Raw genomic sequence first — 144,179 nt, forward strand, 5'->3', positions numbered from 1 at the left:
GAGTTGCCCAAATTGGTATACGACCATCCTTCGCATGTGTTGCATGCTTGCCTTATGTGTTGTTGCATATTTGGCCTTGTTCCATGCTTATTACATTACACATTTGCATGCTTAGGTTGTAGTGCATTTGGCATGTATTGTACTTAACATGTTGTCCATGTTGCATCTTGCATGCTTGCATGGTTAAGATTGTACTTTGCATGTTTGCTAGCTTGTATACTTTCCCACATGCTTATGTTGCATACTAGCTCACATGCCTAGGTTGCATCGCATTGAGCATGCATGCTTCGCCTCTTGAATTGAGCATGATAGAGGTTGGGCTTTATGTGTTTATTTGGTTTGCATTGCATTTGAAATCAAAATGCACAACTCGGCCTCTTTGGCCATTACGCATTGAAATGCGCGATTGGTGGTCCGAGGGTCGAGTACCAAACTCCTTTGAGTCATGAATATGATAAGGAGTGTGGTTGGTGCAAACATTGTTTGAAATGCATTGCCATGCCATGTTTTGCCCTCTGTTGCTGCCAAAACAGGTTTCTGCGGACAAATATGGCTGGCCGACTTCATAGAGTGCCGATCGACCAAATATTGATGGCCGAGAGCTCAACCAATGGTCAGTGACTACCCTGCCATGGCCGGTGATGATTCCCCTTGGTCGGTGGTGTTCCACAATGTCCATAGAGTGCTCCCTGGGACTTTTGCAATTTTCAGAGGAGTAGAGCAAGGAAAACAGAGGCAGCTTGTGCATTGCATTGGATTTCCAGGCGAAGCCAATCCGAGCACGTGTGCATCCCTCTTCCCAAGGCCTTTTAATGCTTTCCTTAATTTAATTTATTTGTTAATTAATTAGGTGGTCTGTAAATTATTTAATTAGCATGTAGGTTAATTAAATTGTATTATTCTTTTGGTCCCTCCGAGTGAGGGCGAATTTGTAATAAGTGTGGGTGCGTGTGTGCATGTCTTCCAACCCCCACTTCTTTCTCCCTTTTACTTACCTGCTTTGATGGTTAGTATTAGGGCATGTTTAATTTAGCATACCTTATGTTATGCATGCGTGCATCATTCATCAGTCTTGCATGCACCAGGCTCGGCGAATCATGCTAACCGCATAGTATTTCAATTCTAAACTTGAACACGTGTATCGAGTTGTCACATTTCACATGTCATCCTTAGATTAGCCGAGCCTATTCTAATGACATTCTACATGCGATGCATTATCCATTTGTTAAACTTGGACTAGGATCATGCATGATTACTAACTAGTTCATTGCTTTGGGATAGAGTACGATGTAAGTATTTATGCTTTAGCATCTCATATGAGTGTGAATGTTAACATGACAGCATGCTTACCATGTGGCTATGTGCTTATGTGATATTACTGCTTGAATGCCTGTGGGTAAAGGTTGGATTGTTTAAGGTGGAACAACTCATTGAAATTTGTGTTTTAGGCTACTCGTGAGTAGCAGATTTCAAATCATTTCCAAACAAACGGATATGCGATGCTTTGTTCCAAATTAGGCAATCTAGTCTATACTTTTGTGTTGTGCGCATCACATAGTAAGATTAGGCTAATAATCGGAATAAGAACACATAACGTTTTCAAAACTAGATATCATGGTTAGTAGAGGCCGATCTTCGGATCGGGCGAGCGAGGGTGCTCATAGCTGACCTTCCCCAATCGTACCCAAGTTCCCGAGCCAAGGCAACTTTGGTGATGACGGACACGTGGCCTTAGGCAACGAGTCAGGGTTTCCTAAATTCTCCCATAAAAAATATTTAGGTGGCAACTCTGTATCTGGCAAAGCAGTCCATGTTTGGCATTTCTTTCTAAAAATCTGTTTTCTCAAAACAATTTGCCGGATTTGGACTCTTTGGTTCAGATTTAGAACCGTGACAATTTGAGAGTCCAAACTGTAGTGAGCCTAAATGAACAGAACGGGACTCATCTTCCAGGGATGTTCAGGGACGTCTACAGCTGCCTCTAAAGAATCATCATCCAGTGCTTCCTCATCAGAGTCTTCCCTCTGGTCTGTAGAGCCCTGTCTAATAGCTGGTGAGCTTCTAGTAGTCTGACTGGCAACATGCATTTGCACATTGACCACTTCCAATTCCTTCAACGATAAGTTCTGGAAGCCTGGTGCAACAACATTGGCTGCACTTTCTCCAACTTCTGGGAATGGATTAGTGTTGATCCCCATGGCCTTTTCTGCTTTTGCTGGGAATTTTAAACTTCCTTTTCGAATTTGTTCTTGGATCTTGTCTCGAAAAACAATATAGTTTTTAGTCGAGTGAGACCAAGAATTATGTCATTTAAAATAGACTTTTTCTTTAAGTTCCTCTGGAGATGGAATTTTGACTCTTTTTGGCCGCAAGCAAGCGATCAAAAATGACATCTGCCTTTGTTAAATCGAAAGAGTATTTCCTACGAAGGTCTTTCTTTTTAAACTGCTGGTCAATTGTTATGTCTTTATGAATTAATGCCTCATAGATCACAGGTTCTTTCCCTACAATCTCTGCTGCATCAATCTCATAATTAGGATCTCTATAATACGTCTTGTATGATGCATTACTTCGATCTTGTTCTTCCTCTAGTAATGCTTCATACCTAGACACCTTATAGGTTAGTTCCACTAAATCTCTAAACTCAGTTGAGTCAAACTTCTTTCGAAGCCTAAACTCTAAACCATTTTGAGCTAATCTCACGAATTCTGGCTCTGGTAGGATGATCCTACATTTGTTTCGTGCTCTTTTGAATCTGGCAATGAATTGAGCAGCCTTTTCATCAGGCCTCTGACTCAACCTTGCCAAGTCTACCATGGAAACTTCTGGCTCTGTTTAGAAGAATTAGGCATGAAATGCCTCCTCCATTTGTTGCCAGGTCTAAGTAGAGCCAGGTGTAAGGTTAATATACCATACAAAGGCTGCCCCAGTAAGAGAATTTGGGAATAGTCTTAACTTCATGTAGTCATTATTGGTAAATTCACCACATTGAGCAGCGAACCTAGCAATATGTTCGACCGTTGACTGGTTTCCATTCCCATAAAAAAGAGCAAAGTCTGGTATCCTAAATCCTCTTGGGTATTCATGCACTCTATCTACCCATTCTGGATATGGCTTCCTGTACACAGGAGTTTGAACCCTCCGAGCCATTGGTCCACACATCTCTCTAACAATATCAGCAATTTGGTCTCTAGGAACCATATTTTGTGCTTGTTGAACCACTACTGGAGGAACAAACACAGGATTTGGTGGACAACCTTGTGCCTGGGGTTCTCTTGGTCCATAGGGCGGTATGTTTGGGACTGATTGTCCCTGTGGTGCTGGCTGCTGTTGAGGGTATGGGTGACCCCTCTGAGCCTGTCCTGTGAAAAGTGCTGGAACAGGTGTTGTGTCTCTTCTAGTTGTAGGAAACCCTTCCAACCTGCCGGGTATAAATTCGAACAAGGGATTAATGAACCCCTTTGTGCTAGGTATGGCTTCGAACATGGGATTTGGAAACACCCTTATGCCATTTTCTTGTGTTGGGGCAGATCCACCAATTTGCATGGCTTCACTGTTAAGTAATGAGGCATTTTGATTTATCACAGGCCTCGAAAGAGGCTCATACCAAGACTGAGGTGATGGTCTTTCATAGTTTTAGTTACTAGTTTGACCATTAGTCTGTCCATTACTCTGCATAGGCTGTGTAATGCCCCCAAAGTACGTATAGAAAGTTATCCTTATTTAATTAGGGGTTAATGTGCTTGCCATTGGAATTGAAGAACTATCCGTTGGACTATGCCTTTGAAACTAGATTGGTGACCTTTACCAAACAACCTGAAAATTTTCCCTCTGCTCGAGCGAAATAGTTGGCGCTCGAGCGTAAATTTGGGGTTCCCAGCAAATTTTGCAGGCGGCCTGAGATTCTGCGAGTTGTGATTTCCCGCTCGAGCGGGGGATTAGACGCTCGAGCGGACTACCTTGTTGGTCTGCGCGCTCGAGCGCATGGTTGGGCGCTCGAGCGGGTCTCCTGGTTAAGTTTAAATTTCTGAGGCACGTAGGTTCGTTTTTGGACATTTTTATTAGTGTATTTAGAACCTCCTTATCTTATTTTGGAGTATTGATTGAGATGATAATATGATGGTAAAGTAAGATTGGATCAAAAACTTTAATTTGAATAATTCGTTTACGACCAACCGTCACTCTTTTGCCTTTTTCTTGTTCCACACTTGGAATTTGGATGTGAGGTTAGAACCATTGGAAAGCTTATTTTCGGGGCTTCAATTTGGGCACAAGAATGACTTAAAACGGAGTACGGATGGGGGAGTTATACCTATTTGAAGTTTTGAAATCTGTGCTGGGAGCAGGTCCGCTCAAGCGGGAATAACGGGTTTTTCGGGACAGCAGCTTTAAAAAACGGGATTTTGGATCATTTCTCATATTTTTCTTCTTCCCTCTTCCTTCCTCTTTGCCTATGTCCGAAACCCTAGCCCCAAATCCTTGAATTCCTTTACTTTGCTCACGATCCACCATGGTTTTTGGCATCAAGGATAGAGAACAAGGGAGGATCGATGATTTTACCCGATTAGAACTTGGATTTGTGAAGGCTTCTTCTCAAGCTCACTTCTTTGCTTGATTATTGAGGTAAGGGTTTGAATACTCTTCATTTGAAGATGTTGGGAGTTAATTAATGGGTTAAAATGGTGAATTATGAGTCCTAGGTGTATAATCAATGGAAAAGTTGGAATAAAAAGTGTTGGGTTAATAAGTTTGATTATTTCTTGAAATCTCCATATTTTCTTGAAACCCTAGGTTGATTAAAGATGATAACTAAAGATTTAACCCAAATTGAAAGTAGAATAATGAAATTGAGGTATTGAATCATGTATATACGAATTTAATTGGAATTTGGTGATACTTGGAAATTATGTTTAAAATTGCGAATGAACTTTGTTATGAGCACGGTGAATCATGTCTTAATGAGAAAGGAGATTGGGGGGAAGGGTTTGTTGATGATGTGGATGATGTAAACTTGGCTACGGAATATTGAATTGAGTCTTAGCAATTGAATTTGAATTATGTGGAATTATATTTGGTAGTATTGAGTTGAATAATGTTAAATAGTGTGGATTATCTTGGATAGTAATAATTATGTGGGGTTATGTCGATTATGTCGAATTGTGTTAAATGTTGTTGAATTGAATTGTGTAGGGTTATCTGCAGGGACGGACCTAGCATCTAAACACTGTGAGTAGTAGTACGCTTTACCACCGCTAATGCTTGCCATTAGTATTCTGTTAATTTTGTTACTTATGTATGTAAATGATTCATAAATGTTATATGTATGTAAATGATTCAAGGAAGATAAATGTTATATGTATATAAATGGTTCAAGGAAGATAAATGTTATATGTTTATGTAAATGATTCAAGGAAGGTACATAAGTAAGAGAAAGAATGAAACAACCCTCCCATGATTCTGGAATTCTGTAAGACCCTGAAATAAGTTTGCTATGATAATGTTTGGGCTAAATGCCAACAAGTCTAATGCCAATACATGTAAGAGCTAAAGGCCAACAAGTCTAAATAATCAAGAAATGCTCTAGTTATGATATGTTACGTTTGAATTAATGAATTCATGATATCCTTAGTACATGGCCCTTACCCGGGGGTAATAATACCGTGGTTTAAATAAATAAGTTACAAGTGTATGTATGTTACAAGTTCAAGTGTATTACAAGTATAAGCTTGTTACAAGTTCACGTATGTTATAAATTTAAGTATGTGTTTCAGGTATGTTTCAAGTATATGTTACAAGGGCTTTAATGCCAATATGTTTACAAGGGCTTCATGCCATTTTCAAGAGCTTTAATACCAATATGTTTACAAGGGCTTTAATGCTAATATGTTTACAAGGGCTTCATGCCACTTTCAAGGGCTTTAATGCCAATATGTTTACAAGGGCTTTATGCCATTTTCAAGGGCTTTAATGCCATTATGCTTAAAAGGGTTTCATGCCACTTTCAAGGGCTTTATGCCATTTTCAAGGGCTTTAATGCCAATATGTTTACAAGGGCTTTATGCCATTTTCAAGGGCTTTAATGCCGTTATGCTTACAAGGGCTTCATGCCACTTTCAAGGGCTTTATGCCATTTTCAAGGGCTTTAATGCCAATATGTTTACAAGGGCTTCATGACATTTTCATGGGCTTTAATGCCAATATGTGTACAAGGGCTTTATGCCATTTTCAAGGGCTTTAATGCCAATATGTGTACAATGGCTTTATGCCATTTTCAAGGGCTTTAATGCCATTATGCTTACAAGGGCTTCATGCCACTTTCAAGGGCTTTATGCCATTTTCAAGGGCTTTAATGCCAATATGTTTATAAGGGCTTCATGCCATTTTCAAGGGCTTTATGCCACTTTCAAGGGCTTCAATGCCAACAAGTTCCAAAGGCCTTAGTGCCATATGTTACAAGGGCTTTATGCCACAAGTTACAAGGGCCTCGTGCCACACGTTTCAAGGGCCTCGTGCCACCATGTTTCAAAGGCTTTATAGCCATTATGTTTATGTTGCAGGATTGGGCCTAAGGCCATATGAAATGAAAACAGGAACAGATTAACTACATGATCTTCGCATTTATTTATGCATTGTTATGTACTATGTTTAAATTGTGCATTTATGTATCATACTATTCACTGAGCCCGGCTCACCCTCTGTTATGTCTGTTTCTGTAGGTCACCAATCAGGCGGTCAGTTCTAGCCAAGACGTCACTTTCTTTTTGTCAACCTCCATATGTCCAGACACTGTTTAAGTCATTTAATTTCTTAAGTTGTCAAGATGTTGGTTTGCTTATGAGTGTCCATCTAAGGTGGTTGTATATGCCTTTCATGTTTGTTTTTGTATACGCCCGACTTTAGGGCTGGAACTGTAAATGCGTATGTACATACTCTGGGATATAGTTGAGACTTTATTTATCCGGTATAATGCATGTGATGAATGAGATCCTGGCATGTAGGAGTAGCTCAATGGAGTTTAATTGTTCATTATTATTTATCTATTTATTTTTGTGCTTCCGATAAGGCCCCGTATGTTAAATTACCAGGTTACGTGTCCGTCTCTAAAGAGGTCATGCCCAAACTTTTAGGGGCGGGTTTGGGGCGTGACAGGCTATTTATCTCTAGCCAATCTTTGCTGAGGGACATTTGAAACTTCCTCTATGTGCCTTGCGTTAGTTGGTTGATGAGTTTTCATTTGATCCAAAAAGGATGTTGCCCATCTTTCCATTGTGTTCATTAACTGTTGTCCCATGGCATCTACTAGGCCTCCCCATGGATTCATTGGCTGAGTAGAAGGAACAGTGGATGGTCTAATTCCTTAGCCTCGTCCAATATTTGGAACATGTGGTACTTGCTCCCAAGTGCTGGTCTGTTCGACAATAGGTTCTGATAAAACAGGTACTTCCACAGGATGTGTCATCACATTATCCTCTGGATTAGGTGTTTCTACCTCTCCTTCCACGCCTTCTTCCAAGCGTTCATTTTCTCCTTGTCTCATACGTCTAGCCAGTTTAATTAGTCCCACTGGGCGTGCCAAAAATATATGTTGGCTTTTTGGCTTTCGAAGGTTATTATTGTAATTTTGAGCGTGTAACGCCCTCAAAATAATACATAACTCCCACATCCAATCTTTCATAAACATGATAGATAGTTTACATTTCCATACAAACATCAGAGTTAATATTACAAAACTGTATTCCATATCAATTACAAATGTTTACAAAAATAATAGAATGCCCTGCTGTAGACACCCCATTTTTGACTGACCTTAAGACTCAGACGTCATCGATTGAGCGCTCGGTGATGATGCATGTTATGCTCGTTCTGAGGTTTCAGAATTTTGGATGAGAGCCTTACCCCCGGACCTCGGGACCCTTTTGTGCTTTGCCTCGGTTTGCGAATCAGGTTCTGTTTTCTCTTTTCGAAGGGAGGGGGAGGTCATGTAGACCATCTCTCAGTGGCCGTAGGCTACGTTTCGTGGTCGTAGACCACTTTTCCCGTTTGGAGACCAGTTTCCGATTTTCGGAGCTGTCGGCCCCGCGTCTCGGTTCGGGACCGCTTAGCTACCTCTGTTTGCTCCGATTTTTTGGCACACACCTTGTTTCCTCTCCCTAGAGGGACACTGTGGCCCAGGAGACCACCTTCGAGGTCGCACGCCACTTCTGACGCTTAATAGTCAGTTTTCGGGGCCCCCGGCTGCGCGTTTTGGCCCTCGAACCCTCGTTTTGCATCGGTTAGGGTTCATTTTTGGCATGGACCCTAGTTTCATTGTTAGAAAGGTGGTAGTATGGTGGGAGACCACCTTTTCTTCTTGGAGACCACTTTTCTTTTCGCCGCCCGATTTTCTTGTTAGAGATGTGGTCTCCCTCACTTTTGGGCCATAATTTCTGGTCTCCCATACCACCATTGTGTTGCATTCATCTGGGAGGCCACCTATTTGGTATGGCTGACCACCTTTGATGCTTGACCCTTTTGACCCCTTGGTCTCCCTCACTTTTGAGCCACATTTTTTAGTCTCCCATACCGCCATTGTGTTGCATTCACCTGGGAGGCCACCTTTTTGCAATGGCCGACCACCTTTTCTTGTTGACCCTTTTGACCCCTGGTCGGCTGACCAAGGGAAGTGGTCGGCCGACCACTTGAACTGGTCAGCCATCCATCTCCTTTTTGGCCTTCCTGAGTTACATACACTTGTGCCAGCTGGGAGGCATTTGCCCCATCCTCCGAGATTTAACCCTTTTGTTTGTCTTCTTAAGAAAGCTTTGGCCCTTTTGCTTAGCTTCTAAGAGAAGCTTGACCTTTTGTCAAGCTTCTTGAGGAAGCTTGACCCCTTTGGTCTAGCTTCCTCAAGAAGCTTGACCCTTTTGGTTTAGCTTCTTTTAGAAGCTTGGTCCCTTTGCTTAAGGTTTCTCCAAGAAGCCTTGGACCTCTTCTTCTATAAGAGAGGCTCTCCTCTCCATTTCCAAGGGTTGAACATTTTTGGCTGAGGCATACATATACTCTCCCTCTATATCTCTACACCCAAGCTCCATAGCTCCATGGTTCTTGGCCATTTGCACTACACCTCCAAGCACAACACCTTCACTACCATCCTAAGTATCTTGGAGCTGTTTTTCAGAGGTTAAGGGCTCACTTTCTCGGTCCAGAGCTTGCTGCATTGCTGTGCTACAAGGGTAAGTCACCATTTCTCTCTTTGTAGCTTTATTTTGCTTCATTTTTTAGCCTTATTTGCAAGCATTTTTGGGTTTTGTTATAAACTGAAAAAAGTTTTGTTTTGAGCTTATAAACATGTTTGTTTCAGACATTTTTTCTTTTTGGGGTCATCTTCCCCTTTGCATGCTTCATTTTCTCATGTTTAGGGCTATGCATTAGAGCATTTGTGTTGGCCTTGGTGTGGCCTTTTAGCCACTGAAATCCAGCAGATTTTTAGTGGCTAACATGTGTTTTTGAGCCCTAAAATCAGAAAGGGGTGACCCTCTCACCCCTTGATTTGTTTACTAGCTTTGTTGGCCTTCCAAAGGGGCTCCTACTTGTATGTTTCAAAGCCCTATTTCAGGCCCTATTTGGTGAGTTTCAAGGTCTGCATAGGCTCCGTCCGGAGCCCATTTTTTCATATAAAGTATCTATTATGCATGTGTAGAACAATCCTATTCAAGGCCTTTCAAAGGGGCTTTCACTTGCATGCTTCCTAGACTAATTTCAGGACCTTTTTGGTGGGTTTTAGGACCCTCGTAACCTCTTTCCATAGGTGGTTTTGCCATTTTGTGTGTCCATCATACATGTGTAGAATAACTCCTTGCATGGCCTTCCAAAGGAGCCTATCATTCTTGCATGCATTGACTGAGTTTCAGTGGGTTTTTGGTCATATTTTGGCATGGCATACTTCTTTTTTTGGCTGGTTTGGTGAACTCTCATATGCGTCATATAGTTGTAATACAACTCATGGTTCACTAGCTTTCTTTGCATGCTTTGCTGACCCTTGATTTTAGCACTTTTTGGCCATGCCTTAAACTGATTTTGTGCATATTTTGGACTGCCTTAGCTCTGTTTTTGAGTATCATGGTCGAATGATGCTTGTTTTGCATGCTTGTAGTTCAATGTCCATGCTTAGCTTTGAGTTTTGAGGCCCACTACATGCATATACTGAGATGTTTTCTTGTTTTGGGGCCATTATACATCATATTTCAGAGCTTATGTGAATGCCATATTCCCATGTTTTGTACTCTTTAAATGCGTTTGAGAGTCGGGCATGTATGCCTCATTTACTGACTATTGAATGACCTCCATTTCTTTGCATTCCGAGCTATCATTTTAGGCTATTTCTCCACTGTTTCAGACCCACCTAGGGTCTGTTTGGGGTTGGTTTTGCCATTGGTGCATTGCTTTGTGTACCTCTAGTGTAACCCGCTTCACTAGTTTCGGCACCCGGGTCATCTAGCTTGCATTGTGTGACATATTCGCATGTTTCGGGATCATCTTTTATGCCATTACAGAGTTGTGTCATGTGTGTTTGTATGCCATACTTCATCCCTTGCCATGCTTTGGTAGAGTGGCATTTGATGCCTTAGGATCGGTCCTTTGCATTCGTGCACGTCTGCATGTATTTTGGTTGTCTCATTTTCATCGTATGGCCACTGATTTGAGTGTGGCTGAGGTCCACTCATATTGGTTTAAGTCCACCTTGCATTGTGTATGCCATTTGGTTCATGTTGTTGCATGTTTGACCATCGCATTATGTATGCTTTGATTATGCCTTTGTGTATGTCCATCTTCGTATGTGTGCATTGTGTATGCCATATAGCCCATGTGCATTGTGTATGCCATTTTAGTCCATAGCATTGCGTATGCTAGGTTGCATGTGTGCATATCATCCCTCGCATGCCAGCATGATTAGGTTGCATTGCATTTAGGGTTGCATGTTAGTCGCATTGTGTATGCCATCTCATTGCATTGTGTTTGGAGTAGGGTTAGTCCAAACACGGGAAACGAGGGGCGTTTCGTACTCAAAGTGACGAAACGTGTCTCAATTTTCGGTCGCCGACACTCCGGATTACCCATGATGGAGTTTAGGCCTTGTTGTGTTTATATATGCATTCATTTCACATTGAGTCGTGCAATTCGACTTCTCGGCCATCATGCATCGAGATGCGTGATTGGTGGCACGAGGATCGAGGACTACACTCCCTTGAGCTTGTGCAAGGACGGGGAGGGTGGTCATGAACACATTTGTTGAAAATACATTGCCTTTTCTCTCTCTTGCCTTTGTTGCAGAAAAACCAAAAACCAGAAACCAGAGGTGGAAACTGGTCGGCCAACCAGATTTTCTGGCAAGCCGACCACCCTCTTTGGTCTCCACCACAAAAGGTGGTCGGCAGGTGGTCTTCCATGCTAATAACTGGTCGGTGGCCTTCCGAAGGTGGAGTTTCAGCCTTCTGAAGCTTTGTGCAAGTTTCTGAGATCAATCGCAAACAAAGGCGAGGCGAGGCGAGGCGAAGCGTCGCGATGGAATTTACGGACAAGGCGACTCGAGCATGGATACACCCTTTGCCATCCAAAACAGAGTTGAGTTAGTCCATTGTATTTAGTTTGCATGCTAGTTTATTGCTTACTTAGTTAATTTGTCGATTAATTAATGTTGTGTAATAATTAGCTGTAATATGTTATTTAGCTTAGATTAGCTAGATGGTTTGTACTATTCATTCGGACCCTCCGAGCGAGGGCACAATTGTAATAAGTGTGTGTGTGTGTGATGTATGTCTTCCAACCCCACGTCTTTCTCCCTTTTATTTACCAGCTTATGATGGTTAATTTAGGGCATGTTTCAATTAGCATACTTATGATAGCATGTTTGCATTCATTCATCTGTTTTGCATGCACCGGGCTCGGCACATCATACTAACTGCATTGTATTTCAATTCTGAGTTGAATACTTGTTAGTTGTAGCATTTCACATGCCATCTTTAGAATAGTCGAGCCTATTGTAGTTGCATTCCTGCATGTGTTGCATTGGCCATCTTAACATGAACTAGGATCATGCATTGATTACTAACTAGTTTATGTTTTGGCTTGGAGTACTCGGTAAGTGTTTATGCTTTAGCATCCTTGTATGCATGTGAATGACTGCTATGATAGCATGTTTACCATGAGGCTAATTACTTATGTGATATACCTGCCTGAATGCCTGTGGGTGAAGGTTGGATTATCTGAATTGGAATAATGCATTGACTATGAGTTTTAAGCCCACTTGAGAGTGGCAAATCATCTTGTTTTCTAAGGCCACCTGAGGGTGGCAAATTCGTATTTTAGCCTACTTGCGAGTAGCACCTTCAAACCATTTTTCAAAACGAACATGAGATGTTTTGTTCCAATTCAGGCGATCCAATCTATACTTGTATGCTGTGTGCATCACGTAGTAAATCTAGGCTAATAACCGGAATAAGAGCACATAATGTTTTCAAAACTCGATATCATGGTTAGTAGTGGCCGATCTTTGATCGGGCGAGTGGGGGTGCTCACAAAGTGACCTTCCCTAATCGTACCCAAGTTCCCGAGCTGAGGCAACTTTGGTGATGACGGACACGTGGCCTTAGGCAAACAAGTCAGGGTTTCCTAAATTTCCCAAAATAAAATATTTAGATGGCGACTCTGTATCTGGCAAAGCAGTCCATGTTTGGCACTTCTTTCAAAAAAAATTTGTTTTCAAAAACGATTTGCCGGATTTGGACTCTTTGATGATTCATCGGTCTTGCATTACACTCTGCGAGATTAGATACAGGACCGTGACATTTGAGTCCTGAACTGTAGTGAGCCCAACGACCAGTACAGGGTTTCCTTCCCGGGACGTTCGGGGACGTCTGAACCTGCAGGCTTACATCTTTTCAAGTTGTTACTTGGTTACACAAAAGAAAAGTTCTAACTCTTTTAGAGGTAAAGCCCTCGGCTTGCATTTACATAGAATCAACAAAATAAATAACAAAGCAGAGTCTTCAACTCCGAAGACCTCCCAAGCAAAGATCTTGAGCTTGGCATGTCTCTTGAACCTGAAAATGGTGTCCCAAGTAGGGTGAGCCAAAGCCCAGTAGGAGTATGCTAAACCCAATATGAGAAATAACTAAAACGTTATCACACAACAAATGATCGACACGTATACACCAAATCACACCCTTCTCATAGCCCGACATCAATTACATCCATGCTACCATCCACTCCCCTTATTTGTCCAGATCAGTTCCTAATTATGGTTCAATGTCTAACCAAACGATTTAAGTGAGACTACCACTCGACTTGTTAACTCTTCCGTTACCCATGATTCAAAAAGAGACTACATCTCACATACTAATACTTCACTTTATAAAGTCTCGGGACTTTCACCCCGGACGCCTTGGCCAACTTAATTATCTATGGAGCCCATCCCCAACCTATTCCCAAACAAGGATACGAAAATAATGTGTTAAAGTAAATGAACACATACAAAGTACATCCCGTATCTCCTCCCGAACAAAGATACATAAATAATGTGTTAAAGTATATAAACACATATGGAGTACATCCCCTATCTCCTTCCAAACAAAGATATATAAATAATGTGTTAAAGTATATGAACACATATGTGTGTGGAGTACATCCCCTATCTCCTCGCACACACTGGAGTACATCCCCTATCCCCTCCCAAATAAAGATACATATATCATGTATTTAAGAACTTCATCACATACCATGATCAATCAATACATTTGTTTGTTGTCTTATTCCAACCATCACATTCAATGACATAACACGTTCGATTAGTTTCAGTTTTTTCCTAATCAACATACAGTGTCTACAACAATCAAGACTATCCTCCACCGATAGCCCAAAGCAGTTATCTCTGAACAGATAATAAATTCATCAACAGATAAAATATTGATAATCTCATAGGTGAGTGATTAAATTATCCAACTACACCATTTACTCCCACAATTTCCCAATTTCATTATTCTCAACTCAATTTCACATTTTCCCAAATTGATTATTCAAATTAATTATTCAACATAAATAGGGTATTTTCCCTTTTTCTCAATACCAACCCTAAGGTTCAATGTCATCAACTTGGCAACAATAATTCCATTTCCCAAGTTCTCTCATGCACATAGAGTTTAACATTTGAAAACCCCCTTTTTTATAACCACCAAACAAACCCTAACCTTCCCAAAATTACCCAACATTACTAACTAATCAAAATGACTAATATTTATGTCAAAACTAATAAGAAGGAGTAGATCATCCCTACCTCAAATTCGGAGCTCAAAGGAAGAAGATGAAGAAATTCAAAATGCTCCAAACCCCAATATTTTCGGATCAAAATGTAGCCCTCGACAAGCTCCACACTTTTTACAAAGGCCCAAGGGTAGAAGATCACTCCTACTAGGTCAAACCCTAGAGAGAAGTTGGAGTTTTAGAGTGAGGTGCTCTCCAATGGAAAGTGAAAAGTGTGAAAAGTGATTTAAAATCACCCAGATGCCATCTGATATACGACTAGGCCACTCGAGCGGAGAATAGGACGCTCGAGCGTCAAGCACAGAAACTAGACCCGCTCGAGCGCAATAATACCCGCTCGAGTGCCAAGACACAACTGCAAAACACATCTGCTCCAGCGCAAAGGAAAACCTGCTCGAGCATGGATTACCCTCTTCCAAAACCTTTACAGACATTGAACACCCGCTTGAGCGCAAAAAGGTCCGCTCGAGCACAACCCGCTCGAGCTTAAGGAAATCCGCTCGAGCGTGAAAAACACACCTGTAGTATTTTTATAGATGCACAGAATGCTAAAAGGATGCAAACTCCGCTCGAGCACGAGAAGACCCGCTCGAGCGGATCACCAAAAACCTGGGCAACAAAAAGAGGGGACCAAAGCTCAACCAACCTGTTACAAATTTGCCCAACACAACCTAAAGCTCAAATACCAAGAGTAAAGGATGTGAATAAGAATACGACAACAACACAATCACGGAACCGAGTCCGGAATACAATAAACAAAGATAGGGAAAACTGGGATCGCTATAAAGCGTGCCAGCAAGGATCAATCAGTCCTTACAGAATATTAATTGCTGACCAATTATCAGACGATTGTGTTTTAGTTTTTTCAGCCTCAATAAAGAGGACTTTTATTGGCGGCTTTATTTAGGAGAATTAAGCAAACAATGATTTATACGAAGAACAGTTGTAACATTTCATTAAGTAAAATGGAAGACTTACAAAGATCCAAATCAGCCTCGTAGAGGTTTACAGCGACAAACTACTTGAAACTACTCCTATGAACGAAGTGCAGTGTAGAAATTTGAAGTACAAAAATGTAAAGAACAAGAAATGTAAAAACTGGAAGGAAAATAAAGTAGATAAAACTAGTTTTTTGGATCTGCGGCTGGGGCACTTTCTGGAGCCTTCTCTGCTATTTATACTTCTCAATGACAACCGTCGAACTGCATTTCTAACCATCGAACCATCCCTCCATGGTCGTTGATCATGTTGCCTTATAGTTAGCTTCACTATGCCATATCTGCAGTTAGGCTTCCCTCATAATTTTGAATTTAAATATGAGTAACCGTTGAGGCCACGTCATCTTGCATCTCTTTACTGATCCAGTGCTCTGCAGATCTACAAAAACCAATACTAACTTCCACGTGTGTGATTATGATTGAAGACTTGAATTGTCTTCTTGTATTGCCCTCATCTTGCCACGTATCGAACTGTAATTGGCTTATACAAAATATGTAGCCAACAGGCTGAAACACACCAACTTACATGAAGTAATACATAAAATATTTACCTATTTATGAGAGTTCCTTCTCCTCCTTTGACTTTTTCACCAATGATTCTCCTCCTTCCTTTCTCTGCTTCCCTCTCCCTATCTCACTTTCATGGCTGCTGTTAGGAGAGCTAGGGTTGATCAAAATTATAAGCACAAAACCTTTAGGGTTTACCTTTCCTAAATATATATCACCAACCGCCCAACTTAAATATTATTATTATTATTATTATTATTATTATTATTATTATTATTATTATTATTATTATTATTATTATTATTAACTTTTAGTATTATGTGTTTACAATTAATTAAAATACCATCTAACAATATTTAATTTGTACTTTATGATTCACCATCAGAATATATGAGATTGTAAAATTATTATTATTATTGTTACTATTATTAAGATTATTATCAATAGTTTTTAAAATGGTGGACTTCCATAAAAATTTATTTAGAGTTTAAAATTAATTAAAAGATTGTTCAGTAATATTTAATTTGCACCTTAAGATTTACAAGTAAAATATTCGAGGTTTAAAAATAATTATTATTTAGTTTTTATATTCGGGTTCTCGCATTCTCTCCCCCTAACAGAAAAGTTTTGTCCTCGAAACTAACCTGAGTACAACCTGAGTACATCATGAGAATAGATGTGGGTACTTCTCGCGCATCTCGTCCTCGCGTTCCCAAGTCGCCTCTTCAAGTAGATGATTATGCCACAGTACCTTAACCAATTTTAATGGCCTTTGTTCGCAACATTTTATCCTTCAAATCCAAGATCTGAATAGGCATCTCCTGATATAAAAAATCCTCTCTAATCTGAAGCGGCTGATAATCTATCACATGCGACGGACTGTGCACATATTTCCTCGGCATAGACACGTAAAACACATTATGCACTCCAGCTAACCTAGGGGGTAGAGCAGCACGATATGCAACCTCACCAACCTTCCCTAATACCTCAAATGGACCAATGTATCTAAGACTCAACTTTCCTTTCTTTCCAAACCTGATGACTCCTTTCTATGGTGATACTTTCAAGAATACCATATCCCCTATATGAAACTCTAAATCTCTCCTACGATGATCAACATAACTTTTTTGTCTACTCTGAGCAGTCAATAATCTCTCTCTAATGGTGATAATTTTCTATGTAGCATCCTCTACCAAATCAGGTCCCAACATCTGCCTTTCACCAACCTCGTACTAACACAAAGGAGACCTACACTTCCTCCCATACAATGCCTCATAAGGAGCTATTCCCAAACTAGAATGATAACTATTATTATACACAAACTCCATGAGCGGCAAATAATCATCCCAATTACCTCTCCACTCCAAAGCACAAGCCCTCGACATATCCTCAAGGGTTTGAATAGTCCTCTCCGATTTCCCATCTTTCTGAGGGTGATAAGCTGAACTAAAATTTAACTGAGTACCCATAGCTGACTGTAACGCACCCCAAAACTTAGACACAAAATGAGGGTCCTGATTTGACACTATTGACACAGGTGCACCATGCAATCTAACAATCTCCTTCACATACAACTGTGCAAATCGAGCTAGAGAATAGTTCATCCGAACTGCAATAAAATGTGCTGACTTGGTTAATCTATCAACAACCACCCAAATTGCATCGTGATTACTACTAGTACGAGGTAAACCACACACAAAGTCCATGGTAATATGATCCCACTTCTACTCTGGTATAGGTAAGGGTTGTAGTTTCCCCGTAGGTTTCTGATGTTCTACTTTAACCAATTGACACACCAAACACTGAGTCATACCATTCCACCAAAAATGTTCATGAAGATCCTGATACATCTTAGTGCTTCCAGGATGAATGTTGTAACTAGAACTATATGCCTCTGTCATAATCTCCTTCTTCAAATCACCACCAGCAAGAACACAAATTCGGCTACGGAATCTAAGCAACCCATCATCACTAACCACAAAGTCTACATGCTTACCCTCTGTCATCTCTCCTTTAATACGCTCACACTGGGGGTCAATCTCCTGAGCTAAACAATTTCGTTCTCTTAAGGCCGGTTGAACTGTCAATTGACTACAATAAGCCCTATCACTAGGTGTAACAACCTCAAACCTCAAACGTCTCATGTCTTCCACCAAACAACTCTCAATAGACAAAGCAACTACATCTCCAACTGTGACCTTCCTACTCAAGGCATCTGCAACCACATTTGCCTTCCCCGGATGCTATAAAATATTCACACTGTAATCTTTTAGTAACTCAAGCCATCTTCTTTGCCTCAAATTTAGTTCATTCTGTGTGAAAATATACTTCAAACTCTTATGATCAGTGTAAATCTCACACGACTCTCCATACAAATAATGTCACCAGATCTTAAGAGCGAAAATCATTGCCGCTAACTCCAAGTCGTGCGTAGGATAATTTCTCTCATGTAGTTTCAACTGTCGTGACGCGTAAGCAATCACCTTCACATGCTGCATGAGCATGCATCCTAAATCATGTCGTGAAGCATCACTATAAATCACAAAACCACCCCCATCTTTCGGTAAGGCAAGGATTGGAGTTGATGTCAATCTCTATTTAGACTCATGGAAGCTACGCTCACAATCATCATTCCACTCAAACTTTACCCCTTTCCTGGTGATATTACTAAGTGGCAAAGCAATACGAGAGAATCCTTCCACAAACCGTCTGTAATAACTAGCAAGCCTTAGAAAGCTACGTACCTCTGTCACAGAAGTAGGTCGTGGCCAATCAACAATTGCTGTCACCTTCTTGCTATCCACAGATACCCCATCTTTATTCACCACATGACCCAAAAAGGATACCCTGCTTAACAGAAATTCACAGTTCTTAAATTTTGCATAGAGTCTCTTCTCCCCAAGGATCTAAAGTACATTTTTGTGTAACCGGGTTTAAGCCTTGGAAATTTGTAAGCCCTTGAGGGCTTTTATTTATTTTTGGATTTAAATGTTCTATATGCTATAGATTCATGTATTTGGCATCGTTGAATGTATAATTGCATGTGGAACTATTTTGTACAAGCCTTAATGATAAATGATGTAGAGGTTGATGAATTACAGCTTTTCTTATGATAAATGTTGGTCGATGTACTTTTGTAATGTTATAAATTTTTGGGGCGTTACACAAATTCGATTGATCAATCATTTTTCTAAATAAAAAATATAATATTTAGATTGATCTCTTGAAATCATTTTTAAAATTATGAAAATAATGGGGCACTACTAGAAAAAATGTTTTTTGTGACTGCCACAAACAGTCGCAAAAGGCCTTTTGCGATGGTCCATGCGACCGCAAATTGGGACGCTAATGTGGGGGTGGCAAATACTTTTTGTGACCGCAAAATAACAGTCGCAAACTATTTGCGACTGCCTAACCTACTTTTTGCGACAGCTATTTTGCTGTCGCAAAAAAAAAAATTCAAAAACACTTTTAGCGACTATTTTTTTACCGTCGCAAATCATTATTATAATAATAAAATCATATATACGTTTGCTACAACAAAAAAATCAATTGCAAGCACCTGCCAATTTTTTTAATAAAAAATAACAAAATTGACAAATTCATAATAGAAATATTAACTTATTCACATGTAAGTGTGCAAACAAAATATACACTTTCATACATGCAAAACAAATATCCTTCAACCATCCTTAAAATATATTGTACTAAAAGATTCAAGGGAAAAAAAAAATGAGCAACATAATCTCAGTTTGGCTCCCAAACATCACCCGCTCGATTATATCAACAACTTCCTCAACAAAACCTGAAAGAACATATACACCTGACTTGAAAATTTAATGTAGTTTAACTTGAAATAATAAAAACGAAACTATTTCAAAAGATGAGACCACAACAAGCTACATTATTATGTGTGAAAATTCTGTGAAGAAAATTTAATGCAATAGTAATACCTGTAACGCCCTCAAAATAACAACAATAAACCCATCAGATAAGACATGCATTTACATATAAACTAACCACATTCTTTTATTCATTGGAGTTCCATTACATAAGTATTACATGTTAACATCATAAACAAAATGCCCTTCGGGCTTACAGCTTTCCAAGTTAACACTTGGTTACAACAAAAGAGTACTAACTCGTTTACACATTAAGCCCTTGGCTTGAAGTTACATGTAATACATCAAAAGTTAAGCGACAAAAGTATGTCCGCCTCTAGCCTCCAGCTATGTCCTTGGAGGTGGCATGCTTCCTGCACCTGAAAATGATATTCCCATATAGGGTGAGCCACAGCCCAGTAGAAATACACTAAACCAACCATGAACAATGACTAAAAGATTGGCAATTGATAGATGGCTAACACAGATACATTCACATAAATTACACATTTATGTCATACAACTTATGAGTCTAAGTTACCTTTCTTTTTCCCTTTTTCAACAGATAAGCATGCTAGCTCTTTCATCATTTCCACAGATATGTATAAAAACTATATCCCACATTCAGATAAGCATATAAGCTATATCCACATTCTCAACAGATATGTGTAATAACAATATCCCACATTCACAGATAAGCATATAAGCTCTATCTTTACTTCTCTAGACAAGCATATGAGCTGTGTCTACGGAGTTCATCCCCTATCTTCTCCCAACACTATCCGGTTTAGAGGTACATCCCCTATCTTCCCCTAAACCGCGGAGTACATCCCCTATCTCCTCCTCTACACATAACGTATATAAACACATTGGTTCTATATACAATCATCCAATACATACAGTTAATGTATTCTATCAACCGTCAAGTTCCATGACACATTTCATTGATTAGTTTCAGTTTGCCTAATCATCATGCATTGTCTACAACAATCACGACTATCCTCCACCGATAGCCCAAAGCAGTTATTTCTAAAAAGAAAATAAATGCACAAATGGATATTCAATCAACATTTCATTTCCTCATTTCTCACCATTAATTATCCCAATTAATTAAACAATGTAATTAGGTTGTTATCCATAATTACCATTTCAACCCTTAGGTCCCATTTTCATCAATGATTCAACATTTATTCCATTTCTCCATGTCAAACATGCATCTAGGTTTATTATGAATAAAACCCCAACTTTTGTAAAATTACACAAAAGCCCCAAACTTTTACCAAATTATCAAACCAAGCTCAACATCTCAAAATACCAAAATTTAAAGACAAAATCCATAGAGAGGAGTAGGATATCCCTACCTCGAAGTTTAAGCCACAAAGGAGATGAAGACTCGAAGATCAACGTGCTCCAAATCCAAACTTTTTCAGATTAAATCGAAGCTCTCAACGCCCTCTATCTTTTTAACAAAGGCTCTAGGCTAGATTCACACTCTAGAGAGATCAAATCTTAGAGAGAATGTAAGTTTAGAGAGAGAGAGTCTCGGATTTAGGTTTTGCTCAAAGAAAGGAAGTGAAAAAGTGATGTTTAAAACGCTACTGTCCGCTGATATAAAACACGCTCGCTCGAGCGAAGACTTGGTCGCTCGAGCGACCAGACACAGAAAACTCTCGCTCGAGCCAAGAAGTTCTCGATCGAGCGAAGAAAAACCCAGACCGCTCGAGCGAAGGAAGCTCGCTCGAGCCAAGAAAGGTAACTCTCAGGTCCAGAACCAGACGCAACACTACTCTCGCTCGAGCGAAGGACCAAAAATCTGGGCAGCAACACTAGGCTCCCAAACACAACCAACCTGTAACAAACCTGCCCAACACATCTTATAACTCAATATACAAAGTAAAGAGGATGCAAACTAGATAATAAACAACAACCAACATCCATGGACACATGTCCGGATCACTGTACAACAAGGGTAAACCCGGGATCGCTATAATACCACATCATTACTTACATGTAAACATAGTTAACCTTACTATTCATATGTGGAATTATTGAATTGTTAATTGCATTTGGCAAGTAGGATTCACCCTCTATATGTTGTCTTACTATTGGTTAGTGATACCATATATCGATAATGATGTGATATCACTATTATATTGATTTTTCTCAAATTTTATACAAAATCTGTATTTAAATATTAATTTTGATTTGTTTTTTATCTAAATCATTTGTCTATTTTCATTAAGTAAAACCAACAAAAAATTGATATTTTAGTCATTAAATTCAATGCAAGTGTGCATAAAATATCTAAAATAACTTTTTTTTTTCATTTATTCTTAACGTGAAACTCTACAAGTTTTTATAAAATGCTTTAAAATCTCGTGTAAATCTCTCCTTTCTACCAAATTGAAAAATCTCATAAATCTAAATCATAACTTACTATTTGTGTTGACTCCTCAACCATCAAATCCAAAAAATGGGATTTGGTGCTAAACTTTCTCTCAATTTGAATTAATGGTTCGAAGGATTCCATATCTTGGGTCTTTGAGTAAGAAAAAGATACCAATCAAACAAACTTAAGGAAATTAAAAGATGAAAAAGAAAGGACCGATGGTACTACTAGACGTTTTTATTTTTTATTTTTACTGTTTTTTTTTTATATTTTATTGCTGAAAAGAATTAACGACAATTATAGAACTATTAAATTTAAAATGTATTAGTTGAAAAAGGAAATTACTAGAATTAAAGACATGCCTCACTTATTTTATTTATTTATTTTTATTGGCATATCTCACCTGAGGGAGATTAGAATTAAAGACATGTCTCACTTATTTTATTTATTTATTTTTATTGGCATATCTCACTTGAGGGAGATTACTAGGAAAGGAATCCAAAGAAATTTCTAGAAGGTTATAAGAGAAATATGCCTGCCTACTTTTGGTGTCTAGTACAGGGAAAAGGAAGGGTTTGGTGGATTGATATAAGTATTCATCAGTTATTTATTATTATTATTATTATTATTATTATTATTATGTATATCATACTAGACGTGAAGCACACACTCTATATAAATAAATTAAGGTTAAGTTTGGCATTTTTAAAAAAAATTAAAAAGTTAAAAAATCAAAAAGTAACTATCCTATTTAAGTCACATTATCTTATTTAAGTTATATCACCTCTCTACTACATCACTTCAAACCCAACTCATATTTTATAAAAAGTCAAAAAGTGCACTTATTTAGAACATCCAAAACAACCCCTAATTATGGCAAATATTTAAAGAAGTTAAGATTGAGAAACATGACAATTATGCATAGGATTATTTTAAATGTATAAAAATCATGACAAAAACTTCTTTTGAATTGTGTTTTGATATAATAGTATAGATGTGGCATATTAAATAAATAATGGGTAAATTACATTTTACTTCCTTTATGTTTAGTCAATTTCTCACATTGATCTTTGAAGTTATTTTTATTTTTATTTTTTTTATTTTTATTTTTTTTCACTTTGGCCCTTTATATTTCAAATGTTTTCCAGTTCACTCCTAAAGCTAATTTTTGTTCAAAATTAGACAAAAAAATGTCATAATAACTGTCACATAACATAAAAAAAAATGGTTATATTGGAGTTTAAGTTTATATTAGAGATGTGAGTTATATACAATAAAATATTTTTATACCATATGACTGTTAATGTGTCATTTTCTGTTTAATTTTTAATAGAAATTAGTTTTAGGAATAATTGGGAAAAACTTGAAATATGAAGGGCCAAAGTGGGGGGAAAAAAATTAAGAGCCAAGGTGAAAAAGTGATCAAACATAAAGGGGGCAAAGTGTAATTTACCCATTAATAATTGCACACTAGAAGAATAAAATGGCAATTTCAAAAGAAGTGATTCTACTTACACCACTAGTTTACCTCTTTACACCCTCCATTTCATTATACCACTAAAAGAAATGTGATTCTCATTACACCCACTATACTATTAAAACTAACCCTAAACTAAAAATTCTTCAAAACCCTTTCAGTTTTGTCTCTTTACACCGATAGTTTTCGATAATACAATGCTAGAGAATTTGAATTACTCCAGTGTCGTATTACTAGAAAAACTAGTTATTTTTCAGCCATTTGTTGTCGTTCAATTGGATGATTTTACTTTACTTAACAAGAAATTAGTTGGAGCTCATTTGTGGAATGCCTATTCAATGATAAATTTGCTGAATTAAAATAAATTTGTCCAGCCACCTGTCACTGTACGTTTATAGATTACTCCAGTGTCATGTTGCTGAACTAAAATAAATTTGTCCAACTACCTATCGCTTTATATGCGTTGTAGATTGTCTTCATTGTTGTTGCATTAAGGGCATTTCTTCTTTTCAATGTAATCAATATCTATTTTAGTTGCATCATCCTCTTTGATATTTCAACTAACAAGGATGTTTCCTCCTCAGATAATCTACCAACAAATGAGTGCCTTTCAAGATGTTCAACAGTCAGATGATTGTGCACTTCGCATAAGACATGCAACATTTACTCATTATTTGTAGGTAATTTTTTCCCCTTAATAAAAATAGGCATCCACACTTTTTAGAACTTATCAACCTCAATCGTTCCCCCTTGATTTTCTTGTTGTCTCTATAGTAACTATTTCACTCACAAGCAAGTGGAAGTCTTGGTTTTTTGCTATTACCTTCCACATCTGATGTCTTTATGACAATGAAAAATCCAGTTTTCTTCCCAACATCAGAAACCTATTTAATTAATACTTGTTGCCTACTAAAAATCTAATGATAATAAATACATTTATATGTTAAAGTTATTAATGAAACTCAATACAAATTAAAAATAACAATAAATCATATTCGTAAAAAAACTTAACAAATCTCATCTATAATGAATGTATGACTATAGTTCACTAATAATGCAGTACTTGCATTGCAATGAGCATAAGTAAAATCTTTCCAAGCATATATATATATATATATATAATAAAATAAATCTAGAAATGCATGGTAATGAGTAACTGAACAAATTAAAAACATTCAAACTTGGGTTACTGGAAATGTATCTTTTTATTTGGCAGTGGGTTACTGGACATATATTTTTTGTTTGGCAATGTGATTCCGAACTATTTTATTTTGTTTGATTTTGACACACCGAACAAAAGTTGAAGAATTTTCTCAAAAAAAACTAAACGAATACCTACCAAAAAAATAAAAAAACTCGCAACTTCGCTTTTTTTATGGTTTTTCACCACTGTTTCTTCATCCATTGATTTCTTCTATGATCAAAACACTAAGATTTTCACTTTTTGAAAAGAGATATGTAGTAGAGAAGAAAAACTGAGAAGGGAAGAAGAGCAGTAGAGATTGAAGAGTAATGGGTGTAAGGAGATAATAAAACAGATTTAATTTTAGTCTTTTGTCCTTAAAGATAATTTCACACATGAGTAAAATTGAAAAAAAAAAAAAATCTCATATAAAATGTGTAAAGAAATAAACTAGTGATATATGTGGAATCACTCTTTCAAATGTTGGCATTAAGAGGGATGGGTGTAATGACCCAATTTTTTTTTTTTTAAATATCCAACTCACAATTCAATTGAGCAAATTTTCGAATTTGATTGTCGTGTAAATTCTGTGCGAAAACAGTTCGGTTTTGTATTTGTTAAAAATAGTTTTTGATCTTAAAAAATTATGACAGTTTTATATGTTGTTCCCATATGAGTTTAGTACGTTGGATAAAAATTTCAGAGTTTAATGACGAGTATTTATTTTATGAAAATTCACGGACTGATTAGTGTTCAGTTTAATTTATAACAGAATTTAAAATTGAGTTTTGGGTGTTCGGACCATGATTTGAGATAAATTTGTTGGGTCTATTTTGGTATATAATTGGACCGTATTTGATTTATGGGTGAGACCCATGACTTAGATTTAATTTAAATTGAATTTGTTTAATGACTCACGCACTACTACAAATACAAATAAAGATCACACTTTTTTGGTGTGATATATGTGTTTTAATCACACCTTTTAAGTTTTATTAAAGTGTGGTCTTTGGGAGTGTGATTAAAAAGGATCATTTTTAATCACACTTTTTAAGTGTCATTAAAAATGATTTTATCACATCTTTTAAGTGTGATTAATAATATTTAGATCACATCTTTTAAGTGTGATTAAAAACATTTAGATCACATCTTTTAAGTGTGGTCTTTGAGAGTGTGATTAAAATGGGTCATTTTTAATCACACTTTTAAAGTGTCATTAAAAATGATTTCATCACATCTTTTAAGTGTGATTAATAATATTTAGATCACATCTTTTAAGTGTGATGAATAATATTTAGATCACATCTTTTAAGTGTGATTAATAACTAATAAAACCTGTGATAAAAAAAAGAATTTGACATATTTGAAGAATAATCAATATTATTTTTATACGGGCATTTCAAGAATGTAATACACACTATATACTATACTTTGAATCACAATCACATATTGAATGGAATAACGTCATATATTTCATAAATGAAAGTTAAATATGTTCAAAAGTATATACAGAGGAATCAAATAAAAAGTTTTTACATTGTGCTTACATATATTAAAAAATGAAAAAACTTGCAAAATTAAGTTCTTGAATTCTTTGACCATATTTTGCATCTCTCCAAGAAATTTCTAACCTGAAAAATGAAAACACAAATTAATTCAGAAACCGCTAGAAGCATATGAATAAACTAACTATTTTTAGAGATTGTTCTAGTCTCACAAAAGATAAAATCCGACTGATCACACCCCTTCAAATGTCTTAACATTAAATACCTCTAGCATGACATGAAGCGTGTAAAAATAAAATGTCAATTTTTACCCACATAAATTGCAAGTTTAACAGAAATTTTACTATAACCAACAACTTAGTTTAAGAGGCTCTACCAATCTCAAATATTTAATGTTCTACAAAAGAAATGCAATTGAATATTAATTGTGCAAATACCTTGAGTGCATTTCAGATATCAGTGACCATTCTTCATCATCTTCTCCATCATCTTCTCCATTTGAGCTCCTAGAAACTTCTGAACGCTTGGGAGGTTGGCCAGAGTTTCCTTAGAAAGAAGAAAAACAACTCAACTCCTTGGGTATACACATACTGGTAATTGCACATTTGTAAAAAATATTCTAGATACCATCATATACAAAGTCACATAGAGATATAATCCTAAAGTATAACTTGGGGGGTTCAAAATTCCCATATTAGAATTGACTGCCATTTGCAAATTAGCACAATTACCTTCCATGAAGAACATTGACATTATCTTTTGTGGAATTCGGCCAGATATCCAGTTCAAATTAACAACTCTCTGCAATGCTTGTATGATCGGGACATCACTGCAGTCACTCCTTAGTTGATTTCCCGTTGGATACAAATTATGGCCCGTTTATACAAAATAGTGAGATAAATGAGCTGTCATATCATGATAAATCTGATATATTTACAAATAAAAGGCAAACAATAACTATTTAGTCTCAAAATGAAAATTAAATATAGAATACACAGTTATATAATGGCATGTCCAACCCTTGACTGAAACCTATATCAAATTTAAATTTGGGTAAAAATCACTCAAAAATCTCTCCACTCAAACTCAAACTTCTTTTGAGTAAGAGAGATCGTAAAATGTTCTAGGACAAGGAGATGGTCTTGTTCACCTGCAGGACCAAAAAGCAAAATTCTTGGGCTTACAGCGGAATCCTTGGACTCACTATGCTTTATGTGTAGAACAAAGGATGCCAACAGATAATATTTTGTCCTATCACTGAAAGAAATGAAAAATTGAAATTTCCATTACTAGCTTGCAATGAAGTATTAAAACCCATGGAAAACCATAGCAGCCCCTATAAATGAGACTAACATAGTCAAGTAAATGAGCTTAAATTAGAACTACAAAGTACAATTGTCGATCAACCTGTTGCATAGGCAGAAAAGGGAGCATGTAACCGTAACTGGAGAGCATGTAACCATAACTGGAGAACACTTAAGTTAAACAAGTTCTTAAAGATGAACAAGCACATTCAGTACACTATAAGGGTATAATGGCATCTCAACACTCCAAGAAAGTTTGCAATAGTCCCACGTAGTGAAACCACTACATAGATCAAATGACTGAAGTAAAATAAGTAAAATGCCTTTTTGACACTATATGTTTCCATTTTGTCTCACATAATATATTAAAAATAATATAAAAAAAAAAATTGACCTTTTTTTGCAGAGTTTGCATACCTTAAATTTGAGATTTGTTGGGTCCGGCATTTTGATATGCATTGCACCCAAGTTCATGTAATAGAGGTCTAAACTAGAAGTACACATACCTTATGCAGTTTTGTCTCAGATGAAGCAGAGTCAACATTTCCCCCAGTTGATGTGGTGGAGCTCCGAGAAGAACCATGAACCATTCTTTTCTTCAGCATCTTTTTCATAAGGTGTATGGCTGATTTATCTGTCTCATTTTCTGTCCGTTTTTCTCCCTCTCGCTTTTGGCTACATAATTTTCCTCTGCTATTTTTGTCCTCTGAAACAGCTCCCCAAGCGATGTTCTATGTTCCTTCTTTACCACTGTGGTTGTTTCTGGCAACTCAATTGCTGATCCAAACAGATAGCTCTGGAGTGGACAGATTGTTGTTCCATTCCCACTGGTCTCTGTGCCTTCCAATGGCTTTTCTCTAAGTGTAATGGTGCTACCATGGCAGCTTCTTCCAGTGTTAACATAAATGTTTCTTCCAGTACTAACATGACTGTTTCTCCCAGATGAGTCATTGCAACCGTCTCCTTCAGCCCCTATCACCTTCTCCTACTCATCATTAATAAGCTTCAGTTCATTCTCTGTTACTTCTGTTTCTTTTTCAGTTATGTTCTCAACTGATATGGCAAATGTTGGCATTGATGGGTCTGTGCTGACTGGGTCTGAACCAAGAGTACCTATGGTAAGGAAGCCATGCAAGAGCTCGGAAATCACAACTGAAGATTCTTCTTCAAAGTCATCTGCTTCTACTCTTGCTGCTTCTAGGCTGGCAAATGATTTTCGCAGATGGTTGTCTCTTTGTGCTTTGCCTAAGGATTTAGTGCCAAAATTTGACTTTGGGTAGTACTGTTGGTCATCCAGTGATGGCTGCCCTGAAAGACAAGTACAAGAATTCCCTGACAGAAGAAATGTTAAATAATTGGGATAATGGTGACGTTAGTTGGGAGGGATGTCATGTAGGTTTGTGTTTTCAAATGCATCTCAAAAGAATTAATGGCATATTATGCTTTGCTGTTGTTTTAAATATTATGGATCATGACTCATGGGCTTGTTGATGCTTACCATTATCTCAATTTTTAGTACAGGAATCGGGGACGTGTAGAAATAGCAATGAAGGAATATTGATTGGGAAAACAATTAGCTTTATACTCAAAGGGAATGTCAAGTGTAACAATCTTACAGTATGTAGTTCATTCAGTTGAACTTGAAGCTGTACTCCAACTATAAATAAGCATGCGGCATGGAGAGTTGCTAAGTACACAGGTCTTATGCGGTTAATTATTTCCAGGTATGTAACAGCTACTTTGCTTTGAAGCTGTCTTTCCTAAACAACACCTGACTTATCGAATTTCCAGTGATCTACTGATTATGCTACTAGATTATATTGGTCTTACCACAAATATTATAATGACTACTCATGATTATGTTTAATATTGCACTTACAGTCTGACTCTAATATGTGCACCAATCTTTTCATTATTGCTTTAGCAAAGCGTTAGCAGAAAAATATGTAAGGGTATACATGACTTACCTACACTAAAATCCTTCAGTGGTTCATTGGCCCGAAACTTGCGATGCATCCAACCAAGTAACTGCAATCAAGATATATGAAAATATGAACTCAGAAAATATTAAGAACAGTTTTCATCATCCAAATTTCAACATAAATTGGAGTTACATTCATTTTTTTGATCTTTCTTCAGAGTGCTTGATTTAGATCACTTCGGCAGTAGGAGGAAGTGAGAGACGGTGTGCTTTTCGTATTAAGGACTATGACTATTTAATGAATGTGACGCGAAAAATGTGTCTTGAAAGGCTCCAAGGACCTCAGATTAAGGCAGGTAGAGAGAAACATTGAGAAAGTTACAAGATTTGGTTGGCTATTTTGTGTCAAAATCGAATAATGTCGCCTAATGGGAAGTGGGGTCAAAGGACCCCATGAGCTCATGATTTTATCTGGCTGTGCACTTGTGAGGTTGGTCTCCTGGTTTAGTACATGGTTAGCGGTTTGGTCTGCACCTATCAGAACACATGCCTTCTTATAGTTATGTCATTGGACTTCCCAATTTGAGTGGAGTCCAGAGCTATGTTACATTGATTATTATCATGCTTTATTATAACATTCTTAGTAGTTATGATATGGTAAATTGTAACATTACTAGATTGCTATAAAAACAATTTCATAGCATTAACAAAATGTTATCCTTTGGTATTTTTAGTAACTTTTAACTATTTCATAGCATTCAAAAATTGTTATAATATATTCACGATAGCGTTCAACGATAACATTCGATAAATGTTATTAAAAATGATACACTTTTAATAACATGGGCAAACATAGCATTCCAACGAATGCTATTGCTTACTTTTGATAGCATTCATCGAATGCTATAAAATGTGTTTTTTGTTGTAGTGTGATGAAAAGAAAAATGTTTCGCATCCAATCCAATGTCTACAAGCAAACTGATCAGTTGAACTTTTATCAATTTCAGTGTAAATGTGTGCTTCCATTTAGATCATTATATTACCTATCTTGCAGTAGAAGGGAACTAGTCAACATCTTATATAAGAACTAGTTATCAAGTTCAAAAGTACTATGGAATATGCTAACATACTCAAAAGCTGAATTATGATAAGAGATCTGCAGTGGATGTTAGAACATAGAATAAGTACATAAAATGACTATACAGGAAAGATTACAATTGTGCGGAAGGCTTCTACCATAAATAATATGGAAAATTGTCAAATGAGATCTGTAGTTCTCTACCATCAATAATGGGATCAAATAGGAAAATGCAAATAAATAAACAATGCTCAAATTCAAAGTGGACCCACCAAATCAAATCAATTGGTTCATGCAATTAGAAGAATATAGAAGTACCTCTTAATTTGTGCAGGAGCAATTAATAAAACTTGTCTGGTTGAATAGAGTACAAAAGGAACTGCAAACAAGCAAAATGATCTAATTTTTTTTGCTTAAATAGACAAAAAGTAATTAAAAAAGACAACCAAACAATTCCTAAGTTAGGAAAGGCAAAAAGATAACATGGATAATTGTATACCTCAAGAACCATGATCACAAATTCCTGAATGCTCCCACTAATGCTAGAAGATACCAAATTACAAAATGTCTATCATAGGTGGGTTTGGGAAGATTCATTACTCATAAATACTTGAGTCAATAAGCCAACTATAATGAAACATTACTTATTAGAGAACACACAAAAAGCTTTCTGACATGGACAACACAATAAAATGAATAATATATTAGCATGACATAATATTTATTCTACTTTGCAGGAAAATTATACACAACTGAGATTAGAAGAAAAATATAACCAGAAAGGCCTTTCTTCCATATAAAATAAACAACAAAATTAAAACTCTCCCCAACTTCAACAACCATGTACTTTCTTTAATTTAAAGGGAAAAAGAAAAAAAGAAAAGACAAAAACAGAGTAGCACTTTGTATCACATCCTTAAACCACATGCATTGTTCAGCAAACATTTATGTTATACAAAATCTTTAACAGCAGAAATTAATTACTAAGACTCTCTGTTGTTTATTAAAATTTTGATCAATGAAAACCACTTAAAATTCCACTCTAGTAAACCATATAGTAATAAAAATAACAAAATGACTCTTAACAACATGTATAGCCACAACTGAAGCTAATGGATCATACGCAACTACAATTTTTGAAAACAAGAAAATCAAAATCAAGCAAAAACATATATACAAATCAAAACTGAAGCTTTTGAAAAAGGACCAAGGTGTGTTTACCTCCAAATAAAATGAACACAAGAAATAACAGAACTGAGATGACAAATCTCATCTTTGCAATGCCATTGTGACATTTTGTCGAGCACCTTGCAGACACAAAAAGTATATAGCATGACTCATCTTTGCTATACACAGAGAAACTATACAGACGAGAGAAAAAACAATCCAAAATCAGCAAATAAAGATCATTTCGAAACCCCTTTCAGAAAATAAAATCAGCAAATATAGATGACAAACCATTTTTGAAACGGTGCAATGATAGAAACCATTCCGAAACCCCTTTCAGAAAATAAAGATCATTTCAGAAACCCATTTCAATCATGGAAGAAATTTAAAAATCAAACCATTTCAGAACTGAATTCAAACCTATTTCACTCATCAGATCAGAGAAGAACCAGATTTCAGAAAAATAGAGAGAGAAATGGAAGTTTTCTTACCTGTGATAATGGTGGCCCAGAGCAAGAGCTACGAAACCTAAGTCCAAGACCTGGACTGTGGCTGTTCTTCTCCTTCCCCCTCATTCTCACGGCTGCGGAGGCTGTGTTAATAAGAACTTAGGTTTTTATTTATTTATGTATTTATATTATTAACCCTAAAATAATTACTCTCCTTGTTTTTATTATTATTATTATTAGCCTGGTGGACTTTCATAATAAATTTATTTAAAGTTTAAGATTAATTAAATTATCTTTTAACAATATTTAATTTAGAGATGAAAGATTATTTTCTTCATTAAAAGGTACATCTTTTGTGATAAAATTTATTTTCATCATTAGTTAAAGACTCTTTTTGTTGTATGTTCAAGAGATTGATGGCGAGCTTGAGGCCTTCAGTGACTAAAGAGGAGAATAGGAAGAAGCTGAAGGAGACAATTTCGAAGACTAGAAGCTTCTTGCCGGCGACGATGCCGACGTCGCAAACGGAGGGCTTTTCGAGGCGATGATGGTTTGGGGTGATAAGAGAGATGCCTCCGAAAACGGCGATCGTAAGAAACACTCTGCCCCCAACAGTATTGAATGCACTCCATCTAGGAATGGCAACGGGGTGGGGCCGAGGAACACACTCCCCGTTCCCGATCTCCGATGGTCGAATTTCCCCCGACCCGGCCCCGATCCCCGACGGGGAACCTATCACTGCCCCCACCCCCGCCCCCAACGGGGATCGGGTTTCCCTGACCCCGAGCATTCCCCGGCTAAAAAAAAAAATTCAAAAAATACAACAACAACATCATCATCCGACAGATCTGAAACAGATCTAAAAAGAAAAAAAAAATTGTGAAACAGATCTATCTGATCTGAAACAAATCTGAAAACAAGAAAAAAAATTCAGAAAATACAACAACATCATCATCATCCGAGGCAGATCTAAAACAGACCTAAAAACAAAAACAAAAAATTATGAAACAGATCTGAGACAGATCTGAAACATATCTGAAAACAAAAACAAAAAAAAGATCTGATCTGATGAGAGATGCGGTGGTGGTGGTGGTAGTGCGAGCTGGATGGCGGTGGTGGTCGGCGACGTCAAGAAGAGAGGGAATGGATGAGAGACGCGGTGGTGGTGGTGGTGGTACAAGCTAGACGACAATGGTGGTCGGCGACGTCGAGAAGAGAGGGAGTGGATGAGATGAGAGACGCGGTGTGGTGGCGGTAGATATGAGAGAGAGAGAGAGAGAGAGAAGTCAGTGAGCTAGAGAGAGATGAGAGACGGAGACGGGGTGTAGAGAGAGATGAGATCTGAGGTGAAATAAGGGTAAAGTATATATATATATATAAGGGTAAAATTGTAATTTAACATCGGGGATAAACCGGGCCGGGGATCGGGGATGGGGTCGGTCGGGTACAAGGCTAGGACACTGATCCCCGTCCCCTGCCCAAATCTGTTCGGGGATTGATTTTTAAATACCATCCTCATCTCGTCGGAGGTATTTTTCGAAGAAAACCCGCTCAATTCGGGGTCGGGGGGTCGGGTCCCCATCGGGCCAGTTTCAAATTGCCATCCCTAACTCCATCTCTCTCTCTCTCTCTCTTGCGCCTTGTGATGAACCCTAACCTTCTACTTTCCTTTTGATTAGAAGTAGCCAACGAGTTAAATGTATTTTGAATTTTTTTTTTTAATTTGTGTTTTGGTATTGGGACTTTTTTTTTTTAAAAAAAAAAATGGGAATTGTATATTTTATATACAAATCAAATTGGAATATTTTATACAAACACACCTATTTGGGGGGTGTGATTAAATATATATATATATATAATCACACTTATTTAAAAAGTGTGATTAAAAAGTAATAATGTATATAATCACACTTTAATTAGAAGGTGTGATTAAAAAATATATAAATAATCACACTTTAATTAGAATGTGTGATTAAAAAATATATATATAATCATACTAATTTAAAAAGTGTGATTAAAAAGTAGTAATGTATATATAATCACACTTTAATTAGAATGTGTGATTAAAAAATATATAAATAATCACATTTGAATTAGAATGTGTGATTAAAAAATATATATATAATCACACTAATTTAAAAAGTGTGATTAAAAAGTAGTAATGTATATATAATCACACTTCAATTAGAAGGTGTGATTAAAAAATATATAAATAATCACACTTTAATTAGAATGTGTGATTAAAAAATATATATATAATCACACTTATTTAAAAAGTGTGATTAAAAAGTAATAGTGTATATATAATCACACTTTAATTAGAAGGTGTGATTAAAAAATATATAAATAATCACACTTTAATTAGAATGTGTGATTAAAAAATATATATATATAATCACACTTATTTAAAAAGTGTGATTAAAAAGTAGTAGTGTATATATAATCACACTTTAACTAGAAGGTGTGATAAAAAATATATATATATATAATCACACTTAATTGAAAAGTGACATAAAAAATAAATATTATCACACTCAATCAAATTAAGTGTGATTAAAATATCAATCTAATTTTTTTGATCACACTTCCAATAAAAGTGAGATATATTTTTTTGTCAAAGTGTGATCTTTAACTATTTTTGTAGTAGTGACGTTTAATTGTTTGATCCTTTTAAAATGTGATCGGTAATAACCACCTTGGGAGTTGTTATTATTTATTATATAGGATTATAATAAATATTTGATGGTTGATTTTATGGTGTGTACCATTAAACGCAATATATTTTGTGGTGAGAAAATATTATATTTACTTTTGTCATTAAAGATGTTGAAATGTATTTTTAATTGATATATATATATATATATATATATATATATAGTTAGATATTTGTTTCGTTAAAACAAAAAAAAAAAAGGAAATATCTATAAATAGTAACCAAATAGATATTTTGTTTAACTTTTAGGAATTCTTAGAGTTCTTGCCCTGAGGAAACAAGAGAAAAGAGGTTCCAAGTTAGTTTTTCTTGGGTTTGATATAGTATAAGTCATTTTGGACCCCTAGTGCTTTGGATCAAAACGTAAGGGGCGGAAAAGGCGTCGTTTGGGTTCGAGCAGATTTAATTTCTATTGCCAAAAAATTTGAAAGCTTCTTGGCTTGAGGTAGAGATTTTTCCTACACTTTTTTATGTACTTTTACTTAATTATATGGAGCTTAGAGTTGTATATAATTTAATTAGAGTTTTTGAAAAATTTGTGATTTATTTGCTTAAAAGGGAAATTTTGAGAAAAATAAAGAGTTGATGCCCAAATTGCAAAAGTGTAAACTTGGAATATGTTTGTAAGGTTATGAAAGAGCTATGTTTTAAATTTGAACAAAAACGGACTTTGATTCGATCGGTTTTGAAATTTTTTTTGGTTTGCGACCAAAAGAGCATTTTTAAAGAAAACAAAGGAATTATGTTTAATTTTTGGGGCTTTTGATCAAAATATGATGTCATAGTTGAATAATGCTTGGAGAATGAGTTTGGAAAGAGAATGATGTTTTCTTGGGCATTAACGGTATTATTTTGCTCAGTGTATCTGTTGGAATAAAATTGACACGGTTAGAAATGGACCTTGAGAGGTTATCGGACGTGATTGTGATATGAAAACTAGTGTAGTTGTTCATATTTGATGAGATGTGGAATAGATTGTCTTTATCGAAATTTTTGAAATTTAATTGTTTAAATATCTGTTTAGAAATATTTGTTTTGGGCTATCGGTGGAGGATAGCCATGATTGTTATAGAAATGCATGAGGGAAATTGAACCACATTCCCCATTTGTTGCATTGGACATTGCATTACATTCATTTCATTGGAAATGTATCTGTTTTTGAGAAATGTTTGGAAATGTATCTATTTGCGAAAAGATGAATACTTGGTGAATCTGGGTAGAGGGTGTGGAACCGCATGGTTTGGTATCGAGCCTTCTAGTTTACTGGTAAAAATGACAGTGGTAATGCATTAGGGCCTACTTGCAGACACTCACCTAGAGATTCACAGAGCATGTATTCATGTAACAGATATGGTTTAAAATATGAATGGTTTTATATCTGTTGTTGCATCTCAGCATTGCATGCTTTATAAAAAGAGAGATAAACTATTTTATCATGAGCATGGCATGGGTATTCTCCTCTTTAGTCTTGTCATGGTCCATATGTTGTGTAGTATATCTCTACTGGGCTATGACTCACCATATAAGGGAAACCATTTCAGGTGCAGGTGATACGCCTCCGCCAAGGCATTGACTTGGGAGGACTCGGAGCTGAGGTTTCATTTTTGTTTTATGGTTATTTGTTGAATGTAAGACCAAGGTTGTATTTGCGTCGAGTTGAAACTCTATTTTGTGTAACTATGAATGTTCTTGGATAAATTTGTAAACCTGTAGGGCACTTATTATCTGTTTGGTTTCCATTTCATACTTGTTATAAAATGCATCCTTGGGATTAGAACTTGGGCATTGAGATGTGAATAGCATGTATTTGGCATTTGGGATTTAATGGAAATGGTATCGAGCCTTCTAGTTTACTGGTAAAAATGACAGTGGTAATGCATTAGGGCCTACTTGCAGACACTCACCTAGAGATTCACAGAGCATGTATTCATGTAACAGATATGGTTTAAAATATGAATGGTTTTATATCTGTTGTTGCATCTCAGCATTGCATGCTTTATAAAAAGAGAGATAAACTGTTTTATCATGAGCATGGCATGGGTATTCTCCTCTTTAGTCTTGTCATGGTCCATATGTTGTGTAGTATATCTCTACTGGGCTATGACTCACCATATAAGGGAAATCATTTCAGGTGCAGGTGATACGCCTCCGCCAAGGCATTGACTTGGGAGGACTCGGAGCTGAGGTTTCATTTTTGTTTTATGGTTATTTGTTGAATGTAAGACCAAGGTTGTATTTGCGTCGAGTTGAAACTCTATTTTGTGTAACTATGAATGTTCTTGGATAAATTTGTAAACCTGTAGGGCACTTATTATCTGTTTGGTTTCCATTTCATACTTGTTATAAAATGCATCCTTGGGATTAGAACTTGGGCATTGAGATGTGAATAGCATGTATTTGGCATTTGGGATTTAATGGAAATGAATGTATGAAATAGTTAGCTATATATATGTGTTTGTCTATCAAATGGGTTTTGTTGCATAAATAGATATACCCTGCCTAATTTTCGAGGCGTTACAATGGGTGACTTGACATGCGTTTGCAGCTTGTCAGGGGCATTATTGAGAACAACTTCACATAAGGCACTTTTCAAGGGTTGTCTATATCAAGTAATATTTCCCACAATGTACGGCAATGAGAAAGTTCAACGTATATCTTCTCATTAGGCCTCGTTTGGCAACCAAACGTTTTAGTCAAAAAATTATTAAATTAGCTAAAAAGCCAACAATCCATACCAAAAAGTCAAAAGATTCTCTTTTCTCTCTACGTTTTGCACATCTTTTCGTAAAAAGTCAAAAAGTCATCACAAACACACTAGTTTTTTTTAACTCATATTTTAGCCAAATAGCCAAAAAGTTACTAAATTAGCATGTTCCCAAACAAGGCCTTATAATTGGATTCATCACATCCAAAATCTGAAAGAGAAGTAGACAAGCTTTAAGAAAATAACATTTGGAAAAAAAAAAAAAATACTTTACCAAAAACTCTTGTTTAATTTGCATTAATTTTTTTAAAATTGAGTTTTTATTTTTATTTTTATTTTTATTTTTTATTTCTAATAATTTTTTTAATATTATTAATTTTTTTTTTTTACTTTCTAAATGCACCTATTATAGATATACTTAAAAAGTAAAATATTTGTAAATTTTTTTTTAAAAAAAAATTCACTAAATATAAAAAAATGTAAAAATTTAGTATATTTTCATATTGTTGTGTATTTAGTGATTTTTTTAAATATTTTTCAAAAATATTTTTTTTAGTTGCATCTACAGAAGTAAAAATTTCTTAAAATATTAAAAACATTACTAAAAAAGGTTTAAAAAAAAAAAAACTTAATTTTAAAAAATCAATCAAAACCAAACAAGTTTGGGTCCTATTGCTTCACAGTTAATGTATTATTTTATTTTATTTTTTGAACATTTAGGGTGATCATAATTGTACAATATTGCTTTTCTTAAAACAATATTTACCCCCAGTTGGTGTCCATTAATACTAACAAATTGCTTCTGAAGCTCATATTAAGTTTGCAAATCTACCAAGAGACTAGAAACCTATTTCAGCAGAAAATTAGAATGCAAAATAAGCTTTGACAACAGGCTTTGCCAAAAATAAATTAAGGTTCGTTTGAAAATTAGCTTTTTTAGTGTTTTTTTTTTTTTTTTTTTTTAGAAAAAAAGATGTAAAAAAAATAGAAAAAATAAATTGACTTTTTGTAATGATTTTTTTACTAAAATATTATCATCCAAAACCGAAGAAACATGATTGTAAACATAAAGGAATAATGGTGTAAATAATTGATTTAGCCTTATTGCCTGGTTTTCTTAAAAACAAGTGAAACAAATTTTAAAAACTCCCAAACTAGAAATATTTTTATCCTATATTTCAAAAATGTTCCAATGCGGCCACCCCCACTACCTGCCACTACCACCGCCCACTTTCAACTACCCCAACACCGGTCTCTGCCAACATCCCCATCTCTTATCATTAATTTCGTCAGCTCATTAAACATGTTATTATTATTATTATTATTATTATTATTATTATTATATGTTTTGAATATATTTGTGCATATCAAACAGGTTTTTTGCTATTATCTTCGTTTTAAAAAAATACTGCTTGTTTCACATTTACAAAAAATAAAAAAACTAACAACGTTATCAAATACTAAACAAAAGCTATATTAAATAAGAATGATCTTTTAGGTAGGGTGGATCCTCGTAAACACTAAACACTAGCAACTAAGGATTTCACAATTCTAATCATATTACTCTAATACTATATATTTATAGTTGAACTGCAGCATTTTTCAATCTTGAACTGTAATTCTTTCAAATCATAGTGAAATCGCAACGATGATGGACATAACTTTATTTTGAGATAAACAACATAAATCTTTGTATTCTTTCTGTTTGATTTATATAATCATTTTATTTATGTTTGTATTTCGTGTCTTTCTAATCCTAGTTAAAGTGTATCCATTCTTTCTTCTTCTTTTTTGGTTGGGAAAAAATGTCAATTCTTAATACGGCGGAAAATGTTTGGGACTTCCTTTGGGGATGACCCCCACACCCTCAAAGTGATCATGGCCCTCCATGTATGTGTGGGGTCCACATCATGAGTGGTCCAAATTTGTGCGAGTATTATGGGGGTGGGGATCTCAAATATTACTCATTTGCATCATGACTTATTCTAACATGTCACTGTCAAATAACCTCTTGTACACGGTTTAATTGTCAAAAAAATATTTAAAAAAATCTTTTTAAAAAGATATTTTTTATCTAAACAAATAGAACTTTATTGCCGTGCATATAATAAACTATTCAACATTCATACCCCCATAGTTCAAGGTTCCAAGTCTTTAATGTCGTGCTTATAATAGACTATTCAACATTCATACCCCATAGTTCAAGGTTCCAAGTCTTGGGTCATCGATTAAGAAAAATCTACATAAGGAACAAATTTAGGGAATTTTATTGATGAAAAGGAAATGATCAACATTTAGAGGACCTCAATTTTTCTATTATTTCTACCTATATTTTACTTTTGAAATGAATCTAACGGCAAATATAGAACTAGAGCCATTAAACAAGTTGAATAACAAATTATTATAATTTAATTTAAAATTTGAATAAATTTTAAAACGTGTTGATTGAAAAAAGATATGCCTCGTATATTAATTGACTGAAATCAGATTTTGTTGTAAATTTAAATTTTAAAACAAGCGAAAAAGTCATGTACATACTTTTGTTTGGTGGGTTTCAAAATTTTATTATTCGGATTAGATTCCAATGATCATTTTATCCATCAAAATTGACGATTTCTTTAATCCTATAACTAATAACACAAAACATACATATAATTGGGATTATATATTTCCATATTTATTACAAAACAAACGTGGACAAGAGGGAATTATATATCTCACCAATCCAACTAGATAACCAATCCTATACTAATCCATGGATTGTTAATCCCTCACTATTAATTCAGCTAATCAAACATACCCTTAGAGTGTAGTTATTAATTTTGCTAATCAAACATACCCTTGGAGTGTAGTAATTATGGTGTGTGAAAATCCAGATTATCAATAAGTTTCCATGATTAAGATGCAAATATGATTCAGATAAGAATTATATGGCTATGGAATTCCAAGACTTCTTGACTTCCAAGTCCAACTGAAGGGTAGAAAGTCAATATCCATACAAAAGTCCAGCTGAAGACATAACTGTCCTGTAAGAGTTCTTCGGCATTCATTTATAAAAACAGATGGATTTCATGAATTAGACATTACACCATCAATGGAAGGCCTCAAAATACCTTTCTTTTTTTCCTCTTTATTTTCCATCTTAATAATCTCCAACGCAGCAGACACCATAACCAAAACTCAATCCATAACAGGCAAAAATACCATTATTTCATCTGGTGGAAGCTTTGAGATGGGTTTTTTTTAGCCCTGGCAATTCCCAGAATACATATATGGGAATATGGTACAAGAAAATTTCTATTAGGACCGTTGTATGGGTTGCCAACAGAGAAATTCCACTTGTCAATTCATTAGGGCATCTTAACAGTAATCGACCCTGGAATTCTTGTCCTTTTCAATGGTACCGGTAGTGTCATTTGGTCTACCAATGTGACAGGATCCACACAGGACCCTGTTGCACAACTTATGGAGTCAGGAAATCTTGTTGTGAAAGATGTGAATGATAATATTTTGTGGCAAAGCTTTGATTATCCGTGTGATACTCTTTTACCAGGCCTGAAGCTTGGAAAGAATTTTGTAACGGGCCAAGAGTGGCACCTCTCTTCATGGAAGAGCAGTGATGATCCAGCTCAAGGTGATTTTTCCTTTTGGTGTGATCCCCAAGGATATCCACAATTTATTTTGAGAAATGGTTCCATTGAGCTGCATCGATCTGGACCATGGAATGGTATCGGATTAGGGAATGCAAACCTCAAACCAAACCGCATCTACAAATATGGATTGGTTTATACCAAGGAGGAGGTGTATTATGGTTATGAACTCATCAGCTCAGTTGTTTCGAGGCTTACTCTGAGTCAAGACGATGTTATACAACGCTGGATATGGATTAATCGAACGCAGGAATGGGTCATTTACCTGACTGCAGCAACAGATAACTGCGATAATTATAAACTATGTGGTCCAAATAGTAAATGTATTGCTGAAAACTCGCCAGTATGTGGCTGTTTGAATAAATTTGTGCCCCAGAACCAAACAGAATGGGGAAATGGAGATTGGTCTAATGGGTGTGTTCGGAGGACACAATTGGATTGCCACAACGGAGATGGATTTCTCAAGTATTCGCGATATAAGATGCCAGACACACGGAACTCCTGGTTTGACAAGAGCATGACCCTGAGGGAATGTGAGATGATATGCTTGAAAAACTGCTCTTGTACGGCTTACGCAAATTTAGATATAACTGGTGGCGGAAGTGGTTGCTTGCTTTGGTTTGAGGAGTTAATTGATATGAAAGAGCTCCATGAAAATGGGCCAGAAATTTACATAAGGATGGCTTCCTCTGAGTTGGGTAAGAATTCATACCAAACATAGATTAATTAGATTATATTTTACATATGTGAGAATCATAGTTACATATGTTGAATATATACATTTCTTCCTTAAACATACCTCTATAATACATTTTTACATCTAACTACAGTTTAGAAAAAAGAAGTGTTCATCTTGGTTTTTATCTTAGACATTGATTTCTGCTCTAGGTGTGTCTTGAATTCGATCCAAATGATGCTTATTACCCATCCTTGGCCTGCATGGACTGATCCTATAGGTTCGACTTGCTATTTGTATTATCTGATTGGGTTATTTCAAGGTTCTAGAATTATGATGATCTTGTGAACTTCTGGAAATAGGTTGTTGAGAGAGAGAGAGAGATATATCCGTCATTTTTCGCCCATAGATATAGGCTTATAGGTGAACTATGTAAATGATGTAGGATGAGTAGAGTGGACTTTTAAAGTTGACAGTATATAACAACCCTCATTTTGTCTCAGTCATATTCATGTTCATGAGAATTTACATGATTTTGGTTTGTTAAGCTTGCATCTATAGATTTTGATAGTTTGTCTAAGTAAAGGTTCATGTCTTGTTTTGATGCTGTTGTATTGTGCCTAAGTGTTATATCCATGCTTTGTTCCTTGCTTTTTATGCTGAACCTATGCCAGTTACCTTTGTTACCTTACGCCGAGATGACACCTTTGAACCTCTTACACCTAGACCGTTGAGTGTCAACACCTAGGATCATCTTGGAATCATTTTGGCTGACCTCCCCTACGCCCTCGCACCTTGGCCGAGGTGTGCATCACCTTAGCATCCGAGATCTCTGATCCTTGAACCTTGCAGTTGTGTTGGGCACCTTCTTGTTGACTTGTACAACCCAAATTGAGGTGTGTCATACCTAGGCCAAGGGTTACCTCTCCTAGCCGAGATCAAGAAGAACTCACTTATCTTTCTCTTGTATGAAGCCTATGTTTTTTATCCAAGATCCTTGCCTTGTCAGAGTGCCCATGCCACCTTATTTGTTGTATACACTTTGACTTACTCTTGCCTTTTCATTCTGGCACCTTTTTTAGGAGACTTGACCAGATGATGCCACATGTCCTAGTAGTGGTTTAAGTCAATTAGCAGTTGAGAAACCCATATCTTTTGCCTTATCCTTGTCTTGAGAAAAGAGAGAAACTCTAGGAAGAATAAGAAGTTCTTAAAGTGAGAGGACTAGATTTCCAAGCTTGATTCTCATACTTTGGACCATTCAATTTGTGTTTTGAGGTTAGATTCTTGATCCATTCTCGTTGTTCTTTATGTTGATCTGATCGCATTGCATGATCTAGCATGATTCATGAGCCATGCATTGATTTAAAGATTTGTTTTGAAAAGAAAAGAGATGTTGCATTCTTGAAGAATAGCCATGTTTTGATCCAAAAGTCTATACCAAGTTCTGTGTTTTTGTGTTTGTTTCCATGGAATCTTCAAGTATGGGTACCTAGGTCCATGTTTTTGAACTCATATAATGAAATCTCAGATTTTGAATAAGAAGTTATGATTTTAGCATTTATGTTCTTCATGTTCATGTTCTTCACGTTCTTCAAGAGGAGACCTAAATTTTCAAACTTCACTATTTCCCTAAGAGTCACTCTTGTCTAGACCTTACAACTAGGCCAAGCAGTTCATCTCACCTTGGCCTACCTTACATGATCATTTGCACCTTCGCCTACCTTACATTCATACCTAGGCGAACCACAACACACACTTGGCGACACTTTGTGTCACCTCGGTCAGGCAAACCACACCTCGGCCAAGACCTCTTGAGTTCACCCAGCTAGGCTCACCTATGTGCATTCCTTCCCACACTTGGTTTGTACCTAGCATGCTTTTCCATGAAGAAAAACATTGATTTAACTCCCAAAACATGTTTTGCTCTGTTTTGACTTAGTTCTGGAAAGAAATGCCAAGATCTATTTTACTCCTTTTAAGCTTGCTTTGAGAGTGCATTGCATAACCATTTTTTAGCATCTTTTTTTGTCTTCTTGCAATGCATTCAGTGGACTTTGCCATTTATTTATAGGTCTTGGATCCTTACCTTAACCCCTACATCCGAAGAGCTATTGTGAGTGGTGTTTTTAATAAAGTTATGTTATAATGTTTTGATAAAAGCTTTGCTTTGTTTGGGAAAAGTATTTGATCAAGCATGGATGATTATCCCTTCGTTTTTGTATCAAGTATTATATTTGTTTAGATGACATTCTTGGAAGGTCCTTAGTGCTAGGAGATTTTAATGCAACTAGTACTTTTGTTTGAGATATCTCCTTTGCCACTGACGGGTTGACTTGTCTAATCGATTCCGGGTCAGTTATTCCTTTGTTTTGTTTTAATGAATATCATCCTTTGTATTATGCGGATGTTAGTAAACATCCAAAGAAGCTTTGAAAAACTTTGATTGATGAACTCGGTTTATCATTTGATTTTGTTACAAGCTATGATATATATTGTTTTGATAAAATCTCGGATATCATTTATAAAAACATTTTTTACTTATATCATTCACTGAGTTTTCAGCTCACCCCTCTTTCTTATATATATATATATATATATATGTAGGTGATTGTGGGGGAGTATTTTATGAATAATGGCACGTGGCTAAGGTGACATCGAAGTGTTGGCCAAGGTACCACGTGGCCCGAACACGTTACTGATATGATCTCGGCAAGGTTGAGGTAATCTGCGGAGATGTCAGAATTCGAGATAAGCGGATAAGGAGGCGGGAATCCTGGACAAAAGAGGGCTCTAGTCTGGATAAGGATAAAGCTCTTAGAGAGTTTATCCCTATCTAGCAAGAAGTCCAGGATAAGCATTATGTGCTAGAGACCTATGAAGTGAGGCTTCTAGGGGAGTTGGACACTAATGGCTATAAAAGGGAAGAACCCCCATGGGTCTCAAGTATGTGTGATATACTGTGAGCACTAAGTTCTTTCTTGTGAGTTAAGCATAATTTGCTATCTTTGAGAGATATTTGGTTACTGACTTGATCATCGGAGTGCCCCCGGATGGATGAACCACTGCCGGGTTCTTATCTTTCCGTGATAGGTTGTTTGGGCTTAATCTATTCTGTCAGTGCTCTCCAGTTGAGTTTCCCATTTGGTTGTGTGGTCATAAATTAACACCCACAATTTGGCGCCATCTGTAGGAATTTAAGGAGAATAGACGGCCAACAATGGGCAGGAAGAAAAGGTTGGGAACGACATCAGTAGTGAGAGTTGTGAACATGAGGATCCTAACGTCGGGAACGAACCATGTAATGAGAGAGCACATGATCCGAATCAGGGGGAGAAAGACGTCGGCAAAGATGGGAATACCCCTAACAAGTCTGGCCGAGATGAGTATTACAATGAAAGTGACCTCCAGGTATGGAAAGATAGATGCCTAAGGAGGGACAACAAGATGAAAGAGATGGGCAAAAAATTGGCCGACCTTCAATTTGTGGTCCACTTTATGATGTAGAACAACGTGATACAACCACCATTCCTGCTGCAGGACACTCCGTTCCCAGCGGCCAAGACCGATGCCCAGAAAGGGTGGCAGAAACCAGTTCCAGTAGTCCCACAACATGGTAGAGAAACTGAATGCTCACATCGGCCATCACAGGATGTCGGCCGCACTGAATCAATACGTGGTCAGTCGTAGAAGACAGCACGAACAAACAGGACTTACATCAAGGAACCTCGGCGTATCCAAGGGAAAGAACTTTGTTTTGATGTAGTAGATGAGAGGAAGTCCAAGAGGACAAATAATGACATTGGGAGCAGTGCCCCAAAAAAGTTAAAATCCGTTAATAGCCGAGCTCCTGGACGAGAGAAGGAAGATTTGAGAAACTACGTCCAGAAGAAGCAACATAACACCGAGGTCACATCCCCTGTCAAACCAAGGACTCCATTTTCAGCCGAGCTGGATACATTTGAAGTCCCAAAGAGATTTCACATGCCGAGGTTTCAGATTTATGATGGTAAGACTGACCCGAACTTCCACGTTGGTTTATATTTAAATTCAATGGCATTATGGACAGGGCATGAGCAGTTATCGTGTAAAGTGTTTCCCTCGACCTTTAGAGAGATTGCATCGGATTGGTTTCACAAGTTGCCGATAGGAACTGTGAAAAGTTGGGAAGGCCTGGCCAAAATGTTTGTGGCCAGATTTGTTATGAACAAGCTACAACCACTAATGGTGGACTCCCTACTAGCTTTGAAAATTAGCGAGGGTGAAAGCCTCAGGGCTTATGCCAAATGGTATTATGAGGTGTTCAATCAAATACTGGCATGTAACCAGGAGGTAGCAGTCATTTCATTTAAAAATAGCTTGGAGGATGACTACCCCCTCCGAAAATCTTTGGCAAAAACACTACCAAAAAGCATGGAAGAGCTCATGACAAGAATAGAGAAGTATTCCAGGGCAGAGGAAGACACACCGGAAGTAAAAGTACCAAAACAGGAGAAGAGAAACGGCTCGCCGAAGCGAGGCCGAGGTAATACCACAGTTAATAGGCAGGAGATTGAATTAAGGGTTGCGCAAGCAATTAATACTGTATTCAGGATCCCAATCTATAAGGTTCTAGAGAGGATCGGGAACCAACCATATTACAAAGCGCCAGAGAAATTTCACGGCGAGTTTATAGGGAGGAGCTTTGGAAAGCACTGCGCTTACCACAATGAGGATGGGCATTTTACACGGGGATGCAGGGCCCTAAAAACACATTTTGAGGACTTAGTTGAACAAGGTCATTTAAGAGACCTGGTGGACGAGGCCAGAACAAGGAAAGAGCATGCAAGGTTTCCTCCAGCATTAGTAGCATCGCCTGCACCTCCGCCACCGCAACAAGCAGATAGACCCCGGGTGATCAATGTGATTCACTCAAGAGTTAATGAGAATGAAGTTAGGGGGGAAACACAGAGTGTAAAACACTTACAACACGTATACCAGGTTCAATTGAAGAAGCCTAGAATGTATGAAAATAAGGGACCGACGGTCTCTTTTATTGAAGTCGATTTAGACATGGTACAACATCCACACAATGATGCTCTGGTGGTGACTCTAAAGATTGGTTACTGCCAGGTAAGGTGTATATTGATTGAACAAGACAGTTCTTGCGACATCATGTATGTTAGATATTACAAGGAACTAGGCCTTCATCCAGATCATTTAGAACAGTCCAACAATCCAATGGTTGGATTCAATGGGACGCCGACATGGCCTCTCGGAGCAACGAATTTGGAGGTGCAGGCATGCAACAAGAAGGTAAACATAGAATTCACGGTGATTGACACCCCCTCCCCTTATAATGTTATTTTGGAAAGACCGTGGCGGCATGCAATGAGGGTTGTACCCTCAACACTACGCCAACTGTTGTGGTTTTTAGCAGAGCAGGGGATCGAGGAAGTCAAAAGAGATCAGGTGCAAGGAAAAAATTGCTGCATGGCAGCAATGAAGTCCACCTGCACTGTGCGAGAAGCAGATACAGTGGAAATAGAAGATGAGGATAGGAAGGTCCTAGAAGATGTCGACAAAGAACCAGTCGACAAAAGTGAAGAGGCTGTGAAGAAGATCTTGATCTAGGAAGGAGATGTGGAACGCTTCTTTCTTCTCTGCTCTGGCTTAACCGAGGAGGAGGAAAAGGAGTTGGAGGAATTCCTGCGAGCAAACATAAAAGTGTTTGCCTGGACGCCCTATGAGATGCCAGGCATCGACCCCGAGGTCACATGTCATAGACTCAATGTGGACAGGTCGGCTAAACCTGTCATTCAATGAGCAAGAAGGCCGACATTATTGCATGTGGAGGCAGTTGAGGAGGAAGTGAATAAACTGTTAGAAGCCCAGGCCATCAGGGAAGTGAACTGCCTTACCTGGCTGTCCAATACAGTAGTTGTGAAAAAGAAAAATGGGAAGTGGAGGGTCTGCATGGACTTCACCAGCCTGAATAAGGCTTGTCCCAATAATAGTTTCCCCCTGCCTAAAATTGACCAACTGGTGGATGCCACTTTAGGACATGGAAGGATGAGCTTCCTGGATGCTTATAGGGGGTACCACCTGATTGTAATGTATCCCCTAGATGAAGAGAAGATCGCATTCAATATCTCAAAAGGGCTTTACTGCTATAGAGTGATGCCTTTCGGGTTGAAGAATGCAGGGGAAACCTACCAGAGGCTAGTAACCAAGATGTTTAAACATCTGATTGGCAGGACGGTAGACGTCTACATTGATGATATGGTCGTGAAGACCAAAGAACCTGAGAACCACTTGGCCGACTTGAAGAAAATCTTTGACACCCTAAGAACATATCGGCTTCGACTCAATGCTTCAGAATGTGTATTTGGAGTTGGGTTTGGTAAGTTTCTAGGATACTTGGTCACCAGAAAGGGCATTGAAGCAAGCCTAGATCAGATCAAGGCCGTCTTTGACTTGAAGACCCCGACATCAGCCAAGCAAGTACAAATATTAACTGGAAAAGCTGCAGCCCTGAATAGGTTCATCAGCCGCAGCTCGGACAAGTGCAAGCCATTTTTTAGTCTGCTAAAGAAGGTTACTGATTTCTTATGGACAGAAGAATGTGAGGTTTCCCTAGCAGACTTGAAGAAATACTTGATAACAACACTAGTTTTGTCAACTCAGGTAGCAGGAGAGGAATTGTTCCTATACTTGGCAGTTTCAGAGCACGCAGCAAGCGTAGTTATAATCTGAGGAGATGAGGGAGAACAGAGGGCGGTTTACTATGTGAGTAAAACCCTAGCAAGTGGAGAGACCAGGTACCTTCCCTTGGAGAAATTAATGTTAGCCTTGATGATGGCCTCCAAAAAACTAAATCACTACTTCTAAGCCGACAAAATGATGGTGATGACTGAGCATCCTTTGAGTCCTTATTGCAGCATGGGAATCTAACAGGAGGAGTAGCCAGATGGGCAGTAGCACTGGGCCAATACAACTTGGAGTTCAAGCCGAGAACAACAATTAAGGGCCAAGTCCTTGTTGACTTTATGGCTAAGTTCACCTTTAGTGCCATCCCACGTCGGGCTCCGTTGAGCCGCGACTTAGGGTCCAGGGAAACAGGAAGAGACCCAGTTGGGACCGAGAAACCCCACTCCAACAAGATAGAAGAAGGAAGAGCAACCAAAACCCTACAATATCTACATCAGTGACTCCTTCTGCCCATTTGTCGATGGATGTTCAAACCGACAAAGAGCAAGGACAGGGGTGGTTTTGATATCGCCAAATGGGCAAATGTTAGACCAGTCTATTCGTTTGGGATTCAATGCCTTGAACAATGAAGTAGAGTATGAGACACTGATTGGAGGGTTGAAGTTGGCAGCAGCAATGGAGGCCAATGAGGTGGTAGTCTTCTGTGACTCCTAACTTATTGTGAATCAGGCAACAGGCAATTATGCAGCTCGAGATGAACGAATGGTTGCCTATGTTAAAAAGGTCGTCAGATTGCTTTCCTTGTTCCATGATTGTTGGCTACAACAAGTTAGCCGAGATGACAACAGTCATGCTGACGCCTTAGCAAACCTGGCTAGTGTAATGAAATCAGATGAGGCAAGGACCATAATGGTTGATTATTTGTCAGGCCTAAGTGTGGAGCCCCAGGTCACAGAGTACGAAGCAATGTGTGTGGAGATGGGACCAAGCTGGATGGATGCAATAGTGATGTTCCTCAGGGATGGCAAGCTGCCAGATGACCGAAAAGAGGCACACAAAACTAGATTAAAGTCGGCTAGGTTCAGCCTAACAGCAGATGACCATCTTTGCAGGAGATCCTTCACTGGACCCCTTTTGAGATATGTACATCCCTTTCAAGTTGAGGACTTTCTGTATGAGATCCATGAAAGAGTCTGTGGAAGCCATGCTGGGGGCAGATCACTTGCTCATAGGGCTATCACTCAGGGGTACTGGTGGCCCTACATGCAAAAGGATACTGAAGCCTACGTCAGAAAGTGCGAGAAGTGTCAAAGGTTTGCACCTTTGATACATCAACCAGCAGCTGATTTGAACCCAGTATCCAGCCATTGGCCGTTTGCCTAGTGGGGCATGAATCTTGTTAGACAACTACCCCAAGCGACTAGGTAAAGGAAATTTCTACTGGTAGCAACTGACTACTTTACCAAGTGGGTAGAGATTGAGCCCCTTGCGAAGATTTGAGATATTGATGTGAAGAACTTCATGTGGAAGAATATTATCACCAGGTTTGGGATCCTAATGGCAATAATAGCAGATAATGGTACATAGTTTGACAGCAAGCTAATCAAAAGCTTCTGTGCAAAGTACAAAATCAAGAACTACTACGCCACTCCAAGTTTCCCTCAAAGCAATGGTTAGGTAGAAGCATCCAATAAGACTATCTTGGATGGGATCAAGAAGAGGCTAGAAGTAGCCAAGGGAAAGTGGGTAGAAGAGTTGCCCAATGTGCTATGGGCATATCGGACTACGCCGAGAAGATCAACGAGGGAATCTCCTTTTGCCATGGCATATGGCACTGTAGCGGTTATCCCACTGGAGGTCGGCATCACTGAAATCAGAACCCATGGAGTGGAGAACAGGAACAATCAGGCATACTTGGCCCGAGATCTGGACCTAGTAGAGGAGAGAAGGGAGAGAGCAATAATTCAGCTAGAGGCATACTAGTAGCAGCTTGCTAGGGCTTACAATAAGAAGGTCAACCGAAGAGAGTTCAAGGTTGGAGACATGGTCCTAAGAAAAGTTGTCGGCAACAGAAGGATCCTAGGGAGAGCAAACTTGGCCCGAACTGGGAAGGACCTTACAGAATCATCTCGAGTACCGGCCATGGAGTATATCGGCTTGAAGACATTGATGGCAAAGAGTTGCCATGACCATGGAACACTTGCAATTTGAAGTTTTTTTTTATCATTAGCTCTTTGAGAATTATATAATGATTTATTAGCAAAAGCTTTAATAAAACATCAGCTCGATTTTTGTTTTCATATATTATTGTTAACACTTGTTTGATAGGACTGAAATAGTCTTATGACGATGTTTCCGATTGAAACATGATGAGTAACTTAGACTTATCATATGGCAGAGTTGAATTATACTTGCATATGATAGAGTTGAACTAAGTTGACGATGTTTCCGATTGAAACATAATGAGTAACTTAGACTTATCATATGATAGAGTTAAATTATACTTGCATATGATAGAGTTGAACTAAGTTGACGATGTTTCCGATTGAAACATGATGAGTAACTTAGACTTATTATATAGCAGAGTTGAATTATACTTGCATATGATAGAGTTGAACTAAGTTGAATTAACTTAGACCTGCCATGTCGGCAGAGTTGAACTAAGTTGAATTAACTTAGACCTGCTATGTCGGCAGAGTTGAACTAAGTTGAATTAACTTAGACTTGCCATGTCGGCAGAGTTGAACTAAGTTGAGTAAAGACAGACTTGCCAGGCCAGCAAAATTGAACTAAAGTTAACTTTAGTTAGATTAAACAGAGAAACCAAGGTAGAACACCTCGGCTAGTCTTTGTTTGAGTCTGACTTCGGCAACAGACCATAGACACATGCTTAATGCAAACTTAAGTGGAACTTAGGTTCACAATAGGGGGTAGGGAGCAGGAATGATAACTAAGCTTATGAGCCTGACACTTGTTGAAATTTCAGAACAATTTACAAGTTCAAGTCAGCCGAGGTAATAAGAAAAGAAGTATCTGAGGTACTTATTACCCGAAATGACTAAGCAGGTTGTCAAGCTTGGAAAGGTTGGAAGGGTGAAGTCTTGATAAGAAGACATCAAGTACAATCAAAGTTTAAAGCCGAGGAGATATTGGTCCGAGGTGACTAGCTAAGGATAACTCTGAGGTAATTTTTGTCTGATATATTCTACCCCAAAGCAATTTCATAGAATATACTTGGAAGAACTAGAAAAATATTCTAAGTATGGAGAAACATACAAACGGTAAGCATGAAAGAGAAGCATTCAAGACTTAGAAAAAATGAAGCATGCATTCATAAAAGACTACTTGTTCAGTTACAAAGGTGGTACTTTGGCCTAATTGAAGTAGAAACTATTATAACTTGTTCAAAGAAAACAAAAAGTACAATGAAAAAAGAGATTCCTAAGTACTAGGATCTTAGGCGTTGATCTCAGACTGTTCTGCTTTGGCGGTTGGCGGTGTTTCGGCCTCAGCAGACAGCTGGGAAAGATTCTCGGCATTTTTATCAGCCTCGATCTTAGTATCAACCTCGAGAAGAGTCTGGTCAAGGCTCGTCTCGGTGACATGGACCTTGGCTTCGCTGGTTGTCTTTTTGGGAGAGGCACTCTTCGCTGAGTCAAGTCTAGGACTTGCTCATTCAGAGTAGGGGACTTGGTCCCAACAACAGTCTTCTCTTCATCGGCATCATCAGCCTCGGTATCATCATCCTTAGCTTCGTCTTCTGAGCCCTTAGGAGTTGGAGGAAAAGGTGCTTGAAGTTGATTGATGTCTCTCAAGGGGGAGTCCATTGGGACAAAGAGCTTATTCAAAGCTGCCATCCAGCCAAGGTACAAGCTTCGGTTGTTGGCTTAGTTGACCTGGGCTTTGTACGCATCATGGACGGCGGCCTGTCCCTCTGAGAATGCTTTCTCGTCAGTGGCTTTGATTTCGGCTTTCTTAGTGGCCAAGGCCTCTCGGAGCTCTGCCTAGGCTTCGGTTATTTTGGCTTCAACCTCCTTGGCCTCAGCTTTGAGAACCTCAGCCACAACCTCTGTTGCTCTAGCCCTTTCCTCGGCTAGATCTTGCGCAGTTTTGGCAGCCTTGGCTTGATCTAATAGAACTTTCGATCTAATAGAACTTTCATCTTAGCCTCGGGATTGTTCAGGGAGGCAATGTAGCCAGCAGCCTCCTTGGTCTTTTGCACCAACTCCTGCTTGAATGCCTCGACTTTCGTTGCGAAGGAGTTGACATGCTGGATAGCCTGGACGAAAAGAAATTATCGAAGCTAGTAAAATTTCCAAGTGTGAAGAAAACTTGAAGTAAAAAGCCAAAGTGTTTCTGCATCATCAACGCAAAGTTTTCGTACTCACTGATCTTGGCCATACGATTTAGGTCTGTTGGTAGGAGAATAGCAGTAGAGAGAGCGGCACCGACCTCAAGACTATCAATGGCGCTGTCCCCAGCCTTCATTGGCAGATCCCCAATCATGATGGCTAGGACCCAGGGTTCATTGGCTTTAAATACACCTAAGATTGTCGTAGCTTCAAGCCTCAGCTTCTTTGACCGAGCAGTATCGGTTGGATCTGCCTCAGCAGGCCTCTTTTCGGCCGCGAATGCGGTTTTCTCGATTTTGGCGAGTTTAGAGATTGGTACTGTATCGTTAGACTCAATTTGGGTGGCAGAGGCTTTTACCTTAGCTCTCTTCACCCTTTTTGGTTTTTGTGTGGGTTGGGATTGAGATTGTGAAGAAGAGGTGACAGTAGCTACTCCTAGCAGGTCGGCCAAAAGGTCAGCAAGGGTAACTTTGGTGCCGAAATGGATTGCTGGCAAGGTGACTGGTGGGTTTCCTGTATCGTAAGCCGACTCTTCAGAATATCAGCGTTTGCGGCTACGAGTTCTGCCGGCAGGTGCGTTTTGTGGGGATCGACGTCAGCATCGGCGTTGAGAGGGTGGCATCGATTGGGGAAAAGATGTGGATGCAACCTCAACTGGATTTGAGGAAGAGGCCTAATCTGGCCTTGGTGATGAAGCAGTTGGTGGAGTTATGGCTGAAGGTGGAATTTTGTTTCGACGGGAAACGTCAGGCAAAACAGACTTGTAGGTCGGAATGTAGTTGAGCAGCAAAGGAGCTTTGCGCTAGTCAATCGGCAAGCCTAGCCTTTTATGGTCTTTGCTAGGAAAGAAGAACTGGCAAAAGCCCTTTGCTGGCTGAGGGAGAGCTATAAGAGCAAAAAGCAGAGATTATAACAGATAAGAGAAATAAAGTGACAGTCTTAAACAGAAGCACAAAGGTTGCACTTAGTTCTTACCCTCATCCTTTCTAAAGACTCCTCGGCTCAAAGGGAAGAGATGAAGATCATCATCAGGTGCAAATTCTCAGTTGCCCGAGACCATCAAATAGTCATCTCCAACACCCTTGTTGGAGTCTGGGAGGTCGGCTATGAGCTTGTATACGGTGGATCTGGGGTTAAGGTAATAGATGTAGCCTTTTTCAGACTTTAGGCCACACATTGTATAACAAAATTGGATGTCGGCTAACGTAATTCTAGCCTTTTCTCGGTGTGCTAGTTCGATTATACCGTTGATAACCCTATATGAATTGAAGGTTAATTGCATAGGGTTGAGTTTGTAATAGTGGAGGACTTCCCTAAAAAGAATGTCTAAAGGAAACCTAAGGCCACATTCGATGAAAGCAACCATGGGGAAGGGCATAGAATTGCCAACAGGCATTATGGAGTCCTTCTCCTCAGCCAACCTGATCTAAACATCGACTAGGATAGAGAATTCTTGCCTAAAATATTCTAGCTTAGCTGGGGTGTCCACCCTCCACCTAAACATACCCATTATGTCGGCTTGGTATGAGTGTTACTAGATGTCAGAGAAAAATCGTTAAAATGGGTCTGAAGACCTCAGTTAAAACCCAAAAAGAACCACAGTGAGGGTTTATGAAGGCCTAAGGGGAAATTTGTTTTAGTTTTCTTAATGAATAGGGTTCTAAATCAAATCCCAAACCTAAGTCTATGCGGAAACAAGAATCAAGAGTAAGAATTTGAAAAACAGACAAAGCAAACAGAAATGGAACAAAGTTCAGAGCCAAGAAGGAATCAAAGACAAGAAAATTCAGAAACTAAGATTGAAGCAGAAAACAAATATGCATACCCAAAACTTCAAATCACTGAGTGAGTGTGTAAAAAACAGTGTGCAAACATCTCAAGCAAAACATGATTGGCATTCTTTGAAGCATTACACAGATTCAAGATTCAAGAAACAAAAATGATGACCAGAACATGAAGATGGAAACAGAATACAACAACAAGTCTAGATACAAGGCAACAATAGGCAATGTGGACAAACGACAAATTCAAAATAAATTAAAAAAATGGAAAGGACTGAAATTAAGAGGAAAGAAATTATGAACTCACCGACTGGGGCCGAAGACGACGACACCGGTTTGAACTACGCCAGAGTCAAATGGTGACGACAAGCGGAGTATGACAGTAGCTGCTTCACCGGGAATGATAAATGGAGTTATTGCAGAAAAGCACAGCAAGAGAAGGAAATCGCAATTACAAAAGTGAAAGGACGGAGAGAGAATGTGAGGAGTTTTGTTAAAAACTTGAAAAGGCGGCAAACCATAATGAAGTTCCTTGGATGACATGCTTGTTAGGCGACGTGCGCAGAAGCAACACGACCTAATAGCGCGTGTCAGGTACGAACCAATGAGGAAAAGACGCATGGAGAAAACAGTTGAAGGGACTGTGCGTGATAACTCATGCGCAAATTAGAACTCTTCAAATTCTTGAAGTAATGAAGCAAGGACCTCAACTAGAGGAGCAATCTTGGCTGAGATATTTAAAAATTGAGTTCTTGATTCTTGATCATTTGGACAGTGGATTGTAGAAGTCTTGGTTATATGAAGCTGACAAGGAATAATCTCGGTCGTGAAGAAGAAAGGAGATCGTAGCCGACTTGCTATATGAACAAATGATATAGGTTTCATCACCTCAGGTTGATGAGGTAATAGAACCTAGGGGCAGTTGTGTGGGAGTATTTTATGAATAACGACATGTGGCTAAGGTGACACTGAAGTGTTAGCCGAGGTGCCACGTGGCCCGGACATGTTGCTGAGATGATCTCAATAAGGTCGAGGTAATCTGCGGAGATGCCGAAATCTGAGATAAGCGGATAAGGAGGCAGGAATCCTGGACAAATGAGGGCTCTAGTCTAGATAAGGATAAAGCTCTTAGGAAGTTTATCCCAATCTAGCAAGAAGTCGAGGATAAGCATTATGTGCTGGAGACCTATGAAGTGAGGCTTCTAGGGGAGTTGGACACTAATGGCTATAAAAGGGAGGAACCCCTGTGGGTCTCAGGTATATGTGATACACTGTGAGCAGTAAGTTCTTTCTTGTGAGTTAAGCACAATTTGCTATCTTTGAGAGATATTTGGTTACTGACTTGATCGTCGGAATGCCCCTGAGTGGATGAACCATCGCCAGATTCTTATCTTTCTGTGACAGGTTATTTGGGCTTAATCTATTCTGCTGGTGCTCTTCAACTGAGTTCCCCGTTTGGTTGTGTGGTCAGAAATCAACACCCACAGTGATGATAAAGAAGGCGATGTCGCCTAAGCTTTGTTGGAAGATGTGTTTTGTTTATGCTTTTGTATTTATCTTAAAGATTATGCTTCTTAGCTTCTTAGCTTCATAGCTCATTTCTTTTGTATGTTTTGGCTTGAGAAGCTTTTTGATCAAGATGTAATGTTAAGTTTATTTTATCTGGTATTCAAGTTGTAAAACCATGTTATGATGTATGCCATTTCATTTAATCTATGCACAACTCTTATAGACTAATCAGATTTAAATTCATTACCTCTGCCTCATATGTATACTTTGTTTGTGTGAATCTTTGTAAGTTGGCCTTCCGTAATCTTGGATTACTAGCCATTACTGGCCATCACGGCATCATTTTATTAGGGGTGGAATGGGGTCGTGACACAATAGGTGTTTTGTGATTTCAAGTTGAAAAGTAATGGAAATGTTAGGGATTTTACTAGAATATGGAAGAATTAGGGTTAGGGCTTAATGTAAGAATTAGGGTTAGGGCTTAATGTAATAGGTAGGAAGATTGAATTTTGAGACGATTTTGGATGCTGTGAACAATACCCATGAATAGTATTTTAGGTTGTTAAAAGTGCATCAAATAAAAGAGGGAAAGAAGGAGAATGAGAAGAATAAGAAAGATCTAGGAATCACTCCTAGAATCTCTTAGGCTTCACACTTAGGGTTTGATTGCATTACACAATCCATAAAGAAACTTTAAAAGCTCTAAAATTCTCTAACATATCAACTTTATTCAATTATAAGATTACATGACTTTATATAGAATTAGGAGACTTCATAAACCAACCAAAAAGGAACCTAATACAATATCTCTGACTTCCAAAATCAATTTAAGACCAAATAAAAACCATAAACAAAATCTAATTAAATAACTTGACCCACAAGACAACTCATGGGCGACCCCTATAGCCCATGCCAGCAAATATTAAAATTACAAAAATACCCTTGACATAAAAATCTTAGAAAATATAAACTAACCATAAAATAAGACTCTAATAATACTAGAAACACGATTATGAATAGTTCATATCGATTTTTCTTTGAAATCATGCCAATTTTCAAATATTGCCACTTCTTTGAATTTACTCTTCCTTGAATTTCTTATATTCTGCATCAATAAATTCTTGTGTCGTTATGTTTTTATCCTGTTTTAAATTTTCTCATCGCCTTTCCCATAACAACTACAATATATAGGAAATGTTCAAAGGTTCCTTGAGCTTCTTATATTTTGCATCAGTAAATTCTTGTGTGGTTATGTTTTTATTTTGTTTTAAGTTTTCTCACGGCCTTTCCCATAACAACCTCAATATATAGGAAATGTTCAAAGGTTTGAAATCTAAAGACTACCTTCATGGGGAGAGAGGGGGGGGGGGGATGGGGAATCCCTTTAAGTTTGTTCTTTCATGGTTGTATTATCTAACTGACTTGACCATTTCTGTTAATGGATAGAGGTTTCAACAGTCCAACAAGCTGGCATCAAAGGCAAGAAAGGCAAGAAAAGAGAGATAGTGGCAGTGACATTGGCATTGTTAATTGGACTTCTTTTGTTAGGCATGAGTGTAACCTTGTACCTCCAAAAAAAGAAAAGGAAGAATTCACAGCTGAACAAAGATGGTATATATCCAATGTGTCATTCTGTGGTCAAGTCTGTAATGGTATGTTACTAGTTGGAACTAGTTGTCTCATTGTGTTTGTTTACATCCATTTCATCCCCACTTTGTAGGAAATCTAATGAACCTTGAACAAGGTTACACTGACAAAGGCCAAAAGGAAGATCTAAAGTTACCATTGTTTGACTTAGCTATAATAGCTCATTCCACAAGCAACTTTTCAATCAACAATAAGCTTGGAGAGGGTGGATTCGGACCTGTTTACAAGGTAACAATGTAAAGACACTCTTATGTAATCATGGAGCCTATGTAGAAGCCATAAAACCAATCAACTTTTTTTATCACTGCTTTTCTGTAAGGCTATAATCACTTTTCTTTTTTTGCAGAAAAGTGCATAGAATGTTGTGCTGCAGCAAGCTCCATCGCTGCATTCATTTCTGTGTGTGGGCCCACAAATTTTGTGTTCCTATACTTACTGTTCGATAAAACCTTTTAATACAGAACTCACCATTCTGAATGTAAAATTTTGATAAATACAACTACCTTTTTGAGTTTGCTAAAATGAAAAACAATTAAGACTAACCCTTTTCTTAGGACTGATGGGAATGAAAAGTAATTTGATTTAAAATCTTGTAGAGAAGTTCTAACTCTATAAATCCTCTCCATCTTTCCACACTACACACTCACCCAAACATAGTAAAACATTCACTGTCCTTTCCTTATTACACAACTAAGGTGCTATCTCGGGTTGCAATATATTTTTCTTTCAATTTTTAGAAAAGACAATTAGTCTGATACATCTTTTCTCACATGTGAAACTTCATAAATATGTGTAATTATGTCTCTTAAGTATGTGTTAGGTAATGTTGTAACATAAATCAATGGTCACAATTGCACATGTTGGAACAATGTTAACCAGAGCAACATATTAAAAAAAAAAAAGGTTGGTTAAAGTTATAATAGTTAGTAAAGAAAAAAAGGTGCTTTCTTTTTTAAATTTAAAAAAAAAGAACTTTCTATCAATTATAATGGTAATTCTCAGGGTATGCTGGAAGGAGGAGAAGAAATAGCTGTGAAGCGGCTATCAAAGAGTTCTAGGCAAGGACTTGACGAGTTCAAGAATGAAGTTATTTGTATTGCCAAACTTCAGCACCGAAATCTCGTGAAGCTTCTAGGATGCTGCATTCAAGGAGAGGAAAATATGTTGATCTATGAATACATGCCCAACAAAAGCCTAGACTACTTTATTTTCGGTTTGGCTCTCTTGAAACTATAATACCATACCAAAACTATTTTCGGTTTGGCTCTCTTTTGATTTATTTGACTGTAGGAAAAAAAATTATATGTAGTTTGTATTACATGTGCATTTGCATGAACTTGGGTCTTCCAAAATTTAGGATTTTCCATCAAGCAATCCTATTAAATTCATGCATCAGATTAGCAGGAGCATGGGCTAAATCAAACAAAATTTTGACAGATCAAACCCAAAGCACGTTACTGGATTGGCCAAAGCGCTTCCACATTATTAATGGGATTTCCCGGGGCCTTCTCTATCTTCATCAAGATCCCAGGCTGAGAATTATTCACAGAGATCTCAAAGCAAGCAATATTTTGCTAGATTTTGACATGAACCCAAAAATATCAGACTTTGGAATGGCTAGAAGCTTTCGGGGAAATGAGACAGAAGCAAATACAAACAAAGTGGTTGGAACATAGTAAGAATCTATACAACATGTTTTGTCCATTGCTTCAAAATCTAGTTCTTCATTAAACTCTTTTCTACAGCGGCTACATGTCTCCAGAGTATGCAGTGGATGGGTTGTTTTCAATAAAATCAGATGTATTTAGCTTTGGCGTTTTGGTGCTAGAGATCGTGAGTGGGAAGAAAAACAGAGGTTTCTATCATCCAGATCACCACCTTAACCTCCTTGGCCATGTAAGTATATTGAGTTTAGAAGTATTCTTATATTTTGTCTTAAATCCCACTTTCTCCCCCTGTTCCAAAACATTCACAACTGTGCGATTGTGTGAGCATATGTTCTGGCATGGAGACTCTACAAAGAAGGTAGGTCATTGGAATTGATTGATGAGGCTCTGTGGGACTCATACTACCCAACTGAAGTGGTGCGATCAATCCACGTGGGTCTTTTATGTGTGCAACAATCTCCAGAGGATAGGCCAAGCATGTCATCTGTGGTTCTGATGTTGGGTGGTGAAGGTATATTGCCTCAGGCCAAACAACCTGGCTTCTTCACCGAAAGGAATGTTCTTGAGGCTGTTGGTTCTTCAAGAAAGAAAGCAGCAGGTTCAATCAACGAAATGACCATTACTCTGTTCAGTGCCCGATAGAAACACACCCTGTATTGATGCAAATCATATGCCTCAAAATCTGTTTTTAAAAAAATAAAAATCTTTACTGTTGTAAAAGAATACAAAATTTCTTCTCATCTACTGGGTTAAGTTTTATAAATCAGTTCCTCTTTCTGGAGTTCAGGTTCTTATAGTTAGATTTGATACCATGTACAATTTGAAAGCTTAATAAATGTTTCTTGTTACAACATGTTCATATGCACATAATTAAATTAGAGAAGTATGAAGAATGTGCATATATATTGACACGATGAGACCTAACAATGGTCTCTCTATTCTCTAGTATTCTCACTGTATTCACTGTTTGTTTTTGCAGAAAGTATTTTTTTAATATTTAATTGTGACTTGAAACTAATATATTAGTGGTAGTGTGGTAAGACTTTAATCCAAAAAATATTTTTCATTTTTTAAAAGTAGAAAACATCTTCTATCAAAGTAAGCTTGTTTTTTTTTTTTTTTTTGTTAATTATGACTTCCATTAAAATATTTTCCGTCGAAACAAATAGAGGTGCACTCCACTGCTATTACGTACTCTTTGTTGTGTAGAACACTCACAAAGGTTGGTTCTCGCCATGAGATCTTAGAATACAACTAAGTCATTGTTCATCCAGTGATCATAAAAAACTTCAAAAAAAAAAATAAAGGACAAATTTCACTTTTATCCCCTTGTAGTTTGTTCCATGTGTGAATCATCTCCTTATCATTTAGAAATGATCACATAACCTCATGTGATTTGTGGATTAAAACGCACACTAACCTCTATCCCCAGAATAAGTGATTTGACCTTTATAATACCCACTTCTTCTTTCCCTCTTCAAAATTAAACCTACATATAATAATCCCTCTATTCCACAATGTTGGTCCCTTTTTAGAATTTCAAACTTTCTAAGGGAATATGTAATTATTGCTTTAAAATCAAATTACAAGATATTAATTTATCGTATTGCCTCTTTATTTCCATTGTTAAATATATTTATAATCATTTTTAAAGGGTAATTTTGAAATGATATAAAATGTTAGGTTTTGACTTTTTAAAATGGACAAAATGAACCAATAATATGGGACGGAGGGAGTACCTAAATATACACCCACACATATATGATTACAATCTGTTCAACACTCATTTTAATTCCATGATTATATATATATATATATAATTATTATTATAATTAAAGTAGAATTACTTTTTATAATAGTAGAGAGAGAAAGGGATTGGCTGAACTAAAGGCAACATATTTTCATGGAAGCAGACCAAAGGCAACAGGTTAAAGGCAAGGATGTTACTTAATGTTATGAGCTCGTTTTATATAGGTTGAAAAATATGAGCACAGCCTTATAACCAAAGGCTCCTCCTTTATTCAACGTGAGCTCATTTTACAACCCAATAGAGGTATTTATAAGGGCTGAATGGTTATTGTTATGTTTTCCTGCAAATATAGGAGGTGTTGATGGCTATGGAGGAGAGGAAGTAGAGAGAAATAATAGAGAGAAAGAAAAAAAAAAAATGGCATTTTTTTTTTATAAATTTGAAGTTGTAAAAAGGTATTTTTGTCTTAATGAATTTACTCTCCACATAGGCAAGTAGGCCTCACATTCCGTTATGTTAGACAAAATTGTTAATGGTGCATTTTAGTCCACAAACCATATGGTGGTTATGTGGTTATTTTCAAATATTAGGGAGGTGATCCGTATATGGACCAAACTATAAAGGGGTAAAGCGAAATTTGCCCAAAAATAAAGACTTATCTGGATTAGTTGTACAAGTTTATATTAAAAGACATCAAGAAGAAAATTTTCAAAGTTATAATTAATAGGTGACCTCTTTGAATTAATGAACATTTCAAACTTTTTATACTTTTTGTTTTAGGTTTACAAAAAATAAAAACTAACAATGTTATCCAATGCAAATCTAAAAGTGTTGCCATAAATACCATATCATATAAGAGTGATATGTTGGGTAGTATGGATCTATGCAAAGAAGAAATAGTAAAAACTATGGATATTTTAAGTATTTTACAGTTCTGCCACATTACTTCAATACTAATATATTTATAATTGAAGTGTTACATTTTTTCTGTCTTATATTATAACTCATAACCTTATTTTGGGAGAAACAACATAATATTTATATTCTATTTATATTTGTATTTTGTGTTTTACTTATCCTAATTACATGTATCAATTCTTAATATGTGGCCTATGTATTTGCATCATGGCTTGTTTTGACCTGTCATTATCAATTAACCTCTTATACAAATTTTAATTATCAAATTTTAAGAAAAATGCTTTTTTTTTTAAAGAATATCGCTCGTCTACATAAATGGAGTGTTAATGGTGTGCTTATGATGCCATTTAACCAGTGTGCAATAGTAGACTATTCAACATTCGTACTACATAGTTCATAAGATTTCAAGTCATGGGTCATTGATTAAGAAAAATCAACCTAAGGAATAAATTTAAGGAAATTTAAAGATGAAAAGAAAGGATCAATAGTACCATTTAGAGGACTTCAATTTTTGTATTATTTCTATATATATTTTATTTTTGAAATGAATACTAACGAGGAATAAGACTATTAAAGAAGGCGAATAGTAAATTGTTTAAATTTAATTTAAAATTTTCATAAATTTTAAAACATGTTGATTTGGAAAAAGATATGCCTCACATATTAATTGGTTGAAATAAGATTTTATTGTGAATACAAACTTTAAAACAAGCAAACAAATCATATATGTACTTTAAAATAAGAGTCATTTTTTAATAAATTCTCTTTCTAAGTATTTTACTCCATCTAACCCATATTCTTTTTAAGTATTTTATTAAGTCTTGTTTAATGTAATATGACCAAATTATCCTTTCTAATTGTTTGCATATATTTCTATTTTGAAACTAATATATAACAATAGTCTCTCATTTTATGGAGAATCTCTTTCTCATTCTAAAGAGAAAATCTTTCCATTATTCCATGGAGAAAATATCTCCCTTATTCTAAGAAGAAAATCTCAAATTATGAACTTTGAGCCTTTTTATAATTTGAAAATTTTAAAAATAACGCAATAAAAAATCTGAATGAAAATCAAAATGCAATGTGAATGTTCACAGTAAATAACAAACATACAACTAATTTTTGAAAAAATAAAACACATAATAAAGTACAATGTGAGTGATCACAATAAATAACAATATAACTAACCTTTGAAAAAGTAAAATTTATACGAAAATACACTGTGAATGTTCACAATTTATAATTAACATACAACTAGCCTTAAAAAAATAACTTATACCAATGTAAACGTTTACATTGCAACGTGAAAACATAAAATAAAATTGAAAAAAGTGAAAATCGACTATGTTAATTGTTCAATGGTAACAAAAATGATTGTTCAACTAACAAGCATAATAACAAAAATGACAAACATATAATTAACTTTCGAAAAAACAAAACTTATACTAAAATACAATGTGAATATTCACAATTTATAATTAATATACAACTAGTTTAAAAAAAAAACCTATACCAATGTGAACATTTACACTGCAACGTGAAAATATAAAATAAAATTGAAAAAGGTGAAAATCAATTATTTTTGTAACGCCCTCAGAAAAATACATAAAACCCATCACTTTAGACATGCATTGATATAAAAGAAACCAACCATTTCTATTCATCAGAGTAATTCTTACAACTGTATTACATGTTAACAACAAAAACAAATGCCTTATGGGCTTACAGCTTTCCAAGCCAACACCTGGTTACACAAAAGAAGAGTACTAACTCTATACAAAATAAGCCATTGACTTGATATACATGTAATACAAACAAAATAAACAAAAAGAGTATTCAACTCTCATCATCATCCAAGCTATGTCCTTGGAGGTGGCATACTACCTGTACCTGAAAATAATGTCCCATATAGGGTGAGCCAACGCCCAGTAGAAATATGCTAAACACAGTATGAACGATAACTAAGACATTTGTAATTGATAAATATTCAATTTCCATAAATCAATTCATAACCCATTTCCATTTCATGACCACTATGTTCATGTTTCATTACAGTTTCCATTTCTTATCAACTTCACAATTTACATCAACGGCTCTAAACCTGGCCAACCACTTATATGAGACAGTGACTCATATTAGACATTTCCCATTTTACAATAGATAAACATACTAGTTGTATCAACATTTCAACAGATAAGCATACAAGCTGTAACCACATTTCAATAGATATGCAAATTAGCTATATCAACACTTCCAAAGATAAGCATATGAGCTGTATCAACACATTAACTGACAAGCATATGAGCTGTATCAGTGGAGTCCATCCCCTATCTCCTCCCAAACAACATCCGGTTTAGAGGTCCATCCCCTATCTTCCCTTAAACCGTGGAGTACATCTCCTATCTCCTCCCACACACACAACGTATATACACATAGTTCATATACACAATCAATCAATACATAACGTTAATGTATTTTATCAACCGTCATACTCTATGACATGCCCAATTGATTAGTTTTAATTTGCCTAATCATCATGCATTGTCTACAACAATCAAAACTACCCTCCACCGGTAGTCCAAGCAATTATTTCTAAACAGATAATAAAAGCTCCAACAGATAAAATATCAATGTTTTCAAAAGTGAGCGATTAACAAATCCAACTCCACAATTCTACTATATAATGAGCAAATTTCATTATGTCCAACTCAATTCCATATAACCACAATTTTTCCAAATTAATCATACCAATTAATTTATACAACCAATTAGGGTTTTCTACTCCATTTCTCAATATTGACCCAATGGTCTATATATCAACAACCAACAACAATATCATTATTTTGAAACTCATAATACACATTTTTAGAATCAAAATAACAAAACCCTTTTTTAGCATTTTGAAACCCTAAGTCCCAAAATTACCCAACTTCAACACTTTATCAAAACAACCAAAAATCTATGTCAAAGACCATAAGAGTGAGTAGGAATCCCTACCTCAAATTCGGAGCTCAAGGAAAGAAGATGAAGAAACTCAACGTCCTCCAAAACTCAATATTCTCGTATCAAAACGTAGCCCTCGACGATCAACCCAACTCTCACAAAGGCCGAAGAGAAGGGAAGCACTCTAACTAGATCAAACCCTAGAGAGAAGGGAGTTTCTAGAGAGAGGAGCTCTCAAAATATCTTTTTAGAAAGTAAGAGAGGGAGAGAGAGAGAATGTAAAAAGTGTTTTTAAAATGCCCAGCTGCCAACTGATATACGACATTCCTGCTCGAGCGGAAAACACAACGCTCAAGCGTCAAGAACAAAAAACTAGGTACGCTCGAGCGCAAGAAGGCCCGCTCGAGCGCCAAGACACAAGAATAAAGTACATTTGCTCGAGTGCGAAAACCAGTCCGCTCGAGCGTAGATTTCCCCCTCCCAGAATTTACACCAAAAAGTACTACCCGCTCGAGTGCCAGAGTACCCGCTCGAGTGCCACCGCTTGAGCGTAAAGAAACCCGCTCGAGCGTGAAAAACATGCTTGCAGAAGTTCTGCAGAGCACCAAAATACTGGGAGCGTGCAATCTCTGCTCGAGCGCAACAAGGCCCGCTCGAGCGGAACGACCAAACACCTGGCAACAAGATTTTAGACCAAGGTTCAACCCACCTGTTCGAAACATGCCCAACACATCCTAAAACTCAAACAAATGGAATTAAAGGACGACAACACGATAGATACAACTACCAACTCCACGGAACTGAGTCCGGAATACAACAGAATAGTAAAGGGACAACCGGGATCGCTATAACCTCCCCCCCTTAAAGAATTTCGTCCTCGAAATTAAACACAAGTTTTTTTTAAAAAAACAGGTTTTCTCCATTCTCAATAATATTACAACATGATGTTAAACAATCCGACCCATTACCGGTCAATCCCATCTCTTTCAAGAGGCATTTCACATTACACATAACAGCCTGCATTATCAACAGGCATTCCTTTGAAAATTACCAGTTTCAACTTGTTTCCCATAATTTCTTAACACATGTAACATTAATATTATGCTTGCATTTCCACAATATACTTAACATACGCAATGTTAAAACAAACTTTCATTAACCAAAACATTCACAATGTTTTACAACTTAAGACATATATAATGCTCTTGAAGTTCAACGATATTACAAAATTACCAATGCATGGTTACACATCAACAAACAAGTCCGGATATTTCTCGCGGACTTCCAACTCACGTTCCCAAGTGACTTCCTCCACAACATGATGTTTCCACAAAACCTTTACGAAAGGAATGGTCTTGCCACGCAGGACTTGATCCCGCCTATCCAAGACTCGAATCGGTCTCTCTTCATACGAGGCATCCTCATCTACCTCTAAGTCGGTCCAATCTAACACATGGGACGGATTCGGCTCATGCTTCCGAAGCATACTCACATGGAACATGTCATGCACTCCGGACAACTGCTGTGGTAAAGCTAAATGATAAGCGACCTCCCCAATCCTCTCAAGGATCTCAAAGGGACCGATAAACCGAGGGGATAACTTCCCACTCTTCCCAAACCTCATCAAACCTCGCCTAGGTGATATTTTCAAGAAGACATGATCACCTACCTCAAACGCCAAAGGCCTCCTCCTACGGTCGGCATAGCTCTTTTGGTGACTCTGGGCTAACAAGCCTTCTACGGATAAGCTCAACTTTCTCCGTCATCTCCGTAACCAACTCCGGACCCAATAAAGGTGCATCACCCACCTCGGCCCAATACACTGGAGACCTACACGGTCGGCCATACAAGGCCTCAAACGGTGCCATACCGATGCTAGACTGAAAACTGTTGTTGTAGGCAAACTCCACCAAGGGCAAGTGCCTCTCCCACGTCCCACTAAAGTCAAGGACACAACCTCGAAACATATCCTCAAGGATCTGTATAGTACGCTCGGACTGCCCGTCAGTCTGAGGATGATAAGCCGTACTAAAGGTCAACTTAGTGCCCATGGCACTCTGCAAACTCTGCCACAACCTAGCAGTAAAACGAGGATCTCTATCTGAGACGATCGTCACTAGGACCCCATGCAATCTCACTATGTCCCGAATATACAAGTCGGCGAGATGATCTACCGAATCTCTCACGCGCATAGGAATAAAGTGCGCCGACTTAGTCAACCGGTCTACAACCACCCAAATGGCATCACTACCCCGCTGAGTCCTCGGAAGACCTACAACGAAGTCCATAGTGACGTGCTCCCACTTCCATTCGGCAATAGGCAAGGGTTGCAACAAACCCGCTGGCCTCTGATGCTCGGTCTTCACTTGTTGACAAGTAAGACACTTAGACACGAAAACAACCACATCTCTCTTCATACCCCGCCACCAAAACTGGCGACCGAAATCCCGATACATCTTAGTGCCTCCCGGATTCACCGTAAGGCGCGAATGATGGAACTCTCGGAGTACTTCCTCTCGGCAAGTCTCCGGCACAAACAAACAGTCTCGGTATCTCACACTCTGGTCAGGATACACCGTCAAACCCTTCTCAACCTTCCCATTTGAGATCTTCTCTCGGAGGGATTCTACCTCAAGGTCACCTCTCTGTGCCTCTAACACTCGGGTCACAAGTGTAGGCTGCGCAACAATAGAAAACAAGGGCGCAGCCTCAGCTGATTCGCTCAGAAGCAAGTCAAACTCGCCAAGTGCACCCAACATCTCCCATTCCCGGATGGCTATACAAGCTACATCACTAATGGGTTTCCTACTAAGTGCATCGGCCACAACATTGGCTTTTCTCGGGTGATAGTGTAACTCAAAATCATAGTCCTCAACGAACTCCATCCACCTTCTCTGCCTCAAATTTAAGTCTCTCTGTGTAAACAGATACTTCAAACTCTTGTGGTCTGAGAACACCTCGAACCTCTCACCAAAAAGGTAGTGCCTCCAAATCTTCAAGCCGAAGATCACTGCTACTAACTCTAGGTCATGTGTAGGGTAATTCTTCTCGTGTATTTTCAACTGACGTGAGCCATAAGCTACCACTTTCCCCTCTTGCATCAACACACAACCTAAACCCTCTCGTGAGGCATCACAATAAACCGCATAACCCAACCCTCTCTCTGGGATAATAAACACTGGAGCGGTGGTTAATCTAACTTTCAACTCCTGGAACGACTTTTCGCAAGTCTCACCCCACACAAACTTGACCCATTTCCGCGTCAATCTAGTCAACGACGAAGATAGCTTGGAGAAATCTTTCACAAACCGACAGTAATACCCAGCTAATCCCAGGAAACTGCGGATCTCAAACACACTCTTAGGCTGTGCCCAATCTTGCACTACCTCTACCTTGGATGTATCAACAGACACCCCTTCCCCGGATACCACATGGCCTAAGAATTTGACCTCTCCTAGCCAGAACTCACACTTCCCAAACTTGGCATACAGCCTATGGGCTCTAAGCAACTCAAGCACCACTCTCAAGTGTTCCTCGTACTCCTCCTCAGAAGGCGAATAGATAAGAATGTCGTCCATGAAAACGACCACAAATCAATCTAAGAATTCCCGAAAGATCCGGTTCATCAAGTCCATAAAAGACTGCCGGTGCATTGGTAAGCCCGAATGGCATCACCAGAAACTCATAATGGCCATACCGCATACGGAATGCCGTCTTAGGAATATTCTCCTGCCTGACCCTCAACTGGTGGTAACCTGATCTCGAGTCTATCTTAGAGAAACAACAGGAACCCTTCAACTGGTCGAACAAATCATCTATACGGGGCATAGGGTACTTATTCTTAACCGTAGCTCGATTCAACTTTCGGTAGTCAATACACAATCTTAAGGCACCATCTTTCTTTTTAGCAAAGAGGGTCGGTGCTCCCCACGGCGAAACATTAGGGCGAACAAAACCCTTATCTAGCAATTCCGGGAGCTGAATCTTCAACTCACTCAACTCGGCTAGGGCAAAACGATAAGGTGCCATAGAAATCGGCGCTGTGCTGGGCACTAAATCAATAGAGAACTCTATCTCTCGGTGAGGTGGAAAACTAATGAGATCCTCGGGAAAAACATCCGAATACTCACAAACCACCATTGGCAATACAATCTGGGTCTCATTACACTCACCACTCATAAAGCTAGCAAATAGACCACTAAGCTTATTCCGCCCTCGCGGATCATACATCGGTGGCAACACACTACCAACCCGATCCCCCAAGAAATGGAAACACTCCCCGCTCAAGGTACAAACCGTGACCCTCTGGCGGTAGTAATCAATAACAGCCCGGTATGACGATAGCAAGTCTATACCCAAAATAACATCAAAACCCTTCATGGGCATGACAACAAAAGGAAAAAGAAGCCTATGATCGGCGACCTCTATATCACAACCTCTAACACCTTGTTTCAAGATCAACTCACCACCAACACGCGATACTACACAGATAGGAGATGCTAACTGTGCTAACTCCAATTCCAAAACAGATGCAAATGCAGCAGACACAAAAGAATGAGATGCACCCGTATCAATCAATACACTAGCAACCGAGTTGCAAAACAGAAAGGTACCTCTCACTATTGATGGAGCCGGTACTAGGTCCTGCACGGTAACAGCATACATGCACCCTGTACACCCTTGATCTACGTGCTCACCTCTAGGAGCAAAAGACTGCTGCACTGACTGGGATAACGAAGCTCCCGGATTGGCCCTCGAGGCCTGCACAGACTGAGCTGGCTGATAACTCTACGTCTGCCTAGAACTAGACGCTCCTGAAGTAGCACTCAACTGTGGGCAATACCTCTTCAGGTGCCTAGGTTGACCACACTGATAGCAAGACAAAGGCTGGCCCCTGCCCTGACTCTGGCCCTGAGGTCTAACTGAAGAAGAAGCAACTCGCTGATCCCCTCCCTTCTGTGGGCAAACCGAAGACTTGTGACCCAGCTGGCCACACGCAAAACAAGTCAAGCCTCCCTGACTACCTCTCCCAGAGCCCGCACTCGGCACTGGAAAGGTCGATCTAGCCAAACCACCCTGAGACTGCTGAGGGTTAGAACCCCTCTGTCTCCTGCCGTCACCCTGACCATCTTGGCTCCTCTTGCAGCCTCTCTGCCCTTCATCCTCTTCCTGCATCATAATCTCCATATGAGCAACAACATCAACCAAACGTCTGTACTCTCGGATAAAGGAGCCTCCAACTCTCAGCTTGAGTCCACGCCACAACTTCCACTCAAATTCAAAGCAACGGCGTTCCTCGGACGCCACAAGTTCAGGTGCAAACCTGGACAGACTAGTAAAAGTAGCCTCAAACTCGGCCACTGACAAGCCCTGCTGTTCAAGCTGGCAAAACTGCTCCCTTAGCTTCTCCCTAGCAGCTGAAGATAAAAACTTCTCCTGCAAGGTATTCACAAAAGCCTCCCATGCACTACCAACACTGCTCTTCTCGTACTTCCACCATTGACCCGCATCTTCCTTCAGTTGGAAGGATGCCAAGGTCACCTTTAAAGCCCCGTCCTCGATGCCAAGCATCTCAAACGTCTTCTCCATCTGTTCCAACCACTCGTCAGCCTTAAGTGGCTCCTTCGGATCCCCTACAAACTCGTCTGGATTGGACCGAAAGAATTCCCTCTTCAAGAAAGAAGGCCCTGCCTCAGCTACGTGGGCCTGATCCTGATTCCCTGCTTTGAGAATACCCAAAGCTCCTGCTATCTCTCGGGCCAGGGCACTCATAGCCTGCTGACCCGCTGGCTCGGCCATATTGGCCTAACCAACTCCCTCCTGCTGTGCCAGAATATCATCCGGTAAAGGCATCTCCTGCCTACCACGCCTACCACGTCCTCGTCCTGACATCCTAATAAAGGTAACCAAGACCATTAGCACATTCACAAATGTACCGAAGCTATAACACTCACGTCCTAATGCATGGACAACTGTAATTCACTCCACGTAAGCACATAATCACATAAGCAATTACGAATTTCATTTCCGGATAATGACAATCCCGAGGTGTTACTAGAGTTCCGGTTAGAAACAACATTGATCAAGTGCTTTTCCAACAAGACTCCCAGAAATCCAAGGATCCAATCAACATCCTAGAAACTACATTCCATACCCACATAGTCACATAAGCATGTTGTCAATTAAGCACATAGCATATGACACTACATCTAAGTCTCTATCAAGCGAGACAAACCCATTGTGATCCTAATCACTTCTCACGTACCCAAAGTATTCGAACCCAGTAGCTCTGATACCAAGTTGTAACGCCCTCAAAAAAATACATAAAACCCATCACTTTAAACATGCATAGATATAAAAAAAACCAACCATTTCTATTCATCAGAGTAATTCTTACAACTGTATTACATGTTAACAACAAAAGCAAATGCCCTATGGGCTTACAGCTTTCCAAGTCAACACTTGGTTACACAAAAGAAGAGTACTAACTCTATACAAAATAAGCCCTTGGCTTCATATACATGTAATACAAACAAAATAAATAAAAAGAGTCTTCAACTCTCATCATCATCCAAGCTATGTCCTTGGAGGTGGCATACTACCTGTACCTGAAAATAATGTCCCATATAGGGTGAGCCAACGCCCAGTAAAAATATGCTAAACACAGTATGAGCGATAACTAAGACACTAGCAATTGATAAATGTTCAATTTCCATAAATCAATTCATAACCCATTTCCATTTCATGACCACTATGTTCATGTTTCATTACAGTTTCCATTTCTTATCAATTTCACAATTTACATCAACGGCTCTGAACCTGGCCAACCACTTATATGAGATAGTGACTCATATTAGACATTTCCCATTTTACAATAGATAAACATACTAGTTGTATCAACATTTCAACAGATAAGCATACAAGTTGTATCCACATTTCAACAGATATGCATATTAGCTATATCAACACTTCCAAAGATAAGCATATGAGCTGTATCAACACATTAACTGACAAGCATATGAGCTGTATCAGTGAAGTCCATCCCCTATCTCCTCCCAAACAACATCCGGTTTAGAGGTCCATCCCATATCTTCCCCTAAACCGTGGAGTACATCCCTTCCCTCCTCTCACAGACACAACGTATATACACATAGATCATATACACAATCAATCAATACATAACGTTAATGTATTTTATCAACCGTCATACTCTATGACATGCCCAATTGATTAGTTTTAGTTTGCCTAATCATCATGCATTGTCTACAACAATCAAAACTACCCTCCACCGGTAGTCCAAGCAATTATTTCTAAACAGATAATAAAAGCTCCAATAGATAAAATATCAATTTTTTCAAAAGTGAGCGATTAACAAATCTAACTCCACAATTCTACTATATAATGAGCAAATTTCATTATGTCCAACTCAATTCCATATAACCACAATTTTTCCAAATTAATCATACCAATTAATTTATACAACCAATTAGGGCTTTCTACTCCATTTCCCAATATTGACCCAATGGTCTATATATCAACAACCAACAACAATATCATTATTTTGAAACTCATAATACACATTTTTAGAATCAAAATAACAAAACCCTCTTTTAGCATTTTGAAACCCTAAGTCCCAAAATTACCCAACTTCAACACTTTATCAAAACAACCAAAAATCTATCTCAAAGACCATAAGAGTGAGTAGGAATCCCTACCTCAAATTCGGAGCTCAAGGAAAGAAGATGAAGAAACTCAACGTGCTCCAAAACTCAATATTCTCGAATCAAAACGTAGCCCTCGACGATCAACCCAACTCTCACAAAGGCCGAAGGGCAGGGAAGCACTCTAACTAGATCAAACCCTAGAGAGAAGGAGTTTCTAGAGAGAGGAGCTCTCAAAATATCTTTTTAAAAAGTAAGAGAGAGAGAGAGAGAGAGAGAGAGAGAGAGAGAGAGAATGTAAAAAGTGATTTTAAAATGCCCAGCTGCTAACTGATATACGACATTCCCGCTCGAGCGGAGAACACAACGCTCGAGCGTCAAGAGCAAAAAACTAGGTACGCTCGAGCGCAAGAAGGCCCGCTCGAGCGCCGAGACACAAGAATAAAGTACATTCACTCGAATGCGAAAACCAGTCCGCTCGAGCGTAGATTTCCCCCTCCCAGAACTTACACCAAAAAGTACTACCCGCTCGAGCGCCGAAGTACCCGCTCGAGCGTGAAAAACATGCTTGCAGAAGTTCTGCAGAGCACCAAAATACTAGGAGCGTGCAATCTGCGCTCGAGCGCAACAAGGCCCGCTCGAGCGGAACGACCAAAAACCTGGCAACAAGATTATAGACCAAGTTTTAACCCACCTGTTCGAAACGTGCCCAACACATCCTAAAACTCAAACAAATGGAATTAAAGGACGACAACAAGATAAATACAACTACCAACTCTACGGAACCGAGTCCGGAATATAACAGAACAGTAAAGGGACAACCGGGATCGCTATAATTTTGATTGTTCAATGGTAACAAAAATGATTGTTCAACCAACAAGCATAGTTAAAAAAAAACAAAAACAAAATACAACTATCAAACAAATTCCAAAAAAAAAAAAAAAAAAAACTCATACCAAAATACAATGTGAATGTTCACAATTTACAATTAACATACAACTAATATTAGAAAAACTAAATTCATACCAATGTGAACATTCACACTACAACATGAAAGAAAATTGAAAGAAAAAAAAAAACAACTATTTCAATTGTTTAATAGTAACAAAAAACTGATTGTTCAAACAACTAGTATAGTAACAAATAACCAATAATAAGTGAATATTCACATTTTGCAAAATATATAATTACATCCATATCTATATTCCAACACTTATTTCTTAGACTTTCAAACAATGTGAAAGTGAACATTCACACCGATTGATAAAAAAATAGCAACAATAGTAGCAATAGAATTAGAAATTCAAAAAAACTCAACCACTCTAAAAACAAAAAAATATCACCCACATTCTCATCTTCATCATCATCTTTATCATTATCACTATCATTAGCAATCTATGCAATTTCACTACTCCACCAATCCAAATCAAACCAAACCCACCTTTGAAGAATTTGTTTGTAACAAAATTGACTGGACATAAATAGAGTTTCGACTTATAATAATGGAGAAACATAGAGTTTCGAACACATAGCAACAATGGACGAACTGTAATGACCCAATTTTTTTTAAACAGCCAGTGCATAATTTAATTGAGCAGATTTTCGAATTTGATTGTTGTGTAAATTCTGTGTGAAAACAATTTGGTTTTGTATTTTTTAAAAATAGTTTCCGATCTCAGAAAATTATGAAATTTTTATATGTTGTTCCCATATGAGTCTAGCACGTTGGAAAAAATTTTTAGAATTTAATGATGATTAATTATTTTATGAACATTCACGGACTGATTGGTGTTTAGTTTAATTTATAACATAATTTAAAATTGAGTTTTGGGTGTTCGGACCATGATTTGAGATAAATCAGTTGGGGATTTATTTTAAATTATTAAACGCCATTCATTTTGGACCCAATTGATTGAATTGTGATCCGTTAGTAACCATTTAGTAGTGTTGTGGTTTTATTATTATTATTTGACTACCATAAAAGAGTTGTGAATATTTATAGTGTATACCATTAAACGAAATATATTTTGTGGTGAGAAAATATTATATTTACTTTTGTCATTAAAGATATTGAAATGTATTTTTGATTGATATATATATATATATAGTTAGATATTTATGGTTAGATATTTGGTTAGATATTTGTTTATAATATATATATATATATATATATAAGTGACCAAATAGGATGCTTGTTCAACCTTGGGTTCTTGCCGTGAGGAGAAAGAGAGAAAAAAGGGTTCCAATGTTGGTTTTTCATGGGTTTGATCTAGTATAAGTCATTTTGACCCCTAGTGCTTTAGATCAAAACATAGAGGGCAGAAAATGTGTAGTTTGGCTCCGAGCAGATTTAATTTATGTTGCCAAAAAATTTGAAAGCTTCTTGGCTTGAGATAGGGATTTTTCCTGCACTTTTTTATGTACTTTTACTTGATTATATGGAACTTAGAGTAGTATATAATTTAATTAGATTTTTTGAAAAATTTGTGATTTATTTGCTTAGAAGGAAAATTTTGAAAAAAATAAAGAGTTGATGCCCAAATTGTAAAAGTGTAAACTTGGAATATGTTTGTAAGGTTATGAAAGAACTATGTTTTAAATTTGAACAACAACGGACTTCGATTCGATCGGTTTTGAAATTTTTACCGTTTTGCGACCAAAAGAGCATTTTTAAAGAAAACAAAGGAATTACGTTTAACTTTTGGGGCTTTTGATCAAAATTGGATGTCATAGTTGAATAATGCTTGGAGAATGAGTTTGGAAAGAAAATGATGTTTTCTTGGGCATTAACGGTATTATTTTGCTTAATGTATCTGTTGGAATAAAACCGACACGGTTAGAAATGGACCTTGAGAGGTTACTGGACGTGATTGTGATATGAAAACTAGTGTAGTTGTTCATATTTGATGAGATGTGGAATAGATTGTATTTATCAAAATTTTTTGGAATTTAATTATTTAAATATCTATTTAGAAAAATCTGTTTTGGGCTATCGGTGGAGGATAGCCATGATTGTTGTAGAAATGCATGAGGCTTAGGTAAATTGAACCACATTCTTCATTTGTTGCATTGGACATTGCATTACATTCATTTTATTGGAAATGTATCTGTTTCTTAGAAATGTTAGGAAATGTATCTATTTGTGAAAAGATGAATACTTGGTGAATCTGGGTAGGGGTTGTGGAACCATGCGGTTAGGTGTCAAGCCTTCCAGTTTACTGGTAAAACTGACAGTGGTAGTGCATTAGGGCCTACTTGTAGACACTCACCTAGAGATTCACAGAGCCTGTATTCATGTAACAGATATGGTTTAAAATAGAAATGGTTTTATAACTGCTGTTGCATCTCAGCATTGCATGTTTTTATAAAAGAGAGATAAACGATTTTATCATGAGCATGACATGAGCATACTCCTTTTTAGTCTTGTCATGGTCCATATGTTGTGTAGTATATCTCTACTGGGCTGTGGTTCACCCTATAAGGAAAACCATTTCAAGTATTGGTGCTATGCCTCCGCCAAGGCATTGACTTGGGAGGACTCGAAGCTGAGGCTTTATTTTTGTCTTATTGTTATTTGTTGAATGTAAGCCCAGGGCTGTATTTGCGTTGAGTTGAAACTCCATTTTGTGTAACCAAGAATGTTCTTGTATAAATTTGTAAGCCTGTAGGGCACTTATTATCTGTTTGGCTTCCATTTCATACTTATTGTAAAATGTATGCTTGGGATTGGAACTAGGGCATTGAGATGTGAATAGCATGTATTTGGCATTTGGGATTTAATGGAAATGGATGTATGGGATAGTTAGCAATATATATGTTTGTCCATCAGGTGGGTTTTGTAGCACAAATTGATATACCCTGCCCAATTTTCCGAGCGTTACACGAACATAGAATTTCGAACACAAAGTGACAATGGAAGAACACAAAGTTTCACCGCAATAATGGAGAAACATAATGAGTGTGTGTGGTTTGTGTTTTGAAACATGCTTTTGGAAGAAAATTTCCAAAAATATGTTTGGTTACAAATTTTCTCAAAAAAATTTCAATATTATTTCTCTCTCTATTACACATCAACCAATCACTTTTTCTCTCTTCTCTCTCCTTCTCAGTTTTTCTCTCACACATATCTACTCAAATACAACAAAATATCAAATCATCCCAAACTCCCAAACTATTTTCAAAATATACAACCAAATAAACAAAAAAAAAATTTCTAAACTCTCTCCCCACTTTTTTTTTTTTTTAAATTTATTTCAAAACACAAACCAAACACACCCAATATTATTTTACCATCATGCGTAAATTAGAGTTTTTAAACCCTACCAAATAGAGAGTTTCGAAACCCTAGCACAATGAAACAACACCACAAATGTGAATGAAACTAATTAAAAAGAAAAACACGAGTAATGGTAATTACCAAAATAGAAGTAGCAACAAAAAGGAAATGTGTATATCATTTTTCTATGTAATACATGTCAACAATAGACATAAGGGCATAATAGTCTGACAAACAATATAAATCAAGAAAAAAGGACCTCACAAAATAAAAGTATAAATACATGAGACTAACTAAGTTATACTTTTCCTTGGTGGACTTATTAGGTTAGAACACCTCTAAATGAGATTTATCAATAAAAAAGCCCCTTAAAATAAAGCATATATTACAAATATAATTTTCCTATAATATATGTCGTATTTCTAATAAGGAGGATTTATTAGGAAATCATTTTTCAAGTACTTGTATTCCAATTAGTCCATGACGTATTCTTATATTTCAATAAGTCCTATTATTTGGAAATTTGATCTATCAAATCCTAATTCTTATATTTAAGGTATTTTATGGACAATTTTTCCCTTATAAATAGTTTTTGAATGCTTAGCAACTTGGTGATATGAATATTCATATTTGACAGTGTGAACATTCACATTGACAACGTGAATGTTCACATCACGGAACATTCACACTATCTACTATTGTACAATGGTTAATTGACATCAAAATATTATATGAATTAAAATCATAAAGGAGCCCAAAGTAATTATGTCAAACTTATGAAAATCGATGTATTTTCTTCAAATCTAAAGGCAAGTTAGTATAACTTACCCTACCATGTATATAATCACAACCATTCCATTCTCAAACTAGCCAACGATCTTTCTTTATTTTTTCCTCTTTTTATTTTTAGTTTTATTCTTTTTGATTCCATATTAACCTTTCGATTTATTTCATAATGGGACCAAAATTGTATGTAGTTTTTATCACTTCTACATTTGCATGAACTTGATCTTCCAAAATTTGGGAGCATTTAACAGACAAACATTTGGACTAATCAAACCCAAAGTAGATTACTGGATTGGCTAAAGCGGTTCCACATTATTAATGGGATTGCATGAGGGCTTCTTTATTTTTATCAAGATTTTAGGCTGAAAATTATTCACAGAGATCTCAAAGCAAGCAATATTTTGTTAGATATTGACATGAACCCAAAAATTTCAAACTTTGGAATGGCTAGAAGTTTTCAAGGAATGAGATAGAAGCAAATACAAACAAAGTGGTCGGAACATAATAAGAATCAATACGACATGTTTTGTCTATTGCTTCAAAATCTAGTTCTTTATTCAACACTATTTTGTAGTGGCTACATGTCTCCAGAGTATGCAATGGATGGGTTGTTTTCAGTAAAATCAGATGTCTTCAACTTTGGCGTTTTGGTGCTAGATATTGTGAGTAGGAAGAAAAATAGAGGTTTCTATCATCCAGATCACTACCACAACCTCTTTGGTGATGTAAGTGTACTAAGTTTCGAAGTATTCTTATATGATTCTATCTTAAATCCCTCTTTTCTTGTTATTCCAAAACATTAACAATTGTTGAATTGTGTGAGAATCTGTTTAGGCGTGGAGACTCTACAAAGAAGGTAGATCATTGGAATTGATTGACGAGGCTCTATGGGACTCATGTTACCTAACTGAAGTGTTGCAATCAATCCACGTGGACCTTTTATGTGTGCAACAATCTCAAGAGGATAGGCCAAGCATGTCATCTGTAGTTCTGATGTTAGGTAGTGAAGGTGCATTGCCTCAGGCCAACAGCTTGGCTTCTTCACCGAAAGGAATGTTCTTGAGGCTGCTGGTTCTTCAAGCAAGGAAGCAACAACTTCAGCCAATGAAATGCCCATTGCTCTATTAAATGCTCGATAGAAACACACACTATATTGATGCACATTATATGCCCCAAAACTTGTTTAAAAGAAAATGAAAATCTTTACTGTTGTGAAAGACAATATCATTTTTTTTCATCTACTGGGTTAAGTTTTATAAACCTGTTCCTCTTTTTGGAGTTTAGGATCTTTTAGTTAGATTTGATACCATGTACAATCTGAAAGCTTAATAAATGTTTCTTGTTACAACATGTTCATATACACAGAATTAAATTAGAGAGTATGAAGAATATACATATATATTGACATGATGAGACCTAACAATGATCTCTCCATTCTCTAGTATTCTCATTGTATTCACTGTTTGTTTTAGCAGGAAGTAATTTTTTTTTTTTTATATTTAATTGTGACTTGAAACTAATATATTAGTGGTAGTGTGATGGTGGCATTGGCAAGACTTTAATCCAAAAAATATTTTTATTTTTCAAAAGTAGAAAACATTTTCTATCAAAGTAAGCTTGTTTTTTTTGTTGATTATGACTTCCATTAAAATATTTTCCATTGAAACAAATAGAGGTGCACTCCACTACTATTACATACTTCAATGTATAGAACACTCACGTAGGTTGGTTCTAGCCATGAGATCTTAGAATACAATCAAGTCATTGTTCATCCAGTGATCGTGAAAAGCTTAAAAAAATAAATAAATACTTATCGGCCTTAGTTGTAAAAGTTTAGATTAAAAGGCATCAAGAAAAAAAATTTCAAAGTTGTAATTAATAGGTGACCTCCTTGAGTAATGAACATTTCAATGTTTTTATACTTTTTGTTTCATGTTTACAAAATATAAAAAACTAACAATGTTATCCAACACTAATCTAAAAGTGTTGCCATAAATACTACATCATATAAGAGTGGATCTATTCGGTAGTATGGATCCTTGCAAAGAAGAAACGGTAACACTAAGCATATTTTTAATATTAATTACAGTTCTGCCACATTACTTCAATACTATATATTTATAATTGAAGTGTTGCATTTTTCTATCTTATATTATAACTCATAACCTTATTTTGGGAGGAACAACATAAATATTTATATTCTACTTATATTTGTATTTTATGTTTTACTTATCCTAATTACATGTATCAATTCTTAGTATGGGCTATGTATTTGCATCACGGCTTGTTTTGACCTGTCACTATCAATTAACCTCTTGTACAAATTTCAATCATAGTTTAAGAAAAATGCTTTTTAAGAAAATATTTTTTAAAAAATATCTGCTGTCTAAATAGATGGAGTGTTAATGGTGTGATTATGATGCCAATTATACCCATTACATTAGTAGACTATTCAACATTCGTACTCCATGGTTTATAAGATTCCAAGTCTTGGGTCATTGATCAAGAAAAATCAACCTAAGGAACAAATTTAAGGAAATTTAAAGATGAAAAAGAAAGGATCAGTAGTATCCTTTAGAAAACTCCAATTTTTGTACTATTTCTGTATATATTTTATTTTTTAAATGAATACTAACAACAAATATAGAACTAAACTATTAAACAAGTCGAATAATAAATTATTTAAATTTAATTTAAAATTTTAATAAATTTTAAAATGTGTTGATTTGAAAGAAGATATGCCTCTCATATTAATTGGCTAAAATAAGATTTTATTGTGAATTAAAACCTTAAAACAAGCAAAAAAAAAACCATATATATGTACTTTAAAATAAAGCATATATTATAAATTTAACTTTATTGTAATATATGTCGTATTTCTAATAAGTGGGATTTATTAGAAAATCTTTTTTCAAATATTTGTATCCCAATTAGCTACTAACATAATTTTGTATGAATATTATTACTAGGGATATTTTTGTATCTATGTTACCCATAGGACGTATTAGAATATAAGAAAATAATTTGAACAAATAAGTGAAGAGAAATATATGAATAAATACCCCTTCTAATAAAATTAATCCATACATTTTGAATAACTAAATTTATCAATAAGGATAACCCAATGGTTAAGCGAGTGATTTTTTGATTAACTTATAAAAATCAAACATTTTAATTTCAACTCTCCCATAGTTTGCAAATACTTATTGTAACGCCCCAAAATTTTCCAGCATTCAATAAAGAATAAAAGCAATTCTCCAATCATCGAATCATTAATCATTTAAGTTTGTACAAAATGGTCCCACATGCGAATTATACATTCAATGATATGAAATATATGAATCTACAGCATGTAGAACGTCAAATCCAAAAATAAATAAAATGCCCTCAAAGGGGCTTACATATTCCAAGGCTTAAGCCTGGTTACATAAAAAAATGGTCTCTCGGACCAGAATAGTTATAGCCCTAGGCTTACAAAATACAATCACAACAAAATAGAGCCTTATGCCCTATACACATACATCCATGCCCTAGATTGGCGGGTTCGCCACGTCCTTTCCTGCACCAAAATCCCATAGGGTGAGCATAAGCTTAGTAGAGAGTTCTTAACAAAGTATATACATTTTATGCAAGATTTCCATTATGAAAAGCGCATGCCATGCTATGTCTTTTAAAAGAAAAGGAGATTCACTTTTGCTCATCTTCTAAAAACCATCATGCTCAATGATAATTTGCAATCTCAACAATTCACAATTTACAATTTAATTCAATGACAGTAAATACGACTCAGGTAATCCCTAGGTTGGTGTCTGCAAGTAGGCATAACTAACACTACCAAAACCCCACTTTACCAGTTGCTAACCAGAATGCCTCGTATGAGGAGAGACCGGTTCGGGTCTTGGATAGGCGGGATCAAGTCTTGCGAGGCAAGACCATCCCCTTGGTGAAAGTTTTGTGGAAACAACACGGAGTGGAGGAAGCCACTTGGGAACGTGAGTTGGAGGTCCGAGAGAAATATCCGGATCTATTTATGGATGTTTGAGCATATGTTATATATTTTATTGTGTTGTTAAACTTTAAGAGCATTGAATGTGTCTTAAGTTGTAAAACATTGTATATGTTTCGGTTTATGGAAGTATTGCAGAACTTGCCTTGAAATGGAAGTTTATTATAACATTGTATATGTTGAATGTGTTGTAAAAATGGAAATATATCACGCACATGGAATATGTTATGGAAATTGTTAGATTTGAAAGATAATGCATGTTGTAATGTATATTGTAATTTGCCTCTTGAATAGAGATGGAATGATCAGTAATGGGTCAAGTTATGGAATTTTGAATCGTAATGTTATTGAAAAGTGAGAAAAACTTGTTTTTGAAAACTCGTACTTAATTTCGGGGACGAAATTCTTTAAGGGGGAGAGGTTATAGTGATCCCGGTCTTTCCCTATTTGGTTGTTGTATCTGGACTTAGGTTCCGTGGAGCTTGTTGTTATTTATATCTTGTTGTCATCCTTTAATTCCTTATTTTTGAGTTATAGGATGTGTTGGGCAGGTTTGTTACAGGTTTGGTGTGCTTGGGAGCAAATGGTTGTTGCCCAGATTTTGGTGTCTTCGCTCGAGCGAGAACTTTGTTGCTCAAGCGAGCTCCTTGTTTTAGATCCTTCGCTCGAGCCAGGGTTTTTTCGCTAGAGCGAGAGTTGAGTTTTGTATCTGGTGGCTCGAGCGAGAAGTCCTTCGCTTGAGCTTGTGTCTGTGTCTGGTTCTGGACCTGAGAGTTGCATTTCTTGGCTCGAGCGAGCGAGGTGTATGTTTTGACTTTCTTCGCTCAAGCGAGCATTCTGTCGCTCGAGCGTGCTTCTAGGTTACAGACCTGAAGCTTCGAATTGTTGGCTTGAGCGAGACTTTCTTCGCTCAAGCGATGGTTCTTTGTGTTTGGTCGCTCGAGCGACCAATCCTTCGCTCGAGCGAGCCTGTGTTATATCAGTAGGCAGCAGCGGGTAAACACTTCACTTTTTCATCTCTTTTGATTTCAAAACCCTAGATCCGAGCTCTCTCTCTCTCTCTCTCTCTCTCTACACACCTTCTCTCTGGGGATTCATTTGGTTTTAGTGAGTTTCTAGCCTAGTCTCTTTGCAAGAAAGATAGAGGGTGGCTTAGGCTTCGTTTTAATCTGAAGAGTTGTGGATTTGGAGCATTTCGGGTGTTCACCATCAACTCCTTTGGGCTTCTAATTTCGAGGTAGGGATACCCTACTCCATCTTATGAGTTTTGTCATAAATTTTGGACATTTTGATATGTTGGGGTTGTTTGGTAATTTTTGAAAAAGTTAGGGATTGATTTGTAATTTATAAAAATGGGGTTTTCAATGTGTTGAATCCTATGGGTGTTTGAGACCAAAGAAAATGAAATTAATGTTGTTGTATTGTTGAAATTGGACCTTAGGGTTGATATTGAGGATTAGGGAAAAATGTCCTAATTATTATGATAAATTAATTTGTATAATTAATTTTGGGAAATGAGAAATTGAGTTGAGAATATTGAAATTGAAAAATTATGGGATTAAATGGTGTAATTGGATTAATTTATCATTCACCTATGAAAATGTTGATATCATATCCATTTGATGCATTTATTTTCTATTTAGAAATAACTGCTTTGGGCTATCAGTGGAGGAAAGTCTTGAATGTTGTAGACGATGCATGATGATTAGGCGAACTAAAACTAATCAATTGAATATGTCATCAAATATGGCGGTTGGAATAATACATCAAATTTATGTATTGATTGACCTTGTATATGATATGTGTTTATATACATTGTGTTGTGTGGGAGGAGATAGGGGATGTACTCCATAGTTTAGGGGAAGATGGGGGATGGACTCCTAAACCGGACATTGTTTGGGAGGAGATAAGGGATGTACTCCATTGATACAGTAAATATGTGTATCTATTGAAGTATTGATATAGCAAATCTGTATATCATATATGAAGTATGGAAGTATTTTGTTTGAGATTGATACAGCAATTATGTGTATCTATTGTGAAGTAAGAAGTGTGTAATATGAATTGTTATCCCAATTGAAATGGATGTACTACTAATATGAGATGTAATCTCATTTAAACTATCTGGCCAGGTTCTGAGCCACGTTTATGAAATGAGTTGATAAGTAAAGTAAAGTGGAATGTAACATGGACACAAGTGTCATGGAACTGTATTGTGATATAACTGGTTTATAAGTGTTAACCATCTATCAAATGCTATTGTTTTAGTCATTGCTTATATTTGGTTTAGTATATCTCTACTGGGCTGTGGTTCACCCTTTATGGGACATCATTTTCAGGTACAGATGGTATGCCACCTCCAAGGACATAGCTTGGGAGGCTAGAGGCTGGCAGACTTTTTGTGTTATATTTTGTTGTATTACATGTAAAATCAAGCTGAGGGCTTAAAGTGTAATTGAGTTAGTATTCTATTTTGTGACCAAGTGTTGGCTTGGAAAGTTGTAAGCCGTTGGGCACTTACTTTTGTTGTCAACATGTAATACATTTGTAAGGACTACTCTGATGAATGGAAATATGTTTATTTCTCTTATATTAATGCGTGTCAAGAATGTGGAGTTTTATGTATTTTTTTTTTGAGGGCATTACAGGTACCTCCTCCGCGTGTGTTTTTGGTCTTTCACCCCAGAAACTCAGGCCAACTTATTCAATCCCATCTACACCTCCTATATGGACTTACCAACGTATTTACCCCAAAACATTTCAGTAGTTTCATTTCTCAAGATTCTTTCTCAATGTAAGTTTCAAATCCCAATTTAATATTACAACAAGAAATTTATTGAAGTGCCAATGCAACGATTATCCATGCAATGCAATGCAATAATCAACCATTTAATGTAATGATTATCCATACGATGAATTCAACCTACCACTCACAAAACTTTCCCACAAACTCTCCGTTTGTGATCACAATTTCCACTTTTCTTTCCAATGCATCTCAACAATATATAACACACGAGTTTTTATTGCTATCCCAATGTAGCAACAATCCCACATCTAATGTATCCTCACCCATTTGTTATTTCATAATTATGTACAAGTATACATAAAACAATAGATTTCAAAAATCCACTAATTCTCATATATTAAGAAAATTGCTATTTACATCCAATATCATGAAATTTCCACTTGAGCATTCATTTAGCACAAGTAAATCTATAGGTTCTCAACATCCACCCAAAACCCCCAAGTTTCTATATAGCGATCCCGGGTTTACCCTTGTTGTATAGTGATCCGGACATGTGTCCGTGGATGTTGGTAGTTGTCTATCATCTTGTTTGCATCCTTTTTACTTAGTATTTGAGTTATGGGATGTGTTGGGCAGGTTTGTTTCAGGTTGGTTGAGTTTAGAAACCAAAACTAGTTGCCCAGATTTTTGGCCTGTCCGCTCGAGCGGAGGTGTTGGCGCTCGAGCGGGGAATACATCCATCCAGTATCTTGTTGTGCAGTGTTGTGAGCTCGAGCGTAGGGTTGGGAGCTCGAGCGGAGGCCTGGTTCTGCAAAAGTGCTGAGCGAGTGCATTCTGCGCTCGAGCGGGAGGTTGGCCGCTCGAGCGGAAGTCTATGAGTGGCCGCTCGAGCGGGGTGTTTTACGCTCGAGCGGAAGACTGGGTTTAAATCCCGAAATTGTGACTTTTCAAATCACTTTTTCACTTTCTCTTCTCTCTCTTACTTTTCCCAAATCACCATTGTTGAGCCTCTCACCCTAGACTCTACCTTCTCTCTAGGTTTTGATCTAGTAGGAGTGATTTACTCACCTTTGGCCTTTACAAAAAAGTTGTTGATCGTCGAGGGCTTCATTTTAATCTGAAAATCTCAGGTTTTGGAGCACGTTAGGTTTTGTCGTCTTCTCCTTTGGGACTCCGAATTTGAGGTAGGGATAACCTACTCCTCTCTATGGGTTTTGTCTTTAAATTTTGGTATTTTGAGATGTTGGGCTTGGTTTGGTAAATTTGTGAAAGTTTGGGGCTTTTGTGTAATTTTACAAAAGTTGGGGTTTTATTCATAATAAACCTAGATGCATGTTTGGCATAGAAAAATAAAATGATTGTTGAATCATTGATGAAAATGGGACCTAAGGGTTGAAATGGTAATTATGGAAAATGGCCTAATTACATTGTTTAATTAATTGGGATAATTAATTGGTGAGAAATGAGGAAATGAAATGTTGATTGAATATCCATTTGTGCATTTATTTTCTGTTTTAGAAATAACTGCTTTGGGCTATCGGTGGAGGATAGTCGAGATTGTTGTAGACAATGCATGATGATTAGGTAAACGGAAACTAATCAATGGAATGTGTCATGGAACTTGACGGTTGATAGAATACATTAATTGTGTGTATTGTGTGATTGTATATAGAACCAATGTGTTTATATACGTTATGTGTAGAGGAGGAGATAGGGGATGTACTCCGCGGTTTAGGGGAAGATAGGGGATGTACCTCTAAACCGGATAGGTATTGGGAGGAGATAGGGGATGAACTCCGTAGACAGAGCTCATATGCTTGTCTAGAGAAGTGAAGATAGAGCTCATATGCTTATCTTTGTGAAGTGTGGATATAGCTTATATGCTTATCTGTGGATATTGTGGTTATACATATCTGTTGTAGAGTGTGGATACAGCTTGTATGCTTATCTGTGGATATTGTTGATATACATATCTGTTGAGAATGTGGATATAGCTTTTATGCTTATCTGAATGTGAGATATAGTTTTTATACATATCTGTGGAAATGATGATAGAGCTAGCATGCTTATCTGTTGAAAAAGGGAAAATGAAAAGTAATTGGGACTTGTAAGTCGTTGACATAAATATGTAATTTATGTGATTGTATCAGTGTTAACCAACTATCAATTGCTAATGTTTTAGTCATTGTCCATGGTTGGTTTAGTGTATTTCTACTGGGCTGTGGCTCACCCTATATGGGAATATCATTTTCAGGTACAGGAAGCATGCCACCTCCAAGGACATAGCTTGGAAGGCTAGAGGCGGACATGGTGTAGTTGTTTTACTTTTGATGTATTACATGTAACTTCAAGCCAAGGGCTTAATGTGTAAACGAGTTAGAACTCTTTGTTGTAACCAAGTGTTAACTTGGAAAGCTGTAAGCCCGTAGGGCATTTTGTTATGAGGTTAACATGTAATACTTATGTCTTGGAATTCTAATGAATGAAAGGAATGCGGTTAGTTTAAATGTAAATGCATGTCTTATCTGATGGGTTTATTGTTATTATTTTGAGGGCGTTACAACTTGGTATCAGAGCGTACCGGGTTCGAATACTTTGGGTACGTGGGAAGTGATTAGTATCACAATGGGTTTGTCTCGCTTGGTAGAGACTTAGATGTAGTATCATATGCTATGTGCCTAATTGATAACATGTTTATGTGACTATGTGGGTATGGGATTTAATTTCTGGGATATTGATTGGATCCTTGAGTTTCTGGGAGTCTTGTTGGAAAAGCACTTGATCAACGCTGTTTCTAACCGGAACTCTAGTAACGCCTCGGGACTATCATTATCCGGAAATGAAATTCGTAAGTGCTTATGTGTTTATGTGCTTATGTGGAGTGAATTACAGTTGTCCATGCATTAGGACGTGAGTGTTTAGTTTCGGCACATTCGTGAATGTGCTAATGTTCTGTGTTGCCTTTATTAGGATGTCAGGACGAGGAAGAGGTGCTAGGCGTGGTAGACCTGCGAGGCAGGAAGTACCGTCACAGGGTGAGATTCCGGCTGTGCAGGAGGGAGTTGGGCAGGCCAATGTGGCCGAGCCAGTAGGTCAGCAGGCTATGGGTGCCTTGGCCAGAGAGTTAGCAGGAGCTTTGGGTATTCTTAGGGCTGAGAATCAGGCAGCTGAGGCAGGGCCGTCCTTCTTGAAGAGGGAGTTCTTCCGGTGTAATCCGGACGAGTTTATCGGGGATCCTAAAGAGCCGCTTAAGGCAGATGAATGGCTCGAACAGACAACGAAGACGTTTGAGATGCTTGGCATCGAGGACGGAGCACTGAAAGTGACCTTGGCATCCTTCCAACTGAAGGGAGATGCGGGTCAATGGTGGAAGTACGAGAAAGCTCGTGTTGGTGGTACTTGGGAGGCGTTCGTGAATGCTTTTCAGGAGAGGTTTTTATCAGCAGCAGCTAGGGAGAAGCTGAGGGATCAGTTTAGCCGGCTTAATCAGCAGGGCTTGTCAGTGGCCGAGTTTGAGGCTACTTTTACCAGTCTGTCTAGGTTTGCACCTGAACTGGTGGCGTCTGAGGAACGCCGTTGCTATGAGTTTGAGCGGAAGTTGAGGCGGGGCCTCAAGTTGAGAATTGGTGGGTCTTATATTCGAGAGTATAGACACCTAGTGGACGCTGCAGCTCATATGGAGCTTATGATGCAGGAGGAGGATGAGGGCCAGAGAGGCTCCAAGAGGAGCCAGGATAGTCAGGGTGATGGCAGGAGGCAGAGGGGTTCTAACCCTCAGCAGTCGCAGGGTGGTGTTGCTAGATCGACCTTCCCAGTGCCGAGTGCAGGCTCCGGGAGAGGTGGTCAGGGGGATTTCACCTGTTACAAGTGTGGCCAGCTGGGTCACAAGGTATCTGTGTGCCCGCAGAAGGGTGGGGGTCAGAAAGCTGCTTCTTCTTCAGCTAGACCGCAGAGTCAGAGTTTGGGCAGGGGGCAGCTCTTGACTTGTTATCAGTGTGGACAACCTGGGCACATGAAGAGGTTTTGCCCACAGTTGAGTGCCACTTCGGGAGCGTCTGGTTCTAGGCAGACGCAGGGTTTTCAGCCAGCTCAGTCTGTGCAGGCCTCGAGGGCCAATCCGGGAGCTTCGTCATCCCAGTCTGTGCAGCAGTCTTTTGCTCCGAGAGGTGAGCAGGTAGACCAGGGGCCTACGGGGCGTGTGTATGCTGTTACCGCGCAGGATTTAGTACCGGCTCCATCAGTAGTGAGAGGTACTTTTCTATTTTGTAACTCGGTTGCTAATGTGTTGATAGACACGGGTGCATCTCATTCTTTTGTATCTGCTGCATTTGCATCTGTTTTGGAATTGGAGTTAGCACAGTTAGCATCTCCTATTTGTGTGGTATCGCCTTTGGGCGGTGAGTTGATCCTGAAACAGGGTGTTAGAGGATGTGATATAGAGGTCGCCGACTATAGGCTTCCTTTTCCGTTTGTTGTCATGTCCATGAAGGGTTTTGATGTTATTTTGGGTATGGACTGGTTATCGTCATACCGGGCTGTTATTGATTGCTACCGCCAGAGGGTCACGTTATGTACCTTGAGCGGGGAGTGGTTCCATTTCTTGGGAGACCGGGTTGGTAGTGTTTTGCCACCGGGGTATGATTCGCGAGGGCGAAGTGAGCTTAGTGGTCTACTTGCTAGCTTTGAGAGTAGTAAGTGTGATGAGACACTGATTGTGTTGCCGAGGGTGGTTTGTGAGTATTCAGATGTTTTTCCCGAAGATCTTGTTAGGTTGCCACCTCACCGAGAGATAGAGTTCTCTATTGATTTAGTGCCTGGTACGGCGCCGATTTCTATGGCACCTTACCGTTTTGCTCCAGCAGAGTTGGTTGAGTTGAAAGTTCAGCTCCAGGAATTGCTAGATAAGGGCTTTGTTCGCCCTAGTGTTTCACCGTGGGGAGCACCGGCACTCTTTGTTAAAAAGAAAGATGGTGCCTTGAGATTGTGTATTGACTACAGGAAGTTGAATCGGGCTACGGTTAAAAATAAGTACCCTATGCCCCGTATAGATGATTTGTTTGACCAGTTGAAGGGTTCCCGTTGTTTCTCTAAGATAGACTTGAGATCGGGTTATCATCAGTTGAGGGTCAGGGAGGAAGATATTCCTAAGACGGCATTCCGTACGCGGTATGGCCATTATGAGTTTTTGGTGATGCCATTCGGGCTTACCAATGCACCGGCAGTCTTTATGGACTTGATGAACCGGATTTTCCGGGAGTTCTTAGACCGATTTGTGGTCGTCTTCGTGGACGACATTCTTATCTATTCGCCTTCTGAGGAAGAGCACGAGGAACACTTGAGAGTGGTGCTTGAGTTACTTAGAGCCCATAGACTGTATGCCAAGTTTGGGAAGTGTGAGTTCTGGCTGGGGGAAGTCAAATTCTTAGGCCACGTGGTATCCGGGAAAGGGGTGTCTGTTGATACATCCAAGGTTGAGGCAGTGCAAGATTGGGCACAGCCTAAGAGTGTGTTTGAGATCCGCAGTTTTCTGGGATTAGCTGGGTATTACCGTCGGTTTGTGAAAGATTTCTCCAGGTTAGCGTCACCGTTGACTAGACTGACTCGGAAGGGAGTCAAGTTTGTGTGGAGTGAGACTTGTGAAAAGTCGTTCCAAGAGTTGAAAATTAGATTGACCACCGCTCCGGTGTTGATTATTCCGGAGAGAGGGTTGGGTTATGCGGTTTATTGTGATGCTTCACGAGAGGGTTTGGGTTGTGTGTTGATGCAAGAGGGGAAAGTGGTAGCTTATGGCTCACGTCAGTTGAAAATACACGAGAAGAATTACCCCACACACGACCTAGAGTTAGCAGCTGTGATCTTTGCCTTGAAAATCTGGAGGCACTACCTTTATGGTGAGAGGTTCGAGGTATTCTCGGATCATAAGAGTTTGAAGTATCTGTTTACACAGAGAGACTTGAATCTGAGGCAGAGGAGATGGATGGAGTTCATCGAGGATTATGATTTTGAGTTGCATTATCATCCGGGAAAGGCCAATGTTGTGGCCGATGCCCTTAGTAGGAAAACCATTAGTGATGTAGCTTGTATAGCCATCCGGGAATGGGTGATGTTGGGAGCACTTGGCGAGTTTGATTTGCTACTGGGCGAATCTGTCGAGGCTGCGGCCTTGTTTTCTGTCGTGGTGCAGCCTACACTTGTGACTAGAGTGTTAGAGGCACAGAGAGGTGACCTTGAGGTAGAATCCCTCCGAGAGAAGATCTCCAGTAGGAAAGTTGAGAAGGGTTTGACGGTGTATCCCGACCTGAGTGTGAGATACCGAGACCGTTTGTTTGTACCGGAGGCTTGCCGTGAGGAAGTACTCCGAGAGTTTCACCATTCGCGCCTTGCGGTGCATCCGGGAGGTACTAAGATGTATCAGGATTTGGGTCGCCAGTTTTGGTGGCGGGGTATGAAGAGAGATGTGGCTATTTTCGTATCGAAATGCCTTACTTTCCAGCAGGTGAAGGCCGAGCATCAGAGGCCAGCGGGTTTGTTGCAACCCTTGCCTATTGCCGAGTGGAAGTGGGAGCATGTCACTATGGACTTCGTTGTAGGTCTTCCGAAGACTCAGCGGGATAGTGATGCTATTTGGGTGGTTGTAGACCGGTTGACTAAGTCGGCGCACTTTATTCCTATGCGCGTGAGAGATTCGGTAGATCGTCTTGCCGACTTGTATATTCGGGACGTAGTGAGATTGCACGGGGTCCCAGTGACGATTGTCTCAGATAGAGATCCTCGTTTTACTGCTAGGTTGTGGCAGAGTTTGCAGAGTGCCTTGGGCACTAAGTTGACCTTTAGTACGGCTTATCATCCTCAGACTGACGGACAGTCCGAACGTACTATTCAGATCCTCGAGGATATGCTTCGGGGTTGTGTCCTGGACTTCAGTGGGACGTGGGAGAGGCACTTGCCATTGGTAGAGTTTGCCTACAACAACAGTTTTCAGTCTAGCATCGGTATGGCACCGTTTGAGGCCTTGTATGGCCGACCGTGTAGGTCTCCAGTTTGTTGGGCCGAGGTGGGTGATGCACCTTTGTTGGGTCCGGAGTTGGTTAGGGAGACGACGGAGAAAGTTGAGCTTATCCGTAGGAGGCTTGTTACAGCCCAGAGTCGACAAAAGAGTTATGCCGACCGTAGGAGGAGGCCTTTGGCGTTTGAGGTAGGTGATCATGTCTTTCTGAAGATATCACCTAGGCGAGGCCTGATGAGGTTTGGAAAGAGTGGGAAGTTATCCCCTCGGTTTATAGGTCCTTTTGAGATCCTTGAGAGGATAGGTGAGGTTGCTTATCGGTTAGCCTTACCACCGCAGTTGTCCGGAGTGCATGACGTGTTTCATGTGAGTATGCTTCGGAAGTATGAGCCAGATCCATCACATGTGCTGGATTGGAGCGATTTAGAGGTAGATGAGGATGCCTCGTATGAGGAGAGACCGGTTCGGGTCTTGGATAGGCGGGATCAGGTCCTGCGTGGCAAGACCACTCCTTTGGTGAAAGTCTTGTGGAAACATCACGGAGTGGAGGAAGCCACTTGGGAACGTGAGTTGGAAGTCCGTGAGAAATATCCGGACTTGTTTGTTGATATGTAATCTTGTATTTAAATTTTACGTTTTGTTGAACTTAAGAGCTTTTATATATGTCTTAAGTTGTGAAACATTGAAAATGTTTGGTTTATTGGAAGTATGTTTTGGAACTTGCCTCTTATGGAAGTTGAAAGTGACATTATATGCGTTAAATATATTGTTGAAATTGGAAGGATAGTGCATAATGTTGATGCATGTTGAAAATACATATGTTGTTTACATATTGTGATATGTCTCTTGTTTAAGGGATGGGATGACCGGTAATGGGTCGAATTGTTGACTGTTCAAGTGTAACACTGTTTAAAATGGAGGAAAGCTTGTTTTGCAACTTGTGCTTAATTTCGGGGACGAAATTCTTTAAGGGGGGGAGGTTATAGCGATCCCGGGTTTACCCTTGTTGTATAGTGATCCGGACATGTGTCCGTGGATGTTGGTAGTTGTCTATCATCTTGTTTGCATCCTTTTTACTTAGTATTTGAGTTATGGGATGTGTTGGGCAGGTTTGTTTCAGGTTGGTTGAGTTTAGAAACCAAAACTAGTTGCCCAGATTTTTGGCCTGTCCGCTCGAGCGGAGGTGTTGGCGCTCGAGCGGGGAATACATCCATCCAGTATCTTGTTGTGCAGTGTTGTGAGCTCGAGCGTAGGGTTGGGAGCTCGAGCGGAGGCCTGGTTCTGCAAAAGTGCTGAGCGAGTGCATTCTGCGCTCGAGCGGGAGGTTGGCCGCTCGAGCGGAAGTCTATGAGTGGCCGCTCGAGCGGGGTGTTTTACGCTCGAGCGGAAGACTGGGTTTAAATCCCGAAATTGTGACTTTTCAAATCACTTTTTCACTTTCTCTTCTCTCTCTTACTTTTCCCAAATCACCATTGTTGAGCCTCTCACCCTAGACTCTACCTTCTCTCTAGGTTTTGATCTAGTAGGAGTGATTTACTCACCTTTGGCCTTTACAAAAAAGTTGTTGATCGTCGAGGGCTTCATTTTAATCTGAAAATCTCGGGTTTTGGAGCACGTTAGGTTTTGTCGTCTTCTCCTTTGGGACTCCGAATTTGAGGTAGGGATAACCTACTCCTCTCTATGGGTTTTGTCTTTAAATTTTGGTATTTTGAGATGTTGGGCTTGGTTTGGTAAATTTGTGAAAGTTTGGGGCTTTTGTGTAATTTTACAAAAGTTGGGGTTTTATTCATAATAAACCTAGATGCATGTTTGGCATAGAAAAATAAAATGATTGTTGAATCATTGATGAAAATGGGACCTAAGGGTTGAAATGGTAATTATGGAAAATGGCCTAATTACATTGTTTAATTAATTGGGATAATTAATTGGTGAGAAATGAGGAAATGAAATGTTGATTGAATATCCATTTGTGCATTTATTTTCTGTTTTAGAAATAACTGCTTTGGGCTATCGGTGGAGGATAGTCGAGATTGTTGTAGACAATGCATGATGATTAGGTAAACGGAAACTAATCAATGGAATGTGTCATGGAACTTGACGGTTGATAGAATACATTAATTGTGTGTATTGTGTGATTGTATATAGAACCAATGTGTTTATATACGTTATGTGTAGAGGAGGAGATAGGGGATGTACTCCGCGGTTTAGGGGAAGATAGGGGATGTACCTCTAAACCGGATAGGTATTGGGAGGAGATAGGGGATGAACTCCGTAGACAGAGCTCATATGCTTGTCTAGAGAAGTGAAGATAGAGCTCATATGCTTATCTTTGTGAAGTGTGGATATAGCTTATATGCTTATCTGTGGATATTGTGGTTATACATATCTGTTGTAGAGTGTGGATACAGCTTGTATGCTTATCTGTGGATATTGTTGATATACATATCTGTTGAGAATGTGGATATAGCTTTTATGCTTATCTGAATGTGAGATATAGTTTTTATACATATCTGTGGAAATGATGATAGAGCTAGCATGCTTATCTGTTGAAAAAGGGAAAATGAAAAGTAATTGGGACTTGTAAGTCGTTGACATAAATATGTAATTTATGTGATTGTATCAGTGTTGACCAACTATCAATTGCTAATGTTTTAGTCATTGTCCATGGTTGGTTTAGTGTATTTCTACTGGGCTGTGGCTCACCCTATATGGGAATATCATTTTCAGGTACAGGAAGCATGCCACCTCCAAGGACATAGCTTGGAAGGCTAGAGGCGGACATGGTGTAGTTGTTTTACTTTTGATGTATTACATGTAACTTCAAGCCAAGGGCTTAATGTGTAAACGAGTTAGAACTCTTTGTTGTAACCAAGTGTTAACTTGGAAAGCTGTAAGCCCGTAGGGCATTTTGTTATGAGGTTAACATGTAATACTTATGTCTTGGAATTCTAATGAATGAAAGGAATGCGGTTAGTTTAAATGTAAATGCATGTCTTATCTGATGGGTTTATTGTTATTATTTTGAGGGCGTTACATTCTAGGTTTTTCATCCAAGCAATGCATTTCTTCATCCCTTGGTGAAATCTCACCAAAAACATCACTCTTAAATCAATGTGATTTAATTCCTCAAAAAAATCTTTTAAAGAGAACAAGAGATGAAACCCTTTTTAAAAAAACCCCAATTTCTTAAGCTAAGAACCAATTTTTAAACAAACTAGAGGAAATCTCGAAATTGACCAAAAACTTGCAAAGATGTATATATAACTCTAAGAAAATCCCCACCTCAAGTTTGGAGAAGAGAAGAGATGGAATCCCCAAAAATCAACAGTGACAAAACCCGATCTTCACCGCACACAATGTAGCTCTTGAGGAGCTCTTCAACTTTGATGAAGAAGCTTGGGTTAAAAATGCAATAGATCTAAAGAGATCAAGAGTTCTAAGTGTTTTGGTGTAGGAAATGTAGAGAGAAGGAAGAGGAAATGATTTTGAGAGAGAGAGAGAGAGATGTGTAAAAAGTGATACACACACAGCCCAAAAAGAAAGAAAAGCTGAATTTTTTGGACTCAGCGTTTCCCACACATGCAGCACCCATCCTCGCACGTACGGAGCGTGCCTTCCGCACGTGCGGCCTTCATCCCCTCACGTGCTGCCCTCTCTTTCCCGCACATGCTACTTCCCGTGCTTTTATTTCAGTATGCACCCAGGTCTTCCCCTGTATTCTGCACTTGTGGCCTCCTCTCTCTCACGTGCAGCCTTGGTCCTCCAACCCAAAATTTTCTATGCTCAGCTCCAGAAATTCCGGACCCGACCTTGCACCCTCTGAAACAGTGAAATTCAACACCGAAATAAACAAGAACAAAATTTTGAGAAAGAAAAAAGAAAAAAAGAAAAAAAGAAAAAAAACTCCCAAACACAACAAACCCAAATGATTAATAATGTTTCAAGTCAAACCGACACCCCAACCAGACAAACCCAAAGTTAAACGAGGGAAAACGAAACGAGTAGCGCACCCGGTCATCACAGTGCCGTAACAAGAATTAAATGTACTTTCGTTTGTGTCTGGTGGACACGTGGGTGTCACATCTTATACTCATACTAGCATACTTGCATACTAACAATAATTAAATGTACTTTTATTAATGTTTTCCTACACACACACACACACACACACACACATGTCTTTGTAAAATTAATTAGTTCAAATTTGGTTAGGTCACAACAGCTTTAAGTCCTCTTGATATGGTAGCTCAACATCAAGTATGGTCCTTGTCATCGATACAAGATGCCTCTCTTACTTAGGTACCCACTAAGAGCTAATCATATATATCACATTACTTTCAACTTCATTTTAGAATAGCATTCAAAACTTGCCTCCCAATTAACCAAGGAATTAATATTGTGAACCTAAATTCCATTGTTTAAATCTAGACAAAATGTGCTACATAGTAAAAACCATGACCTGACGAAACTTGTGCTTTATTTTATTTTTAATTTTCTTGTGAAGCATCAACAAGACATCTCTCAATCATTTATTACCGCATGTGCTCTTTCTGATTCCCTCAAAATCTTGCTTGAAAGTAATTAGTTGATTGTCATTTTTCACAGTTACGTTTGATTTACATTGTTGAGTTTATGGGATCATGATATTGATAATGGGCATTGTAACGAGTTGAATCAAAATGAATTTATTTATTTATTATTCTTTTCAATATCTGTGGAGTAATTTTAAAAAAAAAATATGTTTGTGGGTTCGGGTATTGATTGGAGTTGGATTGGTATGAATTTGCAAATCGTTTGATTGCTTAGTTGTTATTATTATAGTTGTGGTGTCGTAGACCATTCTATTTATATTGGTGAAAATAAATTATATTACTTCTTGATTTCAACTTTGTAAGGCCCGCTTGGCAATTTTTTTTTAGTTTTAGTTATAGTAATTCTTGGGTCTTGAGTAATAATTGAGATATAAATTTAATTTTTGGGACTTATTTGATTAGCCCATACTGAATCATTTTGGTTCATATTTAATTATGTAAATGGTGGGGACCAACTTAAGTCTTTTAAAATTTATTTATACTTTAATTTGAGTTGGAGATTTATTTTAAATTATTAAACTCCATTCATTTTGGACCCAATTGATTGAATCATGACCCGTTTGTAACCATGTATTATTATTATTATTATTATTATTATTATTATTATTATTATTATTATTATTATTATTATTATTATTATTATTATTATTTTTATTTATTTATTTTATAATCCTGAGAGAGTTACAAATATTTATGGTGTGCACTATCAAACGAAATATATTTTGTGGTGAAAAAATATTATATCTTTTTTGTTATTAATAATGTTAAAATATACTTTTAATTGATATACATATATATACATATATAGATTCATAGATATTTAAATATTATAAAATAAGATATAATAATAATGATAGAAGAGCAACCCACGTGGGGCTACTCCCTGCACATCTCCTTCACTCTTTTCTTCCTTGTTTTGATTTAGAGTACCTCTCTCTCTCTCTCTCTCTCTCTCTCTCTCTTTCGGCTCTCTCCCTCTACTCCCTTATTTCTCTAATCTCTTTCGTGATCTAGCAAAATCTATAAACTTTTTGCCTATAGTTCTTAAGGTTAAATTGATGAGCATCTCAAGAGGAGCATTTTAACTGGTGGAGATCAAAATCTGACAAAGTCGAATATTGGGATTTTTGCTTGTTTCTTCTTCTAGCTCTTAAGGTAGGGATTTTCTAAACATCGTGTGTGTGTGTTTTAGCTTTATTGTGTGTTATTTTGATAAGGGACACTACAACAAAAGTAACCTATGGTGACGAAAACTAGTGAAGAAAATAAAATTCGTCACTAAATGAAAATAATTCGTGAGGAATTTATAAATTTTGTCACATATAATAAAAAAATAAAAATGATAGGTGACAAATTTATTTTCGTCAATAAATACTTCATTTCAAGTGAGGAAAAATTAAGTTTCGTCACCGAAAATTTTCCCGCTATTTTTTTTTGGGTGACGCCAAAATTTTGGGACTTTTGGTGACAAAAAAATTTGTCACTAATTATAAAATTATTTGTGATGAATATATTTTCGTCACCAAAACGTTTTAATATTTCTGATATCTTTTGGTGATGAAATAATATTGTCACCAATTTTGGTGGAAAATTTTTGATATATTGACCAGCAATAAAAAAAAAAAATTGGGTATTAATTTTTTTTACCCTTTTTCTGTTTATCATCTTTCTCTCTCTCTCTCTCTAAAAATAGGGTATTAATTTGTCTTACTTCTTGCTCCTCCACCACGCCGATCGCCATCGTCACTTCTATTAGTCTTGCCGGTCATCGCCAGTAGTAGCCTTGTCGGTAACCGCCACATCTTCTTCGCTCGATGATTTGGTACGTGATTTCTCTTTGCTCTTTTTCTGGTGTCTCTTTCTCTTATTCTCTGTTTTGATATGGTGACAAAAATTAGTGAAGAATAAGAATAATGCATGTGGAATTATAAATTTTGTCATGTATAATAAAAAAAGAAAAATAATAGGTGACAAAATTTATTTCCGTCAATAAATACTTACTTTTAGGTGAGAAAAAAAAAAGTTTCGTCACCTAAATTTTTCTCACTAATTTTTTTTTTTTTTTTATGGTGCCAAAATTTTGAAAGTTTTGGTGAGAATTTTTTTTTTCAACAATTAAAAAATTATTAATGAGGAATATATTTGTGTCATCAATAATCTAATCTTTTTTTTAAAAACTTGATTTTGAATATTTTAAAACCATTTGGTGAGAAATATATTTTCATCACTAATTATTTTTAATATTTTTAGGCCTTTTAGTGAGAAAATTATTTTGTCACCAATTTTGAAAGAAAAATTTTGACATATTAAGCGGTAATGAAAAAAAAAATCTATTATTTTTTCCTTTTTTTTTTGCCTAGATTTTTTTTCCCTCTTTTTTTTTTTGGATCAGTTTTATTTTTCCCTCCCTTTTTTTTAATTATTTTTTTATCAGTCTTCGTATTAGCCTGTATCTTTGTCTCTCCCTCTCAAAACAAACTGAAGAATCAGTTTTCCTATCAATCTCTATCTCTCCCCCTCTCCCTCTCCCTCTCCCTCTCCCACTCAAAACACAAGTGCTGTGTGTTCTTCTCCAGCGCCATTGCCAACGTCCCTGTTCTCCTCCTTCAATGTTGCCACAAACGTCTTATGTCCTTTACTGTTGTGTGTTCTCTTCCATCAGGTATGGGTCCTCTTTCTCTCTCCCTCTCTTTCTCTCACTTAATTTCTCTATTTCTCTATCTCTGTTTTCCCTAATTTTCGAAATTAATTTTCAGAATTAATGCTGTATTTTATTCTTTCCAGCAAGGTTTCTTCTATAAACTTGAGAATGAATGTCCTATTGATTATAATTAAGAGTTTGAATTTAGTAAAAGCCCTTGACTAAATGTGAATATTTTATATGATTTGGATTGTTTGTCTGTATTTTTAATAAAATTAGGGTTCAACCCCTCTCTATATTTGAATGTTTGTTTAATATCTGTTTATTTTATAGGTTTTTCTACTTAGGTTATTCATAAAAAAATAAAATTGATTACGTACGTCATGATATCGATCGATACCTTTGCTTCTGTGATCATCCTCCTGATTCTTCTTGGATACCATGCCTGGCTATTTGAGGATCCTTGTACATGCCTGATGCTCTGCTACTGCAATTATTTCTTGCCTTTGTTTTAGTTGGCTGTGGGCATCTTCTCTTTATTTTTTTATTTTTTTTCAGATTGTGTATTTTTTTTTTCTTCAAATTGCTGATATAGTTCAGTACCCATTACATATTACGTTTTCTGGAATGGAGTTTAATTGGAAAGTTGTATGTAAGGATGAACAGAGAAAAGATTAAAAGAGATCTATTTTCTAGAATGAGAAGATGGAATGATTGAATAATTTAAAAATAAAAATAAATAACTGAATAATGTGTTGTTCTGTACCCATTCCATGATTTATATGTTTCTTTAGGATACCAGCTAGTAAAATACACAACAATCAATCACTTAAATAGGATACACCAATCAAAAGGCAATCCAATGGATAATAGCAATGCATAAACCAATATAACACTATCTATGTAAATTTATTGAATAAACAAGAAGCAAACCTTCCCAACACATGGAACAAACTTCACTGATGTAAGTCCATATAAATAATTTCCAAGAGAGAAAGGAAGCAAAGGGCTCCAAAGGAGAAGCGTAACAACTTTAACACCATTTTCTCTAATTGCCTTGTCAATCGCAAGAAATTTCTTGTTTCCTTCCACCAATTTAAGAATATGATCACAGGCAAAATATCTGGCAATTTGAAAGACAACACTTGCATCCACCTGAAAGGGTAAGAAGATACAAGTTCAAGTACACCCCATTTCCTTAAAATTTGTTCTTTCATATTGGCAAAACTTCCAACTTACCGTTCCACTAATAGAGACAATGATAGTGCCAATAATAGAACCAAATAACAGACCAACTGACATGGTTAATGGGATAACTGGTATTGCAAGGATCTAGGACAACATATTAGTCAAAGTGTCAGTAAAGTTGCATTAAAAACAAAAATCATACATGAATTATAATGGAACTTTGCACATGTTGGATATTGTTTATGATCAAAGGGACTATTTATAGAAATTTAAGATAATTCTCACATTCATATGTAGATCTGCTGAGAATTTCTGACTTGAAATTAAATGATAAATGAAATTCATTCAATTATTTTTAGCTTGTGACATGAGAAACAAAGAAACATAGCATTTACTATTTTTAACATGAACCTCCTAAAGCATGACATGATGGATGTTAGTGATAGATTAATGAAGCCTTGTAAACATGTTATGCTTCAGAGAGAGGGCAAGTTCTTACTTCTAAGCCAGCAATTTGATGGGTTTTAGGAAAGATCAAATTGGGTTTGTTTTCCTTTTATCTAGTTCTTTGATTTTCAGGTTTTGTTTATGTGTTTTATTTGGGTTTTGAGAAAAATTTCTGTGAAATTTTGATGTGGTGTTACCCTATTTCCTGAATATAGATGATGTTTAGTTTATGAATTTTACTTTCAATGATTAGCAATCAGGAGATAAAATTAGTTTATGAATTTATCACCATCACTTGTAAGCTTTTTGAAGCTTGCATGCATGGTATACTCAAAGATCCCAATTATTTTCCTTTAAGACTACTACCACCCTTTTTTTTGTCTTTTGAATTTCCAGTTATTCTACTTTTTCCATATGTACTATATGAGAGCACCCCAGGCCAATATTCCTACTACTTTGGCTGTTATTCCCCTTTAAAATGATTTGTAACCCAAACAATTTGAGCATAACAACTCAAAACTATTTCTATTCAACAGCAGAGTTTATTATCTTGCCTCCAGCATTGGTATTTCCAAGGTCCTCATACCTTTGTAGTAGCAAGTGTTTGAGGAAGATTTTAGTGGTCAATGGTGAATTTTTTATTGTGACTGCTACATTGTGGAATAATATTTAGTCTTAAGATGGCATTTTCTCTACCTGTTTCGAAATTTCTGTTGAAACACGTAATTTCATTTAATCTAATCCGTACTTAAAATGTTTTCATGGTTGGGTTGGGCTAGAGGGCCTAGTAATTTGATTCTCCTTGTTTCAATGAAATTTGCTAGATCAGGTTGATAATTGAAATGAAACCTGGATTCTAGTAATTCAGTTTGTTATGGGAAAAAAAGTAATCTATATTTCAAAATTTTAAAATCTTTTTAATAATGCAATATGAGAGGTAGAAGAAAATGAAAAAAGATACTCAAAACAAAGTCAACATTGAAAATATGAACAGATGATACTCTCAAAACGAGGTAATCCTCTCTGGGTACTTATAGGTTAATACAATGCACTGATTGTTGAGTTTGCTTCAGTGAAAAAAAAGAAGATAATCTTATGTTGTACTTCTGGTGGAATTCCTCGTAGTGGCTAGGATCTCCACAGAGTTGGTCTGATAGAACGAAATGTGGAAGCCTGTCATATTCTAATTCATACATATGCCTTTCTCCATATGTGAGAGCAGAGTACCCATAGTTTTGACCTGGTTGGAGCCTAAGCATTGACTCAAGGCAGCAACTCTTCAATCTTTAAGAACATTGAAGAGCAGAATCACCTATCCAGAAAGAACACAATCCCAATGATCAATGCTTAGTTTTTGATGTGTTCCTATTTTTTAGAAGTTTCATCTTTTCACAAATCCTAATGATCAGAAGGTTAATGAGTTGACTTCTCTGTTACCTTTACTTGATGGTGTTTCCTAGAGAACTATTGTGTTAATAAGAGAGTGAAGAATATCCCTTCTTTGGTTCTTTTTCTTGTAAATCTTTCTTTGATAGAATCATTGAATGGGTACTGGTTTATAAAACAGAGGAAATATGTGGCTCTGTTGCTGATCTGTTCGTGTGTGTTACTGATCTGTTGTTAGTTTTTTGGTGCTCTGTCGCTGGTTTTTGTCTGCTATGTTGCTGGTTTTTGTCTGCTATGTTACTGGTTTTTGTCTGCTCTGGTCGTGTTTTTTTGCCTGCTCTGTTGCTGATTCTTGGCTGATCTGTTTCTGATCTGTGTGTGTCTGTTGTTCCTGTATGTTACTGATGTTGTGTGTTGGTTGTTGTTCTTAGTTTTTGTTGGTGTGTTCTTGTTTGGAGTCTGGTTGGTGAAATGTTTAATTGAAATGGATCAAACACTTTAATCAAGCATAACAATTTCCTTCCCATTTCAATTAATTTAGTTATTAGAACAAAACAAACCCATTATTTTGTACGTGAGGATAGGAGATAGGAGATAGGCATTGAAGACATGGTTGAGCTTTGTCAAATTGTGACAAGGTTGGTGTCTATGTGCCTCCTTGTTCACTTCAAACTCCAAATAGGAACACGCCAACAAAATTAGTTTATGGACAACTTGATATCCCAGCTAACCTCTGCAATCTTGTCTGTGAAAGGTTAATCCCCACCAAATTACTTTTATTCATGTTCACTTGAAAATCCAAAACTAGTTTTAATTTTACCAGAATTCTTAGTTTTATAATATATAGGCTTGATAGAATGTTAGCAGAATTAGAGCTCTTGTTATATATCATTACAGAGTTGATTGTAGACTTGGGATTCTAGCTTTAATCGTAGCAAAATTCTTCATTAGAAGCAGAATGTTAGCTCTTGTTATATATCATTAGAGAGTTTGTTGCAACTATCATTGAATCATTTTTTATTGAATTTACATGATCTCCATTTATTTATCTAAAATTATCATTGAATCATTTTCAACAAAACGAGGAGTGTTTAAATTTAAATGATCTCCATTTATTAATTAATTTGCTTCCAACTGGGAATCTTAGTCATTTCTCCATTATTTTTTATAATATTTTTAAAACTAATATTAAAAAATATTATTTTTAAAAATATTATCGCAAATGTCACATTGGCAACCATATTAGCGTTTGGTGCGTATGTGGCATTCTATGAAAAATACAGTAATATATATAGCATTTTTTGTTTTGAAAATTGGTTAAGTTAGTTTGAATGACTAGTTAAAATAAAGAGTATGATTGGAACACACAATAGCTAAACTAATTAGGTAAAATAAAGAGTGTCTTTTTTTTGTACTTTAGTTAGTGAAAAATAAAGACTGTGGTTGGAGATGCTCTTAGTACTTATGTTGCTAAAATCACTACTAGAAGTGAGAGTAGACTAGGGTACATAGGTTAAACAATAAAATCTTTGTTAATCACAACTTGAAACTTTTTAATGCATAATTAAATTTATTTGCATATTATAGTCTGGTGAAATCTGAATGTCGATGTTATTAGAAAGGTACTGGAAATTGGATGTGAGTAGGGAAATAGATGCTCCTGACCTAATTAATTTTGACAACAATGATTGGAGGTTGAGTGAGATGGCTGCGGAACTTGCTCTTATTGACAGAGATAATCTAAGAGGGTACTATGAACTGTTGTTGGTGTCACTTTAAGACTGTGTTTGGATCTAGGACCGTAGGAACTAATTTATGAGTTAAGACTGTGTTTGGACCTAAATATTCCTGTTTTATGTTCGAGGAACTCCAAAACTTTCAGAGTTTTTAATGAAAGTCACTTCATATATCACATTATACATGCTGTATATTTATGTTTTCAGAATATTATCCTATCTAAAATAATAGGCCGTAAGGCCTGTAACACTCCAATGGACGGCATTTTTTTTATGAGAAAAAGTAAATGGCCACCAAAACGTGATTCCTAAGTTTATTCTAGTGTGGTACATTATATCTTATGGTTGAATGACTCTTTGAGTGGCCTTTTTGCTCAGTCCGTTTACCTTTTTCTGATAAATAAAGATGGTTAAATTATTGTACTTCTTGAAATTTTTTCAGAAAAGGATCAAATTCACCAAAGTTCCAAACCTGCAATTGAAGTAATCATCTCATAAAATTTAGGACAAGTTCTCCAACTTACTAATGCGCAAGAAGTTTGCCATACCAATAAATAATAAGCTCTATCATTATAAATTTTTGTCCTTTCAATGGCTGAAAGGATAGGAAAAACTTAAAAATAAATAATCTTCTTGCAATGGTTTGGGGTTTGGGTAGTAATTAAGCTAAAGGCAGCTAAATCAGCTGATTGAGAACTTGTCCTGCCTTGCCTGAAACCACAATATAAACTGAAACTTGAAAGAAACATAGGGAAAAAGAAAAGGGAAAAGGGTTTATTTGTGACAGGAAATTGGGTGATGCAACTAGCATAACAAACAATACTTACCACTTTGTCAAGTGAGCCCTCTCGTTGTCTATAAACCCTGCAGTTCTGGTATAGCATTGATTTTGTCCCATGTGATTGGTTTGGAGTCCATGGGTTGCTTCACTTTCCCTTCTTTATTATCAATTTAATTTCTATTTGAGTCCAAGTTCCTTGATTGACAACCTAGTCAGCCTAGGATCGACTCAATGCACATTACATGACAAAATGGACAACCATATATGGAATGGAAGAGAATAATTCATATTATTTTTAAAGAGAAAGAGAGGTTTTCTTTGGGGAATTGAATTGAGAAAAAAAGGAAAATTATCCCATTGCCTTTTGTTCTTGTTCAGAGGTTCTTTTTGAGGTCCATTCCTTGTATTGTAATTATGACATGTACGCTCCTATTATTTATAAAGTAGGTCTCTTCCAATTTACTTCTTTGTTGCTCATCCTCTTTGTCTGTGCATCATCTTATTTATGAAATCTGGTATTAGCTATGAATAGATTCATTACTTTGTTGGTAATGCCTAGTAATGTGACTTCATATGCAGGGTAGCACTTTTGAAGCAAGTTTTGTATTGGCAACCTAGAAACTAAGGTGCTCAATCTAATCTAGTGTTTATTTTGCAATTTGAGATCAGCTTCATGTTGTTTAGGTTCTTTTTACACGTTTTAGGGGGAACAAGGTGCTAAGTTAATGTAGTCTTGGCTCTTCTATGTGATGTTCTTAAATAAAGCATCTATACCTTAATGAAATTACTTAAAACAAGCTAATGGTCTGAAAGAGAGATATGCTGATGGTACATGAAGGGAAGGCTGGCTATAAAGGATTCTAATTTCATATACATGCCTATTGTTAAGAAAAACATCTAAGATTTGCTGCAAATGTGTTCATTAAATTCTTTGATTGAACATCAATTTTACTTGATAAAGTGAGAGTTATATTGCCTATTTTCGGAGATAGTAATGAAATCTCTTGCTGGTAAGCGACCTAAAATTGCCTATGATTTCATAGGATTCTTGATTTTGATTTGCCCAGGCCTCCAAAATAATTTTCACCACACAACTGACATGAACCTGCATGAAGTGACAAGAAAATCAAGTTCTTAGCATCAGATCTATGAACATGAACATTCAGCTCTAGAACTCTCTTCTGGAATGATTGTACAATCCTCAAACATTTGTTTTTTATAGTTCTAGCCATGAAAAAAATTCTGACTTCTTATGAATCCATTTTAAAGCTTGTTAAGTGTTCATTTCTTTACTTTGTGATTGCTATCATAACATCACAAGTCACCATAAGCTCTAGGATAACCCTTCTTTTTGTCATCCCATTCTTCAAATCCACATTCGCCATGTACGATCTTAGACCCTCATTAGGCTTTTTCATACTTGCCATCACAAGCACTAATTACTTTGATCATATTTTCCCTTAATACAAGTTTTTCATGTTGGTAACAGTTACAGCTTCTACTTGTAAGTCCTTATCGAGTTCTATATTCTTACTCCATTTCTTAGTGTGAATCTCTGTTGCACTGTAGTTTTATTCTGTGTTTTCTATTTGCATCGTTTCCTGCTTAGTTTTTTGTAGGTATGCTGCAACCCTACTCTTTATCATAGTATCTATCAATTTGATTCCTTTATTTGTTAGTACTCCTAATTGCATTATAGGCATTAACTAAGATTTAACAAGTTTGAAGATGCATTTAATGAAAATAGATTCATTATCAAAATTCTTACTTAGCATGACCCTATTTAAAATGCACACTAACCAAAGTAGAGACAAAACTATGTGTTTACATTTTTGTGTATTTTTGCTAGGCAGTGTTGGGAGTTGCTCTAAGTTAGTGATGTGATTAATAATGGGTGTCTCTCTGATTGATTTTTTCACAGTAGTAGAAATGAATGAACATTTATTGAGTCTCAGGCAGTGGGTTGGTCAGGTTTGTATATCACTTTACGATTGCTGCTGTTTTTATATTTGCTTAAATTATTCTTTTGGATTGTATTGCTTTTTTGAACACCATGAAACAGCACTTGAACTCATTAAAAACAGATAACCAGTTGTACTCTTTCTATCTTCAATATCTCCGACATAGTCGCTATCCGTAAACGCCAACAACTCACCATCTCCTCCTTTCTTATAATGAATTCCTTAGTTCACAGTCCCTTTTAAGTATCAAAGTGCTCTCTTAGCTGCATGTAGATGAATTTCCATTGGTTTTATGAGACAAGTAACAAACATCATGTCCGGTCTGGTGGCAGTGAGATACATTAAACTACCCACCAGCTGCTTGTAATACGTCTCATCAACTAAGTCTCCATTTCCGTCTGCTTACTTTGAAACCTGGAACAAAAATTTTGGGTGTTGCTTCCTAGTGCTTCCATCTTGGTGACCAGAAAGCTTTCATTACAAAAAAACCATCTTCTAGTGCTATTTTTTTAGGTAAATGAGATGGTAACGGGTGGGGACTGGAACAGGATTAAGCTTGTAAACACGTAGACAAGTGTTTGCTGTTAACTTGACTAAGCTCTTTGCTGTCAACTTGACTAAGCTCTTTGCTTTACTTTTTCCGGGTCAAAAATTTCCAGTTGAAGCAAATGGTGTAGTTAAGAATGCCTCAGCAAAGGCTCAGCAAACATCAATCCAGGAATTAAACTTGCCAATTTGTTTGTATTTTACACTAGATTGGGTTAGTAAAGATTTCCGGCTCATAAATTAAGATTGAGAAGCAAAACAGAAATTGAACTCAGCTGGGATCGAGTTGAATAATGCGATAAGTAATCCTTTCTTTGGTGCTGCTGGAGTCTGCTAGTGTGTGTTGCTACTGGTTTTGTGCAATTACTGCTGTATGTTAAACCTGCTTCTTTTAGAGTGTTGTAGTATACTGCTGGTTTTTCCTCTGATGAGTGAAGGGTATGTTGCTTCTGGTTTTTGCGCTGTTGGTGTTGCTACTGGTTTTATGCAATTAATGCTGTATGTTAAACCTGCTAGAGTCTGCTGGTGCAGCTGTTTCTTGTGCAGCTACTGGCTCCTTTAGTGTATGTTGTTAAACCTGATGAGTGGAGGGCCTGTGCATGCTGCTGGTGGTGTATGCTCTGTTTGTTTTTTGTTCTATTTTATTTTGCTTTTCCTGTCTTTTTTGGTTCCTCCTGTAGGATTGGTTTCTCACCAATCTTAGGGTTGATGCTCTTTGCTCTTTCCTCTTTGTTGATGTAATTTTTCGCATGTACTGCTTTCTTCATCAATAAAGATTCATTTTTGTTGATCAAAAAAAAAAAAGTAATCCTTTCTTTGGGGTTCTCTAATCCCAACTTTTTGTTGAAAATGCATACACTATAAACATGAGGTTTGTTTTTCAAATTTCATATAAGTTTTAGTTGAAATGCACCCATCATTGTCAACTTTTTTGTAATGACTAGGACTGAGGGGTTTGTTTTACTTTATACATGGATGCAAATAGGCATAAATAAGAAGGCATTGAGGGGCTTCAATGGTATAACCCAAAAGTCTTACAAGGTTCTTGTGTTGTCTTACAAGGTTCTTGTGTTCAATTTCACCAATCAAATTTACCTCATTGAAGAAGTCATCGGCCCATTGTCATGAATCAAATGTACCTCAATGATACGTTATATTTTGGAGCTATTATACATATTCTGTCATTAGTGATAGTGATATATGGTATTCTTGCGATCTTTTGTCATCTTATGTTATCCGTGTTGCTTTATCATCAAGGATCACCTCAACTCTTTGAAGTTTTGAATTTGTTATATGTATTTCTACTAAATTGGTTTATAAAATAAAATTATTTATATATGAGTTTAGATGTAATTGATAATATATTAATGTTTGCCTTGCTTATTTTCTTTGCAGATTGGTTTTGATGACGTTCGGAAGCATACTTACAAATGAAGATCAACTGTTGAATTTTTTTTCCTAAACTGATGCTTAGTTGTAGTTGCAAATCAAGATTGAGTATTGATTTTTTTTTTTTTTTTGGACTCTACGTTAGTTCATTTTGGGATTTGCTTTGATGGTTTTTTTGTGATACTTAATGGATTATTATTAAAGTTGTTTGATGGATATATTTTGATTTACAATATAAATTGTTTAGTGAATTTTTTTGTGGAGTGATGTATAATAGTTAGTGGATTTCCTAGTACAATTAAAAGGCTATTGGGATATGAGAAGAGATATTTGTGAAATAATAATTTAAATTGAATATAAAATATGGAACAAGTTTAGTGACGAATTCGTTTCGTTATTTGTACTTGTTATTATGACAAAATGATTATTCGTCACTAATAAACTTTTTTTGTGACAAAATTTACTGCAGTTTATATATGAAAGTTTCTATTTATTTTGTTGTTTGGTGACTAAAAATTTCGTCACGTATATATATATATATATATTTCTGATGAAATATATTTCGTCACCCATGTATGACTTTTGATATAGCGATCCCGGGTTTACCCTTGTTATACCGTGATCCGGACATGTGTCCGTGGATGTTGGTAGTTGTTTATTATTTTGTTTACATCCTTTTACTTCGTATTTGAGTTATAGGATGTGTTGGGCGGATTTGTTTCAGGTTGGTTGAGTTTAGAAACCAAAACTAGTTGCCCAGATTTTTGGCCTGTACGCTCGAGCGGAGGTGTTGGCGCTCGAGCGGGTAATATACCCATCCAGTATTTGTTGTGCAGTGTTGTATGCTCGAGCGTGGAGTTGGCCGCTCGAGCGGATCTGTGTGAGTGGCCGCTCGAGCGTAGGGTTGGGAGCTCGAGCGGAGGCCTGGTTCTGCAAAAGTGCTGGGCGAGTGCATTCTGCGCTCGAGCGGGCGGTTGGCCGCTCGAGCGGAAGTCTGTGAGTGGCCGCTCGAGCGGGGTGTTTTACGCTCGAGCGGAGACCTGGGTTAAAGTCCCGAATTTGTGACTCTTCAAATCACTTTTTCACTTTCTCTTCTCTCTCTTACTTTTCCAAAATCACCATTGTTGAGCCTCTCACTCTAGACTCTACCTTCTCTCTAAGTTTTGATCTAGTAGGAGTGATTTACTCACCTTTGGCCTTTACAAAAAAGTTGTTGATCGTCGAGGGCTTCATTTTAATCTGAAAATCTCAGGTTTTGGAGGACGTTGGGTTTTGTCGTCTTCTCCTTTGGGACTCCGAATTTGAGGTAGGGATATCCTACTCCTCTCTATGGGTTTTGTCTTTAAATTTTGGTATTTTGAGATGTTGGGTTTGGTTTGGTAATTTTGTGAAAGTTTGGGGCTTTTGTGTAATTTTACAAAAGTTGGGGTTTTATTCATAATAAACCTAGATGCATGTTTGGCATGAAAAAAAATGGAATGATTGTTGAATCATTGATGACAATGAGACCTAAGGATTGAAATGTTAATTATGGGAATTGACCTAATTACATTGTATAATTAATTGGGATAATTAATTGAGAAGAATGAAGAAATGAAATGTTGATTGAATATCCATTGTGCATTTATTTTCTGTTTAGAAATAACTGCTTTGGGCTATCGGTGGAGGATAGTCGTGATTGTTGTAGACAATGCATGATGATTAGGTAAACTGAAACTAATCAATGAAATGTGTCATGGAATTTGACGGTTGATAGAATACATTAATTGTATGTATTGGGTGATTGTATATAGAACCAATGTGTTTATATACGTTATGTGTAGAGGAGGAGATAGGGGATGTACTCCGCGGTTTAGGGGAAGATAGGGGATGTACCTCTAAACCGGATAAGTATTGGGAGAAGATAGGGGATGAACTCCGTAGACACAGCTCATATGCTTGTCTAGAGAAGTGAAGATAGAGCTCATATGCTTATCTTTGTGAAGTGTGGATACAGCTTATATGCTTATCTGTGAATGTGGGATATTGTTGTTATACATATCTGTTGAGAATGTGGATATAGCTTTTATGCTTATCTGAATGTGAGATATAGTTTTTATACATATCTGTGGAAATGATGATAGAGCTAGCATGCTTATCTGTTGAAAAAGGGAAAATGAAAGGTAACTTAGACTCATAAGTTGTAAGACATAAATATGTGATTTATGTGATTGTATCAGTGTTGACCATCTATCAATTGCTAATATTTTAGTCATTGTCCATGGTTGGTTTAGTGTATTTCTACTGGGCTGTGGCTCACCCTATATGGGAATATCATTTTCAGGTGCAGGAAGCATGCCACCTCCAAGGACATAGCTAGGAGGCTAGTGGCGGACATACTTTTGTCGCTTAACTTTTGATGTATTACATGTAACTTCAAGCCTAGGGCTTAATGTGTAAACGAGTTAGTACTCTTTTATTGTAACCAAGTGTTAACTTGGAAAGCTGTAAGCCCGTAGGGCATTTTGTTTTTGGTAGTAACATGTAATACTTATGTAATGAAACTCTAATGAATAAAAGAGTGTGGTTAGTTTATATGTAAATGCATGTCTTATCTGATGGGTTTATTGTTGTTATTTTGAGGGCGTTACATTTGAAGATGAAAAATTTCATCACCTTTACATCTTATTGTGACGAAATTATTTCCTCATCAATGATCAACATGCGTGACAAATTTATTCGTCAACTAAAGTTATAAATATGGTACTGAATAACTATTTGGTCAAAAAAATACATAAAACCCATCACTTTAAACATGCATTGATATAAAAGAAACCAACCATTTCTATTCATCAGAGTAATTCTTACAACTGTATTACATGTTAACAACTAAAGCAAATGCCCTATGGGCTTACAGCTTTCCAAGTCAACACTTGGTTACACAAAAGAATAGTACTAACTCTATACAAAATAAGCCCTTGGCTTCATATACATGTAATACAAACAAAATAAATAAAAAGAGTCTTCAACTCTCATCATCATCCAAGCTATGTCCTTAGAGGTGGCATACTACCTGTACCTGAAAATAATGTCCCATATAGGGTGAGCCAGCGCCCAGTAAAAATATGCTAAACACAGTATGAGCGATAACTAAGACATTAGCAATTGATAAATGTTCAATTTCCATAAATCAATTCATAACCCATTTCCATTTCATGACCACTATGTTCATGTTTCATTACAGTTTCCAATTCTGATCAATTTCACAATTTACATCAACGGCTCTGAACCTGGCCAACCACTTATATGAGACAGTGACTCATATTAGACATTTCCCATTTTACAATAGATAAACATACTAGTTGTATCAACATTTCAACAGATAAGCATACAAGTTGTATCCACATTTCAACAGATATGCATATTAGCTATATCAACACTTCCAAAGATAAGCATATGAGCTGTATCAACACATTAACTGACACGCATATGAGCTGTATCAGTGGAGTCCATCCCCTATCTCCTCCCAAACAACATCCAGTTTAGAGGTCCATCCCATATCTTCCCCTAAACCGTGGAGTACATCCCTTATCTCCTCTCACACACACAACGTATATACACATAGGTCATATACACAATCAATCAATACATAACGTTAATGTATTTTATCAACCGTCATACTCTATGACATGCCCAATTGATTAGTTTTAGTTTGCCTAATCATCATGCATTGTCTACAACAATCAAAACTACCCTCCACCGGTAGTCCAAGCAATTATTTCTAAACAGATAATAAAAGCTCCAATAGATAAAATATCAATTTTTTCAAAAGTGAGCGATTAACAAATCTAACTCCACAATTCTACTATATAATGAGCAAATTTCATTATGTCCAACTCAATTCCATATAACCACAATTTTTCCAAATTAATCATACCAATTAATTTATACAACCAATTAGGGCTTTCTACTCCATTTCCCAATATTGACCCAATGGTCTATATATCAACAACCAACAACAATATCATTATTTTGAAACTCATATTACACATTTTTAGAATCAAAATAACAAAACCCTCTTTTAGCATTTTGAAACCCTAAGTCCCAAAATTACCCAACTTCAACACCTTATCAAAACAACCAAAAATCTATGTCAAAGACCATAAGAGTGAGTAGGAATCCCTACATCAAATTCGGAGCTCAAGGAAAGAAGATGAAGAAACTCAACGTGCTCCAAAACTCAATATTCTCGAATCAAAACGTAGCCCTCGATGATCAACCCAACTCTCACAAAGGCCGAAGGGAAGGGAAGCACTCTAACTAGATCAAACCCTAGAGAGAAGGGAGTTTCTAGAGAGAGGAGCTCTCAAAATATCTTTTTAAAAAGTAAGAGAGAGAGAGAGAGAGAGAGAGAATGTAAAAAGTGATTTTAAAATGCCCAGCTGCCATGTAACGCCCCCAAAATAATAACATTAAACTCATCAATAAAGACATGAATTGGCAATAAAGATAAGCGTTCTTCTATTCATCAGAGTAGTTCCTTACAAAAGTATTACATGTTAACAACAAAAGCAAATGCCCTACGGGCTTACAGCTTTCCAAGTCAACACTTGGTTAATACAAAAGAGTACTAACTCATTTACAGTTTAAGCCCTTGGCTTGAGATTACATGTAATACATCAAAATTAAAACAACGAAAGAATCTGCCTGCCTCTAGCCTCCCAAGCTACGTCCATGGAGGTGGCATGCTACCTGCACCTGAAAATGATATTCCCATATAGGGTGAGCCACAGCCCAGTAGAAATATACTAAACCAACCATGAACAATGACTAAAAGATTAGCAATTGATAGATGGCCAACACTGATACATCCACATAAATCACGTTTTATGTCATACGACTTATGAGTCCAAGTTACTTTTCATTTATGAGCATAATAGCTCCATCATCATTTCAACAGATATGTATAACAACTATATCCCACATTCATAGATAAGCCTATAAGCTACATCCACATTTCACAAAGACAGGCATATTAGCCCTATCTCCACTTCTCTAGACAAGCATAAGAGCTGTATCTACACTTCTCAAAGATAAGCATATGAGCTCTATCTTCATTTCTCTAGACAAGCATATGAGCTGTGTCTGCGGAGTTCATCCCCTATCTTCTCCCAACACTATCCGGTTTAGAGGTACATCCCCCATCTTCCCCTAAACCGCGGAGTACATCCCCCATCTCCTCCTCTACACACAACGTATACAAACACATTAGTCCTATATACAGTCATCCAATACATGCAGTTAATGTATTCTATCAACCGTCAAATTCCATGGCACATTCCATTGATTAGTTTTCATTTACCTAATCATCATGTATTGTCTACAACAATCACGACTATCCTCCACCGATAGCCCAAAGCAGTTATTTCTAAACAGAAAATAAATGCACAAATGGATATTCAATCAACATTTCATTTCGGTGAGTGATAAGTAATTCAACTACACCCTTTAACCCCATACATTCCCATTCTCAACAATCCCATTTCATTTCTTCATTTCTCACGATTAATTAACCCAATTAATCAAACAATGTAATTAGGGTATTTTCCATAATTAACATTACAACCCTTAAGGTCCCACTTTCATCAATGATTTAACATTTATTCCATTTCTCCATGCCAAACATGCATCTAGGTTTATTGTAAATAAAAACCCAACTTTTGTAAAATTACCCGAAGGCCCCCAAACTTTCACAAAATTACCAAACCAACCCCAACATCTCAAAATACCAAAATTTAAAGACAAGATCCATAGAGAGGAGTAGGATATCCCTACCTCAAAGTTAGAGCTCGAATGGAGATGAAGACCAAAACCAAAATGCTCCAAATTCCGAAATTTTCAGATTAAAACGACGCCCTCGACGATCAACACAACTATTACAAAGACCGAAGGTGAGGAACTCACCCTAGCTAGATCAAAATCTAGAGAGAAGGCAAGATCTTAGAGAGAGGAGCTCTCAAAATAGCTTTTAGAAAAAGTAGGAGAGAGAAAGAAATGTAAAAAGTGATTTAAAATCACCCAGCAGATAACTCATAAACGTATGGCCCGCTCGAGCGGAGAACACGACGCTCGAGCGCCAAGAACAAAACTCTGGACACGCTCGAGCGCAATAAGGCCCGCTCGAGCGCCAAGACACAAGAATAAAGCACTTCCGCTCGAGCGCGAAAACCAGTCCGCTCGAGCGCAGATTTCCACCTCTCAGAACTTACACCCAGAAAGTACTACCCGCTCGAGCGCCAAATGACCCGCTCGAGCGCCACCGCTCGAGCGTAAACAAACCCGCTCGAGCGCAGAAATCACGTCTGCAGAAGTTTTGCAGAAACCCGAAATACTGGAGGTGTGCAATACCCGCTCGAGCGCAAGAAGACCCGCTCGAGCGGAAAGCCTAAAAACTGGACGACAAGGAATTGAAACCAAGGCCTAACCAACCTGTAACAACCCTGCCCAACACATCCTATAACTCAAATATGAAGTAAAAAGGATGTAAATAAGATACTAATCAACTGCCAACATCCACGGACACATGTCCGGATTACTGTACAACAAGGGTAAACCCGGGATCGCTATAACCTCCCCCCCTTAAAGAATTTCTTCCCCGAAATTAAGCACAAGTTTTCAAAAACAAGTTTTCCTCCATTTTAAACAATGTTACCCTTTAACATTCAACAATTCGACCCATTACCGGTCAATTCCATCCCTTTAACAAGAGGCCTATCACAATATGCAGACAACATATGTACTTTTAACATGCATCAACACTATGCATTTCCTGTCCAATTTCAACAATATATTCAACATATATAATGTTACATTCGACTTCCATATAAGGCAAGTTCCAAACATACTTCCAATAAACCAAAACATTTTCAATGTTTCACAACTTAAGACATATATAAAAGCTCTTAAGTTCAATAATAATTAAAAATCTGAATACAAGATTACATATCAATAAACAAGTCCGGATATTTCTCACGGACTTCCAACTCACGTTCCCAAGTGGCTTCCTCCACTCCGTGATGTTTCCACAAGACTTTCACCAAAGGAATGGTCTTGCCACGCAGGACCTGATCCCGCCTATCCACGACCCGAACCGGTCTCTCCTCATACGAGGCATCCTCATCTACCTCTAAATCGGTCCAATCCAACACATGTGATGGATCTGGCTCATACTTCCGAAGCATACTCACATGAAACACGTCATGAACTCCGGACAACTGCGGCGGTAAAGCTAATCGATAAGCAACTTCGCCAATCCTCTCAAGGATCTCGAAAGGGCCAATAAAACGAGGGGATAACTTCCCACTCTTCCCGAACCTCATCAAACCTCACCTAGGTGATATCTTCAGAAAGACATGATCACCTACCTCAAACGCCAAAGGCCTCCTCCTACGGTCAGCATAAGATTTCTGACGACTCTGGGCTGTAACAAGCCTCCTACGGATAAGCTCAACTTTCTCCGTCGTCTCCCTCACCAATTCCGGACCCAACAAAGGTGCGTCACCCACCTCGGCCCAACACACTGGAGACCAACACGGTCGGCCATACAAGGCCTCAAATGGTGCCATACCGATACTAGACTGAAAACTGTTGTTGTAGGCAAACTCTATCAATGGTAAGTGCCTCTCCCACGTCCCACTGAAGTCCAGGACACAACCCCGAGGCATATCCTCGAGGATCTGAATAGTACGCTCGGACTGCCCGTCAGTCTGCGGATGATAAGCCGTACTAAAGGTCAACTTAGTGCCCAAGGCACTCTGCAAGCTCTGCCACAACCTAGCAGTAAAACGAGGATCTTTATCTGAGACGATCGTCACTGGGACCCCGTGCAACCTCACTATGTCCCGAACATACAAGTCGGCAAGATGATCTACCGAATCTCTCATGCGCATAGGAATGAAGTGCGCCGACTTAGTCAACCGGTCTACAACCACCCAAATGGCGTCACTACCCCGCTGAGTCCTCGGAAGACCTACAACGAAGTCCATAGTGATATGCTCCCACTTCCACTCGGCAATAGGCAAGGGTTGCAACAAACCCGCTGGCCTCTGATGCTCGGCCTTCACTTGCTGACAAGTAAGGCACTTCGATACGTAGACAGCCACATCTCTCTTCATGCCCCGCCACCAAAACTGGCGACCTAAATCCTGATACATCTTAGTACCTCCCGGATGCACCGCAAGGCGCGAATGATGGAACTCTCGGAGTACCTCCTCTCGGCAAGACTCCGGCACGAACAAACGGTCTCGGTATCTTACACTCAGGTCGGGATACACCGTCAAACCCTTCTCAACTTGTCCACTGGAGATTTTCTCTCGGAAGGACTCTACCTCAAGGTCACCTCTCTGTGCCTCTAACACTCTAGTCACAAGCGTGGGCTGTGTAACAACAGAAAACAAGGCCGCTGCCTCAACGGATTCACTCAGAAGTAAATCAAACTCGCCAAGTGCTCCCAACATCTCTCATTCTCGGATGGCTATACTAGCTACATCACTAATGGATTTCCTACTAAGGGCATCGGCCACAACATTGGCCTTTCCCGGATGATAATGCAACTCAAAATCATAGTCCTCGATGAACTCCATCCATCTCCTCTGCCTCAAATTCAAGTCTCTCTGTGTAAACAGATACTTCAAACTCTTATGGTCCGAGAACACCTCGAACCTCTCACCATAAAGGTAATGCCTCCAGATTTTCAAGGCAAAGATCACAGCCGCTAACTCTAGATCGTGTGTAGGGTAATTCTTCTCGTGTATTTTCAACTGACGTGAGCTATAAGCTACCACTTTCCCGTCTTGCATCAACACACAACCCAAACCCTCTCGTGAGGCATCACAATAAACTGCATAACCCAACCCTCTCTCCGGAATAATCAACACTGGAGTGGTGGTCAATCTAACTTTCAGCTCTTGGAACGACTTTTCACAAGTCTCACTCCACACAAACTTGACTCCCTTCCGAGTCAGCCTAGTCAACGGTGACGCTAACCTGGAGAAATCCCTCATAAACCGGCGGTAATACCCAGCTAATCCCAGAAAACTGCGGATCTCAAACACACTCTTAGGCTGTGCCCAATCCTGCACTGCCTCTACCTTGGACGTATCAACAGACACTCCTTCCCCGGATACCACGTGGCCTAAGAATTTGACTTCTCCTAGCCAGAACTCACACTTCCCAAACTTGGCATACAGCCTATGGGCTCTAAGCAACTCAAGCACCACTCTCAAGTGTTCCTCGTGCTCCTCCTCAGAAGGCGAATAAACAAGAATGTCGTCCATGAAAACGACTACAAAACGATCCAAGAATTCCCGGAAGATCCGGTTCATCAAGTCCATAAAGACTGCCGGTGCATTGGTAAGCCCGAATGGCATCACTAGAAACTCATAATGGCCATACCGCGTACGGAATGCCGTCTTAGGAATATCCTCCTCCCTGACCCTCAATTGGTGGTAACCCGATCTCAAGTCTATCTTAGAGAAACAACGGGAACCCTTCAACTGGTCAAACAGATCATCTATACGGGGCATAGGGTACTTATTCTTAACCGTAGCCCGATTCAACTTTCGGTAGTCTATACACAATCTCAAGGCACCATCTTTCTTTTTAGCAAAGAGGGCCGGTGCTCCCCACGGCGAAACACTAGGGCGAATAAAGCCCTTATCTAACAGCTCCTGAAGCTGAACTTTCAACTCAACCAACTGTGCTGGAGCAAAACGATAAGGTGCCATAGAAATCGGCGCTGTGCCGGGCACTAAGTCAATGGAGAACTCAATCTCCCGATGAGGTGGCAAACTAACAAGGTCTTCGGGAAAGACATCCGAATACTCACAAACCACCCTCGGCAATACAATCTGGGTCTCATCACACTCACTACTCTCAAAGTTAGCAAGTAGACCACTAAGCTCACTTCGCCCTCGCGAATCGTACCCCGGTGGAAAAACACAACCAACCCGGTCTCCCAAGAAATGGAACCACTCCCCGCTCAAGGTACATAACGTGACCCTCTGGCGGTAGCAATCGATAACAGCCCGGTATGACGATAGCCAGTCCATACCCAAAATAACATCAAAGCCCTTCATGGGCATGACCACAAAAGGAAAAGGAAGCCTATAGTCGGCGACCTCTATATCACAACCTCTAACACCCTGTTTCAGAATCAACTCACCACCAAGAGGTGACACCACACAAATAGGAGATGCTAACTGTGCTAACTCCAATTCCAAAATAGATGCAAATGCAGCAGATACAAAAGAATGAGATGTACCCGTGTCTATCAACACACTAGCAACCGAGTTGCAAAACAGAAAAGTACCTCTCACTACCGATGGAGCTGGTACTAAATCCTGCGCGGTAACAGCATACACGCGCCCCATAGGCCCCTGGTCTACCTGTTCACCTCTAGGAGCAAAAGACTGCTGCACAGACTGGGACGACGAAGCTCCCAGATTGGCCCTCGAGGCCTGCACAGACTGAGCTGGCTGATAACTCTGCGTCTGCCTAGAACCAGACGCTCCCGAAGTGGCACTCAACTGTGGGCAAAACCTCTTCAGGTGCCCAGGCTATCCACACTGATAACAAGACAAGGGCTGCCCCTTGCCCAAACTCTGACTCTGCGGTCTAGCTGAAGAAGAAGCAGCTCTCTGACCCCCACCCTTCTGCGGGCAAACAGAAACCTTGTGACCCAACTGGCCACACCTGTAACAAGCAAACTCCCCCTGATTGCCTTTCCCCGAGCCTGCACTCGACACCGGAAAGGTCGATCTAGCAACACCACCCTGCGACTGCTGAGGGTTAGAACCTCTCTGCCTCCTGCCATCACCCTGGCCCTCTTGGCTCCTCTTGGAGCCTCTCTGCCCCTCATCCTCCTCTTGCATCATGAGCTCCATATGAGCTGCAGCATCTACTAAGTGTCTATACTCTCGGATGTAAGACCCACCAACTCTCAACTTGAGGCCCCGCCTCAACTTCCGCTCAAACTCATAGCAACGGCGTTCCTCGGACGCCACCAATTCAGGTGCAAACCTGGACAGACTGGTAAAAGTAGCCTCAAACTCGGCCACTGACAAGCCCTGCTGATTAAGCCGGCTAAACTGATCCCTCAGCTTCTCCCTAGCCACTGCAGATAAAAACCTCTCCTGGAAAGCATTTACAAACGCCTCCCATGTACCACCAACACGAGCCTTCTCGTACTTCCACCATTGACCCGCGTCTCCCTTCAGTTGGAAGGATGCCAAGGTCACTTTCAGCGCTCCGTCCTCGATGCCAAGCATCTCGAACGTCTTACTCATTTGTTCTAGCCACTCATCAGCCTTCAGTGGCTCCTTCGGATCCCCGATAAACTCATCCGGATTAGACCGGAAAAACTCCCTCTTCAAGAAAGAAGGCCCTGCCTCAGCTGCCTGATTCCTTGCTCTGAGAACACCCAAAGCTCCTGCTATCTCTCGTGCCAAAGCACTCATAGCCTGCTGACCCGCTGGCTCGGCCACATTGGCCTGACCAACTCCCTCCTGTACTGCCGGAACCTCCTCCGGTAACGGTACTTCCTGCCTCGCAAGCCTACCACGCCTAGCACCTCTTCCTCGTCCTGACATCCTAATAAAGGTAACCAAGACTATTAGCACATTCACAAATGTGCCGAAGCTATAACACTCGTGTCCTAATGCATGGACAACTGTAATTCACTCCACGTAAGCACATAAACACATAAGCACTTACGAATTTCATTTCCGGATAATGATAGTTCCGAGGTGTTACTAGAGTTCCGGTCAAAAACAGCATTGATCAAGTGCTTTTCCAACAAGACTCCCAGAAACCCAATGATCCAATCAACATCCTAGAAACTAAATCCCATACCCAAATAAACACATAAGCATGTTATCAATTAAACACATAGCATATGACACTACATCTAAGTCTCTACCAAGCGAGACAAACCCATTGTGATACTAATCACTTCCTACGTACCCAAAGTATTCGAACCCGGTATGCTCTGATACCAAGTTGTAACGCCCCCAAAATAATAACATTAAACTCATCAATAAAGACATGAATTGGCAATAAAGATAAGCGTTCTTCTATTCATCAGAGTAGTTCCTTACAAAAGTATTACATGTTAACAACAAAAGCAAATGCCCTACGGGCTTACAGCTTTCCAAGTCAACACTTGGTTACAACAAAAGAGTACTAACTCATTCACAGTTTAAGCCCTTGGCTTGAGATTACATGTAATACATCAAAATTAAAACAACAAAAGAATCTGCCTGCCTCTAGCCTCCCAAGCTACGTCCTTGGAGGTGGAATGCTACCTGCACCTGAAAATGATATTCCCATATAGGGTGAGCCACAACCCAGTAGAAATATACTAAACCAACCATGAACAATGACTAAAAGATTAGCAATTGATAGATGGCCAACATTGATACATCCACATAAATCACGTTTTATGTCATACGACTTATGAGTCCAAGTTACTTTTCATTTTTCCTTTCTCAATAGATGAGCATAATAGCTCCATCATCATTTCAACAGATATGTATAACAACTATATCCCACATTCACAGATAAGCCTATAAGCTACATCCACATTTCACAAAGACAGGCATATTAGCCCTATCTCCACTTCTCTAGACAAGCATAAGAGCTGTATCTACACTTCTCAAAGATAAGCATATGAGCTCTATCTTCATCTCTCTAGACAAGCATATGAGCTGTGTCTGCGGAGTTCATCCCCTATCTTCTCCCAACACTATCCGGTTTAGAGGTACATCCCCCATCTTCCCCTAAACCGCGGAGTACATCCCCCATCTCCTCCTCTACACACAACGTATACAAACACATTAGTCCTATATACAGTCATCCAATACATGCAGTTAATGTATTCTATCAACCGTCAAATTCCATGACACATTCCATTGATTAGTTTTCGTTTACCTAATCATCATGTATTGTCTACAACAATCACGACTATCCTCCACCGATAGCCCAAAGCAGTTATTTCTAAACAGAAAATAAATGCACAAATGGATATTCAATCAACATTTCATTTCGGTGAGTGATAAGTAATTCAACTACACCCTTTAACCCCATACATTCCCATTCTCAACAATTCCATTTCATTTCTTCATTTCTCACGATTAATTAACCCAATTAATCAAACAATGTAATTAGGGTATTTTCCATAATTAACATTACAACCCATAAGGTCCCACTTTCATCAACGATTTAACATTTATTCCATTTCTCCATGCCAAACATGCATCTAGGTTTATTGTAAATAAAAACCCAACTTTTGTAAAATTACCCGAAGGCCCCCAAACTTTCACAAAATTACCAAACCAACCCCAACATCTCAAAATACCAAAATTTAAAGACAAGATCCATAGAGAGGAGTAGGATATCCCTACCTCAAAGTTAGAGCTCGAATGGAGATGAAGACCAAAACCAAAATGCTCCAAATTCCGAAATTTTCAGATTAAAACGACGCCCTCGACGATCAACACAACTATTACAAAGACCGAAGGTGAGGAACTCAGCCTAGCTAGATCAAAATCTAGAGAGACGGCAAGATCTTAGAGAGAGGAGCTCTCAAAATAGCTTTTAGAAAAAGTAGGAGAGAGAAAGAAATGTAAAAAGAGATTTAAAATCACCCAGCGGATAACTCATATACGTATGGCCCGCTCGAGCGGAGAACACGACGCTCGAGCGCCAAGAACAAAACTCTGGACATGCTCGAGCGCAATAAGGCCCGCTCGAGCGCCAAGACACAAGAATAAAGCACTTCCGCTCGAGCGCGAAAACCAGTCCGCTCGAGCGCAGATTTCCACCTCCCAGAACTTACACCCAGAAAGTACTACCCGCTCGAGCGCCAAATGACCCGCTTGAGCGCCACCGCTCGAGCGTAAACAAACCCGCTCGAGCGCAGAAATCACGTCTGTAGAAGTTTTGCAGAAATCCGAAATACTGGAGGTGTGCAATACCCGCTCGAGCGCAAGAAGACCCGCTCGAGCGGAAAGCCTAAAAACTGGACGACAAGGAATTGAAACCAAGGCCTAACCAACCTGTAACAACCCTGCCCAACACATCCTATAACTCAAATACGAAGTAAAAAGGATGTAAATAAGATACTAATCAACTGCCAACATCCACGGACACATGTCCGGATCACTGTACAACAAGGGTAAACCCGGGATCGCTATATGCCAACTGATATACGACATTCCTGCTCGAGCGGAGAACACAACGCTCGAGCGTCAAGAACAAAAAACTAGGTACGCTCGAGCGTAAGAAGGCCCGCTCGAGCGCCGAGACACAAGAATAAAGTACATTCAGTCGAATGTGAAAACCAGTCTGCTCGAGCGTAGATTTCCCCCTCCCAGAACTTACACCAAAAAGTACTACCCGCTTGAGCGCCGAAGTACCCGCTCGAGCGTGAAAAACATGCTTGCAGAAGTTCTGCAGAGCACCAAAATACTAGGAGCGTGCAATCTCCGCTCGAGCACAACAAGGCCCGCTCGAGCGGAACGACCAAAAACCTGGCAACAAGATTTTAGACCAAGTTTCAACCCACCTGTTCGAAACGTGCCCAACACATCCTAAAACTCAAACAAATGGAATTAAAGGACGACAACAAGATAGATACAACTACCAACTCCACGGAACCGAGTCCGGAATATAACAGAACAGTAAAGGGACAACCGGGATCGCTATAATTTTGATTGTTCAATGGTAACAAAAATGATTGTTCAACCAACAAGCATAGTTAAAAAAAACAAAAACAAAATACAACTATCAAACAAATTCCAAAAGAAAAAAAAAAAAACTCATACCAAAATACAATGTGAATGTTCACAATTTACAATTAACATACGACTAATATTAGAAAAACTAAATTCATACCAATGTGAACATTCACACTGCGACATGAAAGAAAATTGAAAGAAAAAAAAAAAAAACAACTATTTCAATTGTTTAATAGTAACAAAAAACTGATTGTTCAAACAACTAGTATAGTAACAAATAACCAATAATAAGTGAATATTCACATTTTGCAAAATATATAATTACATCCATATCTATATTCCAACACTTATTTCTTAGACTTTCAAACAATGTGAAAGTGAACATTCACACCGATTGATAAAAAAATAGCAACAATAGTAGCAATAGAATTAGAAATTCAAAAAAACTCAACCACTCTAAAAACAAAAAAATATCACCCACATTCTCATCTTCATCATCATCTTTATCATTATCACTATCATTAGCAATCTATGCAATTTCACTACTCCACCAATCCAAATCAAACCAAACCCACCTTTGAAGAATTTGTTTGTAACAAAATTGACTGGACATAAATAGAGTTTCGACTTATAATAATGGAGAAACATAGAGTTTCGAACACATAGCAACAATGGACGAACTGTAATGACCCAATTTTTTTTTTAAACAGCCAGTGCATAATTTAATTGAGCAGATTTTCAAATTTGATTGTTGTGTAAATTCTGTGTGAAAACAGTTTGGTTTTGTATTTTTTAAAAATAGTTTCCAATCTCAGAAAATTATGAAATTTTTATATGTTGTTCCCATATGAGTCTAGCACGTTGGAAAAAAATTTTAGAATTTAATGATGATTATTTATTTTATGAACATTCACGGACTGATTAGTGTTTAGTTTAATTTATAACATAATTTAAAATTGAGTTTTGGGTGTTCGGACCATGATTTGAGATAAATCAGTTGGGGATTTATTTTAAATTATTAAAGGCCATTCATTTTGGACCCAATTGATTGAATTGTGATCCGTTAGTAACCATTTAGTAGTGTTGTGGTTTTATTATTATTATTTGACTACCATAAAAGAGTTGTGAATATTTATAGTGTATACCATTAAACGAAATATATTTTGTGGTGAGAAAATATTATATTTACTTTTGTCATTAAAGATATTGAAATGTATTTTTGATTGATATATATATATATATATATATAGTTAGATATTTATGGTTAGATATTTGGTTAGATATTTGTTTATAATATATATATATATATATATATATAAGTGACCAAATAGGATGCTTGTTCAACTTTGGGTTCTTGCCGTGAGGAGAAAGAGAGAAAAAAGGGTTCCAATGTTGGTTTTTCATGGGTTTGATCTAGTATAAGTCATTTTGACCCCTAGTGCTTTGGATCAAAACATAGAGGGCGGAAAATGTGTAGTTTGGCTCCGAGCAGATTTAATTTATGTTGCCAAAAAATTTGAAAGCTTCTTGGCTTGATATAGGGATTTTTCCTACACTTTTTTATGTACTTTTACTTGATTATATGGAACTTAGAGTTGTATATAATTTAATTAGATTTTTTGAAAAATTTGTGATTTATTTGCTTAGAAGGAAAATTTTGAAAAAAATAAAGAGTTGATGCCCAAATTGTGAAAGTGTAAACTTGGAATATGTTTGTAAGGTTATGAAAGAACTATGTTTTAAATTTGAACAACAACCGTTCGATCGGTTTTGAAATTTTTACCGTTTTGCGACCAAAAGAGCATTTTTAATGAAAATAAAGGAATTACGTTTAACTTTTGGGGCTTTTGATCAAAATTGGATGTCATAGTTGAATAATGCTTGGAGAATGAGTTTGGAAAGAAAATGATGTTTTCTTGGGCATTAACGGTATTATTTTGCTTAATGTATCTGTTGGAATAAAACCGACACGGTTAGAAATGGACCTTGAGAGGTTACTGGACGTGATTGTGATATGAAAACTAGTGTAGTTGTTCATATTTGATGAGATGTGGAATAGATTATATTTATCAAAATTTTTTGGAATTTAATTGTTTAAATATCTGTTTAGAAAAATCTGTTTTGGGCTATCGGTGGAGGATAGCCATGATTGTTGTAGAAATGCATGAGGCTTAGGTAAATTGAACCGCATTCTTCATTTGTTGGATTGGACATTGCATTACATTCATTTTATTGGAAATGTATCTGTTTCTTAGAAATGTTTGGAAATGTATCTATTTGTGAAAAGATGAATACTTGGTGAATCTGGGTAGGGGTTGTGGAACCACGTGGTTAGGTGTCAAGCCTTCCAGTTTACTGGTAAAACTGACAGTGGTAGTGCATTAGGGCCTACTTGTAGACACTCACCTAGAGATTCACAGAGCCTGTATTCATGTAACAGATATGGTTTAAAATAGAAATGGTTTTATAACTGCTGTTGCATCTCAGCATTGCATGCTTTATAAAAGAGAGATAAACGATTTTATCATGAGCATGGCATGAGCATACTCCTTTTTAGTCTTGTCATGGTCCATATGTTGTGTAGTATATCTCTACTGGGCTGTGGTTCACCCTATAAGGAAAACCATTTCAAGTATTGGTGCTATGCCTCCGCCAAGGCATTGACTTTGGAGGACTCGAAGCTGAGGCTTTATTTTTGTCTTATTGTTATTTGTTGAATCTAAGCCCAGGGCTGTATTTGCGTTGAGTTGAAACTCCATTTTGTGTAACCAAGAATGTTCTTGTATAAATTTGTAAGCCTGTAGGGCACTTATTATCTGTTCGGCTTCCATTTCATACTTGTTGTAAAATGTATGCTTGGGATTGGAACTAGGGCATTGAGATGTGAATAGCATGTATTTGGCATTTGGGATTTAATGGAAATGGATGTATGGGATAGTTAGCAATATATATGTTTGTCCATCAGGTGGGCTTTGTAGCACAAATTGATATACCCTGCCCAATTTTCCGGGCGTTACACGAACATAGAATTTCGAACACAAAGTGACAATGGAAGAACACAAAGTTTCACCGCAATAATGGAGAAACATAATGAGTGTGTGTGGTTTGTGTTTTGAAACATGCTTTTGGAAGAAAATTTCCAAAAATATGTTTGGTTACAAATTTTCTCAAAAAAATTTCAATATTATTTCTCTCTCTATTACACATCAACCAATCACTTTTTCTCTCTTCTCTCTCCTTCTCAGTTTTTCTCTCACACATATCTACTCAAATACAACAAAATATCAAATCATCCCAAACTCCCAAACTATTTTCAAAATATACAACCAAATAAACAAAAAAAAATTTCTAAACTCTCTCCCCACTTTTTTTTTTTTTAAAATTTATTTCAAAACACAAACCAAACACACCCAATATTATTTTACCATCATGCATAAATTAGAGTTTTTAAACCCTACCAAATAGAGAGTTTCGAAACCCTAGCACAATGAAACAACACCACAAATGTGAATGAAACTAATTAAAAAGAAAAACACGAGTAATGGTAATTCCCAAAATAGAAGTAGCAACAAAAAGGAAATGTGTATATCATTTTTCTATGTAATACATGTCAACAATAGACATAAGGGTATAATAGTCTAACAAACAATATAAATCAAGAAAAAAGGACCTCACAAAATAAAAGTATAAATACATGAGACTAACTAAGTTATACTTTTCCTTGGTGGACTTATTAGGTTAGAACACCTCTAAATGAGATTTATCAATAAAAAAGCCCCTTAAAATAAAGCATATATTACAAATATAATTTTCCTATAATATATGTCGTATTTCTAATAAGGAGGATTTATTAGGAAATCATTTTTCAAGTACTTGTATTCCAATTAGTCCATGACGTATTCTTATATTTCAATAAGTCCTATTATTTGGAAATTTGATCTATCAAATCCTAATTCTTATATTTAAGGTATTTTATGGACAATTTTTCCCTTATAAATAGTTTTTGAATGCTTAGCAACTTGGTGATTTGAATATTCATATTTGACAGTGTGAACATTCACATTGACAACGTGAATGTTCACATCACAGAACATTCACACTATCTACTATTGTACAATGGTTAATTGACATCAAAATATTATATGAATTAAAATCATAAAGGAGCCCAAAGTAATTATGTCAAACTTATGAAAATCGATGTATTTTCTTCAAATCTAAAGGCAGGTTAGTATAACTTACCCTACCATGTATATAATCACAACCATTCCATTCTCAAACTAGCCAACGATCTTTCTTTATTTTTTCCTCTTTTTATTTTTAGTTTTATTCTTTTTGATTCCATATAAACCTTTCGATTTATTTCATAATGGGACCAAAATTGTATGTAGTTTTTATCACTTCTACATTTGCATGAACTTGATCTTCCAAAATTTGGGAGCATTTAACAAACAAACATTTGGACTAATCAAACCCAAAGTAGATTACTGGATTGGCGAAAGCGGTTCCACATTATTAATGGGATTGCATGAGGGCTTCTTTATTTTTATCAAGATTTTAGGCTGAGAATTATTCACAGAGATCTCAAAGCAAGCAATATTTTGTTAGATATTGACATGAACCCAAAAATTTCAAACTTTAGAATGGCTAGAAGTTTTCAAGGAATGAGATAGAAGCAAATACAAACAAAGTGGTCGGAACATAATAAGAATCAATACGACATGTTTTGTCTATTGCTTCAAAATCTAGTTCTTTATTCAACACTATTTTGTAGTGGCTACATGTCTCCAGAGTATGCAATGGATGGGTTGTTTTCAGTAAAATCAGATGTCTTCAACTTTGGCGTTTTGGTGCTAGATATTGTGAGTAGGAAGAAAAATAGAGGTTTCTATCATCCAGATCACTACCACAACCTTTTTGGTGATGTAAGTGTACTAAGTTTCGAAGTATTCTTATATGATTCTATCTTAAATCCCTCTTTTCTTGCTATTCCAAAACATTAACAATTGTTGAATTGTGTGAGAATCTGTTTAGGCGTGGAGACTCTACAAAGAAGGTAGATCATTGGAATTGATTGACGAGGCTCTATGGGACTCATGTTACCTAACTGAAGTGTTGCAATCAATCCACGTGGACCTTTTATGTGTGCAACAATCTCAAGAGGATAGGCCAAGCATGTCATCTGTAGTTCTGATGTTAGGTAGTGAAGGTGCATTGCCTCAGGCCAACAGCTTGGCTTCTTCACCGAAAGAAATGTTCTTGAGGCTGCTGGTTCTTCAAGCAAGGAAGCAACAACTTCAACCAATGAAATGCCCATTGCTCTATTAAATGCTCGATAGAAACACACACTATATTGATGCACATTATATGCCCCAAAACTTGTTTAAAAGAAAATGAAAATCTTTACTGCTGTGAAAGACAATATCATTTTTTTTCATCTACTGGGTTAAGTTTTATAAACCTGTTCTTCTTTTTGGAGTTTAGGTTCTTTTAGTTAGATTTGATACCATGTACAATCTGAAAGCTTAATAAATGTTTCTTGTTACAACATGTTCATATACACAGAATTAAATTAGAGAGTATGAAGAATATACATATATATTGACATGATGAGACCTAACAATGATCTCTCCATTCTCTAGTATTCTTATTGTATTCACTGTTTGTTTTAGCAGGAAGTAATATTTTTTTTTATATTTAATTGTGACTTGAAACTAATATATTAGTGGTAGTGTGATGGTGGCATTGGCAAGACTTTAATCCAAAAAATATTTTTATTTTTCAAAAGTAGAAAACATTTTCTATCAAAGTAAGCTTGTTTTTTTTGTTGATTATGACTTCCATTAAAATATTTTCCATTGAAACAAATAGAGGTGCACTCCACTACTATTACATACTTCAATGTATAGAACACTCACGTAGGTTGGTTCTAGCCATGAGATCTTAGAATACAATCAAGTCATTGTTTATCCAGTGATCGTGAAAAGCTTAAAAAAATAAATAAATACTTATCGGCCTTAGTTGTAAAAGTTTAGATTAAAAGGCATCAAGAAAAAAAATTTCAAAGTTGTAATTAATAGGTGACCTCCTTGAGTAGTGAACATTTCAATGTTTTTATACTTTTTGTTTCATGTTTACAAAATATAAAAAACTAACAATGTTATCCAACACTAATCTAAAAGTGTTGCCATAAATACTACATCATATAAGAGTGGATCTATTCGGTAGTATGGATCCTTGCAAAGAAGAAACGGTAACACTAAGCATATTTTTAATATTAATTACAGTTCTGCCACATTACTTCAATACTATATATTTATAATTGAAGTGTTGCATTTTTCTATCTTATATTATAACTCATAACCTTATTTTGGGAGGAACAACATAAATATTTATATTCTACTTATATTTGTATTTTATGTTTTACTTATCCTAATTACATGTATCAATTCTTAATATGGGCTATGTATTTGCATCATGGCTTGTTTTGACCTGTCACTATCAATTAACCTCTTGTACAAATTTCAATCATAGTTTAAGAAAAATGCTTTTTAAGAAAATATTTTTTAAAAAATATCTGCTGTCTAAATAGATGGAGTGTTAATGGTGTGATTATGATGCCAATTATACCCATTACATTAGTAGACTATTCAACATTCGCACTCCATGGTTTATAAGATTCCAAGTCTTGGGTCATTGATCAAGAAAAATCAACCTAAGGAACAAATTTAAGGAAATTTAAAGATGAAAAAGAAAGGATCAGTAGTATCCTTTAGAAAACTCCAATTTTTGTACTATTTCTGTATATATTTTATTTTTTAAATGAATACTAACAACAAATATAGAACTAAACTATTAAACAAGTCGAATAGTAAATTATTTAAATTTAATTTAAAATTTTAATAAATTTTAAAATGTGTTGATTTGAAAGAAGATATGCCTCTCATATTAATTGGCTAAAATAAGATTTTATTGTGAATTAAAACCTTAAAACAAGCAAAAAAAACCATATATATGTACTTTAAAATAAAGCATATATTATAAATTTAACTTTATTGTAATATATGTCGTATTTCTAATAAGTGGGATTTATTAGAAAATCTTTTTTCAAATATTTGTATCCCAATTAGCTACTAACATAATTTTGTATGAATATTATTACTAGGGATATTTTTGTATCTATGTTACCCATAGGACGTATTAGAATATAAGAAAATAATTTGAACAAATAAGTGAAGAGAAATATATGAATAAATACCCCTTCTAATAAAATTAATCCATACATTTTGAATAACTAAATTTATCAATAAGGATAACCCAATGGTTAAGCGAGTGATTTTTTGATTAACTTATAAAAATCAAACATTTTAATTTCAACTCTCCTATAGTTTGCAAATACTTATTGTAACGCCCCAAAATTTTCCAGCATTCAATAAAGAATAAAAGCAATTCTCCAATCATTGAATCATTAATCATTTAAGTTTGTACAAATGGTCCCACATGCGAATTATACATTCAATGATATGAAATATATGAATCTACAGCATGTAGAACGTCAAATCCAAAAATAAATAAAATGCCCTCAAAGGGGCTTACATATTCCAAGGCTTAAGCCTGGTTACATAAAAAAATGGTCTCTCGGACCAGAATAGTTATAGCCCTAGGCTTACAAAATACAATCACAACAAAATAGAGCCTTATGCCCTATACACATACATCCATGCCCTAGATTGGCGGGTTCGCCACGTCCTTTCCTGCACCAAAATCCCATAGGGTGAGCATAAAGCTTAGTAGAGAGTTCTTAACAAAGTATATACATTTTCTGCAAGATTTCCATTATGAAATGCGCATGCCATGCTATGTCTTTTAAAAGAAAAGGAGATTCACTTTTGCTCATCTTCTAAAAACCATCATGCTCAATGATAATTTGCAATCTCAACAATTCACAATTTACAATTTAATTCAATGACAGTAAATACGACTCAGGTAATCCCTAGGTTGGTGTCTGCAAGTAGGCATAACTAACACTACCAAAACCCCACTTTACCAGTTGCTAACCAGAATGCCTCGTATGAGGAGAGACCGGTTCGGGTCTTGGATAGGCGGGATCAAGTCTTGCGAGGCAAGACCATCCCCTTGGTGAAAGTTTTGTGGAAACATCACGGAGTGGAGGAAGCCACTTGGGAACATGAGTTGGAGGTCCGAGAGAAATATCCGGATCTATTTATGGATGTTTGAGCATATGTTATATATTTTATTGTGTTGTTAAACTTTAAGAGCATTGAATGTGTCTTAAGTTGTAAAACATTGTATATGTTTCGGTTTATGGAAGTATTGCAGAACTTGCCTTGAAATGGAAGTTTATTATAACATTGTATATGTTGAATGTGTTGTAAAAATGGAAATATATCACGCACATGGAATATGTTATGGAAATTGTTAGATTTGAAGGATAATGCATGTTGTAATGTATATTGTAATTTTCCTCTTGAATAGAGATGGAATGATCAATAATGGGTCAAGTTATGGAATTTTGAATCGTAATGTTATTGAAAAGTGAGAAAAACTTGTTTTTGAAAACTCGTACTTAATTTCGGGGACGAAATTCTTTAAGGGGGAGAGGTTATAGTGATCCCGGTCTTTCCCTATTTGGTTGTTGTATCTGGACTTAGGTTCCGTGGAGCTTGTTGTTATTTATATCTTGTTGTCATCCTTTCATTCCTTATTTTTGAGTTATAGGATGTGTTGGGCAGGTTTGTTACAGGTTTGGTGTGCTTGGGAGCAAATGGTTGTTGCCCAGATTTTGGTGTCTTCGCTCGAGCGAGAACTTTGTTGCTCAAGCGAGCTCCTTGTTTTAGATCCTTCGCTCGAGCCAGGGTTTGTTCGCTAGAGCGAGAGTTGAGTTTTGTATCTGGTGGCTCGAGCGAGAAGTCCTTCGCTTGAGCTTGTGTCTGTGTCTGGTTCGGACCTGAGAGTTGCATTTCTTGGCTCGAGCGAGCTTTCCTTCGCTCAAGCGAGCGAGGTGTATGTTTTGACTTTCTTCGCTCGAGCGAGCATTCTGTCGCTCGAGCGTGCTTCTAGGTTACAGACCTGAAGCTTCGAATTGTTGGCTTGAGCGAGACTTTCTTCGCTCAAGCGATGGTTCTTTGTGTCTGGTCGCTCGAGCGACCAATCCTTCGCTCGAGCGAGCCTGTGTTATATTAGTAGGCAGCAGCGGGTAAACACTTCACTTTTTCATCTCTTTTGATTTCAAAACCCTAGATCCGAGCTCTCCCTCTCTCTCTCTCTACACACCTTCTCTCTGGGGATTCATCTGGTTTTAGTGAGTTTCTAGCCTAGTCTCTTTGCAAGAAAGATAGAGAGTGGCTTAGGCTTCGTTTTAATCTGAAGAGTTGTGGATTTAGAGCATTTCGGGTGTTCACCATCAACTCCTTTGGGCTTCTAATTTCGAGGTAGGGATACCCTACTCCATCTTATGAGTTTTGTCATAAATTTTGGACATTTTGATATGTTGGGGTTGTTTGGTAATTTTTGAAAAAGTTAGGGATTGATTTGTAATTTATAAAAATGGGGTTTTCAATGTGTTGAATCCTATGGGTGTTTGAGACCAAAGAAAATGAAATTAATGTTGTTGTATTGTTGAAATTGGACCTTAGGGTTGATATTGAGGATTAGGGAAAAATGTCCTAATTATTAGGATAAATTAATTTGTCTAATTAATTTTGGGAAATGAGAAATTGAGTTGAGAATATTGAAATTGAAAAATTATGGGATTAAATGGTGTAATTGGATTAATTTATCATTCACCTATGAAAATGTTGATATCATGTCCATTTGATGCATTTATTTTCTATTTAGAAATAACTGCTTTGGGCTATCAGTGGAGGAAAGTCTTGAATGTTGTAGACGATGCATGATGATTAGGCGAACTAAAACTAATCAATTGAATATGTCATCAAATATGGCGGTTGGAATAATACATCAAATTTATGTATTGATTGACCTTGTATATGATATGTGTTTATATACATTGTGTTGTGTGGGAGGAGATAGGGGATGTACTCCATAGTTTAGGGGAAGATGGGGGATGGACTCCTAAACCGGACATTGTTTGGGAGGAGATAAGGGATGTACTCCATTGATACAGTAAATATGTGTATCTATTGAAGTATTGATATAGCAAATCTGTATATCATATATGAAGTATGGAAGTATTTTGTTTGAGATTGATACAGCAATTATGTGTATCTATTGTGAAGTAAGAAGTGTGTAATATGAATTGTTATCCCAATTGAAATGGATGTACTACTAATATGAGATGTAATCTCATTTAAACTATCTGGCCAGGTTCTGTGCCACGTTTATGAAATAAGTTGATAAGTAAAGTAAAGTGGAATGTAACATGGACACAAGTGTCATGGAACTGTATTGTGATATAACTGGTTTATAAGTGTTAACCATCTATCAAATGCCATTGTTTTAGTCATTGCTTATATTTGGTTTAGTATATCTCTACTGGGCTGTGGTTCACCCTTTATGGGACATCATTTTCAGGTACAGATGGTATGCCACCTCCAAGGACATAGCTTGGGAGGCTAGAGGCTGGCAGACTTTTTGTGTTATATTTTGTTGTATTACATGTAAAATCAAGCTGAGGGCTTAAAGTGTAATTGAGTTAGTATTCTATTTTGTGACCAAGTGTTGGCTTGGAAAGTTGTAAGCCGTTGGGCACTTACTTTTGTTGTCAACATGTAATACATTTGTAAGGACTACTCTGATGAATGGAAATATGTTTATTTCTCTTATATTAATGCGTGTCAAGAATGTGGAGTTTTATGTATTTTTTTGAGGGCATTACAGGTACCTCCTCCGCGTGTGTTTTTGGTCTTTCACCCCAGAAACTCAGGCCAACTTATTCAATCCCATCTACACCTCCTATATGGACTTACCAACGTATTTACCCCAAAACATTTCAGTAGTTTCATTTCTCAAGATTCTTTCTCAATGTAAGTTTCAAATCCCAATTTAATATTACAACAAGAAATTTATTGAAGTGCCAATGCAACGATTATCCATGCAATGCAATGCAATAATCAACCATTTAATGTAATGATTATCCATATGATGAATTCAACCTACCACTCACAAAACTTTCCCACAAACTCTCCGTTTGTGATCACAATTTCCACTTTTCTTTTCAATGCATCTCAACAATATATAACACACGAGTTTTTATTGCTATCCCAATGTAGCAACAATCCCACATCTAATGTATCCTCACCCATTTGTTATTTCATAATTATGTACAAGTATACATAAAACAATAGATTTCAAAAATCCACTAATTCTCATATATTAAGAAAATTGCTATTTACATCCAATATCATGAAATTTCCACTTGAGCATTCATTTAGCACAAGTAAATCTATAGGTTCTCAACATCCACCCAAAACCCCAAAGTTTCTAGGTTTTTCATCCAAGCAATGCATTTCTTCATCCCTTGGTGAAATCTCACCAAAAACATCACTCTTAAATCAATGTGATTTAATTCCTCAAAAAAATCTTTTAAAGAGAACAAGAGATGAAACCCTTTTTAAAAAAACCCCAATTTCTTAAGCTAAGAACCAATTTTTAAACAAACTAGAGGAAATCTCGAAATTGACCAAAAACTTGCAAAGATGTATATATAACTCTAAGAAAATCCCCACCTCAAGTTTGGAGAAGAGAAGAGAAGAGATGGAATCCCCAAAAATCAACAGTGACAAAACCCGATCTTCACCGCACACAATGTAGCTCTTGAGGAGCTCTTCAACTTTGATGAAGAAGCTTGGGTTAAAAATGCAATAGATCTAAAGAGATCAAGAGTTCTAAGTGTTTTGGTGTAGGAAATGTAGAGAGAAGGAAGAGGAAATGATTTTGAGAGAGAGAGAGAGATGTGTAAAAAGTGATACACACACAGCCCAAAAAGAAAGAAAAGCTGAATTTTTTGGACTTAGCGTTTCCCACACATGCAGCACCCATCCTCGCACGTACGGAGCGTGCCTTCCGCACGTGCGGCCTTCATCCCCTCACGTACTGCCCTCTCTTTCCCGCACATGCTACTTCCCATGCTTTTATTTCAGTATGCACCCAGGTCTTCCCCTGTATTCTGCACTTGTGGCCTCCTCTCTCTCACGTGCAGCCTTGGTCCTCCAACCCAGAATTTTCTATGCTCAGCTCCAGAAATTCCGGACCCGACCTTGCACCCTCTGAAACAGTGAAATTCAACACCGAAATAAACAAGAACAAAATTTTGAGAAAGAAAAAAGAAAAAATGAAAAAAAACTCCCAAACACAACAAACCCAAAATGATTAATAATGTTTCAAGTCAAACCGACACCCCAACCAGACAAACCCAAAGTTAAACGAGGGAAAACGAAACGAGTAGCGCACCCGGTCATCACAGTGCCGTAACAAGAATTAAATGTACTTTGGTTTGTGTCTGGTGGAGATGTGGGTGTCACATCTTATACTCATACTAGCATACTTGCATACTAACAATAATTAAATGTACTTTTATTAATGTTTTCCTACACACACACACACACATGTCTTTGTAAAATTAATTAGTTCAAATTTGGTTAGGTCACAACAGCTTTAAGTCCTCTTGATATGGTAGCTCAACATCAAGTATGGTCCTTGTCATCGATACAAGATGCCTCTCTTACTTAGGTACCCACTAAGAGCTAATCATATATATCACATTACTTTTAACTTTATTTTAGAATAGCATGCAAAACTTGCCTCCCAATTAACCAAGGAATTAATATTGTGGACCTAAATTCCATTATTTAAATCTAGACAAAATGTGCTACATAGTAAAAACCATGACCTGATGAAACTTGTGCTTTATTTTATTTTTAATTTTCTTGTGAAGCATCAACAAGACATCTCTCAATCATTTATTACCGCATGTGCTCTTTCTGATTCCCTCAAAATCTTGCTTGAAAGTAATTAGTTGATTGTCATTTTTCACAGTTACGTTTGATTTACATTGTTGAGTTTATGGGATCATGATATTGATAATGGGCATTGTAACGAGTTGAATCAAATTGAATTTATTTATTTATTATTCTTTTCAATATCTGTGGAGTAATTTTTTTTAAAAAAATATGTTTGTGGGTTCGGGTATTGATTGGAGTTGGAGTGGTATAAATTTCCAAATCGTTTGATTGTTTAGTTGTTATTATTATAGTTGTGGTGTCGTAGACCATTCTATTTATATTGGTGAAAATAAATTATATTACTTCTTGATTTCGACTTTGTAAGGCCCGCTTGGCAATTTTTTTTTAGTTTTAGTTATAGTAATTCTTGGGTCTTGAGTAATAATTGATATATAAATTTAATTTTTGGGACTTATTTGATTAGCCCATACTGAATCATTTTGGTTCATATTTAATTATGTGAATGGTGGGGACCAACTTAAGTCTTTTAAAATTTATTTATACTTTAATTTGAGTTGGAGATTTATTTTAAATTATTAAACTCCATTCATTTTGGACCCAATTGATTGAATCATGACCCGTTTGTAACCATGTATTATTATTATTATTATTATTATTATTATTATTATTATTATTATTATTATTATTATTATTATTTATTTTATAATCCTGAGAGAGTTACAAATATTTATGGTGTGCACTATCAAACGAAATATATTTTGTGGTGAGAAAATATTATATCGTTTTTGTTATTAATAATGTTAAAATATACTTTTAATTGATATACATATATATACATATATAGATTCATAGATATTTAAATATTATAAAATAAGATATAATAATAATGATAGAAGAGCAACCCACGTGGGGCTACTCCCTGCACATCTCCTTCACTCTTTTCTTCCTTGTTTTGAATTAGAGTACCTCTCTCTCTCTCTCTCTCTCTCTCTCTCTCTCTCTCTCGGCTCTCTCCCTCTACTCCCTTATTTCTCTAATCTCTTTCGTGATCTAGCAAAATCTATAAACTTTTTGCCTATAGTTCTTAAGGTTAAATTGATGAGCATCTCAAGAGGAGCATTTTAACTGGTGGAGATCAAAATTTGACAAAGTCGAATATTGGGATTTTTGCTTGTTTCTTCTTCTAGCTCTTGAGGTAGGGATTTTCTAAACATCGTGTGTGTGTGTTTTAGCTTTATTGTGTGTTATTTTGATAAGGATTAGGGTTTTTATTAAAAATATATTTAATGTACAAAAAGGGAAATATTCTCAAATATATATATATATATATATTAAGTTTTCAACTTGTTAAATGTGATTGTTGTGGGATCCAAGAATTTGAGAAATTTATTTTTAAAATGAGAAATCCCCAAATTTCGATAAAACCCTAGGAACTTGAAATGTCAAAAATTTAGATGTTTGGCTAAACTTATGAGAAATTTATAAGTGTTGAAAATATGTGTTTATTGAGAAAATGAGAATGTGAAATTGGATGTTCAAAGGAAGCGAGATTGATAAGAATGCTGTTAACTATTGAGATTCCTTTTAGAAATTGCTTAATTTAAAAATATTGAACTCTTGAGAAAGATGAAAAATATTTATCATGTTGTGGTATTGTGAAATGTTGAAAGAAACTTATATATATATATATATATATATATTTGCATTATGAAAATTCTTGGTGAATTCTTGAGTTTGAATAAAAGGGATAATTGATGAAATTTTTGGAAGAATATTATAATTCTTGATTGAGTTGGAAAAGAGGAGATTGAATATAGCGATCCCGGGTTTACCCTTGTTGTATAGTGATCCGGACATGTGTCCGTGGATGTTGGTAGTTGTTTATTATCTTGTTTACATCCTTTCTTACTTTGTATTTGAGTTATAGGATGTGTTGAGCGGGTTTGTTACAGGTTGGTTGAGTTTAGAAACCAAAACTAGTTGCCCAGATTTTTGGCCTGTACGCTCGAGCGGAGGTGTTGGCGCTCGAGCGTAGATTACATCCATCCAGTATCTTGTTGTGCAGTGTTGTGAGCTCGAGCGTAGGGTTGGGAGCTCGAGCGTAGGTCTGTTTCTGCAAAAGTGCTGAGCGAGTGCATTCTGCGCTCGAGCGGGAGGTTGGCCGCTCGAGCGTAAGTCTGTGAGTGGCCGCTCGAGCGGGGTGTTTTACGCTCGAGCGGAGACCTGGGTTAAAGACCCGAAGTTGTGACTTTCCAAATCACTTTTTGCTTTCTCTTCTCTCTCTTACTTTTCCAAAATCACCATTGTTGAGCCTCTCACTCTAGATACTACCTTCTCTCTAGGTTTTGATCTAATAGGAGTGATTTACTCACCTTTGGCCTTCACAAAAGTTGTGTTGATCGTCGAGGGCTTCCTTTTGATCTGAAAATTTTGAGGTTTGGAGCATTTTGGTTTTGGTCTTCATCTCCTTTGGGGCTCCGAATTTGAGGTAGGGATAACCTACTCCTCTCTATGGGTTTTGTCTTTAAATTTTGGTATTTTGAGATGTTGGGCTTGGCTTGGTAATTTTGTGAAAGTTTGGGGCTTTTGTGCAATTATACAAAAGTTGGGGTTTTATTCATAATAAACCTAGATGCATGTTTAGCATGAAAAAAATGGAATGATTGCTGAATCATTGAAGAATATGGAACCTAAGGGTTGAAATGGTAATTATGGAAAATGGCCTAATTACATTGTTTAATTAATTGGGATAATTAATTGGTGAGAAATGAGGAAATGAAATGTTGATTGAATATCCATTTGTGCATTTATTTTCTGTTTAGAAATAACTGCTTTGGGCTATCGGTGGAGGATAGTCGTGATTGTTGTAGACAATGTATGTTGATTAGGCAAACTGAAACTAATCAATGGAATGTGTTATGAAACTTGACAGTTGCTAGAATACATTAATTGTTTGTATTGTGTGATTGTATATAGAACCAATGTGTTTATATACGTTATGTGTAGAGGAGGAGATAGGGGATGTACTCCGCGGTTTAGGGGAAGATAGGGGATGGACCTCTAAACCGGATAGGTATTTGGAGGAGATAGGGGATGTACTCCGTAGACAGAGCTCATATGCTTGTCTAGAGAAGTGAAGATAGAGCTCATATGCTTATCTTTGTGAAGTATGAAGTGTGGATACAGCTTGTATGCTTATCTGTGGATATTGTTGATATACATATCTGTTGTAGAGTGTGGATACAGCTTGTATGCTTATCTGTGGATGTTGTTGATATACATATCTGTTGAGAACGTGGATATAGCTTTTATGCTTATCTGAATGTGAGATATAGTTTTTATACATATCTGTGGAAATGATGATAGAGCTAGCATGCTTATCTGTTGAAAAAGGGAAAATGAAAAGTAATTGGGACTTGTAAGTCGTTGACATAAATATGTAATTTATGTGATTGAATCAGTGTTGACCAACTATCAATTGCTAAGGTTTTAGTCATTGTCCATGGTTGGTTTAGTGTATTTCTACTGGGCTGTGGCTCACCCTATATGGGAATATCATTTTCAGGTACCGGAAGCATGCCACCTCCGAGGACATAGCTGGGAGGCTAGTGGCGGGCATAGTTTTGTCGTTTTACTTTTGATGTATTACATGTAATTTCAAGCCAAGGGCTTAATGTGTAAACGAGTTAGAACTGATTGTTGTAACCAAGTGTTAACTTGGAAAGCTGTAAGCCCGTAGGGCATTTTGTTATGAGATTAACATGTAATACTTATGTAATTGAACTCGAATGAATGAAAGAATGTGGTGAGTTTATAAGTCTTATTCGATGGGTTTATTGTTATTATTTTGAGGGCGTTACAACTTGGTATCAGAGCGTACCGGGTTCGAATACTTTGGGTACGTGGGAAGTGATTAGTATCACAATGGGTTTGTCTCGCTTGATAGAGACTTAGATGTAGTATCACATGCTATGTGCTTACTTGACAACATGCTTATGTGACTATGTGGGTATGGGATTTAATTTCTGGGATGTTGATTGGATCCGTGAGTTTCTGGGAGTCTTGTTGGAAAAGCACTTGATCAATGCTATTTCTAACCGGAACTCTAGTAACGTCTTGGGACTATCATTATCCGGAAATGAAATTCGTAAGTGCTTATGTGTTTATGTGCTTATGTGGAGTGAATTACAGTTGTCCATGCATTAGGACGTGAGTGTTTAGTTTCGGCACATTTATGAATGTGCTAACGTTCTGTGTTACCTTTATTAGGATGTCAGGACGAGGAAGAGGTGCTAGGCGTGGTAGACCTGCGAGGCAGGAAGTACCGTTACAGGGTGAGATTCCGGCAGTGCAGGAGGGAGTTGGGCAGGCCAATGTGGCCGAGCCAGTGGGTCAGCAGGCAATGGGTGCCTTGGCCAGAGAGATAGCAGGAGCTTTAGGTATTCTTAGAGCTGGGAATCAGGCAGCTGAGGCAGGGCCTTCCTTCTTGAAGAGGGAGTTCTTTCGGTGTAATCCGGATGAGTTTATCGGGGATCCTAAAGAGCCGCTTAAGGCAGATGAATGGCTCGAACAGACAACGAAGACGTTTGAGATGCTTGGCATCGAAGACGGAGCACTGAAAGTGACCTTGGCATCCTTCCAACTGAAGGGAGATGCGGGTCAATGGTGGAAATACGAGAAAGCTCGTGTTGGTGGTACTTGGGAGGCGTTTGTGAATGCTTTTCAGGAGAGGTTTTTATCAGCAGCAGCTAGGGAGAAGCTGAGGGATCAGTTTAGCCGGCTTAATCAGCAGGGCTTGTCAGTGGCCGAGTTTGAGGCTACTTTTACCAGTCTGTCTAGGTTTGCGCCTGAACTGGTGGCGTCTGAGGAACGCCGTTGCTATGAGTTTGAGCGGAAGTTGAGGCGGGGCCTCAAGTTGAGAGTTGGTGGGTCTTATATCCGAGAGTATAGACACCTGGTAGATGCTGCAGCTCATATGGAGCTTATGATGCAGGAGGAGGATGAGGGTCAGAGAGGCTCCAAGAGGAGCCAGGATAGTCAGAGTGATGGCAGGAGACAGAGGGGTTCTAACCCTCAGCAGTCGCAGGGTGGTGTTGCTAGATCGACCTTCCCAGTGCCGAGTGTAGGCTCAGGGAGAGGTGGTCAGGGGGAATTCACTTGTTACAAGTGTGGCCAGTTGGGTCACAAGGTTTCTGTTTGCCCGCAGAAGGGTGGAGGTCAGAAAGCTGCTTCTTCATCAGCTAGACCGCAGAGTCAGAGTTTGGGCAGGGGGCAGCTCTTGACTTGTTATCAGTGTGGACAACCTGGGCACATGAAGAGGTTTTGCCCACAGTTGTGTGCCACTTCGGGAGCGTCTGGTTCTAGGCAGACGCAGGGTTTTCAGCCAGCTCAGTCTGTGCAGGCCTCGAGGGCCAATCCGGGAGCTTCGTCATCCCAGTCTGTGCAGCAGTCTTTTGCTCCGAGAGGTGAGCAGGTAGACCAGGGGCCTACGGGGCGCGTGTATGCTGTTACCGCGCAGGATTTAGTACCAGCTCCATCAGTAGTGAGAGGTACTTTTCTGTTTTGCAACTCGGTTGCTAATGTGTTGATAGACACGGGTGCATCTCATTCTTTTGTATCTGCTGCATTTGCATCTGTTTTGGAATTGGAGTTAGCACAGTTAGCATCTCCTATTTGTGTGGTATCGCCTTTGGGCGGTGAGTTGATTCTGAAACAGGGTGTTAGAGGATGTGATATTGAGGTCGCCGATTATAGGCTTCCTTTTCCGTTTGTTGTCATGCCCATGAAGGGTTTTGATGTTATTTTGGGTATGGACTGGTTATCGTCATACCGGGCTGTTATTGATTGCTACCGCCAGAGGGTTACATTGTGTACCTTGAGCGGGGAGTGGTTCCATTTCTTGGGAGACCGGGTTGGTAGTGTTTTGCCACCGGGGTATGATTCGCGAGGGCGAAGTGAGCTTAGTGGGTTACTTGCTAGCTTTGAGAGTAGCGAGTGTGTTGAGACTCAGATTGTGTTACCGAGGGTGGTTTGTGAGTATTCGGATGTCTTTCCCGAAGATCTTGTTAGTTTGCCACCTCACCGAGAGATAGAGTTCTCTATTGATTTAGTGCCTGGTACGGCGCCGATTTCTATGGCACCTTACCGTTTTGCTCCAGCAGAGTTGGTTGAGTTGAAAGTTCAGCTCCAGGAATTGCTAGATAAGGGCTTTGTTCGCCCTAGTGTTTCACCGTGGGGAGCACCGGCCCTCTTTGTTAAAAAGAAAGATGGTGCCTTGAGATTGTGTATTGACTATCGGAAGTTGAATCGGGCTACGGTTAAGAATAAGTATCCTATGCCCCGTATAGATGATTTGTTTGACCAGTTGAAGGGTTCCCGTTGTTTCTCTAAGATAGACTTGAGATCGGGTTACCATCAGTTGAGGGTCAGGGAGGAAGATATTCCGAAAACGGCATTCCGTACGCGGTATGGCCATTATGAGTTTCTGGTGATGCCATTTGGGCTTACCAATGCACCGGCAGTCTTTATGGACTTGATGAACCGGATTTTCCGGGAGTTCTTAGACCGATTTGTGGTTGTTTTCGTGGACGATATCCTTATCTATTCGTCTTCTGAGGAGGAGCACGAGGCACACTTGAGAGTAGTGCTTGAGTTACTTAGAGCCCATAGGCTGTATGCCAAGTTCGGGAAGTGTGAATTCTGGCTGAGGGAAGTCAAATTCTTAGGCCACGTGGTATCCGGGGAAGGGGTGTCTGTTGATACGTCCAAGGTTGAGGCAGTGCAAGGTTGGGCACAGCCTAAGAGTGTGTTTGAGATCCGCAGTTTTCTGGGATTAGCTGGGTATTATCGTCGGTTTGTGAAAGATTTCTCCAGGTTAGCGTCACCGTTGACTAGACTGACTCGGAAGGGAGTCAAGTTTGTGTGGAGTGAGACTTGTGAAAAGTCGTTCCAAGAGCTGAAAGTTAGATTGACCACCGCTCCGGTGTTGATTATTCCGGAGAGAGGGTTGGGTTATGCTGTATATTGTGATGCCTCACGAGAGGGTTTGGGTTGTGTGTTGATGCAAGAGGGGAAAGTGGTAGCTTATGGCTCACGTCAGTTGAAAATACACGAGAAGAATTACCCCACACATGACCTAGAGTTAGCAGCTGTGATCTTTGCCTTGAAAATCTGGAGGCACTACCTTTATGGTGAGAGGTTCGAGGTATTCTCGGATCATAAGAGTTTGAAGTATCTGTTTACACAGAGAGACTTGAATCTGAGGCAGAGGAGATGGATGGAATTCATCGAGGATTATGATTTTGAGTTGCATTATCATCCGGGAAAGGCCAATGCTGTGGCCGATGCCCTTAGTAGGAAGACCATTAGAGATGTAGCTTGTATAGCCATCCGGGAATGGGAGATGTTGGGAGCACTTGGCGAGTTTGATTTGCTACTGGGCGAATCTGTCGAGGCTGCGGCCTTGTTTTCTGTTGTTGCGCAGCCTACACTTGTGATTAGAGTGTTAGAGGCACTGAGAGGTGACCTTGAGGTAGAATCCCTCCGAGAGAAGATCTCCAGTGGGAAAGTTGAGAAGGGTTTGACGGTGTATCCCGACCTGAGCGTGAGATACCGAGACCGTTTGTTTGTACCGGAGGCTTGCCGAGAGGAGGTACTCCGAGAGTTTCACCATTCGCGCCTTGCGGTGCATCCGGGAGGTACTAAGATGTATCAGGATTTGGGTCGCCAGTTTTGGTGGCGGGGTATGAAAAGAGATGTGGCTGTTTTCGTATCGAAGTGCCTTACTTGCCAGCAAGTGAAGGCCGAGCATCAGAGGCCAGCGGGTTTGTTGCAACCCTTGCCTATTGCCGAGTGGAAGTGGGAGCATGTCACTATGGACTTCGTTGTGGGTCTTCCGAGGACTCAGCGGGGTAGTGATGCTATTTGGGTGGTTGTAGACCGGTTGACTAAGTCGGCGCACTTTATTCCTATGCGCGTGAGAGATTCGGTAGATCATCTTGCCGACTTGTATATTCGGGACGTAGTGAGATTGCACGGGGTCCCAGTGACGATCGTCTCAGATAGAGATCCTCGTTTTACTGCTAGGTTGTGGCAGAGTTTGCAGAGTGCCTTGGGCACTAAGTTGACCTTTAGTACGGCTTATCATCCTCAGACTGACGGGC

The 144,179-nt window shown here is 37.7% G+C and overlaps 1 protein-coding gene, 1 non-coding gene and 2 pseudogenes across 2 annotated transcripts; 3 read left to right on the forward strand and 1 right to left on the reverse strand.

The window, feature by feature from the left end:
- Nucleotides 1–26,179: 26,179 nt before the first annotated feature.
- Nucleotides 26,180–32,429, reverse strand: LOC114272291 (protein LAZY 1). The gene is made up of 7 exons (XR_014335585.1): nt 32,197–32,429; nt 29,507–29,567; nt 28,046–28,871; nt 27,386–27,492; nt 26,967–27,159; nt 26,673–26,781; nt 26,180–26,361 (listed from the first exon to the last, which is right to left on the reverse strand). It is a non-coding gene; the product is annotated as a protein LAZY 1 (transcript).
- Nucleotides 32,430–40,391: 7,962 nt separating this feature from the next.
- Nucleotides 40,392–60,203, forward strand: LOC114272120 (G-type lectin S-receptor-like serine/threonine-protein kinase At4g27290). The gene is made up of 6 exons (XM_082878377.1): nt 40,392–41,919; nt 57,676–57,840; nt 57,950–58,104; nt 58,879–59,089; nt 59,314–59,551; nt 59,622–60,203. Exons 1-6 carry the CDS (start codon nt 41,037–41,039, stop codon nt 59,917–59,919), a joined length of 1,950 nt encoding a protein of 649 aa, XP_082734503.1. The 5' UTR covers nt 40,392–41,036; the 3' UTR covers nt 59,920–60,203.
- An 11,704-nt stretch (nt 60,204–71,907) lies between these two features.
- Nucleotides 71,908–79,005, forward strand: LOC145795922 (receptor-like serine/threonine-protein kinase SD1-6; annotated as a pseudogene).
- A 48,540-nt stretch (nt 79,006–127,545) lies between these two features.
- On the forward strand, nt 127,546–128,401 carry LOC114272132 (G-type lectin S-receptor-like serine/threonine-protein kinase SRK pseudogene; annotated as a pseudogene).
- The last annotated feature ends 15,778 nt before the right edge of the window (nt 128,402–144,179 follow it).

Source organism: Camellia sinensis, chromosome 7, assembly GCF_055761805.1.
Source record: "Camellia sinensis isolate YWXY chromosome 7, ASM5576180v1, whole genome shotgun sequence".
Lineage (NCBI taxonomy): Eukaryota > Viridiplantae > Streptophyta > Magnoliopsida > Ericales > Theaceae > Camellia > Camellia sinensis.

Excerpts from the sequence above, each read along its gene's own strand:
- LOC114272120 (XM_082878377.1), top strand. The coding sequence starts at position 41,037 with ATGGAGTCAGGAAATCTTGTTGTGAAAGATGTGAATGATAATATTTTG. Across the intron at positions 57,841-57,949 it reads TTCACAGCTGAACAAAGATG|GAAATCTAATGAACCTTGAA; the intron begins GTATATATCCAA and ends CCCACTTTGTAG. Across the intron at positions 58,105-58,878 it reads GATTCGGACCTGTTTACAAG|GGTATGCTGGAAGGAGGAGA; the intron begins GTAACAATGTAA and ends GGTAATTCTCAG.